Here is a 102,503-nt window from a genome sequence, read left to right as displayed (position 1 = left end):
AGCCCTTCCTACAGGAGTCATTGGCATGGTCATTGGCATGACAGCAGCTACAGAAGGAGTAGCCACCTTCCACCAGCTCTGTGGGAAGTTATCCCCATGCACAAGGAGACATGTGGCTACCACCCAGCTCAGAGCAATGTCATGGTATGGACAGACAAGGACTGAAGGATCCTGCAAAGAGGTGGACATGCCTGACCTTCTTGTGTTCTCCATACTTTCAATTCAGTTGTTTCAAACCTACCATCTATTTCAAAAAATCATTTACCTATTTGATGCTTCTAAAAGACAGCAATTCAAAACGCTGCCCTGCACCTGCCACACAGGGTCAGGAGCACTTCTAGGAGCATTCCCAGCCCGGGCCAAGCAGGAGCACAACTGCAGGGATGAGGGACTTTTCGCCCAAAGGATGGCCAGTGCACCGAGCTCCAGTTCCACACCCACAAGCTCAGTCCCATACCCGACAGCCAGGCTGGCCCCGGGGCTCACAGTTCCCCCCGCATCTCTCCTGCTGCCGGCGGCTGCGCCCCCGTGCCCCCCCCCGTGCCGGGCCCGCCTCCGCCTCCGCGGCCGCGCAAGCGCCGCGCCGAGCCGGGCAGAGCCCAGCCGGGTAAAGCCGAGCCGAGCCGAGCCGAGCCGAGCCAGGCAGAGCAGCACCGATTCGGGCAGAGCCGCGCCGCACCGAGCCGAGCCGGGCAGAGCCGGGACGCGCCGGGGCGCTATCGCCACCACCGCTCCGGAGTGTTCAGCACCGTGGGCACGGACAGCGCCCGCCGCCGCCGGCCATGGAGGCCGCGCCCACTCCGCCGCCCCGGGAGCCGCGGCCCGAGGGGACGCGCCGCGGTCGCGACCCCGCCTCGCCCAGGTAGGAGCTACGGGATCGGGACGGGGGCGCGGAGCCACTGCCCCGGCGGGTGGGAACTGCCGCCCTGTTGCCACCCCCGGTTCTGTGTGTGGAAGTGGTTGGTGTCACCGGGTTTTCCTGGGACCCGGGCCCCCCAGTCCCGCCGAGGTGTGTCCCGTCCTCCCTCCGAGGGTGCAGAGTCCCTCGCTGCCTGCTCAGCTGTCCACCCGCGACTCGGGCTCTGGCGATGTGTGCTGCCCAAACGGGGTCCTGGTTGCTCCTGCCCTGGGGCCAGAACATCATGCACAGCTAGTCGTGCCAGAGGGGATTCCTGGTTTGGCCTCGCGGGCAGGTTTCGATCCTGCAACATGGTGTGCTCTCCCTTCTGCAGCAACGGGAGAGCTATTGTTGGGAAGCTCAGCGTGTTTCAGACAGTGCCTTATTGCACTCAGCTGTGGGCAAACGTGGGTTTCAGTGCAAAGATCTCATCCATAAGCCCCCACATCCCTCTTCCCTCTGTGCCATATGCTCCGTTACCTGGTGTCTTAAGCACGGTTGGCAGCCACAATCATCAACATTTTCTGGAAACATCAACAAGCCCATAATCATAGGCAAGGAGCCATCCCATATTCACAAGTACATTGGCATTTGTTAGAACAGGGCAACAGACCTAAGCTCTTCCGATTCTGCTTAACAGAGCACACCCCGAGGTAAGGAGCATACAAATCCTTTCTGAAAGCCCTAGGGTTCCATTTCTGTCTGGTACAGGATATTCACGCTGAGGGAGCCCCACCCGCCCGGGAGCACTGACAGGGCAGTCACTGCTCGTCAGCCAGCTCTGATGTCCTCAGCCAGAGGCTGCTGTGCCTGCGGGTCTCAGCCTTCAGCAACTCTCACACAGTTCAGCACAGGTTTAGACCTTGCACATTCAGTGGGGGCTAAGTTGTCACTGGAGCCATTTTCTTTGTCTAAGTACTCCTTAGCCGTTCAGACAGGTCTTGAAATGAGCACTGCAGCCTGCAAGAGGTAAGTTACAGAGAGTTAAGCCACCTGACACGGGTGTATTTCAAACTTCACCCTTGCTGCTCACTCAGTCTCCACCCTCTGCCCTAGCCAAGGCTCTTCATCATCAATGCTCATCTCATCAGCAAAAACCCACAGATGTCAGAAAATACCACCTTCCTCCTGGCTTCTTTCAGCCGGGGACACCAAGATGGGGATTTTCTTTTCCTTTCCCTTTCCATTTCAATCTTCTTTTTTCCTTCAAAACAAGGCTTAGTACACATGATTTTCCCAGTGCAGACAGAGCTGTTCTGGCACTGAAGGCTGGGTGGGAGCCTTGAGCCCTCTGTGTCTAGATCTACCCCAGCACCTGTATTCACAGCAGCAACAGCAGCTGCCAGGTGTAAAGGTAAGGCTGTTGCACGAGTCAATGGAAAGGATTATAAAACTAAACTTTTCCTGGCAGACTACGTGGGAAGCAGAGTTTTGCAGTCTCATTAATTTTTCATGATGATTTAACATACTCAGGAGTCTCACTAACAAAAAAACTGTAGGTCTTCTCAAGGGTATGCATGATCCTGCTGCTAGACTGAAAAAGCAAAACAAAAGAACTCCTCAGGAATTGTTCAGTGCACAAGGATTTGCCGCAGCCAAAAGAGGAGATGGATTGCTCAGGAGTGCCTGTCTCTCCCTGTCAGGGACACAGCGAGCTAGATAACGAGGTGACAGTGAAAAGCAATGAACCCTTCCCTAATCCCAGGGAAAGGGCATTCTTATCTCCTTAGAAAATAAAAGAAAAAAGCTCTTTTTCTCAAGAGCTCCACTGCAGTTTTGCTGGTGGTATGTTCAAAGAGAAATTTAAATTCCATTATAAAAGCACATTCTTAAAAAGAAATTTACAGCTCTCCAGGAAAAAGCTATTAGTCTAGATGGAAGCTGACCTATAGAACATGGATTTAATCCAGAAAGAATTAATATTTCTTTTTCACTTGGGAACACTTGTACAGCTGATATGCAAACAAAATTCTGCTAGAGGAAGGAAAAAAGGGGAAAGATAAACAAACTAGCTTTTTTCTTTTTTTTGATTAATGAAATTTTGTGGCACTTAATGTCTAATTGAGCAAAGGTTCTTGATGAAAAAGGGCTCCGGCTGTAGGCAAGGTACAGACTTCTGCCATTTTCCTCCTTGTTTTTATTCCCCCTTGAGATTCCTCTGGCAACAGGAGAAGTTGTAGTTTGAGTCAGGCATCAGACAGCTCCATTCACTCGGTAGGTGTTTCCCATCTTTCATATGCAAAGTGCTTCTTTCTTGATCCTCTCTTTAGTATGCAAAGGGGGAAATGATCTATTAAAAAAACCCCAGTGCTTATAGAAATGGGTTTAGTGAGGAGGGTGGAATTAGGCAGAGAGAGAAAGGAGCCATTCCTGCAAAAGGCGGAATATTTTTGGCCCATTACCCTCTCAGAAACTCACGTGCTCTCCTGCTGCTGTGGCTTGAGCGGGGACAAGGAGAGCCAAAAACTGGAGTCACTTAGGAAAAGGAAGGTGCCTGTATGCTATTATTTCCCTGCCCACAAAGTTTCCTCCATCCCAGCTTGGCTCTGCGTGCTGCAGAATGAAACCATCCTGAGGGGAATGTGCTGGGAGCAAGAAGCCAACAGTGGCATGTTTCCAGTAAACCACCCTGCTAGGGCTGAGTGAGCAGCTAAAGCCTAAAGCCAGGTCCTGCAGCCATTCTCTGTGGGGCAGAAGGATGCTGGTCTCTGGAAGAGGGAGATAATCCCTGCCAGGGGGGTGGACTGACAGCATACAGCCCTCGGCTCCTGCCACAGACCCTTTATCCCACCACTGCTCCACATCCTTGCAGACCTACAATGGCAGAAAACTGTCTCCTTTAAAATCCTCTTTCCTGTTTCCTTGTGGGAAGAAGCTCCACTCCTTTTGCTGGGTCCCCTATACAATATGGGGTGTTTGTGCCCTGGTAGTCATCTCAGACAAGCACTTCTCCACTCAGAGTGGGTTGGGCGGGTCCACAAATTGGATTATTATTCTGTCTAGACATCTCAGGGCAAGAGATGAGGAAGCAAACAGTGAGAGCAACACAGCTCACTGGTGGGGGTAACAGGAGCAGTTAACCCTAGTCCATCCCTTCCCTTACACCCCTTCTTTTCTCCTTTCCCAGCATCTCTCTGATTGCATCCAGCTGAGCCTGGAAAAGAAAATGGAGGCTGTCAGCTGCCTCTGTAGGCTTTTCTGCAGCCGAGAGACCATTTCTGCCCATTTAATCCCAAAGATATCAAATATCTGACACAGCCCAGAGTGGGAATGAATATGAAAAATAAAAGTCTTTGTCAGTGTTAGCGTGGCAAGCAGAGTCCACTGTGGTGCTCTGCCCTCTTTTCCTCATGCCTGACAGCAAACAGACATCAGAAATTCCCAGAAACATTTTTTCTAATATAGTTCAGGGTCCTGAGGGCCCAGCAAAGTAATAGCAACAAGGTTTCAGGCAAAGAAGGAGCAGCCTATGTGTCTGGTGCAGACCTCAGTAGACCAAAGGTTAAGCTCACCAGCACTACAGCTAATTGGGAGAGCAGCAAGTGGAGACTCGAACTCTGCTGAGCTGCCATCAGTGATTGTCCAAATAAATCATTATTTGCAAGCTCCAGGTTTCCCTAGAGATTGTGGATAGTCAAGGTCATATTGTCATGGAGTTGGAGAGGGATGAGCATAAGGGAATTCATATCCAGAGGGTGATTGACAGAGCTGTAATTGTTTAGTCTGAGAAAGAGATAATGGAGAGAAGTAATGAGTGAATGATATAAACTTGCCAAAGTTATTCCAGAATCTGAAGTCACTGAGCAGGTCAGGAATTGAGTTAGGAAACAACATGCGGGGGAAGAGCAGAACTTGACAGTATTTCACAGCAAAGATGGTAAACAAGGAGAGTGTGATTTCATGTGAAATATTAGACTCAACGTTACTAACGTATGTGCAGAAAACCCGGAGGCAATCTGCAATATCCAAGAGTTTGGCATCTGCTTTCCCCACCAGGAGGTTTTGTAGCTGAGGGGTTTGTGGAGGAAGAATTTGTCATTGCATGGTCTCCTGCCTCTCCCTGACCATGTTCAAAGTGTATTTTGTAAAAGCCCTTTTGTTCTGCCCAGTGTCACATACTCAGCCTTAGATGAGGCAGACAGGCTAATTAAGTAATGAAAAGCCTCTGGTCCCAGATTACTGTGCAGATACAGTAGTTTAAAGGGCCAAGAATTTTGCTTTTCCTTTGGAAAAAAAAAATCAGAAATATAGTACAGGTGTAGGAACACCAAAACACAGGATGTCAGTGCAGCAGTGTCTTTATGAATTATGCACTGTAGGAGAGCATCACCTATTTAAAATGTGCAAAAACTAGGGAAAACAACAGGATTAAGGTCGAGAACAAAGAGTAACTTAGAGGCAACAAAAAGGGAGTCAGAAAAGGTCTAGACCTTGTCAAATCATAACACTACCATGACCTCAGCCCTCTGATAAAAATTCCCCACAGTACAAAACTACAAACCACAAAGAAATCACTGGACACATGGGAAGAGTGGGATGATTTACAGTTAAAGCTTGAGAGTGTGGCTTGAGGGACCCTCCAGGTCAGCTGTCCCAAACAACTTTTGCCCCTGCAGCTCACTAGCATTGTAGAGGACATGGTGGTTTAGCATCCTCCCATCAGGTAGCCTCTATAATTAGCAGAGAAGTGCAACGACTAATTAAAGGTGTAATTTTATGTGTGGACTGCCACAGACCCTAATCTTTCCCTGGTCTGTCTGCAGCACTCCTGCCCCGTGCTGCACCTGAATCCCTCCCCATTTAGAGACGGCTCTGATGAGGCTGTAAGAACCCCAAACAAGATTTCAGATTGCATCTCCTGAGCAGCTTTGCTGGTACTGCATTTGTAATCTCATATATGACAAGTATGGAATCTCCTGTTGTGAACTACCTTTACACAGAGCTCTAACACAAATCACACACTTGAAAGGCCAAGTAATCCTGTCACTAATCCACCTGAGACAGGACAGCAAGGACTTCAAGCCTATTGTTGACGTTACTTGACAAGTTCTGTGGGTGACTGGGATATCACTGTCACAGTTCAGAAGCTTCTGCTTTGCCAGCTGCTCTCTGTCTTGGATTGAACCAGCTCAAGTCTTACCAGTACCTTGATTGCACCTTAAAGGCAAATGAGCACTGGAACTGCTGGGGACAACCTTATCTCAGCCTTATCTCACTGAGGTGAGATAAGGTGTGTGCACACACCTGTCTGCTGGTTTTCTGGCACCTGTTTCAGCACAGACACTGACTTCTTTCCAGCTACTTTGCATTTGGACATCAATTACGGCTTCTGAAGTCAGGACCCAGGAATGTGCTATCTGTGTCTGTAACTGCTGCAGCTTTCTTTAGGCTTAGAAACTACATGTAGCATTGGATGGTGCTTAATCAGGCAAGATTTCTCTGTTACTGGTCTCTGGACTAGTACAGTGTGCAAGTGAAGCTATGTGTGATGCCTGTGCCATGAATGTCCACTGGTGTAACTATTAACACAAATATGACACTGCTGTAATGATTTTAATGAAATAAGCCCATTTTGTACAATCATGAAATACAGTTTATCTGTGTTGATAAACTCAGCTGATGTTGGAAAATACACACAGACTGCCAAGGCCAATATGTCCTGCTTTCTGGAAAAAATAGCAATTTTCAAGCAATTCTGAGCTAATAGTATTCTCCAGATTCTTTTGTCTTTGATAATCTCGTGCCAGTTAACTTTGGGTGCAATTCCAGAGACATGTAATCACTAAAATTCTGCCCTTTTCCAAAGCTGTGAGAAGAATATATGAGAGAGTCTCTAAAAAATATAAAAAACATGCTTTCCCCAACTTTTTACCTAGATTTTTTCCCCCACATTGCACCAGGGTGCCTCAGGCTAAAGTTCATCTCACTGCAGTCTTGCTCCAACACTCATAAATTCTTTGATGACTTGAGACATTTTGTGATTCTGGCTGGCCTGGACTATTAGTCCTTTTTATCCTGGATGCCAGGCACTGCAGCAAGACATAAAATTCAGCTGTAAGAGACCATGGCACATGCTCTGAACAAGGACCAGAAACTGCTGGTGTTTGCATATCTTGGGACAGTAATTCCTAAAGCATTTCTGGGGTCAGAAGGACCTCAGTCTACTGTGTGTGAAGGGGTTTTTGGTGTTACACAGACTAAGCAATCCCTCAAAGTATTATTCAAACTTTCTCCAAGCTAGCAAAACCTCTCAGGCTCCATAAATCAAGAACTATAGGAATGAAATAATGTTTTAAATTCCTTGGAGAGAAGAAAGAGTGTACTGTAGACACCTCATTACTTGGGAACTGGAGTTTTGTCTAAGTAAATTCAGCAGCCAGAGGACAGTCAAGTTTCAGAGGATCTATAGAGATCCCAGTCCATCTATAGAGATCCCAGTCCATCCCCTTCCTATAAGGTAGGACCAGTAAAATTTGTTGCTGCCGTCCTTGGGATATGTGTGTCTAAAAAGTTCCTGAAGAGGCCAGTGGAGCATGCAGGACATGGGAGCCATAAAGAAATGTGCCAGGCTGGAGGCTGAAGGTCCTGTTAGATGTCACAGCCCTCAGGTTCACTGCTCAGCTGTGTCAGTGCCAGGGATGACTCACTCTCCTGCTGACCCAACATGGAGCAACGCCAGTCCTCCTGCAGAGCAATCACACTAATTAATCCTTTCAAGGAGTGCTTGGGAGAGGCTTCTTCACATGCAGATTCCTTTGGTTTGTTTGTCCAGACCTCTGTAATCTCTCTGGGTCCTGTGTTAGGACCCCCCTGCCACAGTGAAATATCCTGGAGAATTTTTGGGTGGGATATTACCCAATTTTTCAAACTTTTGAAGCAACACACACAAAGGATGGATTACAGGATTCTCCATCACTTGTGATCCCTGAATGAGTCATGGATGTCTTTATAAAAAGCATAATCCAGTTCAGCCCTTAGGCTGACTCCTGGTACAGGATACCATGGGTGAGGTTTGACATTTGTGTTATGTGGGAGGTCTGTGAGCATCTCCAGTTCTTGGGATGCAACTCCCCAGCACAGCCTTTCAACCTCTCCTGTTTTACCTTCATTTCTCTCATAGGAAAAAACAAAATGCAGGACCTTGCCAGACCTGCCTTGCCATGCCAGAGATTGGGAATGCTGAGCTCAGCTACAGTGGCACTTCCTGGGAAAAAATCTGCCCAGTCCATCACTGCCCCATTCCTGCATCCCCTAGGCTGGGGGAAGACAACTTGCCCTCCTCCAGCCACACACTTGGGCCAGCCTCCACCCAGTCCAATGGCCAGGTGCCATCAAGCTCACAGGACTCACAGCAGCACCACCCATATTACCCCTGCAACCAGGAGGAGTCCCAAGGCAACTATGGCCTGCCCTCACTCCCTGGGCATGGTGAGAGGCCTGTGCTGTGTTCCCACCTTTCCAGTGGTGATCTTGTGCCAGCTTCCCACCACGAGGCCTCGGAAACACCCTGGAAGCAGTGGTCCCCTGGGCAGCGGCGGCCAGTGCAACATCATGTTGTCACAGTCAGGTAAGAGGCACATGGAGGGCAGCTCAAAAGAGCATCTTCCAGATTTGGTGGGGGGAAGTGGGAAGGATGAGCAGGGTCTGAGCTGTGATGGATGAAACATGGGTTTGCTCTTCAGCTCAGGGCAGCAGCTGCTCCAAAACACATGGAAGGAACCAGTTTGCTCTCTGCCTCTGTGTGGGCATACAGAGAGCTGCCATTCCCATGCCAGGGAGAGGTGGGATTTCCTTCTCCAGGGAGTGGCTGGCTAAAGCCAAGGTCACTCAGTCACTCCTAGGTCATGCAGGTGTGACTATGCCCATCTTCCTTTACCTTTGTATTTTCTCCCTTTGCACTCCAGGGCACCCAGTTGCCAGTCCTTTATCTTATGGCAAAGTTCTCAGTGATGGGAACAGAGTTCATTCTTTTCCTGCCCCCACAGAAGCTGCTGCCAGTGCTGGAAGGGAGTGGCAGCAGAGGATAATAAGCACTGGCTACAGCTGAGCAGTGAGAGATACAAAATGGAGGAAGATTATTTGGCTTTCCAGGTTGGGCAGCATGTTGTCCATGACAGAATCCAATTGTGTACAGTGCCTAGGTAACAACAGCCTGAGCCACAACTTCTGCTCCTTCCAGCCAGCACCATCCTTCCTCTTGAGTATGCCTTTTAGGGTCCACCCTTGGCACAAGAGATCATGATCCCTTCACTGCTGTAGCCGTAGCCACTGAATCCTTATAAAAGAAGGCACAGGATTCCTTTCTTGCCTGTGTACAGCATTGCAGTGTTAGGCACAAAAGCCCTTTAGAGTCTCATTTTTCAGCCATTTACACAGGATTTAATTTGCTTGTGTTTGTGTAGATGAACTGCAGTCAAAGAAGCCCGGGTCCTTTTCCTGAATCGTTTTCCTGGATCCTTTTTCACTCATATGCTATCAACAAAATTGCCAACTACATCCACTGTAACAGGTTATTTAAGTAGGAAGCACAGCTGGATTGTAAATCCCTGGCAGAGTGTGCAGCACCAGCAGTCAGAAAAGTGATAACATAATAATGCCAGAATGTGTTTTTAATCCAAGCAAATCTGCTTGAAGAGCTATTGTGAGGGAATTAGCACAGGATGGGCAGTGTACTGCTGGAGAGAGACCTTGCTTTGATAATCTGGGGAGGCATTTGCTCTGTTCCTCTCTGTCCCAAATCTACAGAGCATTAGTGTGATGAGCAAAACACAGAAACATTTATTACATGAGCCACCCAGAGTGACTCTGCCATGGGGAGCTCTCCTCCACTGCTTTTCCATTTCTCCCACTCATAACAAGGCTAGGAAAGATGAGCAGCCTGAAGGTCTCCAGTTGGCTGCTGCAAGGAGGGGGGACCATGTGCCCAACACAGATATTGGAGTGCAGCAGAACCTTCTCCCTGTTTAAGCAGGAGTGTAGGAGGGTGAGAGGAGGAGGGAGCACTGGCTGAGCAGAGCTTGGCACAGCTGCAGAAGGAGGTGGGAGCAGTGACCAAGCCAAGGCCATGCCAGACTGGGGCATGTTTCAAGGGGACATTTCAGTGCAGAAAGAGAGCAGAACAAAACGTCCTGGAGATATCTGACCCAACAAGATGCAGCTTTTCTGGCAGGATGTTGGTGGAAGGCTTGTCCTCAGGGATTAATTAACAAAACTTTGGATCCCCCGGGGAGGCTTTATTTCCCCTCTTAGAGCCCTTCAAGTAAGAGTGACAAATGCTCCTCTGTGAAGAAAATCCAAATAAAGTATAATAAAGTATTTTTAGCAGCTCCACTGGCTTTCTGCTCTTATAGCCTGAAAAGAGTCTTTGGAGGGATCCAGGAAACAAAAGAAAGTCACCTTTTTGGTGAGCTGAGCTGAACAGAAAAGATATCTATAGTTGTTGCTAGCCCAGCTTATGAGTTTTGGGAAAGAGGTTTGCTTTTGTCAAGAAACACTTTAGGAAGTGCAGGAAAAGCACTTAAACCAGAGAGATTTTAATGGGTGAGATCGGCAATGGGATTTCTATAGGACTGCATTGCTAATGTCCAGTACTCTCTGGAAGGTTTTCTGAGAGGGACAAAATGAGGAGTGACTACATGGCTTTCCATCCTGTTTGGTTAAAATGGGAAAGGAAAAGGCTCTATTATTCATTAAACTAATTCACACAGTGACAGAACTGTGTCAGCACTGGCTCACCTTGGTGCTTACAGCTGTGTAAGGGTTAACCTGCTCAGGGATCAGTGCAGCACTGGGCTTCCCAGGAAAATAATAAATGAACACATCTTTTTTCCTTTCTGTCTGCAGACATGACAAAGCTTTCAGGATGCCAAAAAGGTATGTTTAACAGCAAAAGCTTCCTGTCCTTGTACCTTGTGATCAGTGCTCTCCTGCCCTGCTATTAGGAGAAGGAGAGTGTTACTGCTGGTGACATCCCAGCAGGCCCGGCTCCAGAGGCGAGGTCAGCGCTCCTGGGGTTTTCCACTCCTTGGAAAAATCTCCATTTGCTTGTGAGATCAATTTAACCTGCATTAATGAATAGTAACACTCTCTCAGTAGCTGTTCTTGGGCAGGTGCCTGGCTCTAGCCCATACAGTTGGTATATACATATATATATATATATATATATATATATATATATATATATATATGTATATGTATATGTATATATGTGTATATATATATGTATGTATGTATGTATGTATATATAATAATTCTATGTGTCTCTGTGTGTATGTATGTATATGTGTGTGTATGTATATATATACGCATATGTGTGTAAGATTAATCCTGCTTGTCCTATCAGAGGAGCAATAAGGAAAAGAGCTCATCCATGAAATGAACTCATCTTTTCAAAAGACAGAAATTTTTAAATACACTTATCAAAATTAAAATAATTTGATTACTTTCTACTTCTGATTAAATTCTGACTTTTGTAAACTATTGTTTCTGGACGGTTTGGATAAGCAACTTCTGTCATGAGCAACTGCAGCTGATTTTTTGGTTTGTTTGGTTTTTTGTTGTTGTTCTTTTTTTTCTGGTAATTGGGCATGGAAATATCCAAAACAGCCTCCAGAAATTAGGTACTCTAATGAGTAAAGAGCAGTTTTGTTATTTTCATAGTAAAGACCTTGTATATGAAAACAAACTTGATAAGGCAATTGTAAATTGAAAAAAAAAACAAAGGCAAAAAAAATCAAAAGTCATGTGAAAAGCTGTTTGAAGTGCTTGTGATGACTTCTAATTATGAAATAGCTGTGGTGGAGTCTCAGGCAAAAGGGACAAAAGAGCAGGAAAGGAGAAAAATTCCATCTCAAATAAAGTTTATAACTATTTCACTTCCCTTCACAAATATTTGTCAGCTATTTTTGAACAAAGAATTTCTTATATTTCAGAAGTACATCAGAACACAAAAGAACTAGCCTGCCAAACCAGAGCAGGAGCCCATTCTGCTATCTTACATCTTAACTGGTATTTCTGAGGAAGACAAAAATCTTGACACAGTAAAACCTGCACTGGTAAAAAATGTGGGAGAGTAACTTTCATAGATCATCCTATATGGGAGACAGTTTGTCCCAAAGGAAAAACAGAACTTGGATAGAAAATTTTACATGACGTCCTTAAGAACAAAAGCGATTGGCAAATAATACTTGGGCCAGAGTAAGCTGCTTCCCTGGAAGAGTTTTGATGTCATCAAAATGTTGTGATACATCATTAAAATTGAATGTATTCTAGTGAATATGTATGAAAACACTAAGTTAGACCAATGACAGTGGGCTTGCTTGGGTCACTTACCTTCAGGGACTCTTCAGATTTCTCAGCATCCAGTTTGGAAATCTGTAGCCTAAACTGTTGCAGCCACCAGCTGACATTGCACAATGCAGGGGAAATTAAGAGGCTATTTGTAATTGCAATCTTTGAACTTAAATGTTTAAAGCTTCATTCTGCTCGAGGACACAAGAGTCTGGTTTTTATTATTTCTGATTGAAAAAGCTGGAAAACACAGAAAAGCAAAATGTAATTACCCGAGTTAATTAGAGCTGCCTGCAAATATCCAGTTAGAGGTGTAATATGTTCATTAATAGCTGCACTAGAGCCTCCAAGCTTCACAGTAAATAACTGTGCAAACCAGAGACCCTGATTCTTTCCTTCCTGTTACTCACACCTCATTGGCTCAACAGCAGGTTTTGTGCTCAGAGCTGAAGCATCTCAGCAGCTGCATTTGTTCTTCTCCTGTTGCCTGCAGTTACTCGCAGCTGATCGCCGAGTGGCCGCTGGCTGTGCTGGTGCTGTGCTCCGTGGCGGCAGCGATCTGCACCATGGCTGGGCTGCTGGTTGGGAATCTGCCTGACTTTTCAGAACCCCTAATGGTAAGTTCCTACAGCTGAGGGATCAATAGGAATGTAAGGAAAATCCACGCCCAACCAGTGATATCATCCCTCCAAGATGAGCAGAATGTGCTAGTCCTGCACAGCTGTCCCTGACACACAACCCATGCTCATCCCTCAGCCATGGTGTGCACTCCCACCAGTGCCCTCACTCCAGTGTGGAGACACTGCCAACACAAACTGGGATTGCTCCCTTTGCTCTCTTTCCAAGGCTGGAAGGCTGGGATTGCCCACAGTGAATAGCTAGTCTTGGCAGGGACTGGATAGAGGAGCTGGCTTTGGCTCCTAAGTCTGTGCATGAGAGTTTTGGAGAACATACCCTGTTCTGAGCACTATGCACATGGAATGTTTTCCATGAGGAATGCCACATTCCCTAAAATCATTCCTGCCTCTGGTTCATGAAGGAATCTTGAGAAAATAAGAATACACTAGAGTTTGTCCACAAACAAAAGGAAAATTAGTGCCATTTCTGTAAGGGACTACTACAGTTAAAAAGGAAGAGAAATTCTTAGGTGATCAGGGAGAGATAATTGTAGCCATCGTTGAGGGCAAGGGAAAGAGAAGACGGGAAAGGGAAAGGGAAAGGGAAAGGGAAAGGGAAAGGGAAAGGGAAAGGGAAAGGGAAAGGGAAAGGGAAAGGGAAAGGGAAAGGGAAAGGGAAAGGGAAAGGGTATCTCTGGGATGCATTATTTCCAGGGAAAGTTCAATTCATGTATCTCTCCAAGATGCAGTAATAGTCTCATATAGTTTCCATGTGTTGGAGGAGACCTAAGGACAGCTGAGCTGAAGTGGAGTGGTGACAAAGCCCTTTTCCTTGGTGCAGGGTTTCGAGCCACGGGACACTGACATTGGCAGGAAGCTCACTGTGTGGAGGAATATCGAGAGCCATACAGGCTACAAGAAGACCCTTTCTCTTTCTCCCTATGCCAAGAAGAAAAGGTATTTGAGCTTGGTTTGGGGGATTTGAGGAACATGTTGGTTGTAAAGTCACATATTCAATATTCCAAAATATCTATGTGAATTCCATACATCCTATGCTTAAAATAACAGAGGCATTGGAGGGTTTGAAGTCTGTGTGCCTGCAATAGATTTAGGCTCCCTATTGCTGTGTCTGGCACCAGAGCCTTGTCAGTGAATGTAACTCCCAGCCAGACACTCTCTTGTTAATAATCACAGTTATTAACGATAATCTGCCCTCTTGCTAGCTATGATGACCTTGGCATTGGCAGAGGACAGAAGGCTGCTCAGGGAGAACAAGCAGCGAGGACACGGAGAATGGTGGAAACCATCTATGGAGCAGATGGATTCTTCTGTGGTCCCCCAGGTGACTGAAATCTTGATGAGGCAGTAAATACACTGCACACCCAGAACTAAATTGACAGAACTGTCAGAGCTCAGGACACAGGGAAGACTCTGATTTTGCTCTAAGCAAGCAGTGTGTGCAATTCCACCTGTGAGAGTTCTGACAGTGCCCTCCCAGCACTTCATACCTCAGTGGTCAGAAAAGGCTGGTTCAGAAATTCTGAAGAGTAGTTTCTCCTTCTTAACTCTTTGCCATATTTCTTGTTTTCCCCTTAGAAATATACCTTGAAAGCACACATTAAATGACCAATGTTTTAACCATTTACCCATATCAAAAGTGAATAAAAAACAGTGCATGCCCTGCTTGCTGTCTGCTCCCTCTCTCTTGTCTGCTCCCTCTCCCTCTCTACTCCTTCCTTCTTTTCTTCTTGAAAAATGTACATGTCAGTAAAATTTGAGAGAAAAACAGAAAACTCCAACACCTCCCCAAATTTGTACCAAAATGGGCACTAGTAAATAGAAAGAAGAACAGCATGAAGATATTTTTATTCTCTTCCCTGCCTTCTATCCACCTCTGAAACAAGTCACACACCAAACCTTCAGGTCCTTGGGGGTTTTTGGCTGAGCTCAAGCTCCTCCCTTGTTCCAGGGATGCAGAACCAGATGCCAGCAGTCACTAAAGGCAAGGTGACATTTGATTTTGAAAATGTCCTGATGCTGCTGACCAGTTTCAAGGGGCAGGGGTGAGGTCACACAAGACACATGCTCACTACTGTCTTGTGACCTGCTTCCCTCCAGGGAGCCCTCCAGAGCAGTCCTATGGACAGAGATATATATTCCTTTTTTCTGTGAAGACAGAGTCTACTCCAAACAGCCTGGCTGACTCATCTTCATTACCTAATCCTTTGATGATTTTTTTATTCTTCTTTATTTCAGAAAAGAGCTATTCCCAGCTGGTATTTATGTCCACAACTGCTGGGAGCTTATGGAACTTGCAAGCAATTCAGTCTATGTGTCAAATGGAACAAGACAAGGTCAGTGATGGCAGGAAGAACACATGTACAGGCTGTCTCTTTTCTGTCTGCTGCAGTCTTTGATGTCTTGCTGAGAGGATGCCAGACAAAAAACAATGTCAGCTATGCAACAGGTTTTACCTGGAGGATTCCAAAACATTTCACCTACTTGGCAATATAAGGATGATCCCACCTGCCAGTTGCAAATTAAACAAGAATAAATGGAGACTGAACAGGAGCTGGTCCAGAAGCCAAAGCTGTCCATCAGAAGCTCCTGAGGATTTTGGGCAGCAGAACGTAATTAAAGAAATTGACCTACCAGCTTGGAGACTGGTGGCAAGTTTTACAAGTGGGAAATTTAATTGGATGTGATTTGCTATAGAAGCCAAATTTTCAAATCTGCAGTTATAAAATATAAATAATGGACAGGGTTTAATTTTTGCAAAAGGCTACCACCTTTCCAAAACTTTGGTGTTTGGGATTTGTCCCTGGGAGGATGGTTGGGGATGGGTCATACACCTTCGATAAAGGGAAAAGGGGAAAAAGGGGGAAAAGGTGAGATGACGTGAGGTGAGGCGGGAGGGGAGGGGAGGGGAGGGGAGGGGAGGGGAGGGGAGGGGAGGGGAGGGGAGGGGAGGGATTACTGAAGCGAGTGAGGGACACTGAGGCTGCAAGAGAGGGTCTGACCTGATGCCCCTTCATGTTTTTCAGATACGCTCACACGTGCATTTTAGAGACCTCTGCCAGCGCACTGAAGCCAACGAATGCTGCCCGAGCTGGTCCCTGGGGAACTACATTGCTGTCCTGTACAACAGATCTTCGTGTCTGGAGATAACCCAAGGAGACATCTCCCATACCCTGGCCCTGCTCCGTGCCTGTGCTCCAGACTACCACCGAGGTGTCCTCACTCCGTCCTGCATAGGCCCCGAGGCTGTCAGACAGAAACACTCTCAGTGTGCCCAAGTCCCAGAAAAATGTACCCGCTTCAATGCCATCTACCAGCTGCTTCACTTCTTGGTTGATAGGGACTTTCTCAGTCCCCAGACAATGGAGTACCAAGTGCCCTCTCTCAAATACAGCCTGCTTTTCCTGCCTACAAGAAAAGGTGCATCTATGATGGGGATCTACTTAGACAACCTTGAAACCTGGGATCTGTTTGATAACTACACGTCTATCACTGGAATGGACCTGGGCCTTAAACAGAAACTATTCCAGCACTACCTTTTACTGGATACTAAGTATCCAGTGCTGGCAATATTAGCTATTTTTCTAAGCATTTCTTTTTATTTACGCTCAGTGTTTATTACCTTGATGGTCCTGCTCACTGTTGTCAGTTCTTTGATGATCTCTTACTTCTTGTACAAGGTGGCCTTCAGATTCACCTATTTCCCTTTTGTAAACCTGACAGCAGTCATCATTCTCAGCAGCATTTGTGCCAACCACACTTTTGTCTTCTTTGACCTGTGGAACCTCAGCAAGAGCCAGAACCCTTCCGCCGGGCTTGCTCAGTGGGTGAGTCAAACCATGCACCATTTTGTCTATCTCATGATGGCCTCATGCTTCACAACTGGCGCTGCCTTCTACGCCAGCTACATCAGCAACATCACAGCCATCCGCTGCTTTGCTGTCTACATGGGCACCTCGGTGCTGGTGAACCTGGTTTTCATGATGACCTGGCTGCCCTCTTCAGCCGTGCTCTATGAGCGCTACATCTCAACGACCTGCATTTACAAGCCAGAAGCCTACTGGAACAACAGCAGCCACAAGAGAGTCGCTCTCTCTGTCCATTACATCCTCCGGGCTCTCCAGAACACAGTGTCTGAAACCTCCAAGCTGCTCTTTGAAAAGCTTCTGCCTTGTGGGGTCATCAAGTTTCGGTACATCTGGATCTGCTGGTTTGCTGCCTTAGCCATAGGAGGTGCCTACATTTCCTGTTCCAACCCCAAACTCAAACTCCCGACTCTGGAGACATCATCTGTCCAAGTGTTCAGGCTGAGCCATCCCTTTGAGAGGTACGATTCAGAGTACTGCCACCAGTTCATGTTTGAGAGGTTGGAGCATGGAGAAGGGCAGCGTATGCCTGTCACCATAGTCTGGGGCATTCTGCCCATAGATAATGGGGACCATTTCAATCCAAAAAGCAACGGCACCCTAGTGACAGACACCTCCTTCACTATTCAAAACCCTGATGCCCAGAAGTGGCTCCTTGAATTCTGCCAAAAAGTGAAGAACAAAACTTTCTATTACCCTGATGCAGAACAGAAATCTACTGTGTGCTTCATGGAGGAGTTCCTCAAGTGGATGGACAGTCGCCAGTGCTCCCAGCGAGACCACAGCTTCAACCTTTGCTGTAACCAGTTCTCCTTCCCTTACAGAAGCGAAGTCTTCCTGCACTGCATCAAAATGATGCTCCTGGAAGAGGGCAGGGAAGGGGCAGAAACGTATGATCTGGGACTGAGGTTTGATGGGGAGGGAAATGTTGCTGCCTTAGTGCTGCAGTTTCAAACTATCTATCACTACACCTTCAACTACAGCAGAGCCAAACAATTCTATGAGGAAATCAGCCTCTGGATAACAGAGGAAATGAAAACTGCCCCCGTGGGGCTTCAGAATGGGTGGTTTACCAGTAAACTAGAGCTGTACAACCTCCAGCACAGTCTCAGCACAGAAACCATGGTGGTCATGGGGCTCTCCATAGCTATTTCCTTCGTGGTGCTGCTGCTCACAACCTGGAACGTTCTCCTTAGCATTTTCTCTGTTACTGCCATTGCAGGCACCGTCCTGGTAACCACTGGCCTCTTGGTCCTCTTGGAGTGGCAGCTCAATGCAGTGGAATCTCTCTTCATTTCAGCTGCAGTAGGTCTCTCTGTTGACTTCACTGTCAACTACTGCATCTCCTATCACCTGTGCCCCCATTCCGACCGCCTGAGCCGAGTGGCCTTTTCCCTGAAGCAGATGAGCTGTGCCACAGCCATGGCAGCTTCTGCTCTCTTCTCTGCAGGGGTCATTATGTTGCCTGCCACAGTCCTGGCATACAGGAAGCTGGGGATATTCATCATGATGATCAATTGCATCAGCTGTGGGTTTGCCAGCCTCTTCTTCCAGTCACTCTGCTGCTTCTTCGGCCCAGAGAAGAATTGTGGGCAGATCCTTTGGCCTTGTGCCCACACCATGAAAGATTACTCTGATGACTCCGGGCCAAATGGAAACTTTGCCTGTGGGGGCAGCGAGAAGCAAAACCGGTTGCGGAAGGTCCAGGAGTCCAACACTGCAAATGAACAATATGAGCTCCAACCCTTGTCCAGGAAACTCAGCGACAGTTTTGACAACAGCACTTCCACAAGCAAGCTGTCCAACCGGCCCTCTGTGCTCTCTGAAGACATACAAGTTGAAGACAACAGATGCCCTCGAGTGGCAACGCACCCCTCCCTGGAAAGAGAGAGACGCAGTCTGCAGGACACGATCGGAGACCAGCAAGTCAGCCTGTGCCAGTGTCCTGCTTTGCAAACTTCCTCTCCTTACAAGCACAGCACCTCAGAAACAGAAATTCACAGGGAGAGACTCTGCCGAGACTGTCGATGTCAAAAGTATGGTCTGAAAGCATGGGATGGGTCTGGGCTGGACCACATCCAGCCAGCTGGCATGAAAGAAGAAGGGCAGCTCAATAAATCCCAGTGCTCCAGTGACACTGCCCAGCAGCAGTCTGATTATACCTCAGACCACAGCCCTCTTCCTGCTGCTGACATCTACAAAATTCACAGATGCCTTTGTTCTCTTGGCAGCTCTTTTGATATGCTCAACATCTCCAGTGAGACATCAATCAGTGATTTTGAGCAAGGCCTGAAGCTGGCTGAGTCAGCCAGTTCCTGTCCTGATGCCTTAGAGCTGTCTGACTCCTATGGTAACGCGGAGCGGGGCTACCTGAACGGGAAGAGAGATACCCTGCGGCTGGACCTGAGGGAGACTGTCTTTGATGTGTCTCCAGCTGCATCACAGCAGAACAGCTCTTCGTGGAAAAATCGGTTTGGATTGGGGAACGAAGGGCCGGTCGTGCTGCCCAACAGCCAGCCAGACATGCCTGATGTTTGGATCAAACGATCCAGTGCACAAAGTTCTGGTTACAACAGCTGAGACCTCACAGAAAGCAAAGCTGCTGCTAGGGAAAGAGGAAGCCTGAATGTCCTTAGAGCTGTAAATATCAATTTTTTCCTCCCACCTCTCCTAGAGCTGAGACTGAGACTATTTCTTAGTATTTCAGCTGTGCAAAACGTGTGTTTTCACAGGAATCAGCAGATCTGATGCCAGTGAGAGGATGTGAGAGCCATTGTGATGGACTACAAGCCCTCTGACTTCCAGTGTCTGGTGCCATGTTCACAGCTGTTCACAGGACTTACTGAGTAAACCCGGTTTGTCATTTCCTACAAGGTGATTAGGTTTTGTTTGCTTGAGATAAATAATGAGGCAAAGCTCCCCAGGTATTTAATGACAGAGAAGGAGAGCTCATGTTTAAAAAAAAATTAAATAAAAAATTTCCAAAACTGAACTACTGAAAATCTAAGTATCAAGTGAAGTGTATTGTGAATAATAAAAATTAAAGTACTTCATTTTCTATTTTATGCAAAGTCCAGATCTACAGACACCATCAAAATAGCTCAGATATTATAAAAAGTCCTGTCAAGACTTCTGAGTTGACACAGCCTCTTCCTGACCATGGAAGAGGCTGCAGAATCCAGCCTAAACCTATTTCCAGTAACAACTTCTGTATGTTTTATCTGAAGGCATTCTAATGCTGCCAAAGATTTTTAGTGTGAATTTCCCCCTTGAGGGATTAAGTCCTTGTCCCCCCAGACTCAGGTGCCTTGTTGTGTCCTCTTTACAGAGTGTTTCCACTCAAGGCATTCCCCTTGTAACCTTTTAAAATTCACGTATCTGATGAAATATTGAATTTTAGGGTTTCCCCCCCATCTATCAGAAACAAACAGGAAAACAAACATTTATTTGCCCTTTTTTGATGAAAAATAAAACATTCTCTCTACAAGTTGACATACAATAAATGCTTATAACAACCTTTCCTAAAATCTGTGTGATGCTTCATTGTCACCAAGAGCACTGTGGTTATTAATCTTTTAACTGCCCAATATATTTTCCAAAGGGAAGTATACATCTTTAAAATACTTATTATCCTGACATCCAAGAGTTGTTCCTGTGCTGTGGGAGACAGAGCAAATCCCTAATATCCATGAGTGACATGGACTTTTAAAGCAAATACCAGAATTTGAAATATGTCAAACACGTCAGTTGCATGGTTCTGTATTTTTCATGTTTCAGTTTTAGGGTTTTATCCTGAAATTGTCATAGTGAATGTTCAGGTGGGTATTTAGGCAGCCAAAGCCGCCGTCAGGATGGAACTGCAGCATCCTCCTCAAAGAGCTGCTCCCCTTTGCTATCGGGAGAGACTGCCCACCCATTAGGAAAAGCACGTTAGCAAACACTGCAAAAATGTCTTTAAGTGGGGAAACATTTTATACAGATGCCTCATTTCACCTTGCGGCATTAGAGAACAATTTTAGTACCTCACACACCAGCAGCAGCGGCACCCTCACAGCTTTTGACTCTTACACGTCCGCACAGACGGCCACGAAGTGTTTCATCTTCGGGCCTCGAGTGCCTGAACCATAGGGTGAGGCAGCGTGAAGGACGGAGGGAGGGAGGGAGGGAGAAGGGACCGCGCTCCGCCTGTCCCTGAGGGCAGGAGCCTCGCGCGCGGCCGCCCCCCAGTGATGGCCACCAACGCCTCCCCTGAGGGAGGGGGCGCGAGGCAGAAAACGGCGCGAAGGAGACGGAGCGCGAGCGCGGAAGCGCCGCGCGCGCCCCCGCCCCTCAGTCCCCACTCGCGCGCGCCGCCCCGCCCCGCCCCGCCCCGCCCCGCCCCGCCCCGCCGCGAGCGCTCGCTGCCCGCGCCGCGCCCCCGCGCATGCGCAGACCCGCCCAACCGTCCCGGCGCGGTCCGGTTTGAACTCCTGAGGGGAGCGCGGCCGCCATGGACGCACGGCTCTCCCGCATCCCCGTGCACTCCCGGCTCCACCGCCCCGAGCCCTCCGCAGGTGAGTGCGGGGCACGGACGGACACCCGGGGGCCACGGCTGACGGGGGTCGGCCGAGGGGTGCAGCGGAGCGCCGGCATTAGGGAGCTCCATCGCTGCCTGGCTAGGTGGTGGCTGTTCCAAAACCTAATTAGAAGCTTTATTCCACTGTTTTGTCCCTGTTTAGGACTTAGGTAACGCTCAGCCTGCTGTGTGTACCCTCCACCGGCTGAAAGCAGCGGCCCATTTATGCGAAAGATGCTTCATTCACAGTCTCTTTTCTAAATATTTTAATGCTGCTTACAGCGCTTTATAGTATTTTATAAACGGGACGCACGCAGGATTAGCGTTAAAAACGTGGGAGCTGGGCTGTATCGGTGGAAACTCCGCGTTGCTCTAATGTAAATGTGCTCATGGGTGTGTCATTTGAAAAATACTTAACTTGAGGGAGAAAAAGCAACTTCCTAAACCCAGTGAGTGAACAAAGCTTTATATACTTAAACAGTTGTGATTTAAGAGAAATAAACTCTACATAAAAAGGTGGTTTTCTGTGGTATTTTGGTAGCTATTCACGCGTAGCAAAATATGGAGGTCTTTTAACAGATCTTCGTGTGGGCTGTGTTTGTTTTGCTTCCAGTATTGAACAACAACATTGTGGCACGGTGTCTTCTTTATTGTGTATTATCATTTCAAACTCTCATTAGCGCTAGCCTGGTAATTGTGTTTTAACACTGTCTACATCTGACCTATTTGTGGGCCCTTGTTCCTTGGTAAAACTTGGCGACTGCTTTTAGTTACTTCGACATTAAAGTCTCCATTCTAACTAGATATAACTGCTTTACTTCAAATTAAAGGCTTAAGAGACCTTAAAGGATGTTACTTCTAGTCTGTGGTGTTTTCACAGTTGTCTTTTTCTTGCAGAATCGCAAATGAATTTTCCTTCAAAGAGAAAATGTGTCAACAAAACATCAGAGCCAGAGCTCAGCGTGGTTCCCGGTCTTAACTTTGCCTCAAACATTCCAGCAGACAACGTCCTCAAGCCTGCAAACCAAGGGTAAAGCAAAGCAAAATAATGATGGATTTATTTGGCAGATGTCCTAAAGATGGCTCATTTTGAACATTTTTTCAAACTAACAGGCTTGGTGATCTGCAAGGACATAGTAGGCTTCTGGAAATTGCATTTTTATTTCTCTTTTAAGGTTGCCTAACACTGACAAGAGAGTGAAACCGGTTTCAAAGAAGACAGTGGCCAAATGGTATGTGCCTCCCATCTCTGTTAGTTGTCCTTGTGCTGTGGTGTTCTCCTGTGATGAGCTCTCACCCATGTGCAGCTTTCCTGCCAAGTTTGCTAATCAAATCTGTTGGTCAGAAACAAAACCAAACGCTTAAAAATGGACAAAGGGAAATTAGGAGGTGAACAACACTGGTATTTTTGTCCCTGAGTCTTTGCTTTTTAACTCCACAGCTCTCTCAACAGATACCAACTAGAAGCAGAGCTGAAAAACAAGAATCAGTTGGTGAAAACACTCAAACAACAACTAGCAAAAACAGAGGTAAGGATAGGAGAGAAAAATATATAAATCATTGAGTGATTTCTATATTCTAATCCATACAGGATCATATTAAGGATTGTCTTTCTTGTTTTATTGTCTTCATCAGAATGTCTTTGTATTCTTCTGCAAGTTGTTTTCCCATCTGCTCAGCTCTGGGGAGGCCAAATTAGGAATATTTTGTCTGGTTCTCAGTTCCTGGTACAAAAGAGATATGGGTGTACTGGACAGAGTCCAAGAAAAGGCCACAGAGATGGTTAAAGGACCAGAGGAAAGGCTGAGAGAGAGCTGGGACTGTTGAGGGACTTCTGTTTGAAACAGACCTGATTTTTGTGGAACCAGTTTAGAGCCAGAATTGCACTTCATTATTCTCTGGCTCTCAGAGATGTCTCTAGGACCTGCTTGGTACCACTTCTGTCATGTCATGTGCGGGAAGCCCAGCTGGTAACTTACAGCTGTAAAATCTCACTTTATTTTCCAGTTCTCAATCTGTGGGATGATCATTGCTCTCATCTCACAGCTTGATTTTCTTAAGAGCCTCTGAGACTTCCTATGAAAATTTCTCAAAGCTTCTGACACTATCAGCCAGATCACCCTAATCCACATGCTTATTGATCCTCTTGAAGAATTGCATTCAACTTGGGAGGTTGATCAGCTAATCCAATTGCCTCGTAATATCTGGATTGTGTAGGGAATAATGCTGTGGCTTAAAGACATAAGACTCCCTTTTCTTCGCAATGTTTATATGCTTCTCAGTGCATACATTATTTATATAAATGAGAGGGAGCACAAGAAAATATAGAGTTGGCTAAAAGGAATTCGTCCATGATCACATTTTTCTAGTAATTGCTCTGGTGTGTGGATGTAATAAATGTATTAATCCTGTCAAGAAGCAGGAGCAAGGACCTGCAACAGCCCAATTTGCTGTGGTGATAGAGACAGGAGGCAATGTGTGATTCTTGGTGCCAAGTGCAGCACTTGTTGAAGTTGTTATTGTCAGTACTACTAAGGAGAAGAAAATCTCCTTGGGAACTTGCCTCACTTACAACCTGTGTTAATGGCAGGGCACTATTAAGTTAAGGGAGTTAAAGAAGGAGAATGAGAGGCTGATCCATGAAGTTGAGGAGCTCAAGAAAATTCAGGAGACTTGCATGACGATTTTAGAAAGCAGAAACATCAATCCTGGTAAGGAGTTTGCACTTTGCTTACATCCTGGTACTCCTTCTCCAGAATGTTTTGGTTTTTTTTTTTTTCTTCTTCTATTGTGACTATTCATAAGAAATTTGGACTGTGCTTCCTTTGTTAGGGAGTACTGATGGAATTCCAGAGTTTGGGGGTTTTTGAGGGTTTTTTTGTGGCTTAAGAACAAGAACTGCTCCCCATAGTAGGCCCTGGCCTGGATAAACTAACTTAGTATTTCTTGCTTCTTTGAAAAGCTGTTTGTTCTCAGAGTTATGTGCATATTAGAGGTTCACTAATGCACCTCCTGAATTACTTACAGGTAGCAACATAGAGGAAGAAGAAGAGACACGTGCTTGCCGGGAAAAGACAACAGTAAGAAAAGCTTTGAGGGGTCTGTGTGCCCCTACCCTTCTCTCCTGATGATGACACAGCTGAGACTCACATTTATTTGCATCATATTAAGAGCCATTTTCCTTTTGACTCTCCAGATGCTAACTAAGAAGGTCACAGAAGAATTGATGCTATTTTGTCACAGAGTTGCAGAAGAGAAGGAGATGGTTGAGGTAAGACTGACTCTATCATGCAGTGAGCACCAGGCCCTGAGGGAGGCTATTTTGCTCCTCCCAATCCTGCTTGCTTCCACATAAGCCAGATGAAAACCTGCAGTACTCCTCTTTTAATATAAACACACCTGTTAAGGAAAATGTGACTCCCCTTTTAAATAGAAGGATCCACCAGCCTGGCTGTTATTCTGGAAGTCAGAGTTTTTGATTTAACTTGGAAACTGTTGCAGAGCAGTGACCCTGGGTAATCTCTGTGGGAACTGAGAAGTGTGCAAACACAAGAGACCTCAATAATTGCTGATACACAGACAATGGTAATTAAATTACAGTTCTACAATTCTTGGTAAGAAGCCCAAGAGCTAAAATATAATTGTTATAGGAGACTTCCTAAATTTTGGCCATAGATAGATTTACATTTTCCACAAGCAACCAAGGTAAAAGAAATCCCAGACTTAGTTTAGGAGGAAGAGCTCAGGTGCTTTAGAACTTGGCTTTTCTGTTCCTTACTCTGGTGTTAGTAAAACCATCGTGTTGCACTGGCTTCTCCACAGGCAGCCATGGCCAAATGGGAATCAGCACAAGAGGAGAACCAGCATGCCCTGGAGAAGCAGTCCTACTTCCAAGCTCAAATTAAGGAATTGAAAGCCATACTTGAAGCACAGGAGAAGCTCCTGGCAATGTGAGGCACGAGGATGGACTGGGATATTTGCCGCTTTCACCCCTAGTTCAGTGGTCCCTGTTTGTCAAGCCTGGCTCCTGCGTTTGGTGATCCAAACGCCGAGCTGGTCGCTGCTTCCCGGTGGGGTAGGGACAGACGGGGGGCTGAGGCAGCAGCGATGGCCGGTCAGCCTTGTGTCGGGCGTTCGCCGCTCTGCTCCGATCTCCGGTGTTCATGGCTTTAGTTCATTAAAGGTGTTCCAAGGACGCGCGCTCAGTCGCGGCCGCGCCGGGAGGCGGGCGGCGGGGCGGGGCGGGGCGCTCCGGGGCCGGGCCGCGCCTGCGCGCGGGGCTGCGGCGGGGAGCGGCCATGGCGGCGGCGGTGCTGGGGCGCGCGGCGGGCGGGGCGCGGCGGTGGCGGGCGCTGGCGGTGGCGCGGCGCGGCGGCGCGGGGCTGGCGGTGGACGACACGGTGAACGGGCTGAGCGCCGAGCAGCGCCAGGTACGGCCGGGCGGGGCGGGCCGCGCGCGGGGGTGTGGCGGCGCGGGCGGGCGCCCATTGGCCGCGGCCGGGCCGGGCCGCCCAATCCCCGCGCGCGGGGCGGGGGCGCGGCGGCCCCGGACACGCGGCCCGCGGGAGTGACCGGCCCGGCCCGGCCCGCGGCTCCGCCACGGAACGCCGCGCTGCGTAAGGGAACGGCCCCGGCCTCCGCGCTGGGCCTGGCGGATAGGCGATAATCGTCAGAAACGTGCTCGTCAAAGGAGCACCGCAGTGGGGCCGCGTCACATTCTCCCAAAATAAGTGTTGCAGCTCTCCCAGCTTGTTCTCCTGCCTAATGGGGCGCTTAAAGATTTTGGGGAATTCTTAGAACTCATTGCAGGTTACGGCTTCACTGCATGGGGACACGCAGGGGCAGGACATCTCTCTTCTGATGACTAGTGACAGCAACCCAGGGAAGGGCAGGAGCTGGGTCAGGGGAGGTTTAGGCTAGGTATTGGGAAAAGGCTTTTTCCTTCACAGAGTGGTCAGGCACTGAAACAGCATCCCAGGGAATCATCACAGCCCCAAGGCTTCCAGAGCTCAAGAAGCGTTTGGACAATGCTCTCAGGCACAGGGTGAGATTGTTGGAGTTTCTGTACAGAGCTGGGAGTTGGACTTTTTACCAAAAACCTCTGAAAACGCTGGGAAGAATAAGACTCTTAACACTGTCTTTAGTGTTAGTGAGTAAGACATTACTTTATTCTTGCCCAAGAAATGTTTGTGTGGCTGACAAAGTTCTGACCTTCACACCAACTTCACACCAAGACAAAACTTTTTCACTTGTATGTTTTTGGCAAACTAATTAATGTTTATTGGTTCTAAGTTGCATCATTCTCTTTATTAATTAGTATTCTGTCCTCTATTGGTTATTGATTTCTTGCTCTTCATGTTTATCTGGCCCACTTTCTTTAGTCCTTTTAAAGGACTAAAAAAGCCTCCAAATGAGAGTTTTCACCTTTTTATGCTTCAATCTTGTATGTGTCTTCTGGTTACTCCAACACATATTTGAAGGGCCATAAATTTAAGATCCCAGGTGTCAAATCTTCAACTCCCTCAGGCTTTGTTTATTGGAGCTTCTCAGGATTAGTTGTAGCAAACTTAAGGTTTCAGTGATTTAATGATCACAGTATCAATACGTGTCTCTGAAAAAGAAACTAATGCTGACTAAAAGTGGACATGCTTAAAATTAATTAAAACAGCTAATGAAACTGTAGTTAGGAAAGTTAACGTCGTTTCCAACAGACTGCTGATCCTTGTGTGTTCCCTTCCAACTCGGAATGTTCTATGATCCTTAGCTTTGCTGTGTTCTTCTGTGTGCAACAAAGCCAAGTGCTGACCATTCCAGATGTATTTCCTTCTGCCCCAGGGCTTGGAGTGAAGGGCAGTGTCCTCACAGGGCTGTTCCACGCAGGTTCCTTCCAGTAAAACACTGGAGCTACAGCCTCACTTTCCAGACAATTGTGATGGTACAAGCATATGGATGTGCAAAATAAACTTACTTGTTCTTTGTTGTTACAGAATTATTTCTTGCAATGTTTGTGTTCATGCTTATGAACACAGCTCAAACTGATCTTACTTTCTACTTCTATATTCAGCGGATGTAAAAGAAGGTGTAAAATATTCCTCTTTTTCCTATCTGTCTGGTGGAAAAGCTAAAAAACTCCATCAGAAATAATCTTCAGTAATATTAGTGAAACTATGAATTAAAAGCAAAATAACTGTTATAAACTGGCTTAGGGTATCAGGGCTGCCTGACTCCATCCTCAATCTCTAATTGATTAAGATTTTTTTTATTATGGTTTTAAGCTTGTCTTAATTTTTTTAAGCTCTTTGCTAAGTGTAATGCAGTCAGTTTTGTCACAGTGGAAAGATATCTAATGTCGTTTGGGGTTCTTTTTAAGTTTATAAATCTAGCAATGGGGAGAAAGCTTGTTTGCTAGTACTGGAATCCAGGCTGTGTATGACTGTGGAAATTTAACATATCTTCTCAATTGTAAAAAAGGGGATGCTTAGGGTTTGGGGGCCAGAGAAAGACAGAGGAGTGTGGGCATATTTTGGTTTGTTGTTCCTGCCCCTTATACAGGTTCTTTTTTAACAGCTCAGGGTTTCACTCTCTAAAACTGTTGCTTCATCAGAATTAATGTGTGGGAATAAAGAACCAAAAAGAAAAAAAAAAAAAAAGTATTATTAAACTCTACCATAAGATCAAGACCAAGTTTTTAAATATTCCTGTTAAAAACATTTAGGAACTGCATATATTTTATTAATATGTGTAGAGAGTTCTGTAGCATACACATATGTAAGTGTTCAGAGTTTAAAATTTAGAAAAAAATTTTGGGGTTTTTAACACTTGGATCAATGAACATTCCTGGCTTTATCAAATTTCCCCACTGTAAAAGGTAGTAAGGTAGATAATGTAGTTTTAGTTTGATACACAAAAACATTTTGATTAGTATCTCTGCTTGTTGCAGGCATCTGCACACAATTAAATGGTGCTGTAAGCAGCTACAGGATGGGGTTAGCACATTATAAACTTGGTTCATCAGCTTCCAAAGTTCCCTGCCCAAAAATATGCCTGAACCTCAGTGCAGGCAGCAATTCAGGAACATTCTCTTCATGTCAGGGTACAATTAAGGTTAAATGCTGAGAGGGACTAAAGTACATGATGTCCTTTTTAAAAGACTGAAGAAATTGCCCTCTTATGTGGCATTTCAGCCAGTAACCTGGACCATGGGTTTCCTCATGGTCTTGTGCTTCTGGGTTTGGGATGCTGAAGTGGCCTGGTGAGGGAATGATGGCAGGATCCAGGGGAAGAATATGACAATATATTGCTGAGATGTAATGGATGTGTTTTTCCTCCCCTCTTTTCCCAGCTTAGACAGACCATGACAAAGTTCTGCCAAGAGCATTTGGCTCCAAAGGCCCAGCAGATTGACCAGGAAAACGAATTCAAAGGCATGCGGGCAAGTATTTCATGTGTGGTTCTGAAAGCCTCTTTGGGCTTTGATCTCTGCATTAGTCCAGACAATCCCAAGCCACACCACAGGAACATGTGCATTAACTTTGCAAACTTAAAAGCCACAGAGAAAACCTTTTTTTGGTTTCCCGTTTTAGCATTTGTTACCTTTCAGCAGAACCCAGCGATAATATTCATAATAAAGATTGATAATGGTCTTGTTTGGATTCTTATCATGGGATTCCTGCCTGTCTGTTCTGGCTCCTTCCCCAACATGTGCTTTGTATACTCTTGGCTCAGTCCCTTTCTTGGACATGAATTTCCTCTTCAGATTTGCTGTGCAAATACTGTGTACAAATGCTGAAACTTGCCTTCGTAATAAACCCAACAAATCCTGTGCCACAGGGTGCTTTGATTGATGGAAATTACAAATCTGACTACTGGTTTTTATAAGCTCCACAAGACTCAAAAAGCTCTAAACATCTGCCAGTATTTCCTAGAGCTCTGCTGTTGACATTTCCAGGGATGTATACGCAGCTTTGAAGTGAAGTGTATAAATTTAGCCTGGCATTCCAGATGTCCTCCAGAGCTATTATATGATACTTTTTTGAAGTCTCTGATGATTATTGCTGGACACCAAGGCCACATGAACATCACTCACCTATGTGTCCACCACAAAACAGAGGAAAGGAACAGCAGGGAGATGGCCTCACCAGTACACATATGGGCCTCCCTGGTGACAACATCCTTGCTACTGCATTTTGTCACAGCTGTAACATTCCCATTTTTCAAATTTCCCCCAAGGAGTCTTTCTTGGCTTTAGTTGCCAGCTCCTGTTTTACTGGAAGAATTTTAAAGTGCCATCTCATAGCTTCATATCTCCAGGGTTTTGGTAATGTATAGTTTATACTCTTATACAAAAAATTTCATTGGAGTGGGCAAAGAATTAAATCTTAGGAGGTATCCTTCCAGAATTAAATTTAGGTATGTGAATTTTCACTGAATTCCACAAACCTCTTCTGTGTGTAGCATAACTGGTGTTCTTAAATCTGTGTGGTTTCTCAGTTCTGAGGATGGAGCTGCACTGCGGCAGGAACAGGTATTAGGTTTATATTTGCTTCATTCTTGTGATACCTCACAGATAAATGGATTGTGTCCAGTGAACTACCTGGGGAAACTTGTTGTGCTGATGCCCAGACTGCCAGTTTGGGCTGATTGCTTGTTCTGTATTTGTAGGACTTTTGGAAGAAACTTGGAGAACTGGGAGTTCTGGGAGTCACAGCCCCTGGTAAGTCTCTTCCAATCTTTCACCTTCTGATGGGTGATTCTTCAAACGAGAGACTACTTAAACTCTCTAGTTCACAACTGCCTTGTCCGTGATGTGGCATCAATTTTGTCCTATCTTTGTAGTTTAAAAAACTCCTTTCCAACTGTTTTTCTTCTTCTCTAACTTAGAATCCTTTTTCATTGTTAGACAAAATGCCTTTCACAGTTTAAAAGCACTGCTCAGAAATGGTTTCTCCAGATGTAACATATGTAGCTCAAATGTATTTGTGCCTTTCTAATATGAAGCAAGTTTTGAAGGAGAGTGAGAGATAAAAGTATCCCAGAACAAACATCCATATCTAATGGGAGAAGTTAAAGGGTACAAAATAATGCCCTGAAAAGCTGTGATAACTAATGGGGAGTGACCACGGCCAACCAGTCGGAAAAAAATCAGGGGAAATCTTATTCAGTCTTGTGCAGGTTAGTGAAAAGTGTTGTGATGAGTGTTACAGATGAGTGTGATCGCGCTGAATGCACCAAGGCAGGGTAATGAGGAGAAGCCCTTAGTGGAGAAAAGCGGCTGATGGGGCCTTTCTTTCCCCATGGAAAAGTCTGTTTTCTAGATGTGGCTGTGCAAAGGCTCTGCAGAATCCAGCTGAATAGCAATGTGTCAGAATAATGCCTCTGCCTCGCTTTCAGTGCTGAAAGACTGCATTTCTGCTTTCTCTCTCTCCTCTTCCCCATTTACTGCTGCTCCTGTTTTTCCTCACTCTTACCTTCTTTCTTCTTTGATGTTGTGCCTGAGGCTTACAGCAGTTTCCCACACTATAAATAAGCCATCCCCTCATGAGTCCTGTCCTTCTTAATTTCCTCAAAGGTTTACCTCTCAAACTCTCCTACACCCAGGATTTTTCACTTTATTTTGGATCGTGGAGCTGCGTTTTTCTTTATTGATGTGGGTTTTGTTGGAGGAGAGTGGGATTTAGGATGTGAAGATTGTGTGGAATCTTAGGAGGGTATACACAATTAAATGGCATGTTTGGGTACCAGTGCATCAAGTCTATTAAGGGAACATTTTGAATAACAGTAGTGTTTCTTTTCTTCCTAAAACTAAGATAACCATGGTGTTTGTAATTTTCCATTTGTTTTATAAAGTGCAAAGTGAAGAAATGTAAATATGTCGTTTCCGTTGAATGATAATACAGGCATGTCATATACAAAGAGTAGCTTTGAAAACACAGCATCATTTGAAATTACACCATGGTTTGTGTTGTATGATGAGGTGTCTGGCAGGATCATTTTCCTGTTCCTCTTGCAGTGCAAAGCAATCCTGGATTTGTACTGCTCACAGTTACCTCACCTTTCTTGAGGTAAAAGCACAAAACGCAGCCATTATATAGGAATTGATAAAAAACTCTCTTGTTTTGGCATACATGAGAAATTGTTAAGACCATCTTCTAGGATACTGATAGCAAACCCCTAAACTTGGGTTTGTAGCAGAGAGCGGAGATTTTAGAGGATAAAGGGCCCTGCAGATAAAGACAGGAATCAAAATGAGGGACATGAGAGGAAAGGCTGTGTATGGTGTTAATTTGAGGAATCTGGGGCAGCAGCCCCTTGGAGCTGTGCCCTTTGGTCACTCTGAGCACAGGCAGATTTCCTCTTACCTTGTTGCTCTTGCTTGAAGCCTCCACACTGATGACAAGTAAGTCCCAGCTTATCTCCCCAGCTGCTTCTTGACGTTCATGTAATGTTATAGTGCTTCTCTTAGCAGTACAACCACTTGCTTCCTACCTGGAGAACAAAGATTTTAGGTTGGGAGGTGTCTGTGTGTTATAAATGTATTTAGAGGTACATGTGTGTATATTTATGTAGGCTGTTGGCTCCTCAAGGCTGTTACACATTTCTCAGCCTTCTCTTTTTACCTGTCTTCTCTCTCCCTCTTCTACTGTGTGATTTCAATCTTTACTATTCATTTTAGGTTCAACTCCATGTGCCTAGCTGGGCTCCCAGTGCTGCTCTGTCTCACTTTATCCTCTCTTGAAATCTATATGCTTGTCATTGACAAATTACATTTATGGATCGTTGTCCTTCTCAGTTGTCACTCATCAAAATTCTGGTGTCCTGCACATTTGTAGGCTTAGAAAAGTCTTTAGTGCCACATTTTTGAGCAGTTTGCAAATTTCTCACTTGTTTAGGGGCAAATATACATTGATTTTACAAACCTTGCCTGTGTTCCTTTGTTCTCACTTTAAGTTGGTTGCAATTTGGTGATTTAATCTTTGTGATAATACTAAGGGTAATAAGAAGGACTCATTATTACTCAATGTCAGTAGCATGTTCAAGATATGTCCTTGTGCATGTTCTGCATATAAACTATGTTATACAAGTCAATTATGGATTATGCTAAAGACAAAATATCCCTGTGACTTTAAGATCAGAAAAATGAAATTCAGAGAGGATGGGGAAAGCCAGAAGTGCCCGCCTCAGGGATGGCAAGAGTCAAATCCAGAAGCATTCTCAGTGTCTTGGATTTCATTGGAGACTGAGCCCAGCTTTGGGATCCTGTGCACATGGTGGGTAACATGAGCTTTCTCCTCTCTTCCCAGCGGAATACGGTGGATCTGCCCTGGGGTACCTGGACCATGTGCTGGTGATGGAGGAGATCTCCCGTGCATCAGCGTCTGTGGGGCTCAGTTACGGGGCCCACTCCAACCTGTGCATCAACCAGCTCGTGCGCAACGGCAACGAGGCCCAGAAGCACAAGTACCTGCCCAAGGTATGTGGCTGGAGGAGGGGCAACACTGAAAGCATTTGAGTTCTGGCTGCAAGGATGGCATCTTAAACACCAGCAAATTTCAGTGACCAAACCTTAGGAAATACTGAACATACCAAACTTGCACTTCTCTGACTTTTCAGTTTTTGTTTTATTAATCCATATTGACCTCATCCCATGCCCATGTCTTTGTAGGCAACACAGCGCAGCTCTCTCGAGCTGTGTTACTAAGGGAGGCTTTGAGGTGACACTGGAGAATATTCTTTCCAATTCCCAAATCACTCTGAGATCTCTAAATGAAAGTCACTGTTTTCCTATTTTATATTCTCCATTTCTCACTGCCCAAATGCTTGGTTTGGCTGTTAATTAACTACATGTGAAACTTCATCATCACTTGGGGCATTGATGTTGCAACTCAGAAGTGCATTAATTAGATTTCCGTTTTTAAATGCATATAAAAACAGTGAGCACATTGAATCCCAGCTGCTGAGATTATCAGTGAAATTATCAGCACAAGAAACTTGATTTAAACACTGTGGAGCCTGCAAATGTATAACCCCAAATTGTCCTCCTTCCTCAGGTGTATTTTCATGCTTCATTCTCTGCCTTTCAATGAGATGTGAAGTCACTTCAGCTCTGACTTGTTTTGGCTCCTGACAGAGTACTTAAACATGCTTAACTAGATTTGAGCACTTCATTGAGACTTCTGTAGCAATGCACTGATGGATTGAATTGGTTGAACATATCTTAAGCATAGAGTCTTCTTTTAAAAAAAAAAGTAGAGATCAAAAGGAGGAGAAGATGGATGAAAGTACACAGGGAGGGAAAAAAAAGGCAAGGAGAAAAGGGCAGGATGAAATAACAGTGAAGCAGAATCAACAGCTCTGCCAGAGCCTGGTGTGAGCAGGCACAGGAGGAGGGTCCATCTGCTGTTTTGGGGTGAGGGTGGGGGGACTGGGCTAGGAGAACATTGCAGAGAACTTTCCCATCCCTTTTCACCCCCTCGTTGGCCTTTTGTGTTCACCAGCTCCTGTTTGTGTAAAAGGGCAGCAGAAAGCCCAGGCAGGAGCTGGGGACAAGCATATGGCTGCCTGCATGGTTCCTTGGCACTTTCCTCGTGTGTTGTGCAAGCAGGGCTGTGTCAGACAGAGCTGAGTCACCCTTCTCATCCCTCCAGGATTTGGTTCTGTTCATTTGCACAGTGCAAGAGAGCTCCTGGCTCAGGCTGTACCGGGAGCAGCAGCTCTCATTTGAGTTCTTGCAGAGAGCAGCCACTGTGGAGGTTCAGTGCAGGAAAACGGGCAGGGGGGCTAAAGAAGGAGTGCAAACAATGCTGCTGGTCTTCATCTTTTGCTAATATTTCTCCTTTCTTCCAGCTAATCAGCGGGGAGCACATTGGAGCCTTAGCCATGAGCGAGCCAAATGCTGGCTCTGATGTTGTGTCCATGAAGCTGAAAGCAGACAGGAAAGGTAAAGCCTGTCCTGTGCTGCCCAGGGAGGTGCTGAAGGCCACATCCCTGGAGATGTTCAAAGAATGTTTGGCAGTGGCACTCAGTGCTCTGGGCTGGTTCACAAGGTGGGGATGGGCCAAAGGTTGGAGGTTTTTTCCAACCTAAGTGGTTCTGGGAAGCCTATTAGGGAATAAATGGAGTGCAGGGAATAGCAGTGTTGCTGTTGTGAGCTAACAGATTTAATCTCTTGGCTTCCAGGAGACTTTTTTGTATTGAATGGGAACAAATTCTGGATCACCAACGGGCCGGATGCGGATGTTCTCATCGTCTACGCTAAAACTGACATGAACGCTGTCCCGGCCTCCCAAGGCATAACCGCCTTCATCGTGGAGAGGGTGGGTTTTGTTATTCCCACAGGGTTTTAAAGCAGAATCCTTCATCTTAAGTGCCTCAGTTGGAAGTCAGCTGGTTTTCCTTCCATAACTACCAGCCTCTTCCTCAAAGACAAACTACTTTCTGCCTTTCAGGCAGGAAAGAAACCTTTAATAAACCAGAATCAGTAAACCTTCTGATTGACGTAACTTCATGATTAGAACAGTTAAGTTCCTCAAAGAGCTTCCAACCATTACTGTAGGAAAGCCTGTGTTGGCAGCTGTCCAAATTATTTATTTATTTGCTGTTTTATGTGCATTAGAAAATGGGTGCACGGAGTCATATGTGTGTGTTTCTCTGTCCATTTGCTTTCTCTGCACTTGCACTCAGATCTGGTCGTGTTCTTAGGTCACTTTATCTCCCTTCTGGCACCCTACACATGTTCCTGTGGTCAGGGGAATTTCACAGATCTCTCATAATTTTTTTTGGTCTGTTGGAACTGAGATGTGAAATGTATTGTTACTTCCTTGACTTTGCAGGGAATGCCAGGTTTCAGGACAGCCCAGAAGCTGGATAAGCTGGGAATGAGAGGGTCTAATACCTGTGAATTGATCTTTGAAGACTGCAAGGTCCCCGGTGAGTTGGGTTCAAATCATGGTGCCTTCCTGCGTTCTTGATCAGATAAATTGGATCACTAATTACACACATGTTCAGCCCGTGACTTGGAGGGCTTTGCAGATGCTTATCTCCTCTCTGGCAGCCTCTGAGGGAGCTGATGGAACTGGAAAAGTGCAATCTGCTGGATTTCAGGGAGGGAGCATATAGTTTGTCAGGTCACTGCTCTTTTACCCTCATGGACCTAGTTCTTAACCACTTCCTTCTACAAAGCCTTGCTGAAGTTTCCCAAGCAACTTGTTTCCATTAGAGCTCCTGTCTTGTATGGAAGTGAGCTACTTTGCCCTAAAGGTTTTTTCACTGGAGACTTTCCAACAGGCTTTTGTAACATTTCTGAGTTCTTTTAGGGGCAGGAAAATGGACATCCTTTCCCCTGGTAGTTAGTACAACAGAGGCTTCTGTAATAACAGTATTTGTTATTCCAGTGGCAATTTTTGTTGATAGAAAAATTCCAGCCTTTCTACAGCAAATGGAGAAGATGTCTTACCATAAAAATCCTGACTGCACATTTGCAGAGCAAGGAGCTCTCCTGCTCCCCATATACACCTTCAAAAGCTAAAGTGGAAGAGTTTCAGCTGAAACCTAACATTTCTAACTGTGTTGGATCCCTCCACCCTGAAATCATAAAGGTCAGTGCCCTGGTGCTCTGATCATGTCCCAGGAGTCATCCACAGGGAACAGCATGTACTCCTGGAAAGAGGATGTTGACATGGAGAAGCACATCGCTGCAGTGTTGGAAGTTAATGCACTTGGCACTCTGGCCATTAATGCTCCTTCTGATCCTTGGCTTTGGAAGCTGAAACAGTTTTTTCCAGGAAATTTTTCAGGCTATTCAGTCGTTTTTCATAGAATCCCAGGATGGTTTGGGCTGGAAGGAACCTTAAGCTCGTCCAGTCCCATCCCCTGCTGTGGGCAGGGACACCTTCCACTGCCCCTCCCCCCGCCCCAGTGAACACAGGCCCTCAGTGAGCAGCTTATCTGAGTTTTGCACATAAATAAATCACTTTTTCTTTGCTCTTTGCAGCTGAAAATGTCTTGGGGACACTGAGCAAAGGAGTCTATGTTCTGATGAGTGGATTGGACCTGGAGAGGCTTGTGCTGTCCGGGGGCCCCCTGGGGTAAGGGTTTGTCATCTTTTGTAGGTTGTAAAGCCAGAAGGGTCCTTGGTGATCACCAAGCCTGGTGGGGATCCCCTGGGGCCTGCAGCTCTTGGCAGGATGGATCCTGGATGGAGAACTGGGTTACTGGGGCAGCAGAAGAGAAGAGGCTGGGTCAGATGTGGGAAGAAAGCAAGGTGTGATGAGACCTCAAGGCTGCTGGATGTCTCAATCAAAACCAGCATAGAACTCCAGCACAGCTGCTTGACTGGGCTCTCCTGAAGGTGCTCAGGGCCCTCTCAGCAGCCGCTGCTCACTCAAATGTGCTCAGCCCCATCCTTGAGCTCTCAGCTCCTCATGCAGTGGTTTTCCAATTTGAAAGCATCTCTGTGAAGTCCCCTGTGACAGGGAAGGAATGAGAGAAGCAATGCCAGAAAGAATGTTTGCAAGTCTGCCTGCCAGTGTCCACTGATCCTCCAGAGCAGGCTTTGGAAATTATCTGTCTTGATAAAAAAATTTCAAGAGATATAAATCTGCTTCAGTCCCCAGTTGCTGGCTTGTGTATCCCCCTGTGTTATTACTCAGGGAATAACCAGTTCATTTGTGTTATCAATTCCTTAGAATCTAATACACTATCTAGAGACTCACAAACTAGTTTGTTCTTCATTTATTCAATCCTTAAGCTCCCCAGTAATTACTGGCACCCCACAGTCCTTTTGTCCTCCCGAGTGGTCTCTCTGGGCTAATCCTCTTGTGGCAAGAGCCACTTCCACAAAGCAGGAGAAGGATTTTTTCCCTTCCTTGTTCTTACCTATGCTGTTTTATATGGTATTGCCTGGTACTCCTTGATTGGAGGAGCTCTGGAGGTAAGAGGAGCACAAACTGTCCTGGCTGTGGTTGTGAGAAAGCTCTTCAAGTCTCAGTCCCCTGAATTAAAAGGTTTGGCCTTCCCCCACAGGATGTCCCAAATGAGCACTGAGGAGAAATATGGGACCTTTGGATTTTATTCTTGGCCTGGTTTGAGTGGAACTGTAGAAAGACAGCAGGATATCACTTCAGCTATGAGAACCTTTTTGCCTTGGGTTATGTTTCTAAAGTTAAATCATTATTAATTAATAGTTCTTCTGTTTCCCTTTTCCCTCTTCTCAGACTCATGCAAGCTGTTCTTGACCACGCAATTCCGTACCTGCATGTCAGAGAAGCATTTGGACAGAAAATTGGTCACTTCCAGGTGAGGCAGAAAAGGAATTGAGACTTTTTGTCCTCTTTTCTCTTTAAAACTGAGAAGACTGAGAGCTTTGCTGTGGCGGGGGGCTTTGCATGGAGTAGGTCACCTGCTGTTTATGCTGGGGCTGCATGATGTGATAATGAGTGGCCTGGGGTAGTGGAAGCTTCTTGCTCAGGGCATGGAGATGGAACTGGATGAACTTTAAGATCCTTCCAACTTAAGGAATCCTGGGATTCTGTGATGTGGTGAGAAGGTGGAAAGACCTCTGAGCCTGCTCCCCTGAGATCACTGTTGGTGGGTGAGGGACTGTGACTGATATCTAGGGGTCTGTGACTTAACAGAACCTCCAGCTCTGTCATGTCTGCTGGGTCCATATCTCCTTCCATGTCTAGTTTCTCTGAGCTATTTTGGGGAATGGTGATCCCCCTTGCTGGTGTTAATTAATGTCCCTTGCCTTTGGGCTGTGCAGCTCATGCAGGGCAAGATGGCAGATATGTACACACGGCTCATGGCCTGCCGGCAGTACGTCTACAATGTGGCCAAAGCCTGTGACCAGGGACACTTCAACGCCAAGGTGAGCTCAAGTCCTACCTGGGCTATGTGTCCTGGGGCAATTCCTGCAGTCCCAGAGCCTCAGCTGGGGGGAGCCTCTGTACACTGAGTACCCACAGACCAAAGGATCTTTTTTTCACACGCGAAGTACTTTACCTTTTTTCACTCACAAATTAAAAGCAAACCTCCTTTAACAAGGCAAGGGATTTAGCAGCATCAGTAGGTGTTTATTGCGAGCCCAGACAGATGGCCTGGTTGTTGTAAGGGCTGCAGCAGTTGTTAGAGGTGTTGTCATCTCCACCTGTCACCACACCTCTATTGGATGAGGATGTTGAGTGTTTAACAGTGGGAGCAGAGATGTCTGCATCCCAAAGCAAATCATGTTGGCCTCCTGGGGGATTGATGGGTTTTTGTGAGAGAGCCATCTTCTTTGGTGCGCTTTTTATTTTTTTCCTTCTTCTGTGCGACCTTTACAGATCTTCCGTGAGTGTTCTATAGTAACAGGGACGCTGCTGGAGCTCCTGTCCCTGTGCTTTGTGATCAAGTAGTTCAGGGTTCTTAGCAGGTGTCTGTAGAGTGATGGCAGCATGAGGGCAGCATAGGGACTGGAGATGGCCTTTCCTGACTGTCCCTTTGTGACTGTCCCATAGGACTGCGCCGGAGTGATCCTGTACTCAGCAGAGTGTGCAACGCAGGTGGCCCTGGATGGGATCCAGTGCCTGGGTGAGTGGACAGAGCCAAGCACAATGCAAGAGCATTTCCCTCTGCTGTCCCACCCTCAGTCCTGAAATCAGGGACGAGGAATGACTTGAGGCTTTTTTTGTGTGGCAGGTGGGAACGGTTACATCAATGACTACCCCATGGGGCGCTTCCTGCGCGATGCCAAGCTCTACGAGATTGGGGCGGGCACCAGCGAGGTGCGCAGGCTCGTCATCGGCAGGGCCTTCAACGCCACCTTCAAGTAACGCCGCCAGTGCAGAGGCAGCACCGTGACCACCACGAGGCCTTGACTGTGAGGCTGGAGCGCACAACTCAGCTTCTTCCTGCCTGCCATTCCAGCATCGTCACTTGTGGAGTCCCCTCTGCCTGCTCTGGGAACAGATGCTGCTGGACTGGGCTTGGACACGATCAGTCAGAGGGCATATGGAAGAAGAAGTGTTTTTTCTCTTTTGTGATCATCCTGATTCATGGTGTTCATGAGCTGTTGACTCTCAGCTTTGCAAGGCAGACGTTTATCCCCCCCACTAGGCAGGGTGGCAAGGGGTGTGCAGCCACTCCTGCACACAGAAAGTCAACCCAAACCCACCAAAATGGACAATGAGGGAACAACTTTGTTCTTACCAAAAAGCCCTGAGTGCCATTAAACAGTTAGAATTTAGCATATTGCCATTGGAAGGTGAAACTTCCTGCTGTGACCTTCCAATGGGATTAATACCTTCCATTTTGGGAACTTGACACCAACCACATTGAGCGGTTGCTATCATGAATGCTTAAAGGGGTTAAAGTCATCTGTGCACGAGCAGCATTTAGGTGCTGATTCCTAAAACCTCCTTAAATCTCATGTGTGTTGCATTGCAGAATTCCTTTCCTATTTGCAGCTTTACTATTCTGGCTGCTTCTGGAGTTATTTGGGTGCAGGCCTGAGGCCTTGCTGTGCTGACTGACTGCTCCCATCAGGTCATTTTCTCAGAGTTGTCACCATCCATCACCCTGGGGACAAGTTAACAAATCAGAGCTTGTTGTGACATCTGTGAATGAAGCAGGCAGAAAAAGCTGACTTCTTTGGGGTTTAGTTCCCTCTGAAGGCTGTTATTTTGGCCAAGCCTGTCCTCGCACTCCGACTCTGGGCAGCTGAGCGATGTGTTTGTGAGTGATCTCAGTGCATCTTGTATCCAGCAAATCGGGGCTTATCCAGCTTTTTAAAGGAAATTGCACAGCATCCTGCCAGTGAATCACAAGTGGAATCACAAATGGAAATGGGCTGTTGGAAACGTGATTGAACAGTTAATTAAACTGTTGCCATGTAGGCAGCTCCCAGCAGTTTTAACAAAATTCACCTTCAACTGTGTGTATTTTTTTGCTATAGTTGACTCCTGTCTGTATCAGGTGACAGTAGACTAACACAGAATTTTAAAATGCCACAGATTGAAGACAGTTCAGTTTCTGAATTGCCAGGTAGGTCACCAAGAGTTTATAGAAGTCACTAAGAGCCATAAAGAGCTTCTGAAATCCTGGTGAGAGCACCTTCCTCCAAAGCTTCGTATTTATTCAGCCTCAGTGGGTGGCTGTCACTCAGGAAGTGTCCCAGGGTTTAATTTTCAGCCTAAATCTCTGGATATAAGGTGGACAGAGGTGCTTTGTCAGGAATATTTTGTTGAGCTGCATCTGAAAATGCTGTGGAAGTGAACCCTGACATGCACTTCATACAGGAAATACTCAGTGCATTGCTGTCCATGGATGTAAGAATTTAGTTATGTGACCAGACATTTATGTTTTGTCACAAAATGATTCTTGGATCACTGTTAAGATCCATTCCTGACAGAGAAACTTTTCTAGGGAGTGTCAGAGCCTTGACAGGATCGTGTGAGATTCAGATTGTTAAAAATAGGCATTCTAAGGTGGAAGGAACCTAGAGATTTTTAAACCTGTCCTTCAGCACTGGAGAGGTCTGGTCTTAATACACATAATAAATAATATCTTCACTTTCCAGGCTGATCGGCACCTTGGAATTGAAGGTAAAATGAATCAATATCTAACAAATCTTGGGACAGGGGCAGATTCATAAATCCTCAGCAGGGTTGTGTTATTCAAATCTCACTTCCTTCTACAGCAAATGCCTTGGGAAAGGGATGGGAGAGCTTTTTTGAGGAATAGAGGGTTAATCTTTATACCAAACTAATAAAATAAGCTTTTGCTGTGGCCTGTGCTCTTGGGGGGCCCCAGCAGAGGGGAGCTGCAAGCTCTGCTACCCACTAAAGCACATCTAGGCTAGCAGCAGCAACAGCTATGGTATTGCTTTCCCTGCCTATCCCTCTGTCTTCCCAACCACAGCTTTTCCCCATAATTCTCATTTAAAAGAAATACATTTACAGAGATCATGCAGGCTGTGCTTTAGCTCCTCTGGAGAGCAGCAGAGCTAACAGGGAAAACACAGGGGGCTGTGCTGCTGGATATCATCTGAACAGTTTCTGCTGTAGATATGTGATGGAAATTGTCCTGGCCTGACAGCCTTTGGCTGGTGGCAGGGCTGGATGTGCTGCGTCTTTGCTGTTTTTCAACATCCTTGCCCTATTTGCAGCTGCCTGACCACTGAGCAGAGAAGGCATGGAGAGCAGTGGGGGGAATTATTCATGAAGATACGCGGTGGGTTGATCCTGGCTGGGTGCCAGGCACCCACCAAAGCTTATCACTGCCCTCCACAGCTGGACAGAGAAATATAACAAAGGTTCATGGGTTGAGATAAGGCTTGGAAGAGATCCCTCACCCAAAACTGTCAGACAAAACTGACTCAAGTTAGAGATGTTAATTGAATTTATTACTTACAAAATCAGAACATGATAATGAGGTAAAAAAAACCTCAAAAATATCTTCCCCCCACCCTTCCCTCCTTCCCTGCTCTAACTTCTCCCCCCGCAGCAGCGCAGGGAGACAGACGGAAATGGTGGTTACAGCCAGTTCATCACAAGTTTCTGCTACTGCTCAAGGAGAGGAATCCTTCCCGTGCTCCAGCATGAGATCCTTCCCATGGGAGACAGCTCTCCATGAACTTCTCCAATGTGAGTCCATGCCATGGGCAGCAGTTCTCCATTAACTACTGCATTGTGGGTCATTCTTCCACAAGGTCAATCCTTCAGACTCAGCCTCCTCCAAGGTGGATCCCCCAAGGGTTCACAAGTCCTGCCAGGAAACCTGCTCCAATCTCCTCCATGGGTCTGCAGGTCCCTGGACAGGCATGGGCTTCCTACAGGTTCACAGCCTCCTTTCAGGCATCCCCCTGCTCCAGTGTGGGGTCCTCTGCAGGCTGCAGGTGCATCTCTACACACCCATGGCCCTCCATGGGCTGCAGGGGGACAACCTGCTGCATCAGCTCTGTACCACAGGCTGCAGGGGAATCTCAGCTTGCACCTGGAGCAGATCCTGCCCCTCCTGCTCCACTCCTTGTTGTCTGCAGGGCTGTTCCTCTCACATATTCTTACCCTACTGTTCTTTGGACCTAGTTCTATCTGCCTAATAAGATTTTTTCTTCTTAAATATTATCCCAGAGGTGTCACCACCATTCTGGATTTGCTCAGCCTTGACCAGCAGCACGTCCATCTTGGAGCTGCCTGGAATGGGCTCTGCTGGATGCGGGGGAACTTCCTGGCAGCTTCTCATAGAAGTCACGCCTGTAGCCCTCTGGCTACCAAAACCTGGCCATGCAAACCCAGTACAAGGTAACAGAGAGTTTATTTCAGCAGTGTGGGATTTGGAATGTGGTTCAGTTGGTGATAGCAAGAGAGGGCATAGCCTCAAGCTGCACTGGGAAGTTCAGGTGGGATATAAAAAGTATTTCTTTTTACAGAAGGAGTGGTCAAGCAGTGAAAGGGGCTGTCCAGGTAGGTGTTGGAGTCCCTATCCCTGAAGGTGTTCAAGGAATGACTGGACATGACACTCAGTGCTCTGGGCTTGGTGACAAGGTGGCGGTTGGGCACAGGTTGGACTCAGTGATCAGCTTGTAGTAGGAAAGCTGGACTCACACTGAGCTGGGGTACTGCCAGTGTTTGATCCAGAAACTCAAGGGAAAAGTGGAAGATGGGCTTGGACATCTCCAGTGTTCTGCCTCATGCTTCTCAGGGCAGAAGGGACCACATCTCCTTCCAGTTTTGGACAGAGCTTAAGTTTAAACAGAAGCTGTGTTTGGGGGGGCTGCCCACAGTGTGAGGGACCTGTTTGCTTTATGAACACACAAGGGACGTGGTGTTAAAATCTGTTTGTGAGGTAAAACTGCTGCAGAGGGTCTGTGGGGCCAGCTGGGCTTACAGCCCATTTGTCCTGGGAGCCATGGCCCCATCATGGGGCTGGGCTGTGGTTAAAGCAAATCTTGCCTTGTCAAGCAAGGTCAAACCACACCAAGAGGTACAGGATGTGGGAGAGGAACTCGTGTTTGCACAGCACCTCAGGCGAGGCAGCGGCTCTCCCCGATCCTCCACAGGGAGCGGGGTGCAGTGGTTTACCTTGCAAAAAAGATGTCCTGAGTCACGCTGAGGTTTCCAGATGGGATTCCCAGCATACTGCATTGCTGTGGGACCACTGTCTCCCTCTCAGCAGCTCCCTGGATAGCCCCTCTGTTCCCCTGCTCTGTCCCACTGTCTGTCCCTCCTGCTTTCGGGGCAGTGGGGAGTGTGTGCTTGTGCATATGTGTGACAGAGGATGTGGTTTCTTGTCTGTGGAGCTGGTCCATGAGCGGAAGGGAGGCTTTGGTAACCTGTGGGAAGGATAATGTTTCCCTCCCGTGCTGGGCTTTGAGCAATTTCAGTACAGGGTGACACATAACAAAAGTGTCATCGCGTCCTGATTTCACTGTGCAGAGATGTGCTGAAGCCAAACCCTACAGTGATGCTCCGTTCCTGTTCACGAGCCTCCCTCCTGCAGCCCAGCACGATGTGCTTTTCAAAATCCCTGTGTGTTTAGATTCCCGCTCGCCTCAGCCTCCTCGGGGCTCCGGGCAGCACTCGCTGCGGTTCAACGCCGCTGCCGGAGCAGGGACCTGCTGCTGCGTCGCCTCCGTGTTGCTCATGTGGGTAATGAGTCGATTTCTTTCCCAGGCTGGAGTGAGAACCCACGGAGCCGCATGTATCTGCTGTCACGGATGCATGTCCCTGCGTCCTGCCCGGCAGCTGCCCGCTCCTCCCGCACAGCTGTGCCGGCCACGCTCCCTTCGCAGCAACGCACCCGCTCTTCCCAGCCACGGCACCGCAGGAAGATTAGAAAGAGATTTCTTTTCAATCTATACAAGAATTCACAACTGTGAGGGGGAGACAAAAACATTCTTGAGCCGAGGGCACAATATTGTGCGAGGGAGGCCCGGGGGGGCTGCGGGATTACTGTAGCGCAGCCCAGGGTCGCCCCGCTTGCACCTGCTGTTTGCTGAAAGGCTGATGCTGAGCAACAAGCAGCTGATGCTGAGGCCCAGTTGTCAGCCTGAATGGGGGGAAAAAAGGCTGGAGCAGCGTGCTCGCTAAAGGGAAATGGCAGGCAGCCCAGTGCCAGCGGGAGGAGGGAGCCGGCAGTGGGGACAGGCAGCCGGCTCCCCCTTGGCACGTGGAGCTCCGGGCAGACCCGGAGGTGTGGGTCTGCCTGAGGATCTGTCATTCCAAAGGAATCCAGGAGAAAGGGGATGATCCTGAACCTCTGAAGAGGATGAGGAGGTTGAGAGCTCAAGTTCTCCCCGAACCACCCTGATGGCTTCAGCGCTCAGCTGCCACAATGGGCAGGAGATGATGTCCCCACCAAACCTGAAACTGAAGTAGCACTGCTGAAGAGCACCCTGCCCTTGGCCACTGCTGTTCCCCAAGCAGGAGGAAAGGTACTTTTCAAGAAGAATTTCTTCATGGAAAGGGTTGTCCAGCACTGTAATTGCCCATGGAAGTGGTGGAGTCACCATCCCTGTAGGTGTTCAAGGAACAATTGGACCTGGCACTCAGTGCTCTCGTCTGGTTGACAAGGTGGAGACTGGTCACTGGTTGAACTAGATGATCTTGGATATCTTTTCCAATCTAAAAAATTCTGGGATTCTCTGATCCTGCTGTTTCTGCTCACAGGCCTCGCTCTGGTAGGGACAGTGACAGTCAGATAGATATGCCCTGCAGCATGAGGATCAGACTGGCACTTAAAACACTCAGTATTGTCACCCAGAGGTGCTGAAGCACCTTGATCTCTCTGAGCTCTACAGTGAGCACTGAATCACCCTGCTCAGCTCATATGTGGAACATCATGTATGATGTTCCATGTAACATCAGCTGCTGTCCCCTGCACTGTCCAAATAGGCAGGGCAGAGAGAGAACAGGTAGTCTCTGAAGGTTGTCTCAGTGGGCTGAGGGGCTCAGCACAAGCACAGCCCCCTCCTGTATAGGGCTGTTTGGTGGCAGAGCTGGGACTGGCCAGAGGAGGATTTTCCAGCCCTCTGCTGCAGCTGCATCCCAGAAGAGAGGGCAGGAGTGAGCGTATTTTCCTGCAGCTGTTGGTGAGATGAAAATAATCCACGTGCCCTGGGTGTCTGCAGGGTGAAGGGGGCTATATTGGATCAATGTTCCTCCTGTGAGCCAACCTTTGCCAGGGGCATTAGGAAACAGCCTGTGTCCTCTCTATGCCTTGTCCCTCTATCTCCGAAGGGGCAGCAAGCCCAGTGTTGTTCTGAAGGAACAGAAAGAGTGGTAGCTGCCTGGTCAGTGCAGTGCAGAGGAGAAAAGCAAATGGTTATTTTTGCAGCCCAGCAGAGTCTCTACTTTGATTTAGCACCTGGGTACTCCTGCTGGCATGAGGAGAGGGAGCTGCAGAGAGGGGATGGCCTGGCCCTATCCCTGCAGAGCAGACACACTCAGGAAATCCCCCAGGATGATTTTTTTTTGCTTGGGCATAGCTGAAGCTTTCAGCATGGGGAGCCTCCATGCAGCTCCCCTAGGCCCCACTTCCCAAAGGAGCTGGCGTCGCGTCAGCATCGAACACGCTCACCCGGGGCTGGTGTTCCCAAGAGCCAACGTTTCCAACAGGCTCTGCAGAGCTCCCTCGTGGGACCGTGATGGTGTGTGGAACTGGAGGCTGGTAAAGTCCTTCCTGGATCTTTATGGGGACCATCTCCTGCTCAGGGGGCAGCCCTGGCTCTCACATCCCTTCTGAGATGGAACATCAATCCCTTTGCAGGGATCACTGTGTCCATGGTAGTAGCCACTGTCTGCCGGGAACTTGGCACTGGTTTCTGTGTCACAGCATGCAGGAGCACCTGCCCTCCTGTGTACCTACTCAGCATGTCTTGGAAAACTGGAAGTCTTCCTGCAGCTTCCACAAGCTGCTTTTGTTCTTGGAAAACCTCCATCTTTCTTTTCTCCATGACAGCATCTCCCAGGAGTCATAGGCAGGATTGAGCCCTTTTTGCTGGTATCCTTTCCACACGGGTCAGAACCTCAGCACCCATGAGTGCCCCAAAACTGCTGCTGGCAGCATACTGGATCTCCCTTCCTCTGCTTCTCCAGTCCCAGGTCTGGCTCGAGGTGAACATCCTCAGAGGCAGGAATCCTTTGCTTGCTGCGTTTTGCTGGATTTGCCTTTGCTCCCAAGCCAGGGTTCACCTGGAGAGAGGCTGTGCTCCGGCATGGAGCTCATGCCAGGAAGCCACCAGAAGCCACAGACAGGCAGATAACTGAAAAGCCAACACATTCCAGCAGGGCTGGTCTGAGTTGGAAAAAATCTGGTTTTGGTGAAATGCAAAAAATGCTGCAAGTTCAGGCAGGTTATGCCCATGGACAGTGGTTTGTGAAGGCATGGGTGACACTGAGCCCCCAAAACTCAGGTACTTGGAAGGACACAGAGCAGAACCAGCTGCAGCATCCCTTGGGAAGAGAGGGCTTATGGATTAGCCAGATCTTGGGATTCTAGGGAATCCTTACTTCCATGGCAGCTATGGGTTTGCCAGGGGAATTTATTTACCCCTGCCAGGTGAGCACCTTCCCCACCAGAAGGACTGGGCTGTGCTAAGGGGTTAAGTAACTTGCCCAAGGTTGCCAGAGTTGTCTGTGGCAGAGAAAAGCAAAAATCCTGTGGGCTCCTGAGTCACCATTACTTTTGATCCATCTTGTGATTAAAAAATGCAGTTTGGTCTGGGTCTGGATTTGGGGTCTGACCATCAATTATTATTACACCTTTCTCTGTGGAATTAAAATGCATTTCAAAGTCTGAACATAATCCCTTCCCTCCCACAGCCCCAGGATAACCCAAACAGGCTCATTTGAACTGCAGGTGGACCAAGACCAAAATCAGCCTCATCTTCCTCTCCCTGCCTGATACTAACATGGGATAAAGATGTAGAAAAGCCAGAGAACAGCCAAAAAGGAAAGGCTGAGCACAGACTGCACAGGGGCAAGTCACTGCTGCTCAGACCAGTGTCTTTAATTGCTGCATCTCTTCTGCCTGTGCCCAAGGAGCTGATCCCAGGTGACTCCAACAGACAATGTCATTTAAATCAATTATCTCCCTATTTGGAGCCATCCACCCTCTCCCTCCTTCACCATACAGCCACAACCCCCATAATTTATTCATCCTCGGCTGCACTTAAACATCTGCTCCACTGCCATTTGAGTTTGGCAGAGCATTAGCTTTAAAATTTCATGAAACATAGTGCAGGTGGCAAAATCAGAAATTAAGGATTATAATCACGGCAAAGCCGGGTTCATGAGCCAGCTCCAGCTCAGAACAAGAGACACCAGGAGAACTCCTGGGGATTTAATGCCCCTCTGGTGTTCAAATCACATTTTGATTTCCTTTTCCCAAAGATTGGGGGTATTTTTACATCAGCACTGCTCTGAGGTGGATGTTAAAGTGAGGGAAGCATCTTCCCTCCACGGGTTTTGTTGTTCCACTGCTGCTGCCAGAAAATTTTTCTGGCCAGGGGGTTGTTTTTGAAGGCTGGTGTGTTCCCTGGAAGGTGTCTTTGCTCACCAAATTGGGATTATTGGGATTTAATTACATCCTCCACTCCAGCGGTGCTTGTGGGAAGAAAGAACCATGCTGGAACTGTGCCACAGTTCCCCCTCCAGCCCTAGAGACAGGCCACAAAGTAGGGATGAGGTGCTGGAGCAATGCTGGTTTTAAGAAAAAATCAGAAATCCATGTGTCCCCAGTCTCTGCATTCACCACAGAGCCACAACCCTCTAAAACACGCTGGTTATCCGCAGCGGTTCCCTGTGTTTATAGCTAATGAAGAGAGCTTTGGAAAGAAAATATTTGCTTTAGCAATTCCTCTTTCATCTATTAACCCAGTTTTCATCATTGCACAGAGCTGGGTCAGAGGGATAAGGGACCAGGAGGGAGGGCAGGGGGCTGGCTGGGGAGGTTAGAGGGAATTGAGAGACCTGTGTGCCTCTGGATCTGGCGCTGATGATGCTGAGGAGCTTCAGGATCCAGCAATTACTGAGCTATCAGACATCCTGTCCCACAGCGGAGATCAACTCCTACTCCTCTTCCCAAGTGTTAAGAGGAAGACCAAGGGGATTATTTAGTGCTCAGCTGTACTTTGATGCCTGGGAAGCTTCTGGAGTACAGGAGGTTTTAGATCTATTGAAGCACCTGGCAGATAACCAGGTGATAAAAGAGCCAGCATGCATTTGTCACACAGAGATCACATCAAACCCTTGAGTTCCTCTCTTTGCTGAGGAAACTGGATGTGTGGATGAAGAAGCTGAAATGAGACATATCCTGACTTTAGGAAGGCTTTAAACCTCATGTGACATTTTGGGAAGGAAACAAGGCTGTTTGGGCTGGACACAGACCCACTGTGCTTCACAGCTTGCTGGAAAATTCTCTCCCAAAGGCACAGCCAAGCTCCAGCCTTGGCAGGGCTCTGAGGGGCTTCCCTCTGCACCAGCCTCCTGTTTGAACCCCTGTGTTCAATCTCCCTGGATCAAGGATGTTGTTTTTTTAAAGGGAGGAAGCAGTCAGCTCTCCAAATCCAGTCCCTGTGCAGCCGGAAGGACTTGCCTGGACACCACCAACTCTCAGTGCTGGGTGAGGAGGCACCAGTCTGGGCAGTCCAGGGCTGCACAGGTTCCAGTGTGACAGAGAACAGCACAAGGACATTTGGTACAGAGATGATCCACTCAGACCCAAATTTAGGGCAAGGCATAAGAGTAAACAAGCACTGATGGAATTTTCAGGTTATGCTTTGAAGTTTCAAGGATAGGAGGAAGGGAGGAGCCATCTCCAAGGGTTTGGGGCTTCAGTTTTATTTGGTTTATGGAAGAAAAACAAGTAGGGGGAAAGAGGGTGACTTTTAACCAGTTTTATCTTCACAGGTTTGGACAAGGCTCCCATCAGGACCTGCTTTGTTCCCCATTTTAGCTTTGAAACTTCCTGCAGCTCTGGATTCTCACGAACTGAACTTTATACTAAGTAACACTTTTTAGCAACTTTTCCTTCCATAAACTCAGAAAGCTGCTTTTATGGAGTGGGGCCTGGCTGGAACCTGTACCAGGGTTCTGAGCAGACAAGTGCCCCAATTCCCCCTGGTTTTGGGGATAAGCCAGGGCTGGGGCAATCTCTGACAACAGTGATGGAATTAGGAGGATTTATCAGGGTTGCTGCTCTCAAGTGAAGTTTGGGAGTCATTACCACACCAGCCCCTCACACCCAGATGCATCTTCAGCACCCCCTGGGCATTTTTGTACTTCAAAAGCCTCCACTAGATCCTGCCTAAGCCCAGGCACAGACTCGAGACTGTGAGGAGCCCCGGGCATGGGTTCCTGGGCGGGAGCCTGTTTGGGGTGTCGCTGTGGGTAAGGAGCTGGGCACAGCGAGACAGGTCCTGGATGTGGATGAGCAATACTGGGGAAGGCTCTAAATAGGACAAACACAGTGGGACTGTTAGTACCTGAGGACCCCAACATACAGATCCAGCACTTCCATGTACCCCCAGTGAGCCAGGCTTGCCCAGGGGTTCATTTCCAATTCAGAAACCAGGTCCCTGTGAGTGTGGAGCTGTCACTTGGATGGAGTGATCCATAACTTCCCTGGCTAATTGTCAAAGCACAGCACTCAATCCAGGGCACTCTTCCCTCGGGAAAGTGGCTTCTTCTACCTGAACTGCAGGAGAGCAGCCCCAGGAATTGGGAACGTAGCATCATTCCCATGGCAACAGCCTGGGAGGCTGCGAATGGAGAATTATGACTTTGTTCCCTGTTCTGGCATGAGGAGAAGCTGGGCTTTACAGGATTAAGCAGATCCCAGCTCAAACATCCAGGGTACCACTGGAGGGAATAATGAATAGTAATAGCAGAATAAATGGGTTTTGATCCAAGGCTCTGTCCAAATAGTAATGACAACCCACTTTGTTTAAGTTTGGTCGGTTTCCAGGTTGAGTGTGAACCTGCTGGGGGTTTCTGAGCTGGGACACGAGTAAGGCTGTGCCACCATTCACTTCATGGACACTTCTGAGGAGTAAACTGGTCATTAAATGTGAGGCCAGGAGTGATCACGATCATTCAGGGTCTCCTGAATGACAGTTCCCTTTTCTCCAGGCTCCTTTGTATGCAAAAGAGCAGAAATCTTCACACTGCAGGAATACTTTGGTGGACTACAAGTCCTCACGTTAGGATCTAAGGAGGATATTTGGGTTAATGACTATTTTTGCAAGGGCTGCAGCAGTAAGGACATTGGGATAAGCCTGTGGCTGAGCCCAGGGCTGTGGCCACCCGCAGCCATGGGGCCCACATCCTCCTCTGCAGCAGCTTCCCCATTGTCCAGCGCCCTTGTCATGCCTCACTCCATCCCATGGGAAGATCCTGTCGTTGGACACATGGACAGGACCTCAACATCAATGGCTGTGGTAGCTCTGCCTGTTTTCCAGCTTTTTGAGCATGGCTGTTCCTCCCCTGCTATGGTGTCTCTGCACTAGGGTTTTTCTCTGCTCTCCCCACAGCGCCAGCACTTGCTCAACGACTGACAGCCCTGTGCAGCCCCGTCCCTCAGAACCCATCCTGTGTTTCAAAGTCTGGAGGAAATGGTGTACTGACTCTTCCATTTTCCTTTCCTTTTTCTCTCTCACTGCTGTCGAACAACAGTGAGGAAAGATGTAGGAAAGAAAATTAAGGAGATGCTGCCCACCTAGGGCACAGCATTTTCCCCAGCCAATTGCACATCCTCTAGATCCCTCCCCAATCCAGATGACTCTCCACAGCAGCTCCAAATCCCTGAGTGCTGCCTGATTTACTTCCCATAGGAGATGCCATCACCGGGAAAACCCTCCTTTGCTCCCATCTCTCCCTTTCTGAGTATTTGTTATTTTAAGCCAACTCCTCAGGGATTCAATTTCTGTGCAGAATGTGGGGATTTAGCCACACAACCCATGTTAATGCTAATAGGATTATCATAGAATCATGGAATCGTTTAGGTTGGAAAAGACCTTTAAGACCATAGAGTCCAACCATTCCCCCGGCACTTGCAAGGCCACCACTAAACCATGTCCCTAAGAAGGAGATTTGTACAGGGGAACTCCAAACCTTCCCACCGGGTGCCTGAAGTATCCTAACAAGGGACGGAGAGGCAGCAGCTTCAGACTGTAAGTGTTGAGCCCAAATTCAACCCTGACCCCTGGGATGAGGCAGAGGATTAACAGGTACGTGTGTGTGTGTGTGTGTGTGTGTGTGTGTGTGTGTATTTTCCCCCAACACTGAGATGTTGTTATTGTCTTAATGAAGATTTTGGAGCTTTTCCTGATGTCCCACAAGAAGCCCAGGGAGATACCAGATCCTCCTTGTGCTGATCTTGCCTCCAGCTGCTGAAAGTAAGGAATGAAAAACAATGCTAAGGGCTGAAAAACGCCTCTGAATGGAACTCTGGGTGGGCCTCAGGGTGCTGGACATCTTTGAGAGCTTGGGGTCAAGGAAACAGTAAAGCATCCAGGAGTGATGTTTCCTTTTCACATAGGAAGTTAGGAATGTCCCTGTGTCCCTGTGCTGGCAGCAGTGTGAAGGAGCAGACACATCTCCCCCACTGAGGAATGTCCCTGTCTGCATGTCTGTGTGCTGGCACGAGCTCCCACCCACCTGAGGGATATGAAATAGAGATGAAGATTTCCTGCTGATCCAGCTGTTTCTCTGGAAATTCAGATTGGCTGAGTGGTGCCTTTGGAATTTCTTATTAGGATTTTCCTGTATTTATTCTGTGCAAGGAGTTGTACAAGCAGCCATGGGTTTGTTCCCACTGATTTTTCCAAGCAGACCACAGCTGAAGTGTTTGCCCCAGCCCAACAACCCGCAGAGGGGTGAAGGACTGGTGCTGGTTGTGCCTCATCCCATCCCACAGCACAGATGGTCCCATAATTGCTACTTGCTTTCCCATCCTGAATTTCTGGGACATGTGTTTTGCATTGCGATCCTCTTAGCCTCCCTGGTTTTGTGAATCACACTTCATAAAAGAATGGCTACCTTGGGAACGCAAGGCAGGACATTTATCCTTCCTGTGCATGTGTGTTTGTCACTCCCTGCCACGGCCCAGCTTATAAGGCGGAGTCCTTGTTTTTAATCCTGATTTTGCAATATACTGAAGTACATACATTCACCTCTATCCACCATAACACTCAGGGATGTTCTTAACTCAGTCCTGTGATTTTCTGCTTTAATTCAATCCAGTCTTATTTCCTGACAGTACTGGTCCCCATTGAGCTATTCTGGTTGTCCCTCTGTTTTTGCCCTCCATCAATAAATTATTTATATTATATTCCTTACTGAAGCACTTTAAAGTGTTAAGATCAGAGGTGAAATAAGAAGTAGAACACAGCAATCCCCTTTCATTTGCTGAACTTCCTTGGAACTGCTGCTTCATAGACAATATTAGATATAAACAGCATAAACTTTTCTAAAACGAAAATAAATTAAAATAAATGAGAAATTAAACCTTTGTAGCAGCAACGGTACCAAAAAGCTGCAGATGATTCCCTGAGACACCAATACAGTAATTTGGATTTTTCTAGGTAGGTAATGAGATCCTTTGTGACAGCTCTGTGCTGGCAGAGCCCTCTCCTTCAGCCTGAAGGTTTCTTCCGGTGGAAAAAGGGGAATATTTCACCCAGCTGAAAATGAACAAATGCTGATGTTTAAACAGAAATCTCAGAGGAAGCTGCCTCTGTAACCACAGCTGGTTTGCTGCAGACCTGAACACTCACAGCCAATTTGCTTTTTTGGTGTAATAGAATTCCAAGTCAGTCCATGGAGCTCCACCAGGGATTCATTTGGCCTTTTGCAGTTACTGGGTTAACCCTGGAAGGGGGAAGGAAAGGAGGGGACCACCAAAACCCATCTCTTTGCCAGCAAGCCAGTGCAGCACCAGCACCTTTTCTGTGGAAACACCAGGAGGGATGGGATCACACAGCTGGGTTTGGGGATGTTTCTTGGTGGGGGACATGCCTGGAAAGAGAAGGATCCCTATGGGATGCAGCTGAGATAGGCTGAATTAAAGACTTTTTAACCCATCCCTGTCACTGCAGCCAAACAGGGGCCACATAAAGACCCAAGGATGGCTTTATCCCCATCTGCAGCCATGCGGCTGTTTGGGAAGGTGGGGCTGGCCACCCTCCCCCTCACAGATGTGCCGGCTCTTCCCTGCAGCCAAGTCCTTCCCTGAGGCCTGGCCAAGGAACCAGTTGGTGCAGGATCCTCCACACTGCTGCTCTTAGTGTGTGAGTTTACTCGGATTAAGGTTGTTGCTTAAGCTTCCATGCCTATTTGCAAGCTGCCAGTGGAATGCAAGCTCTCCATCAGTTTGTGGCTGTGCAGGAAGCTCAGGTGTTCCCAGGGATTCCACTTGGATTAAAAAGAGGAGGCTGCCAGCCTCCTGCCATCACAGACACCAGAGCTCCAGGTACTCTTTCTCTGTCCTTGCAGCCCTGCTGGGAGATTTTTCTTCTTGGATTTCCTGTGACTTTTTAAAATTTACCATAGTTGTTCCTGAAAGTCAGAGAGCTCTGAGTGTGCAGTGCAAACACCCTTCTCCCAGCCTGACCCACAGTGAGGTGCTGGGACTCTCTTCCATTCTCCTGTGGGACAACTAAAGATTTTACTGAAATTCAAAGTCAGAAAATGCAAAGATCCTTTTCCCTGTTTTCCCTGTGTTAACAATAAAATCCTCTTTTCCCTTCTTTCCCTGTAGCGCTGGCTCAGCTCTGTGTACCTGTGCCACCCCAGTATCTGGAGGTAAGTCATGCAGTGAGGGACAATCTCTTAATCCCTGCTGGTTCCTGGCCCAGCTCCTCCACAGCCATGGGGCTTTAGAACCCCTTTTACCAACAGGTACTACCTCAGCAAGGTGCTGCCACAGCCCATATTGTGAGCTGGGGACAAAGATTCTTGTTGTGCTGCTGTTCAGGCAGTCTATAGCCCTGGATGTTATCCCTTGTCCAAAAAACAGGCCAGAATATGGGGTAGGAAGATTTTGTGTTGGGGTTTTGGTGGTTTATTCTTCCCAGTTAATAAGGGGAGAAAAAGCCCAAATGCTGCCTCTTGGCTGTGTCGCCGCCTGACAGAGGCTGGAGGCCAGCAGACACACAGACATATTGTTCTGGAATCAGCAATTAGCTTCCCATTTTCCCCCCCTCATCCCTCTGAGAAAGGGACGAGGAAAGGCCCCACTTGAGAATAAATTAGTATCTCAAAAGAGAGGCAGCTCTGCAGATGGCTCCGTTGTGCTTCACACTCCTGCACAGCTCTGGAGCAGTTCCCCATCCTCAACCTGTCCGTTGTCCAGATGTTCTCCTATTCCAGACACCTGGAAGAGGGAAGGTGGCCTCACCTCCACTTTCCCCAGAAAGCAGCTGTTAAATGATATTTGTCATCAAATTTCATAATGAATTTTGCCCAAGTGCTTCCCTCTGGAACACTGTGACACTGTGGGTTTATTGCTTGAGTTCCAGGGGGATTTCAGAACTTTGAAATTCTCAGATTCTTCACTTTTCTGCTCAAATATCGTTCTGTTTAGCTATGGGAGTCTGAGGTGGTAGATGCTGGAAGTCAATGGAACACATCTAGCAACAGGAGTAAGTGTGCTCTGTGTAACACGAAAATTGAACTCTGATCTCAGAGTGCTGTGATTTCCTGTTCCTGTGGCTCGCAGCAGAGGGAAAGGCTCCAATAAAATATCATTTTTAGGGAATAATTTGGCAGCACCATGAGCTGCCCTCGGTTTTCAGGTGGGGAGCAGCTCTGGTCTGAGGAGACAGAACCTTTGTGCTTATGGAGTGGCTCTTGGTGTTGTCCAGCTGCATTAAATAGAGCCTGGAAAAGTCTCCTCCAAAGGTTGCATTTCCAAAGGGCAGCCATCAAATGGGGTAATCACAGAGTATCCTGAGGTGGAAAGGATGCACAAGGATCATCCAAATCCAGCTCATAACAGTATCAGAGAGTTTTTAAGGAGGGTTGCCCTACTGCACCTTGAAGGCTTCCAGGGGTATAGCTGTTAAAGTTACTTATTTTTCCCTGCTCCATCACCAATGGCTGGTATTTGTTTCAGGAATTAGTGTCTCCAAATAGCTGAATTTCCTCTCAAGCTTCCCCTGTGTAACATCTGGATCCTGCAATAATCATACCAGTGCTTGATCCTGCTGTTGTTTGCAAGATCCCTGTGGACCACCGGAACAAGGCAGGAAGTATTTCAGGCTCTTAGTCTCCTGCAGTTTAGTTGAATTTCAAACAGATAATCAGGGTCTCACCCTCATTGTGTGTGTATTTATCTCCTGAAGCCCCGTGAGTTGCTTGTTCCATGTGCGAGTTCTTTCCCAGCTGTTTCCCAAATTTAAAAGAAATAGGACAAATTTGGTACTGGAACAGGCTCCTCAGGGAAGCGGTCACATCTCCAAGCCTGAAAGAGCTCAAGAAGTGTTTGGACAATGCTCTCAGGCACATGGTCGGTTTTTGGGGCTGTCCTGTGCAGGACTAAGAGTGGGGCTCAATTCCTGTGGATCCAACTCAGAAGACTTCATGATTCTATGGAAAAACCCCATTCTGGTGCTGATGGAGAGGCTTCAGGGATGGGGACTGTGGTACTGCTAAAGATCAAGTAACTTCCGTGGCTTGCTGGTTCTCTTTTAGGGCTTTAAACTCATCTTTTCAGGAAAATATGGAGTTTTTCAGATGTTCTCATTGCCATGTCTCACCTGTTGGTAAGACCATAGAAGCCACGGACACCTGAGTGTCGCACCTGAGGACAGATTCTGTGGAGAAGCTCTGAGACACCTGAGAACTCTCTGTTGGCCTTTTCCCCCCTAAAATGCAACGGGATATTCCCCTGCTGCTGACTCACGAGGCTGCTCAGGGATAGCTGCCACACAGGGGCTGTCCGTGGCCTTTCCAGTGCCCATCTCGGGATGGGAATGATGGGCGCTCAAACCCGCTCTGCCTTTTGCCTCTCCTCCCTAGCAGCTCTCAGCGGAGCTCCCGCCGGACCCCTGGGACATACAACTTTCCCAGAGTTTGGATGCAGGGCTCGGTTTAAGTGTGACTGCCCCCGGGATGCGCAGGGCACAGCCGCGAGGTGTGAGGGCGCCTTGGGCGCCTCTGAGGGACCCACGGGGGGGCCCCTGACTGGCGCGCGAGGCCGCCTCATGCCCCCGTCCTGTGAGGGAATCGCGGCCATCGGGGGCTACCCCAGTGCTCCGGCGGGGCGGTTATCCCGGTTTTCCCGGTTATCCCGGTTATCCCGCGCCACGGGCGAGGGGCGGCAGAGTGGGGGGCTCCGTGAGGGGAGCGGGGGGGCGCCGAGGGGGGCTCGGGGCGGGGGCGGGCGCGGCGGCGATTGGCCGGCGGCGGCGGGGAGGGGCGGCCGTGATTGGCCGGCGCGGCGGGGCGAGCGGCGGGCGGCGGGCGACGATTGGCTGCGGACGAGGAAGCAGGAAGGAGGCCGGAGGCGCTCGCGGCTTGCGGGGACTTCGCGGCGGCGGCGGCGGCGGCGCCCCCGGTCCCTCCTCCGCCCCCTCCTCCGCCCCTCCCGGCCCCTCCGCCGCCCGCTCCGGCCTCCGCCCGCCCGCTCCGCGACGCCCCGCGGCCAGGGGCGGGCGGCGGCGGTGGCGCCTCGTCCCCATCCCGCAGCGGAGGAGGCGGCGGCGCTGACGCAGCAGCAGCGCGGAGCTCGGGACTCGCGGCGCTCCCGCCGCTGGATTTCTCCCCCCCGGGGCCTGCGGCAGCCTCCCGGTGAGTCCACACGCGGTCCCCGCGGCGCCGGCTCGTCCCTCCGCCCCCGGGAACTCCGCCTGGCCGGGAGCAGGTGCCGCCGCCCCGGGGTTTGGGGGGCGGGGGGTACTCGGGGCCAGCGGGAACTTCCCGCGGCGGCGGGGAAGCGCCGGGAGGGCACGGCGGGCTGGGTGGCGGGTGGGCCGGGCCGGCCCGAGCCGCCGTTACCCCGCGCGGTCCCACCGGTGCGAGGCCGGATCGGCCCCGCCGAACCGCCCGGGGCTCCTCCGCCCCTGCCGCTCGGGCAGCACAAAGGCGGCGGCGCCGGGCCGGGGGGGCCCGCGGGAGTTGCGGGGCTCCTCGCCCCATGGGCTGCTCGCCCCATGGGCTGCTCGGCTCGGCATCGCCGGGTCGGAGGCGATTCCCGGGGAGAGCCGTCGCTGTCCTCGGCGACTCCGGATCTCGGAGCTGAAGCGGCGCTGCCCGGCCGGGAGTTGGCACAGGACGGGCTGGCTGGGGCTTGGTGTCTTGGGGCTCCCCACGGCCGAACGGGGCGATGAGCCCCTCCCCGGAGGGTCGAGCGGTTGAGTCCGTCGAGTTCCCGGTGGTTTGCAGGATGTGATGCCGGGCGGGCTGTGAGCCCCGTGTCCCTGTCAAGCAGGTACCATCGAGCCTCTTTGGGGGATAGCAGAGCAGTTTTCATTTCCATCGTGATTTTTCCCACTCGCCGTGCGCTCCCCGTGGCTCTGGACATCTCTCTTTTCCTGCCGGCTGCTCCGGTGGCCGACGGCTTGTTTTCTCTTCTCCTTTTGTGTAGCGGTGGCTCCTAATGGAGGCAGCTCCGCTGGCTCCCTCTTTTCCAGCTGCTTCTATAAGGCGCAGGAGCCAGCACATGTGACTGGGCAGATCTCGGGAAGACTAGCAAGTGCTCCCCGGGCTCCTGCTCGACAGCCAACACGGGGATACCCACACCCCGATGTCCTTTTCCCTGCCCCGGCACAGGGAGACACAGGAACCCCTTCTCTTTCACAAGAGCAGCCACGAAAACTTAAAAAATACGAGCATTTGGGATTTATTCTGTTTGCCTCTCCCCCTCCCCTTTCTCTTTCCACAAAATGCTTATCTGAAAGAGGTTCTGGTTGTGTTTTGTTTTAAAGAATCCAGCTGCCCCTCGTGCTCGCTCTCCATCTGAAGTCATCATTGTCAGGAGCAGGCGAACCTCAAAGCGAGAGGCTTTGCCGGGCTTTTGCTTGCCTGGTTAATTGATCTGTCCATCAGTTTGCCACAATTAGCGAGTGCTTGTGCCACGCTGAGGGGCTCTGTGGTGTTCTGGGGGGCTCGGGGTTTTATTTTAAGGCTTCTGGTCCTTGTGGTTGTGAGAAAGAGTGACACGAGCTGCGTGATAGACTGGTGCTTTTGAAATCGTAATGTGATTTAAATACCAGCACGCTGCTGATCGCTTTAACAGAAATATCCTGCTCACATATTCATCCCGGGCCATCCTTCACGTTTGTCATGTCCTGGCTACCTGAATCGTTCCCGAGCTTCGGCTGGAACTGTCTAAATGTTTGCAGGTGATAGGAAATAGTGCATTAGTGTGATTTACCAGGACGTTTTGGATTTAAACATCGATTTCTGTTTGTTTTCCTCATTAACACAGTGCAGCATTTCTAACTGCTTTCCAGCTGGAGCAGAGCAGAGAAGTGTAGTACTACTGATAGGTGTAAAACACCAAGCCTGCAAGGAAAAACAATTCCTTGAACTTTGTGCGACTGGATCCTTTCTGGATGCTTTGTTTGCTGGGGCTTCATGGTGACAGTTGCACAGAACAATAAGATGCAACTTAGAAATGTGGGCTTTGGGGGAAAAACAGTCACACCCTTGTGTCTTGAGGCAGAAATGTTATTTTGGAGGCCACTGGTGTGTTCTCATCCAACTGAATCATTCAGTTAAGCGTCGGTACTCTGTCCTTCTTGCCAGTTTGTCTGCATCACCTTTCTGTTTCCTCTCTGGAAGCCTTAGTGTTTATTTGGCTTTTTAACCAGTATCACGGGACAGGGTTGGAAGGGCCTCTGGAGACCACCCCCACCTAGAGCAGGTGACACAGCAATGTGTCCAGGTGGGTTTGGAATGTCTCCAGAGACAGCCTGTTCTGTGCTCTGCCACACTCCATGGAAAGTTCTTCCTCCTGCTGAGGTGGAACTTGTTGTGTTTTAGGTGATGCAGGTTAATTTTGTTTGCTGTGGTGGTGTTAATCGCTGTTGTGTGACTTGGAGGCTCTCTGGAACACGTGTGCTGGTCCAGTCTGTGGAGATCCGATTTAGGGATCACCTGGCTGGGATGTGGGGGGAAATCCACCCTTCAGCAAAAACTTTTCTAGTGCTGCTGCAGCATTGAAAATAAGCCCTTAGCAGCAAATCTGTCCAAAGTAAACAATTGAAAAATAATTAGGAGTGGTAGCAAAGGCATGCTCTCTGCTTGGCATCGTGTTCAGATCACAAGCAAATGAACGAGTGATGAGATCTAGCTCTGCAAAAACAAGAAGGTGTGCTCAGATGTGCAAATATCACATCCAAAAGGAGCTGTGTTAGGGTTTTTTTGCCCCATCTCCAGTTAGTTGTCCCCATTTGGACATCGGGAGAGATTTCTTTGTATAAAAGGCTGTCAGGCACTGGAAGGGGCTGACACCAGGGAGGTGGTGGAATGTCCATCCCTGCAGGTGTTCAAGAAAGGACTGGATGTGGTGCTCGGTGCTCTGGGCTGGGTGACAAGGTGATGATTGGTCACAGGTTGGACTTGGTGACCTTGGAGTTCTTTTCCAAGCTCATTGGTTCTGGGATCTCAGTTAACCACGGGGATACAACTCATGGAAGCAGCAGCAGAACAGCCTTGGTATCACACCCAACCAGCTGAACGACATCATAACTCTCATGTTGATAAGAATAAATGAAGCAGTGTTCAGATGACTGGGAAATACAGGAGAAGGAAAAAAAAAAAAACCAACCAAAAATAAGCAGCCCAAAGAAGTCATAAATCTGAAAATAGCTTCAAACACAAGCTGTGAGCTGGCAGGGGCTGGGGTGGCCGGGCTGTGGCAGAGAGGGATGTGCTTCGATCCCGGGGGATTTCCCCATATGAGGGTTCTGACTGTCTGGTTTGCTCTCCTGCTTGAACTCATGATGTGAGTGATGATTTATGTGCCTGTTTCCAGCAGCTCATAGGTGAGCTGGTTATATTCCAAGCTGCAGATTTGGGCTGTCTTAAGCTATTCTCCAATTGTGAAGGCTGGAAGACATCACAGTTTTGGATGCAGACAGTATTTAAAGGGAAGAACAGGGGCTTTTGTGTGGAGGATGCTAAGAAGGAATTGTTCCTTGTGCTTCAGCATGAGGACTGGAGTTTTTGGGTCCTTCAGCCATGATCACAGCTGTCCAGCATGGCAGCTCCTCTTTTACTGAGACCAAAGACAAGTATTTAATGGCAGAAAAATGTTGAAATTCGTGGCCAGATTGTTGTTCTCAGTGAGTTACCTGTAAGAAGACCATCATGATTTAACTATACTTTCACACTTGTACTGGCACCTGACATCCTTGAAATGGGGAAAAAACACTTAAATTTGATACTACTGGTTTTATTTCTTAAAAGACAGAAAGAAACAAGATTGTATGTGACAATGCCATAACTTTGTCCAGTTATTGCCCAGATTTGCTATTTTAGCATGGAGTTTTATTATAAATCAAGTAGAATAGAGTCACAGTAATATTTTGTGTGAATTTAAAAATCCCCCTTCCATTAGAAGAACTAGACACTGGAAAACTTTATCATGTAATAAAGTGAAATGAGGATCTGAAGTTATTAAAAAATAAGCCAAGGGTATAATTAAGAAAAATAAATATAAATCTGGTTTAAAATCAACTCATTTGGGCCCTGTCAATATTTGTGCCATTGGAGTTAATTGATCTGTTCCATGTTATTTTTTCTCTGGCCATGTGGGTGAAACCCTTATAAAATCAGAGTATGGAGAGCTGGCAGGATATAAGAGGTATGGTCAGCTGAGGGAACTGAACCTGAACCTTTGTGAAATCTCTGGTCTCTCAAAATCACAGATGTATAATTTCCAAAGAATAATTTGATTTAAATCATAGTGGAAGTCCCTCAGTGGGGATGGCAGTGCTGCTCTGCTTCTGGAAAAAATCAGCTGAAAATGAGGATGGCTGCCCTGGAGGAGCAGTTGTTTTCCCTTCAATCTGCTACTTATTGATATACATTAAATTTCAGGACATCTTCCATAGAGGGTGGATGGTTATTAACTCCACATGGGTCAAAAATAATTCAAGGGACGCTGTTGATTTTGGCCTGATTGGTGAGTGATGCTCACATTTGGCAGTGCTGGGTTCTTGCAGGTTGATGACGGGGAAACACGCATGGATGTGTCTTTCCTTAAATTAAAACAGGTGGGAATGAGCGATGTAACACCCTGCGAGCCTGGTGGCACCGGGCAGTCCCCCCTGGGGTCTGAGCCGTGCCGCTAGCACAGAGCTAAATAAACACTATTAAATGGGGAGGGAATGTGTGTCACTCCCCGGGAGCACGCCGTGCTCAGCTCCCACGTGGCACGGCCGGGAATGCCGCTTTTATCACCTCTTCCAGCAGCTCTGGCTTAGATAAGAGGTGCATTTTCGGTAGAGATGTTCGGCCGGACCTTGTCTGAGGGCTGCTTGGAATCCCTCCGTTTGTCATTCTCCTTCCTTCACCGTTTAAAATTCCCAGAGCTTTTGGAGACTCGGCAGCACAAGGTTTTGAGGGGTGTTTGCTGTCACACGTGCAGCCAGGCACCGTGACAGGAGTCTGGTGGCATTGGCAGGGTGTCAGCTCATCCCATGGGATGGCACAGCCGGCACGGTGATGATGCTGGGAGCAGGGAGGCTTTGGGATCCATGTGTTTTGTGGCTCCCTCCTTCCCCTGCCAGAGAAGGGGATGCAGCCCAGGTGGGATTTTTCTCCTGCTGTATTCCCTGGGCACTGCTCTGTTGTGGGCAGAAACGCTCTGGGAAAAGGCACGTGGAGAGCCGGTGGGATTTGTGTTGAACGTGCAGTGCTCAGGAATAAGATGATGCTTAGGCTCCAAGCTGCCTGGTGCTGCATTCCTCGTGTCCCAGTTCTCCTAAACAAAGGTATGACTGAAGAAAATTACGATTTTTTTAGGTTTTCCGTCTTTGTAAGGCACATCACAGGAGTGCTTATTGGCACCCATTGTTCTTCCAGCAGTTTTTGAAGGGCTTTCTCACGCTCAGCTTTGACACTCTACAGCTCAGCAGCCTTGATTTTTATTTTTTTAAAATCAAAGATCTTGGCTTTTAGAGGCTGCCTGTATCTCAATATTTCAAATTATTTACGAGGCTGTTAGAAATAAAGAGCAGGCATTTTCCTCGCATTGATTGGAATAAAACTGCTTTGCTGGCAGCTGATTTTTTTGGTGTCTGAATTATCATCCTTGAAACAAAATCTCAGTGCTAGGGAAGCATCGAGATCCCAGGCATTGCTTCCTACTTACACCGTGCTTGGCCTTCTATTGTTCCTGCCTGTGGCCTGTGGGAAGCACGGAAAATCGGGAGCTTCAGCCAGCCTTCCCGCAGCACAGCATTATCCGGTGCTCGTCTTCATTGTGTCTCCGGGTGCCTGCGGAATACCTGGAATGGGCTGAAATCGGGGAGGAGAGGAATGGGGAGTTGCGGGCTGCGAGGGAAGGATGGCTGAGCTGAGTTCGGGAGGCAGGGGGGGAGCGTGGCGGAGGCTGCTGGAGCTGGGAGCAGCCTCGCATTCCCGGCTCCGCATCCTCGCCGGGCGAGTTCGGGAAACTGCCGGGCATCCTGGCTGGAAAGGGATCGGGGAAACTGCCGGGCATCCTGGCTGGAAAGGGATCGGGGAAACTGCCGGGCATCCTGGCTGGAAAAAGGGATCGGGGGTTACATCCCTGAAATCCCTTCGGGAGCGCTCGCTCTCCTAGGGCACTTGGCAGGTTGAGCGTGTTCTCGCTGGCTCAGGGTTGAGAATTCTGTAAAAAAGAGCAGGGTTTGTGGCGGGGTGGAGAGGAGCATCGAGGTTTCTGCTGAGGGAGGGTGGAGAGGCACCGGGGGGGAGTGTAGGCAATGAGGATTAAGCTGCAATAATCACATATTGATAAATATGAATGATTTGGAAGGAGAGAAAGCAGGAAAGTGCAGGCTTGTGGAGGGAACTAGTGGGCTGCAGGAGGTTTATTTTTAATGAATAAAAAACTCGTAAGAAACAGATGCACGAGGCATGTTTGGGTTTGTTGTTCCTTTGTTCAGCTCAGCCAAAGTCAGTGGAAGGATTCAAGGTTGGAGATGGCTCAGAGTAAGGAGACAGAGCAGCTCTCTCCAAGGTGAGCAGGATAGTAAAGGAAAAGGATCTGGCAGCTCACGTGTAGACAGAGAAAAAAGAGATTTTATTAAAATCCTGGCTAAATGCCAGGTATCGGAACAGGTACAGAAATGCTGAGTCGGACAGGTAAATCCCAGCCTGGGAATTCCTTAAGTTTCAGCAAATGGCACAAGCAACAGAAGCAAACCAGGCATTTTGGGGATTTATTCCTTAAAAATTCCTTGGTAAGACTGACTATGTGGCATGTATCTAATTCCTGGAACTGGTGATTACCTGGAGATGGCCCCTGCAATAACCAAGCATGTGATGGGCAGAGCTCCTGGTGAGGGGGAATATGCAATGCCTACTGGCTGCCCTCCTGTTCCTGCCCAAGAACTCTGTCATCTTGTCCTTCCTAGATGCTGGATTTCATCAGGGATCTCTAGGGATGTAGTTATGTGGGATTTCTACTGTGCCCCTTGTGTTTTGGTTGGAAAGAGGTGAATCCTTTCCAATCCTGTTAGGATAGACAGTATGGGTGGGAAGCAATGTTTAACCTTCAAAAGAAAAAAAGCTATTTTCATTTCTTCACGGTTGTGTTTCTTCTCATATAGTGGAAGAGGACCCAGGGAATAATTCCCCCTTGAGAATAAATTGCCAGCTTTGCTCAAAGTGCAGTCCTGCCACCTCTAAGGCTGTAAAGGAGTGATACAAACCCTGTCCCTCTCAGTGTCTGTGGGTCAGGATCAGTTACCAGGAATAACTTCAGCCTAGGGATGAAGTTTTGGATGCAAGTGGCTTAATTGCAGTGCAAATGGAGCATCGCTGTCTGTGCTCAGCCTACATGTGATCTGCAGCAGCTCTCCTGCCTGAAACCACTAATGAGCTTAAGAACTCCCCTGTTTTCCCAGCGCTTAACAAAAATTAAATCCTTCCCTCCCAACAAAACTGGTCGCGTGCTCAGCCCGCTGCTTTCATCAGGAACAATGGGTGAGCGCTGACCTTCCTGAGATGCCACCTCAGAGCTCGTTACTGAATAATTAGGTGATCCTTCCCCTTCCCACAAAGCTTGGGGGCTGTTTTTTGTATTGATAACGTGACATATCCCAAGGCTCGGCCTTGAATTTCAGGCACTGGGCTGTTCCAAACTCCATCTGTCCACTAAGTGAATGTCAATCCAATTTAAGCTTGCATATGTTTCCAAGGAAACCATGGGAGGCAGTGGGGAGAAATGGATCATGGAGGGGCAGGGAGCTAGCGCAGCAGCAGCGCTTTGACTTTTCACTATTTAAATATAATTGAACCCCAGTTCACTGTAATAACCCTATATAGAGCTGTGTCTGGAGGCCTTGAGGGTCAGATGGTTGATCTTGGAGTACTCTGTACTCTCTGTACTTGGAGTACTCTGTATTATGTATGTAAAACAAACACAGTGAATTTAAAAATAAGAAAGGAAGGTGGCTTCAGGGGCTTCTGTGAGGCCTCAGTCCAGCTCATAGAGCTCTGCACTTTCTTATGTAGATCCCAGAATCATTTAGGTTGGAAAAGACCTCTAAGATCATTGAGTTCTATCTGTGGCTGATCACCAGCTTGTCAACCAGACCAGAGCACTGAGTGCTGTGTCCAGTCATTCCTTAGACACCTCTAGGAATGGTGACTCCACCACCGTCCTGAGCAGCCCCTTCCAATGTTTGCAATCATAGGTTTGGGTACTGAGGTCCTAATTTTCTTTCTCTCAGGCTGGAGAGCTCATGCAGCCATATAAAAACCTCTCCAGTCCTCAGCTGAACAAGCTGTGAATGGACCTGAAGGAGTCATCATATGTGTATTTAGACCCCCACACAAATATAAGTGGAAAGTGTTTAGATAAATTTAAGACCAGTGTCCCTATCAAGTTGAAAGGGCCATGTTGGATGAGTCTTGGAGCAGCCTAGGCTAGTGGAAGCTGTCTCTGCCTGTGGGGGTTGGAATGGGATGATCATTGGGGTCCTTGCCCACACAAATCATTCCAGGGTAAAACACCTTAATGCTGTACACTGATGTACTTGTGTTTGGAGGGCAGTAACTGTGACAGGCCTTGCCAGGGGAGCAGGAAAATCAGTGAATATTTGGATATTTGCTCCTGATCCTTCAGATCAGCTGCAGGTGCTGTGGCTCCCCAAGGGCTCATCCTTCACCAGAGGTGTGAGAACTTCCAGGCGCACCCCAGCTCGAGCAGAGGCACTGAAGGAAAGCTGTGAAGTGACACTGAGCAGGAGGCCCCAGAGGTAATTTGGGGTCTGTTCCTTTTGTAGACCCTGTGTCAAGCACAGCAGAGACCTGACAGAAGTTGTGACATCCTCTAGGAAGTGTCACTCAGCTCTGCTGGTGCTCCCACATGTGTGGCAAAGCTGTAAGCAGGGTGGGAAGCAGCAGAGCTGGAGACTCAAACGTAGACTTTGTGCTTGGTTTCTGTTCAGAAGAAAGGAGAGTTCCCCTGCCCCATTTCCAGGAATTCATCTTGAACTGAGAGTTTAAATGCTTCAGAAAGCCAGGGCTGTAAGTCTGCCTGACTTTCTGAAGCAAAACGTGTTTCTGCCTGTTAATACAGCTGTTAAATAAAATGTTTATCTTAGTTATTGAAATGAAGAACCAGCTTTGGAGCTCTAAAATAGGATATTATCTGTCATTTTACTTTGAAGAATGCTGCTGCCTTAAAATGTTTTACTGTGACAAATAGCTGGAGCTGAAATTCTGGTGTCTGGGGATATCCTGCGTGGATACATCTCTCCTTGTGCACTGTAACTGCAATCTGAGGCAGAAACTCAGCTCTGAGCTCTATGCAGCTGTTGTCCAGCATCAGATCCTCTTTGGTTCAAATCTCCCTGAGATTTGGACTGCCAGCAGCAAAACTGACCGAAGGGAGGTGTGTGCTGGGCACAGGCACTGGGAATTGTCCTTGGGCTGAGCTGTGGGATAACAGGGGGGTTCTGGCTGCTTGGGGGGACTTTGCAGCACATTCCTCCTTATCAGCTGTTTACCCTTCCACTCAGGGCACAGCCTGGGAAAACAGAGCTTGCTGCAGCTTGCTTGGATCTTCCAGCAGCTCCTGGAAAGTTCCTACCAGCTCTCCCGACATTCGACCGGTAGCTGCGAGCGTCTCCCGCTGCCACTTTGGCTCTGCTTCAGCTGGCAGCTCGTGCAGCTCAGCAATCCCTCTGGGATCGCCACTCCAGTCACATTTCCCGTGCTCTAGCTTCACACGTTGTCTCCTTGTACCCCACTCCTTGGAGCCTGGTGCTCTGAGTCATGTGCACCTTTTACCCTTCTGCTCCTGTGCCAGTGGCTGGGATGGATGAAGGCAGTTTTCTCTTCCCCATCCTCTGACCCACACATTGAACACCTCAATGTGCAGTCAATGTTCTTAAATCCTATAGCTGATAATGAAGGGGATAGATCTGCTTTTTTTTTTTGTTTCTTCACCTGTCAGTGCTAGGGTTCCTCAAAAGTTTTGCTGTTTCCTTCCCTATAATGAATATTCTCCTCGAGGCTGGAGGAAGCACGTGGGGTGTGGTATTGCAGTATCAGAGCATCATTGGGCAGAACAGTACTTGTAGGACTCTTCTCCTTCCGTTACTCAGCACACCTGGATGTTTTGAAGCCTCAGCCTGACTTCAAGGGATCTTCCTGAAAATTAGTCGGAGACACCTGTGGCATTTCCATAAAACTAGGCTGCACTGTTTAAAAGCTTTGTGGTTCCCCAGAGGAAGTTGTAATTAGGCTCCTTTGCCAGAGAGCTGATGGTCTATCCCACTGGCTCCATGGTGACCTGCACTGAGGAGAACAGAAGTGTTCAGCATCCCCCCAGAATTCAACCAAGAGCTCTTGGGACCAAGGCTCTAACTTAGTCATTGCTCTTAACCACTCCTGATACTCTTAAGTCTATTTTCCTCCTGGCTGTGCAAGGTGCAGTGAAATCCAAGTAATATTTCAGTGTGATGGAGTCTGTAAGACCCACCTTATTGAAAGAGCCTGATCCTAGCCCTGGCTTGGAGAGCTGAGTGTGTTTAATTGCTGCCTTTCCAAACGGCTGAGCGGCATCACGCCTGTGTGGGTCGATAAATGCTCCTTAATGAGTGCATATAAACCAGATCACTCCCAGCACGGGCTGCAAACCCTGTCCAGTCTGTTTAAAGGTGGTGTTTGTTGCCTTGACTGATCAAACCTGGGGCACAAGCAAAGGTGTGTGTTTAAATATGCCTCTAATGATGTGGGTAAGGGATGAAAGAGCCGGGGCAGCTCCTAATGGGAGTTAAACGGGCTCTCATGGAAGCAGCGTTCCAGAGAGCTGGGCTTCTCCTTGTCTAAAGTGGCTGAATTGCCTGTGTTTGGCTTGTGGTTCCTGGGATTTTAACATGTTACAACTTCCAGCTTCTGCTTGAGTTTTCTCTCACCAGATTTCTGATCTGTGCCGGCTTGCTGGTTCCTAGAAATGTTCCTCTGGCTGAGCTCGGGACCTTTGGCAACACTGAGTCCCCTGCTTCCTGGGCTTAAATGATCCAATTTGACCCAAATTTAAATGATTCCTCTGCTAACACTCTAGGTATTAAAGAACATATTCTCCTTGGAGGCATCAGCTGTTGCAGCACCATTCAGCAGGGCTACATTTCTTCAGACTGAGCTAATACCTGAAACCAGTTGAGTTGTGAAATTTTAAGTGGAACTTCTTCACTTTGTGGGTTACTGATTTGTAAGTACTGTCTCTGGTGTTAATGAGAGGGAGGAAAGGGTTTAAAGCAGGTTTAGGTAGGCTTGACAGTTCTGCCTTGGCTAAAACCATGTCACCAGAAGATGAATGAATATGCACCTGTATTTGTGGTGGTGATTGTTCCTGTATTTTGTGAAGGAAAAAAAAATGTGTATATTTTCAAACAACATCTAGACTTTTATTCCAGAGGTTCCCAAACATTTCTATGATTCATGGAATGCCAGAATGTTTTGGGTAGAAAGGGACCTTAAAGCTCATCCATTTCCACCCCCTGCCATGGACAGGGACATCTTCCATCAACCTGTGCCAGCGCTTCACCACTCTCAACAGGGAAGAATTAGGTTCTCTGATTCTAGTTCAAATCCAGCAAAGTTGGCTCTGGATTTAAGCTCTGCTTAGCTTTTAGTGCAATACTGTGGTTTACAAGACATTAGGGAAGGGAGAGGGCTTGGTTCCAGTAATTGCAGTGGGAATGCAAGAGTTCTATAAAGTCTTTCTTTGACTTGAGTTTTGAATTGGTACTAAAACTCTCAAATGGAAAAATGCTCAGCATAACTTATCCTCTGTCACCTTTGTCCTCAGCTGGGAACGTGTGGGGTTAAAGCTGGTGTTTCAAGTGATGATCAGAAAGTGAGAATAAAGAAGTAGAAAGTCTGTTTTCTTTGAAATGTCTGTTAAACTTTGAATAGAAAGAGGAATCAAAACCTTTGATGAAGGAAATCCCAGAGAGATGTTTTGCTGTATGGACAACTTGCAACCCTGCTGAGGGTGAAATGGTATGCTACTACTTTTAAAACCATATAGAAACAAAAGGTATTTCCAAATGGAAGATGATACTGTCTGAAGTACGTATTCTAGAACTGAAAATAATCAAGTCTGAAGAGGTAGTTCTGGTCAGCGTATTTCAACTGGAGATGAGTCAGAACACAAGAATCCTTGAAAATACTACATGAACTTGTTTTTTAACAGAACTTAGTTTTGCCTGCTTGGATTTAAAGCTTCTGTGAATTTAAGTCGAGGTTATAAACATGCATGTCTGTTAAATTTTCAAATTCAGGCTGTCTTTGGCACTCCTCAGAGATGATAATTCCTGGACTCCATACCTGGAACCATAGTGTGAAGGACTGGGTGCTGAGGTGGGACACAGGCAGTTTTAAGGGACACTGAGGTGAGGAAAAAAAGATGAAGATTATTTGAAGGAAAAAAAATACTTAAATCAAACATTTAGTTAAATGTTACATTGAAGGAATGTCTTGCATTTCTTTTATCTCCTCTAAAGCCAGTTTTGAACTTGTGGAGTGGGAGTGTATTGTCTTTGGATCCTGAGGGTGCTGTGCTGACAGTTCCCAGTCAGGAGAGAGTGAATGGAGACCTTTGTGGGAGAGATGTACCGGAGGGAGGAGAAGGGAAATCCGCATCCAGAGATAGGATGGCACTGACAGCTCCGTGACATGGAGAGGAGCTGGCAGGGATGCACCTGCCCTTGAAATTCCCACAGGCAGCACAGTTTGCAGCCGCACGTGTAGAACACAGAATCACGGCGCAGCTTGAATTATTTAAGCTCAGCAGCTTGAAGGAAGCTCCTAAAGCAGTCGTGGAAGGGTGTGATTATAATATATAGAAGAGCTTTAATATTTACTATAGAGAAACCTTACACCTTGTTCTTCAAAATAAAGCCTTGGGAATAATTTGTTATTCCATTTTGCCCGTGGAACAGGAAGGGTGCCAGAGCTATCTGAGCAAAGTGACATATGATTGATATTTTACCAGACTCAGCCTTCTGCTGTGAAGGAATCGAGTTTGCATTTTGCATATATGAAAAATCAGATGAGCAGGGCTTGTGTGGGTTATTTTTTTAAAAACCTTGATTGGCAAAGCTTGTGCTCTTTCTATAAACACGACTGCAAAAGCTGTCCCAGAATATTTTTGACTCGGTTTTTCAAACTACTTATAGGCATGTTTTAGGGTGTTGTTGGCATAGCTGTCACATGGCAGCTTTGTACGAAACCTATTTAAAGTTGTAACAGGCATTTCTGTGTAAATGGGTGGTATTTAATAGATCTGGTATTTTATAGAGTCAGAGAATCCTAGAATTATTTGGGTTGGAAGGTTCTGTAAGGATCATCTCATTCCACACCCTGCTACAGGCAGGGACACCTTCCACTATCCTAGGTTGCTTCAGGCTCTGTCCAACCTGGCCTTGGACACTTCCAGGGATGGAGTAGCCACAGCTTCTCTGGGTGATCTGTGCCAGAGCCTCCTCACCATCACAGGGAAGAATTTCCCCCCAGTATCCTGTCTAACCCTGCACTCTGGCAGGGGGAAGCCATTCCCCCTTATCCTGGCACTACCTGCTCTGTTTAAAAGTCCCTTTCCTTCTTGCTGCTGCAGTTCCCTGGGATATTTCAGGATTTCAATATCTGTGTAAGATTCAGCCTTCTCATTTTTCCAAGTGATCTGGTGTGCACCTCCCATCCTTTCCCGTGTTTCTCTTGCCTAATCTCTGGACTCTGAATGCTTTCATTAAAAGGAAACCTTAGTAACTAGTTCACTGGGGAATAATGCAGCAAAAGCCAAGTGTCAAAGCATCTCTTTCCATCAAATTGTCAGCCTGGAGACAAGCTCAGCCTCATTTCCACCCCCACATCCTTGTACTTACCTGCAAATGCCAGGGAATTCCTTTGCCCTACCCAGGCTTCTCTTTGCAACAGCATGCTTAAGTCTGCTTATCCATGGTTCTCCATGGGTTGCTGCTGCTGCTACAGCTGGGAGGCTCCTGTGGGAAGCACAAGTGATGGATGCTGTTTGGGAATTGCCATATGCTCTATCACACTCTAGAATCCATTAATTCCAAATTTCCTTCTCCTTCTGGTGCATCCCTCCCTAACTTGTTGAAAGGCAAAGAAAATAGATCCCCTCTTGAGAGTAGAAAGGTAGTCATGTCATCTATCTCTGGGCAAACTACGGACACAGAAACAAATCCTGGTCTCTGCTTCCGGTTTTTCCTGACTTTGGAGTGGATTTGGAGTTTTTGGGAGGCAAGGATGCCTTTGTCTGTGAGTAAGCACAGCTTTTGAATCTCTTCTGCACGGAGTGAGTATGAAACTGTGGCTGTGTCATTGTCTCGAGCTCTGACCCCACTCAAGCCAATTTTGGTGGGATTTGGAAGGCTATGAAGAGCAAAAGAGGCACCCGAGCTTCCACAGACACGCAGAACAACGCTGCTTTATGTTGGGGTCACAAGCAAAAGGCTTGTGACAGCTCTCGGGGTGGAAATCTGCAGGTCTTCAAGGCCATAGGAAGTGGTTTTGCCAGTGTTGATCACGGGTGTTCAGTGAAGGCTTTGCTTTCAGAAACCTGGGCTTTGCTTTAATGCAAATATATGCCAGAACCCAAAGCTTTGGGGCTCCAAACTTGGTCAGGGTTTGGTGCCTGATGTTGGAGTTGCTGAGGTCACTTATCAGTCCTCACATTAATGTTTTACTTCATCATTTCCTGCTTATTTTGCTCGGTGGCAGCCTGTCACTGGCAACATGACACGGCTTCTTAACAGCTTCTTACCATGGGTAAAGGGGAAAGTGGTGCCTTTGAGAAGGAACGTGCTTTTCCTGGGGTCGCATTAATTACCCAAACACCCTGCCCTGTTGTTAATTTTGAGGAAATATCCTGTGACTATCCCCCATGCTTGTACATTGTTCAGTTCCACTGGTGTGTTCCTGCTTGTCCCCTTATTTCCTTCCCTCTTTTCCCACCCTATTTCCCCCCACTTTTTCCATTTCCCCCCCCCCCACTTTTTCACCCCTCATTTCTTTTCCCCTTCTTTTTATCCCCATCTTCTTTCCCCCTCTATTCTTTTCCCCCTTTCCTCTTCCCTGAGTATGCTGCTTGCTAAGGCTACGGAGAGTGTGAGAACAGCCAGAGAAATGCAATTTTGGCTTCCCCAGACAGAGCACTGCCACTAGGCAAGATCTGAGACCAGATAACCAAGGCTGAGCCAGACCTTCCTAAGGAATCAGCCGGGGAGCTCCTCGGGGGTGTTCCCAGCTCTGGCTCCGGGTAGCGCGGGTCAGGCCCGCGCCCAGCCGCATTCGCTCCCTGCGCCGCTGCTTTCGGACGCGTTCGGCACTCGGGGGGTGAAGCCCCTGGCTCTCATTGCAGTTGTCTGTGATTTATCACGGCCACACACGGGCTGCAGAACTCCCAGCCGGCTGGCTGGAGCACACACAGCCTTTCGCAACAGGGGGATAATTATGGGCATTGGAGCAGGGAGTGAAGCAGAGCCCAGTCTAGGACAGCTCCCAGAGATCCTCTTGGCTGTGCCAGAGTTGACCCACAGCCCTTTTTAAAAGCCTTTTGGAAGCTGTGGAGGCTGTGTGTCTACATGGCTTTTCAGAAGCTGCTGGCAGTGAATTGTGGAATCCTGGAATGGTGTGAATTGGAAGGGATCTTAAAGATCCAGCCCTGTGCCATGGCTAGGGACACCTTCCACTATTCCAGGTTGCTCCAGGCCTCATCCAGCCTGGCCTTGGACACTTCGAGGGATCCAAGGGCAGCCACAGCTTCTCCGGTCAACCTGTGCCAGTGCCTGAGCACCCTCACAGGGAAGAATTTCTTCCCAGTATCCCATTTAACCCTGCTCTGGTACAGTGGTCAGAGCTATGCTGATGAGAGAAGCCAGCCCTTGTTGCAGCCTAATGAGCTCTGTATAAACAGTTTCCTCCAGAGCATGTGCATGATGGAGCTTTCAATGGATCTCGGGAGAAAAATCAGGACTGGACCCTGGGAAGACAAATTGTAGCTTCCAACAGCTACAGATTTTCTGAATGTTTGAGACAGAGGCAATGTTTCCACTCACAGGATGTGCATGGCATTCAAGGAACTCAGCCTGGGATACCTGATGCTGCTGCGATTTATCCAGATTTCCCAAAGCTCCTGCAAGGCTTCTTCTGTGCAGCACGTTCCTTAGAGAACTGGGAATTACTTTCCTGCAAAAGCAGCAGGGAGAAAGGAGCCAATCCTCCAGATACTCACAGTTGTAGGGCTGTTGTGACAGCAGAAGCTGTTCCAATGGAAATGGATAGACAGGATTCAAGTAGATGGGGCTGAGAGTCATCGGTGCGGTGCCATGCATGGAGAGGAGGATTGGTGTTGTCGTAACTCTTTGTGTGTTATTGAAGTGCCAAATGGATTAGGAGCTTTAAAAGCTTTAATTTCTGTGCTTTTGGCATCGTCTCTTGAAACGCACGCATCTCCGTAGTGAAGCTCTGGAGAGGAAATGGGGCTTGAAGGGGTAGTCCCAGACTAGTTTCTTCTAATTTCACTTGCAATCAAGTGCTGGAGAGAGAGAGACAGATGCTGCAGCTGCATGATTACAGAACATGCAGCTGTTATCCCACTTGCTTCTTTTCCTGCTAATGAGGCATCAACTCTCTCCTGAGTTTGCTGTTTGGGTAATGGTTTTATTCTAGCACGAAACTAGAAGTGGTTTTAATTTTTCTTTATCCTGATCTGGTTTGGTTTCAGCAGCTGGAAGATGGTTTTTCAGAACTAGTCTGGTTTGAGGAAGGAGTTGCCAGAGGAACATTGCCCAGAGAAGCTGTGGCTGCCCAATCCCTGGAAGTGTTCAAGGCCAGGTTGGATGGGGTTTGGAGCAACTTGGGCCAGTGGAAGGTGTCCTGCCCACAGCAGGGAGTTAGAATGGGATGAACTGTAAGGTCCCTTCCAATCCAAACCATTCTCTGATCGTATGATAAGGAGGCAGCACTTCCAAATAGCTTTACAGTGCTTGGTGGACTTTGGATGCAGCTGGATAGACTGAGCTGCTTGAAACTTTCATTTCCAACACCTCAATGTCATCTCACCATTAATCCAGTTCCTCAGCCACGAGCAATAAATGGGTGGTTCTGATTTAAGTATCGTCACTTTCAGTTCTTCACATTGTCTCACGCTTTCTTGGAGACTTCTGGGCGCAGGCAGCTTTTCTGTGCTTTGTGAAGCAATACAAAGGTGGAGAGAGGATGAAGAGCTCTGCCACTCTCCCTTCCCAGCTGGCAGGAGCGCAATACCTGCTGGAAGGAAGCTCGGCAGGACTCTGATTTTGAGGAATGATGCAATTGCCTGTCAGAGGACTGAGTTTGGAGCTGTGTTCAAAAGCTCTGTCTCTGTGTTGTGCTGAGGGAAGAGGAGGGATTGCTGGATCCCAGGTGAGCTGGGAGCAGGAGCATCCTCCTCACAAAGCAATCCATGCAGTGCAGGTGATTGAGGAGGTGTGGAAAAACCTCCGAGTAGTCTATACTGAGGATAGGTTTTGTTCCATAGGTGCTGGCAACGAATCATGGAATCCTGGAATGATTTGGGTTGGAAGGGATCTTAAAGCTCAAACAGTTCCACCCCCTGCCATAAGCAGGGACACCTTCCACTATCCAAGGTTGCTCCAAGCCCCACCCAGCCTGGCCTTGGACCCTGCCAGGGATGAGGCAGCCACAGCTTTGGGCAACCTATGCCAGGGTCTCACCACCCTCACAGGGAGTTTATTCTTAATATGCCATCTAACCCAGCCCTCTGGCAGGGTGAAGCCATTCCCCCTTGTCCTGTCACTCCAAGCCCTTGTTCAAAGTCCCTCTCCAACTTTGCTGTAGGTCCCTTCAGTTACTGGAACAGACAATTAAGTCACCTCAAAGCTTCTCCAGGCTGAACAATCCCAGTTCTCTTACACCCCCTTCCCTCAGTCTCTCCCAGCCTTTTCCTAACTTTAGAGCACCTGTGGCATGAACAGTCACAGCTACAGCACCCAGTTTTTAGCAGTTATTCCAACTCAATGTGAGCACAAATCCCCCTGGATGTGTGGTGCTAGACCAGGTCAGGCTCCTGCCTCTGGAAACCCAAGAAGAACAAGGTGCCTGATGCTGGGTTTAAGGCAAACCATGACTTTTTATTTGGGGATTTTCACCTCTGCCAGAGGCTCAGTCTCTCAGTAAGGACAGTAAAAAATAGGATGAAAGTTGCAAGGAAATCACTGGTCCACATAGCCTGGGAAGAGTTGTCCTTCTCAGGGCACGTTCTGCAGGATACCTGTTCTGCCTCTGCTAAATCCTGCTCTGCCTGATCCATTTTTTTTTAATTTTAGTCCTCTTCCAAACTCCATAGATTCTATATGGTCAGTTTAGCCTTTTGTGCAAGAAGAATTCAATTCTGGAGGGAATTCTGTCTGACTTGATCCTCCTAATTCCCAGAGCCTGATTTTCTAATAAGAAAAATGTGGACATATATGTTTGTTCCTCACCAAGCTCTCCTCCTGGGGTACCAGCCATGGGATATACCCTGTTTAACAGGGTGGAGGAACTCAGTCACCCCAAAAACACATTGCCAGGAGGATGACATCTAGAAAAGCACCATGCAAACCCCAGCGGGTTTCAATTCCTGAATTTCCCTTAGTAAATGCATATATAAGTAAGGCAATTAAAACACATTGGGCTTATTTCAAATAGATAATCTAATTATCAGCTTGATTAAACCATATCAAATGAACAGTTCTTGTAATTCGGGAGCTTTGTTCTAATCACTGCCAAAGCAGTAGGAGCTTTAATTAAAAGCCTCAAAAGTGGCAGACCAGTGTCAATTGAGGGGAGTTACAGGCCAAATCCTGATTGCAGGGAAGAGCAAACCCCTCCTAGGTGGATGCTGATAAAAAGATCAGCACTTTACTGCCAATAAATGGAATTTGACTATTTTGTAAATACCATTGAATGGAAGTAATTGTCCTTTGCTGCTGTTTCTGGTGCTCAGAGACAGACTTCATTAAATCTATTCCACTATCACTCATTTACACTGACATTTTTAATGTCTGTAGGTTGGTATCACCCAGCCATATCCTGTCTCAGCCTTGGACATACAAGCTGTAGACTGCAGAATTTCTTAATTAAAAATTGGGTGCTGGATAACTTGGGAACACCAGGCTTCTGTTTCCTGCCATGAAACAGGAAACAGGCCCTATCAGTGGGACCTCTGCCAATTGTGATTTGGTGTTCAATGCCCACAACTTTTATAAAACACAGCTACAGAAAATGACAAGAGCAGTGGGCAGCCAGGTTCCAACCTGCACACGGATTTGCATGTATTTAATTTATTAATGTTGGCAGGTCTCTGCTTAATAGCCCAAGTTTTCTTTTCACCTGAGTAGGTGGACTTTTTGTTTTTCTTTTGCCTAATTGTCTCAGAAAATGAAACTGGAACAGCCTGCCTGTATCAACATGCAGGTAGTTACAGGCTGGGGGTTATTTCTGCTCTGTGCCCTGGACCAGCCCTCAGATTTTGGAGATTTGATGGGAATTTGTAAGGTGTTAGGAGCAGCATCAGTGGAAGAAGGAGCTGGGTGGACAGCTCTCTGTCCGAACCCAGCTTTCCCCAGCTGCTGTGGCATTTGCTATCACCACCTTGCTTTTAATTACTATCGTGTTCCATGGCTTAATATTAAACCACATCTAATTGCATCCTGTCTCTTAATTGGCTTAATTGGCCATCACCCAAATAGACTCTGCTGTATAGAAACAAGCTTCCCCAAATATTTCCTAATTGGCAGTTGGTGCTTTGTGAGGAGATGGGACCCTCTCAGCGATATTAATAGATATTTTCTCCCGTTCGTTCCCAGGATTGGACATTGATCCTATGACGCATGCCCGGAAAAAACAACTTTTCCTTCTGAAACATCCAGCTGGTTCTGCTGGCCAGGCCTCGTCGCCAACAGGCAGCAGGAGGATGGACAGGGCCAATGCAGAGCAGCGGGACGGAGATGCCTCGGAGGCTCCAAAGTGTCCCAGTGGGTTTGTAGGGAATAACAAAAGCAAGAGTTTGCGTGAAGTGCGGAAGACGTACCCGCTGCGGAGGCGGCTGCTCCCCTCGGTGAGCAAAAAGACCTGCAAGGTCCTCCTCACCAGGCTGGAGGATGTAGCTGGCTCTCTGTCCAAACAGACCCCGAGCTGTAAAAAAAAGCACCTTCCCAGCTGGGTTGAAGGTTTGGGATCTGCTTTGTTCTCAGAACAAGTTCAGCCTGTGGGAGCGAGCAAGAGTGAGTCATCCGGGGAGAAGTGCACAGTGACTTATCCCGGGCCGGAGCAGGACTTTGATCCTGCTCCCTCGGAGCCCAGGAAGCGCCGGCTGGCCTCGCTGAACGCTGAGGCGGTGAACAACCTGCTGTTCGAACGGGATGATGGCTTGTTATCCGGCAGGCGCTTCCGCAGGGACTCTGGGAAGGCTGCTGGGGACTGCACCCTCAAGGGCTTGCAGTGCAAAGCTGGTGACAACTGGCCTGCCCTGGAAAAACCGGCTGTGAAAACAGGGAAAGGAAAGAACCGGCATGAGCCCAGTCAGAAATGCAATAGCTGTGAGCATTCGCTGGATGAGGTCTTTGATGATGGGGCAAAGAGGGAGGATGGTTCCATCTCCTACCATCCCACCCCAAAGAGACTGGCCAGCCTGAATGCCGTGGCCTTCTTGAAGCTGACCCATGAGAAAGACCAACCCCTGAAACAGAGGAGTAAATCGGACGGAGAGGCCAAGTCCGAGAACCACTGTTCGAAATCTACACCCAAATGGGCCAAAGCCGGACGCAAGAACTGTGTCAAATCCAAGAAGGAAGTGGCTAGCTTAAAAATGGATGGGCAGCGTGGCTGGCAAGGCCAGACCCTGGGCACCTTTGGGAAAGGGGAGCAGCGGGACTCTTCCAGGCTCTACAGGACAGCAGAGCCCGTCCCCTACGAGTCGCTGCCTGGCTCCTACGCCAACACGGAGGGCTTCTACCACAGACTGCCTTTGCTCATGGGAGGACAAGCTTCCATGAAGCCGGAGTATGGAAGACCTGGAGAGAAATCCCCAACCCCCAAACAGGAATTTCATCAGCCTTCCTTTCCCGTGCAGCAGTTCCCTCCCTTGCCCGTGCCCGGGAATCACGCGGATTGTGGATGTCTCTATGAATCCTCAGATCTGACTCCGTTGAACGGGTTTTATGTTTATTATGGCCAAAGTGGATACAGTGGCTATTCCCCCTGCTCCGTTTATCCCAAGGACGAGCTGTCGCAGGCTGCGACCTGCGAGGGGCTCCTTGTATCTTCCGGTTCCTTGCCATCAGGTGCTCATTTCCAGCCCCTGCACTGGTGCAGCTCTCCGTACTGCTGCGGGGAGGGAGCAGCCGTGAGCAGCTACAGCGTCTGCGGCGTGGTGCATGTGCCGGAGGGCAGGATCGGCAGCGTGCATGCGGGACGGAGCAGCTACCCCTACAAAATGCCTTTTGCAGCAGGTAAGGTGCAAAGTGCACGCAAATCCCGGCCGGAGTTCCTGGGAGAAGAGGGTGGCTCGGCGCGGTGCCTGCTTGCCTGGAGGCTGGTTCCCTCTGCGAGCAGTTCTCAGCTCCACAGCGGAGCTGCGGCTTGGAAGGGATCCGCCTTCCACCTCCCCTTCCCCCGTTTTTTTGCCCGGAGGGTTTTTCCCACTGAAAGGTCTTGTTGGTGTGGAAAGCAGAGAATCGGTGAAAGGATTTTGGCAGCGAGAAGTTGACTCACGGTTTGTCACGCTGGAGCTAAGGCTGAGCTTTGATCTCTGTAAAACGAGCCGGGTTCAGTTCCCGCACGCCATCCCGCTGTGCCACTCTGAGCGGAGGGTCGGGAGCACACCAGGATGAGTTACTCCTCCCATCCCAAAACCTCGCTCTGGCGGCTCAGGAGTCCTCAGAGAGCTTGTGGAGAAGCAGGCATTGCCTCTGCTGTAAAACTCTAGTGGTGCCAGCTGGGGGATGCAGACTTTTGGGATTCCACGGATCGATCAGAGCTGGCAGGACTGCGTAGGGAGTTTCACTGTGGTGGTCTGAGTGCCAGGCACGCTGTTAGTTTGAGAATTCTTGAGCCCGTCTTTGCTCTCAGTGTCTGACAATGAAGCACTGGAATGAGGAGGGATGAGGGGGTATAGAAACATTGTTATGTGCCTGGCTCTTCTCTGTCCCCGCCTGCTTTGCAGACTTCCTGCTTTATCTTGGAGCTTTGCCTCTGCCATTGAAAAATACCTTTTTAAATATTTAAAAGTGGAGTGCTGTGTGGGGGTTATCAGACACCAGTACTGCGCGTAACACCAGGCTGGACAGTGCTGCAAACAGTCGGTCTGTAGAGGAGGCTGCTCTCCAGCTGCTGGGAGCGCCAGCGTGGGATCTTTCCACTAACCACATGTTCCAGCCAGGAGCTGGCATGACTTACCCACTGAGAACAGATTTTCAGGTAGGTGGATGGAGTTTTGGTTGGAGCGAGGCTTTGTCATCTTCCGTTGTAGGAAGCTGCTGAAGCTCAGGAGCATTTGGTTGAAGTGTAATTTCTGTTTTCCCGAAATATCCCCGCTGTCATGGTGCCGCTTCCTACAGCAGCAGCCAGACAGGGTTGCTGGTGGCTTCAGAGCTCTTGAAAGGGGAATGCTCACAAGACAACCAGCTCAGCAGTGTGTTCTTGCCTGACAGTTTCTGTGTAGTGCCCCGAGGTCATACCAGTCTACTTTGTTCCTCAGCTTTTGCATGCTAGTGCCTCTGATTTTGTGCGGCCAGAAGCATGCAGGCAGTGCAGACAGAGTATTTTCCAGAGCTCAGCCCTTCCTGTGGATTCAGTAATTTCTCCTGGTGCCGGCAAGGGCAGCAGCAGTTCCAGGAGTGAGTATTTGCTAGTGTGTCACCCCACTACTGAGATCTCCCTTGCTGTGATTTCCATGATGGGAGCAACTTGGATTTAAAAACCTATAACACTGGAATCATTGAGATTTTGGTTTGTGGATTGAAGAGTATAAGGAGGTCTCGGAGAATATTGATGGGGCCTTAGGTTTAAGGATTGATTTTTATATAATTATGCACCTCTAAAATATTTTCCTTCCCTAGAGTGGGGCATTTTAGTGAACTGAAGGAGCACTTTGGCTGCAAGCAGCAGGCTCCCATCAGAGAGGGATCTAGCTTGACATGCTGAATGCTGTGTGTTACATCTGTCTGCTTTCGTGTCTTCCAGGTGTTTGTAGGGAAATATCTGTATCTGTGTGGTACAAATCCAGGGACTGGGTTGTGAGCTTGGGTGATGATTGAGCAGAGTGGTGTAAAGGAGCTGGGACAGGCTGTGAGGGCTGCTTTAGTGCCAGTGCCTTTGGAGAGGCTGGAAGCATGCGTGACCAAGGAAGGAGTCCCGGGGGTGCCAGCAAGAGCAGATCTGCACCAGGGCTCTGACGTTTAGTAGAGATTTTTGTGAAGTTTTATGCTGCTCTAGCTAAAGCTTAAAGGCTGCTTTTCTAAGCAAAATACCTGAGAGGTGATTCCTTGCTCCATGTGTCTTGTGCCTGCCAGTGCCTGCATCCTGATTCTGGGCAGTCTTGGGGATTCCTGTGGCATTTGGTACTTGGGGTTGATTCGATTGACTGATTGATTGATGAGGATGATCTGTGGCATCCCTTGGACTCGCAGCTCCACAGTGTCTTGGCTTCAGCCCTTAGGGAGAGTAAGGTGGGAAGGCAGGAGTCCCAGCAGTTCTTTGGCTGGAGCTGTGTGGTTTTGGGTGGATTTTTCCCTTCAGATTTGTAAGCTCTGGTGTGAGACATCTCCTGGAGCCTGTGTGCCTTGGTCACCCCAAAAACAAGTCTCCCGTTTAGGGAACAGGGGTGCATCATATATTGGTCCAGGAGCTCTTTTCCCGCTGATAGGGTGTAATTACAACTGGTTCTTCCATTGGCCTGAGTTGAGACTTGTTTGTGACTCCTGAGCGGAACAATGTATTTCTGGGATGCTCTGAGAGGCAGTGTCAGCCAAATTCCAACCTGCTGAGGTTCCCATGTCTGCTGCAGGGACACAGTTTTGCTGAGGATGCAGCATCTTGTGGTTGTGTTCCACCTTGTTTAATCTCTCTGGACTTAATTTGGAGAATCATCTCAATTTTCCCTGATTAGTAGAATTTGGCTTTTTGAAAGAAGCTGGCTGCTTTTGGCAGCGTGATTTAATCCTTCTCATTGTTTCGATAAGCCTTTTATTTCTTTTATACATATTGACAGGCTGGAACTGCTTTGGACACTGGCCAGCCTTGTGTGTATTCCTGGCTGGCATTACTTGGGATTCAGATGGGTTTGTTGTGGTGCAGTGTCATCTGCGGAGCACTGGAACACGCAAGCTCAGAAATGGCTTTGCTTTTACAATCCAGTGACAGTGCAAAATGAAATTACAGCCTGAAGAGTCTTTACAGCTATAATGCAATAAAGGGGATTTTGGGCAAAAGCGGCCGTGGTGTGGGACAGTCCCAGCTGTGTAGTTGCTTTCTGTTCCCGATGAGATCCGTGACTCATTTCTTCCCTTCCCTTAGAAGGCTGCAAGTCTCTGGACCAGCTGAACCTCACAATCCCAGTGGCAGGACACCCCGCGTCGCCTGCCCACCCGCTCTCAGGATGTCCTGTGCCCAGCGTGCCGCCAGCTGCAGAGCCCGTCCCTCACCTGCAGACCCCCAACTCTGACCCTCAGACCATGGCCCGGGAATGTCCTCAGAGCTCCAAGCCTCCCAGCGGCTCCAAGTCCGGGCTGCGGAATACTCCAGGCTGCCTGCACGCCTCCAACAGCAAAGCGGCCGGGGGCCATTCCCACCCCAAGCAGCAGCGGATCAGCCGGCGCAGAGCCACCAACGGCTGGATCCCCGTGGGCACGGCCTGCGAGAAGGCCGTCTATGTCGTGGTAGGTGTCTGAGTGCTGGGGCTGGGCAGGGAAAGCTGCCTCTGAACCTCCAGGCGTGAAGGCTTGGGAGTGCTGGGGCTCACTTCCAGCTGGGGATGGTCACTGGGTGCTGCCTAGAACCTCACGGTGAAACTCTGATGGGAACAGAGGCACTGCTGGCTCTGTTCCCTGTGTGTCCTGGTGTTACCTTGCACGGTGTGGTTTGGGAGGGGAAGAGAACTTGCTGCTTCTGTGCTGGCCTCAGCTCAAAGGTGACAGATCCTCCCAGCTCTGGCACGTACATGGGTGGCACCTGAGGCACGTGGGAGTCCATCCTACTGGGATCATCCTCCAGCTGCTTTCTCCTGGGTTGGGCAAACCTGTCTGAGAAGCTGAGGGTTGTTGTAGCCTCAATTACAAGGGGCATGTCTAGAGGCAGCTCTCATAAGGTGGCTCTCGCTTATGGTGTCTGTAGCCCCACAAAGATTTCCCAGTGCACAGAGGACTGAGACAGTATACGGGTTCCCAGGTGGAATTTTTCTAGCACCCAAAATCCCCTTTCTTGTAACTTGCATGGTGGCATGGCTAGTTGCTTCTCCAGGGATTTCCTGTCTGTACTTTCCCATTTGTTGCATTCGGGGCAGAGAGTGGTTCCTGTAAAGATGGGAGATTTCCTGCCAGAGAATTCAATTAGGTCCAGTCAAGTCCACTTCAATTGCGAGAGAAGGCAATATCCTTCATCTTATTAAAGCATAAGAGCTCAAAATGGGCCCCACGTGGTGTCTGGGAAGGTGGGACAAGGCACTGATGTGCAGTAGTTGTCAGGAGGAGGGAGGGCCATGGTCCAGGCAGGATCTGTGCTGCTGCTTGGTGTGATGGCACAACCTCAGGCTGCTGAGAGCAGCAGACAGGACAGGTTTTGGAGCTTTAGCCTTTGGGACTGTGTCCAGGTGTCAAGGACTGTGCCAAAATGAAGCCTGTCAAGGCTAGAGACTGGCCTTGTGCATCCATCCCTCAGGCTGTCACACCCCAAAGGAGCAGCGAGGCGTTAATCTCCTTAAGATGCTTCCAATCCTGCCTGGGAGATCTGGCAGGAGGTTAAACCATCCTGCTCAGGCGTTCTGAAATGAAACTCCGAGCAAAAGCAAACTAAAAAACCCACTTCATAGTCCCAAAAGTGATTATTTCCTACTGTCAGAGGGTACAAAGGAATCATTGGCAGTCCTGCTAAGGAAGGCTTTGTGCCACGGCCTCCCTGCCACTCCCTGCCCTGCTTTTGTCAAATATTTCATGTTTTATTGTTTTTTTACCATGTTTGTATCAGAGAAACAGCATTCAAAACACACCTAGTTTTTGGTGCCTTTGAATGGTAAGGAAAATCGGGCCTCCAGGTAGGCAGGTAGAAAGGTGATTTTCCTGAAGATTTTGCGTGCAGAAAATGGAAGGAGCAAGTGTGTTTTAATTTGAAATAAGAGTATTAATTTCAGCAATTAGTGCTTTTGTGAGATGTGCTGTCCCCGTGGTGAGCTGCTCCTCAGTGCCTGCACTGTGGAGGAGAACCATGAAGTCGCCCTTTGCCTGTTGACCGGGGTTGTTTTGGTTGCTGTGTGTGCAGAACGAGCCGGAGCCGGCCGTGCGCAAGAGCTACCAGGCCGTGGAGAGGGACGGGGAGATCATCCGGGTGCGGGACACCGTGCTCCTCAAATCGGGGCCCCGCAAGAAATCCATGCCCTACGTCGCCAAGATCTCTGCACTCTGGGAGGACCCCAAAACAGGTACAGTGCCAGGAGAGTGTGTGTGTGTGTGTGTGTGCTCGACAGAGCGAGCTGGAAGAAGAGAAGGAATGGATCTAGGGAGAGCTGCAGGCTGGTTAGGGTACCAGTGTGATGGAGAGGAGATGAGCGCCATGGCTTCCATTTGGATTGTTCCAGGAATTGAAATGCTCCTTAATCACTCGTCTGGGGCTGATAAATGGAAATCTTCCTGGATATGAAAGCACAGAATATTTGCCAAGTGCCCGTCTTAGCAGCCCTCTCCCGTATTATTTCATTGCTCAAACATCGGGGGAGCTGCTGTTTGCTCCAATCCAACATCTGGTGTGGGAGCTGTTGGAAGCAGGGCTCTTCTGCAGCAGCTCTGATGGACCCCAGTAGAGCTGGGGGTGGGAATTGTGGGGACTTGTGGTGAGATCTGGTGTCTGAGTGGCGATCTCTGAGCCAAGGATGCTGAACCAAATGCTGTAGAGGTTGTGCTTAAAAGGGGGCAAAAGAAATCCAAAAAATTCTCTGTAAAAGGCATAAATCGAGATGTGGTGGGGCCCATTGTGGTTGTGTCAGTGCAGCAGCAATTCTGCCCTGAACTGGGAATCAATGCTGCAAGTTCCCAACTTTGGATGAGCAGCTTTTCCAGCTTGTGTGCCGAAGGGATTTTTTTTTTTTTTGCAGGTGAAAACATTTGATTTTTGAAATTCTGGGGAGTTTTTTGTGCCTGTCTTCTTTGGTTGTAACCTGAGTAGAAGGAGGCAGAGGTGTAGTGGAAAAGCAACATGACTGACTCCATGCAGCTTCTTGCTGTAACAAAGGGACACCTAGTTCAGCATGAAATATTTATCAGCCACAGCTGCCTCTCCGTGAGTGCTGTGGGAATGAAGGGGATGGAGCAGCAGGAGAAAGCCGGGAATGAGTAGGAAAACACTCGGAGAAAGCTGAGGCTTGACTTGTTTTAATCCTGCTGTTGCAGGGGAGCTGATGATGAGCCTCCTGTGGTATTACAGACCAGAGCACACTCAGGGAGGCCGCAACCCCAGCATGCACCAGGTGAGTCCGGATCGGGGCAGGGCATCCCGGGCTCTCTGTGCTCCTGCAGGAGGAGGAGGAGACTGCCCCAACATCTCCCTGCATTCCTGGGTGGCCTCAAGCTGAGTACAGCAGAGCACTCTTGGCTGTGATGCAGCTGTTGCCAGATGTGTTGAGTGGTGGTGTCCTATAGTTGGGCTTTTCCCCCAGATTTATTGTCCTGTGGAGAAAATCTGGGCTCTCGAAAAAGCTGCTGAGCTCCTTACATGGAGGCTCTAACAGAAACTGCTGAGTGTTGATGTTTCTCCCTTTAATCTGAGGAAATTCCACATATTAAGTAAAAAGTAATTTAGACTGTTACCTTAGGAATAAGAAAGAGTAAGTTTATACCGAATCAAGATCAGACATCTTTCCAAAAGCACATAGTCTAATTCCTACAGGGCTGCAGAGCCTGATGCAAAAGCTCCTGCTGCCATTTTGCAGGAAACTGAAGTGCCTGTGTCATGTGCTGCCTTTTAATAAATCCCTTAATCTGTTTCTTAAACTCCAAAAACATGTTAGTTTTGTACAGAAACGTGGATGCATCATCCTTGCCCTGCATAGATTTATGATGCGAACTAAAGTCTGGCTTGAGGATGCTGTGTCAGGATAATGGAGTTGCTTTTTAAAGAAAAAAATGTGTGAATCACTGTGACTTCACGCCTTGCTGTGCTTTGCATGGGCTTGTGTTGGGTGACAGAACAAGCTGGTTTTAACTGGGAATGAAGAATTCACTGTTGTGTTCAACCCGATTCTAAAAGCTTGGTGTTTTCTTAATTTCTATTACTTTTTTTAATAAAAAGGGAGGGAGGGTTTGAGAGCAGAACTTGGGAGCAGCCAGGGAATTGTAACTGCCTCACTTGCAGGGCACAGGTGAGTTTCTAAACAAAAATGTGGCACTTTATAAATGAAAGCTGTGTGTATCCAGTCACATTTCAGTCCAGGGAGAATGCCAAGAGGAATTAAGCCAGGTTTTTGCAAACCCATTTAAATTACACAATTCTTCAAACAAGAGAGAGCTTGGGCTGAGGGCTGGGTCAGGCTTGCCAGGGTGACTCAGGTAGTTTTGACTCAAGGAGTAAACCAGAACCCCAAGGTGCAGAAGGCAGGTGTGGCATTCCAAGTGTCCCTGATCAGCCCTGTCCCCAGATGTTCACCCTTTTTTGAGTTTTCCCTTCCAGCAAAACAGAAATGGAGCCTTCAGGGAATGCTTCCAGACTTCTGCAGGGCATCCATGTTCCCAGAGATCATCTCTGCTCATCTAACCATACCTGTAATTCTTCTCAGTGGCTCTGTCTGGGTTACCCTGGGTATAACCAATCCTGCCTGCTGCAGAGCCAAATTCCCTAAATTACTCTGGGAAAAAATGAAGAGAAGTTTGCCAGTAGAGGTTGTGGCTGCTCCTCCTTGGATGTGTTCATGGCCAGGTTGGATGGGGCTGAAGCAACCTGGTCTAGTGGAAGGTGTCCCTGCCCATGGCAGGCGGTGGAACGAGATAATCCTTAAGGTCCCTACCAACCCAAACAATTCCAGGATGCAATTCCATGATTCTGAAAAATGCTGTTGCTACTTCTCTCACTAAACCAGCCTTTTTAATTGAATTGGGAGGAGGAAATGATTGGACAAGAAGGGTTTCTCTAAGTTTTGATATAAAGATGGATTAGAGAATCCGGGCAGAAGGGGGAGATGAAGGGGTACAGCCAGCCATGGCCATGCTGCTGAAGAGCTTTGTGACATTGGAAATTCATGGGATATTGGAGCACCTGGTCTCACAAAATGTGCTGGGCAGGGTGAGATGTGGGAGAGTCAGTCCTTTGGTCACTGTTGCTGGATAAAAATGTGGTGCACTGAGCACACGGCAGGTGCCTGGGTTGTGTGGGGCACTGGCTCTGAAGAGTATTCATTCTGGGCATGCTTTGGTGACTCCACATTCAGGTGATGGGCGAAGGTGCAGAGCTGGCCCTTCCCTCTCTGGGTGGGTGAGGGTGGAGCTGGCCGTGCCCCCCGGGGCTCCGGGCCAGCTGGGTGACCTGTCCCCTCCCCTCCTCACGCAGAATGAGATCTTTGCGTCGCGGCACCAGGATGAGAACAGCGTCGCCTGCATCGAGGAGAAGTGCTACGTGCTGACCTTCGCAGAGTACTGCAGGTAGGTGGAGCTCTGAACCTGCTGCACTTCCCAAACCTCCCCCTGCCTCCAGCCTCTCTCACCCTGCCCATTTCCAGCCAGCCCAGCTGTCCCAGCCTGCGGGCTGTGGTGTGGCTGGAGCTGGGGTAGTGACACTTGCTCTGAGGCAGGCAAAGGGCTTCTCCTGCTCCAGACCCATTGCATGTCTGGATTGTGTAGGATCATGGAATCTTTTGGATTGGAAAAGACCCTTAAGATCAAGTCCTGCTGTTCCCCTGGAGCTGCCAAGGGGAGCTGGCAAGGTGCAGGTGTCACACCACAGTGTAGGGTTAGAGCTGGTCCTGTCCCAGGTGTCCTGACTGAGCCCACAGGATCCTATGCTCCATTCCACACTGACCTGTGTCCCCAAGTGCCACATCCACACAGCTTTTAAATCCCTCCAGGGATGGTGACTCCACCATAGCCTGTTCCAAGGCCTGGCCACCCTTTCCCTGAAGGAATTTTCCCAATATCCAACCTAAACCTCCCCTGGTGCAACTTGGGGCTGCTTCCTCTCGACCTGTCCCTTGTTCCCTAGGAGCAGAGCCTGACAGCCTCTGGCTGCACCCTCCTGTCAGGGAGTTATGGAGAGCCAGAAGGTCCCCCCAAGCCTCCTCTTCTCCAGGCTGAGCCCCTCCAGCTTCCTCAGCTACTCTTGGTGCTCCAAACCTTTTCCCAGACTCCTGGGAACCCTCAAGGGACTCCCAAATACTGATGTGTGTATGATCACTGCACGTGGTTTCAAGGAAGACAGGAACAGTTGTACAGGAAAACATGGAACTTGGAGCTAAAAACTAAGTGAGCTAGGAAGAGATCCTATATATCCATCCCTTGTGGGACACAGGTGCCAGACTACCCAAAAACCTGCTGATACAAGTGCCAGTGTTCATGCTGGACATCACGTCCTGGGATTTTGGCAGCAGCACCCCTTGGAGCAGTGACTCAGGCTGTTATAGTTGAGCTCTTGCTGATTGAATTGCAGCTTTGTCAGTAAGAACTTCCCATATTCCAGCCTGCCATCCTGTGATGGATACATAGGGCTGAAGGAAAATAGGGATTGAATGGGCACAAACCCATAATGCAAACCAGTGCTGTAAATCTCTTCAGTTCTGCTGGGTGCATCTTGTGGTCTTTGCAGCCCTGCCATGGAGGGGATGCCTGAGGCCTCCTCCTCCTCAGCCTGCTCCTTCCCTAGGGCTCTGCTCTTGGAATTTCTAAAAACAAACTGGTGTACAAACTCTTTAGAAGCTGAATTTTGATATTTCTTTTGAGAACATTGAAAATCCCCAAACAAATAAAACCCAACCTTACCCCGAGAACAACAAACCAAAGCCAACCAAACAAAATCCCCCATCCCCAAGCTTTGGATCAACGCAGTTCCTTTCCATTCTAACACCCCAGTTTTCTGGAACAGCTGCTGGCAGGAATTCTTTCATACTCTTGTGGGTCAGGTCACCTTTGAGAGATGTTCCCTGAAGGCATCCTGAATTATTTGTTTTCCTAAACATTGGTTCATAAGCATTTATTAGGGGCTAATTAACAAAAATTAGGCCAAAGCAGTAAAAATAAGGTTTAAAAACTATTTAAAACAAGGTTTAAAAACTAAAAAAAATAGCTATCATCTTTGGTGCTGTATGATATCCACCAGTATGGAAATACAAACTTGTGTTGCTTCCTGCAGGAGTTCTCTTTGAACAAAGCTTTGTCCACATTCCTTCCCTTCCCCTTATCCTCCAGCAGCTGCAGTTGTGGCTCCCAGCAGGAGCCACAGGCAGCAGGAGAGGGAATGAGTTCATGGTCCCCAGCACAGGAAGGACACGGACCTGTTGGAGCGAGTCCAGAGGAGGCCATCAGTTTGATCAGAGGGATGGGGCACCTCTCCTATGAGGAAAGGCTGAGAGAATAGGGATTGTTCTTCCTGAAAAAGTGAAGGCTTTGGAGTGACCTAATTTCCTCTTCCAGTACCTCAAGGGAGCCTACAGGAAAAATGGAGAAAGACTGTTTACAAAGGCCTGGAGTGCCAGGACAAGGGGGAATGGCTTCACACTGCCAAAGGGCAGGGAGAGATGGGATATTAGGAATAAATTCTTCCCTATGAGGGTGGTGAGGCCCTGGCTCAGAGGAGCTCTGGCTGGCCCATCCCTGGCAGGGTCCAAAGCCAAGTTGGATGGGGCTTAGAGCAACCTGGGCTAGTAGAAGGTGGAACCTAGTGAAAGGTTCCTGCCCATGGCAAGTGGTGGGACTGGATGAGCCTTAACGTCCCTTCCAGCCCAAAGCATTCCAAGATCCGCTGGTAACTCTTCCAATGTGATTGCCCCGCAGATTTTGTGCCTTGGCAAAGCGTCGAGTCGAAGGGATCCCGGGCAGGAAAACCATCATGGTTCCTCCCTCAGAGGAGTATTCCACCCCTCTGCACCGCAAGGTGCCCGAGGACACGGACCCCGATCTGGTTTTCCTCTGTCGTCACGTCTACGACTTCAGGCACGGGCGCATCCTGAAGAACCCGCAGTAGCACAGCCCGTGGGCCGGAGCGCGGCGGGAGCGGGCGGCACCGCAGCGCCCGTGGCCCGGGACACCCGTGCACTCTCCCCCACCTCATGCTGCTGCAGCTGGGAGCACCCAGTGCTCCATCCTGGGACTCGGGAGCGTGCGAGGAGTGGAGCCCGTGGAGGGGGAGGCAGCAGTTGAAAGCACAGCACTTCATTAAAAGCATAAATGAAAATATATACGTAAAAAATAAATATATGTATATAGATATAGGGATTTGCAGAAGTAAATCTATATCTATATATGTATGTAGAGCTGCATCTATCGGGAAGGTTTGCAGGGGATAAAAGCCAGGAAGCAGTGCAGAGCCGTGGGTGGGGGAACGGTGGGAAGGTGCAGGAGGGATGTGTCAGTGCAGTGTTTGTTGAGTCTGGCTGGGACAGTGGGGGTTTTCAGGCCCTGAACTGAGCCCAGTTCTTAGCAGAGCACAGGAGAGTCTCCTTGGTTCCACAGGACAGGCTCAGAGGATTCCCATGGTGAGAGCTTCAAAATACAGCTTTGGGAGCTGCCTAGGTGCAGAGTGGCCTTGTGTCATGCTTGGATAGGAGTTGCTCCACCAAGGAAAGAGGTGACTCCTGTTCTCCTTCGTCTTTTCCCTCCCCTCACCTCGCTGCTCTGTGATTCACCACCTAGATTCACCACCTAGACTGGGGCTTGGAAACTGCTGCATGGTGGAGCAGAGGGAGCTGGCAAGGTGGCAGGTGTCACAGCACAGTGTAGGGTTAAAGCTGGTCCTGTCCCAGGTGTCCTGACAGAGCCCACAGGATTCTACGCCCCATTCCCGAGGCCCGGCACTCATCACTTGGAGCTCACAAAGTGGGCTCTACTGGGGTCGACCATGTTTCCTTTTCTCTTCTGAGTGTTGCTTTTCCCTGATGGCTCAGGGGGCTTTGGATTTTCTCTTTCTTCCCAATTTGTTTCCTGTAATGTCGTTTACAGACCCTGCTTATCCCCATGTGTCTGCAGTGGGAAGAAGCCAGAGGGAGAAGTGGCAAACCATTTTCTTGCGTGTTTTTGGCTTTTTAAAATTCTTTCCCCGTGTGACTGTCCTGCTCCTGGGGAGTGCTGTTGAAGCCATCAGCAACCTCCCCCACTCCAAACTTATCCCGGTGTCTGAACAAGCTCACCAAAGTGGCTTTGTGGCTCCTGAAAGGACCTGAGCATCGGGAAAGGTTCGCATGGACCGTGCAAGCCCCGCAGGTCCTGCCTCTTGCCTTACCTGTACAGATCCCAGACAGACCTTAGATCCCAGACAGACCTTAGCTTATCTTAATGGTAACTTGGAGTTAATCCCAAAGCAAACCAAAGGACAGTGTCACATCCTGAGCAGTCACTGCGCCAGGCTGGGAGCCCAGCCCGAGATTGCACTAACTACAGCAGAACTGACCCCGTGCCACCCATGTTCCTGCTGGAGCTGCTCACTGAAATGAGGGATCTGCCTTTTCCCAGTCTTTTGGGGCTTCTGAACTTGTGTTCCATGGTGGAAGTGTCCATTCTGCTTTAATGTCCTATCAGTGCAAGCAGCATTCCCTGTACCCCCTGGGGACGCAGGGCTTGTCACCTTGCTCCAGCGGCCACACACCTGGCCTGGAGAGAAAGCCCATGGCATCCAGTTCCTTACATGGAATAGTTCAGGCATGCAGGAGTTCTCCAGAGATTTGCTCTACATACCAAAGAGGGGAACATGTCCGGAGGCGATGGCTTGAAGGGATGACAAGGTCTGGCACCTGCCGCAGCGGGCAGGCATCTCCCTGCAGCTGGTGGAGGATTCCTGCTGGAAAAATTCCTGTTTATTCCCACCTGCATAGCCCAGGGAGAACACCCAGCTCCAAGAAGGTGTGCAAGCAAGAATTGTCAGGTGAAGCATCTTCTCTCACTTATACCTCAAGATACTGTTGGTGTCAAAGGGATTGCCCAGATCTCTCCTGAACAATTCGCTTGGCACTGGGGGTCTCTTGGAATGACATGGTGGGGCTGTGTTAGGTTGGGAAGTGGTGGCACTCTGGGGACACTCGGATGAAGGGGTGCAAGGAGGCATTGGAGATGGTGGTCTCTGATGCTTTTGGGGGAAGGATATGAAGTGGTTTTCCCCTGTAGCAGGGAGGGAGGACACTGGAGGAGTGGAGCTGCTCCTGCCCGTGACAAGGAGGGAATGGCAGCTACCCAGTCATGGGGAGAGTGCAGCAGCTGCACCCCACAGTGAGTGGAAGGTGATGGGAAGCCCTAAATCCACACATTTGGCTTCATGGGGACTTTGTCCCTGAACCTGAAGCAGGAGAACTGCTGTGGCCATTTCTCCCTGGCAGTGCTTTGGACACAGAATGCTGCAAGAGCCACCAGCCAGGTGAGCCTGAGCACTGCTGCAGCTGGTCCCAGGTGTGAGACCCAGCCTTGGAACCACAGTAACTCACCAAAATTCCTCCTTCTGCCCCATCTCCCCCTGCTCCCACCTTGTCCTGGCTCCTCTCCAGGTAGCAGGGAAGTTATCCTTGCTCTGGGTCTATAACAGACTCCGGTCCAGCTCTGGAGAGGACAAACCTGACTCTTCCCATGTTGAATCTGCTTCAGGCCATGAACATTGAGGTTCACGTGGTTGCTGATGCTGTTGTGCAAACAGCATGTAAATGAACTGAAATGTCTTATCCCTAATGAAAAGATTTCCTGCTTTTTTAATCTATTAGATATGGAAATATTTTTTGAAACTGAAAAATGCAGTCAGTAGAATTTAAATTGAAGCGTAATACATGTAAAATATATTTTAGTTGATAATTTTGTAAAATGCACTTTTTTGTGTCTCTTCCCTGGTTTCCCAGATCTGTATTTCATTGTTTACAGATGGAATGAGAACATTCCCTATTCCCTCCTTCTGTGAGAAAGATATATTAGAAGTAATTCTTAAAAAATAAATTTGAAAAATCGTATTGATTTAGAAAACAAACCAGTGCTGGACTGTTCTTCCCATTCCTGCATGAACTTCCTGCCTGGACCTGGTGGTTGCAGGAGTTAGGAGTGCTTGGGAGCAGATGTGAGTGCTCAGGGTTGTGAGATGAGTGATCTGTTGGGTTTTACATGGAAATAGCACAGCTGGCAACAGGAGAGGCAGGGATTGACTGACTTTTCTCCAGTCTGCTCTTGACAGCTGCTGTCAGTGGAATATTTGAGTCTTTGCTGTCCAGGCAGGGCAGGTGATGGTGACAGATCTTGTTTCAGCTAGGCTTTAGGAACCCTGAAGGAAACATTTGGGAATGTTGCTTTGGAAAAGTGTCTTGCTTGGAATGCTGTCTTCACCAGCTTCTGCCATCTGAGTGGCCGGCCCCGTGGCACCAAGTGCCACATGCACCCTGAGGACAAGTCCAATAGCCAAGTCATATACACAAGACATCCAAATGGCCAGAAGGATTCCAAGTGGGAGAAGAGCAGACAAAGAGGAGCAGTGGAGGAGCAGGATAATGGGATCAAGAGTACCTGGTGGGAGTGTCTGCAGCCACATGCAGGTGAGAGCTGTTCAGGGGTGCTCCCAGCCAGTGACAGGGCTTGGGGGTGCAAGGCCAAAGCATGGGCATATGTAGGGGCATTGCAGGGCTCCTGCACACTCATCCTCAGGGGGAGCAGCCCCCATGGCCCTGGGTGGTGACACAGCCATTCCCACACAGTCCTGAGCCATGGCTCCTCTGGAGCTGTCCCACAGGCTCCTCCTCCTCTTTCATGATTTCCATTCCATGTTGAGATGTTCTGCTGCTTCCTGGGGCCATGGCTCTCGCACGCCTGGGGAGGGAGGGGATGAGTTCTGGGAACAAAACAGGCAGAAGGAAAGAGCAATGTCTGATATGGAATTAGCTCCTAATTACACAGAAGGAAGCAAGGGGCACGTGTTTTTTGTGGCCTCAATGCAGATCAGCTGGGCATGGCAGAACTGCATCCATAGCCCTTGGATAATCCATTAGACTCTGGCTACATATTTCTGAAAATTTGCTGCATCTTTCACTCCCAGGTGACCTTGAGTAGGAAATTCTGAGATGATTCCATCAGATGAGCTGGGGTTCCTCAGTCCCTGTCCCCTTGCAGCCCTGCTGGCATCACACCTGTTCTTAAACTCCTGATTAAATTCCTTCCTAGGATTAGGGATTTTGCTAGAGGATCCTTGCTTTTTGCTTCCTTCTCCCAGCCCTGTCAGCACAGCTTCTCACAGGGAGCTGCCAGAAGCACAGACCTGGAGAAGCATATCAAACCAAGAGAATTCCTGAAAAAGCAAAACACAGTGATGAAGTGAACTCATCTGGGAATTTTCCTCCCAAGGGGTGGAAGGTGCTCATCCAGGGACACATACATTTGTGAGCTGCTGTGGGATCACTGAGCATGATATTCCCAGCCCCCTGGCCTGGGATTTCTGCTGAAGAACCAATTTGAGAATTTCCAGTTGGATTTAATGTGACCTGGTTACTGGGAGCCATCAGTGACGTGGGTGCCAGAAATGCAACAGAAACCTGCCCCCTGTGCGTGACCCACGGCCGGCTCTGGCGCTTATCTGGGTGTCGATGCTCCCTCTGAGGGGTCCTTTGGAAAGACAACCAAGAAAAAGCTTTTCCATCCCTGCTCTTCCTGCATGGTGAGCCATCACCAAAAGGATAATCTGTGGCGGGCTGAAAAGTTGAGATTAATGTCAAACAAAATTGGATTTGCTGCTGAAATCTGCTACCCGAGGGAGGCGCGCAGAGTCGTATCCAGCTCTCCTAGATCTGACGTTCAGCAAACTGCTCTTGTATCACGACTGATGCTGCCAGGAATGTTCTGCTGCCACTGTGGCAGAGTCCTTTTGGCCACAGGTTGTCCTTGGAGTCCCCCATGCATCAGGAAGGCATGGGCTCAGTGAATGGAAAGCGTGAGGTGTGTGGCCATTGGAATCCCGCCCAGCTTTGGCCAGCTGGGCATCCCCTGGCAGGTTTTGATGACCAGCAGTGGTTCAAGTACCTGGCAGAGCCAACCTCTGTGTCCCATTTCCTCCGTTTCTATGTGTGGTGTCTGAAGGTGACAGAGCTTTATGGCAATTGCAGGGAGAAGGAGGCACTTGGGGTGCTGAGAAGGAGCTGATGGGGCTGTGGGCACTTCCAGAGGCTTTGGCTAAGATTTGGGCACCAGGATGAGCATGCTGAGAGGGTGGGAGATGTTGAAAAGTGCATCCTGACCTTTGGGAATTTATCCTTTGAGAGGCACAGCAGTGTCCTGCAGATTCAGGGATGCTGGTGTGGCTCTTTGTTCTGCTTTGGAACAGCTCTTTTTTCCAGGGAAAGTGCCAGCTGGTCTCCTGATGCTGCTGTGGGAGCCTTCTTGGGGTTCCCTCAGCTCACTCCCCACATGTCCCAGCCAAGCAGATCCAGAGCAGCATCCAGGACTGGCTGAAGTGGCTTCTCACCTGGAGTGAAAACCACAAGCTCCTGCTTGCATTTAACTGGGGCTTTCATGCTGCTAATTATAATTGGCTGTAATTGTGCCAAAATCCCTGCAAGCCAAGAGACAGGAGCAGTTTGGACTGTCACATGAATGTGACAGAGTGCTCCAGCACCTGCCCAGCTCCATCCCTGCTGATGGAGGAACCGTGCAGGGGCTGAGAGTGGGATTTGTCTCATCACTGGTGGCAGGACCAGCCCTGGTAGGGTTGGTGCCACCCACAAGGAAAAGGGGTACACATCCCTTTAACCTCCAGGGACCTGAGCGTGGGCAATTCCCTGTTTTACTGTGCCCTTGTCATCCCATCCATGTGGGATAAACACTTGGCTCACCAAGCTGGGGGCTTGAGGGGAGATAATGGATAACTGCTCACAAATCCCTGCATGCCAGCATTGGCTCTTGCTGCTCCATGTTGCTCCAAATGCTGCAGTGGCAGCACAGGGAGCTCCCAGCTCCATTGGCACAGGCTCCATCCATGGGAAAGCAGCCGCAGTCTTGCAGAGCCAGTCTTGGAATGGCTCCTGCACTGCCTGTGTCACTCAAAGCTAAATAAAAATGAGGTTGAGCTTTTCGTGTTCTTCTCCAGCTGCTGCTTCTGCCGTGGCTGTGTCCCTGTGCCCAAAACCTCAGGGTCCTGGAGCAGCAGTTCATTTGTCTGGAAACATCAAGCTGGGCATTCCTGGTGGCTCTTCCCTGTGATAAAGCCCTTGGCAGAAAGGTAATTCCTAAATGGCCCTTGGGAAGGGAGCGGTGCTGAGGGGTCACATGGGGACTGGCCAGGACTGTAGTGCTTCAGCCTCCTGCACAACCCCAAAATCCAGCTAAATCACCCCTTTATATATGAATTTGCCTTAAATTCCAAATGCCAGCCTAGAACACATGTTGAGAGCTCTGCAGGGCCACTGGGAGTGGCACTGGGAATTGTGAGAGACTGAGGCCAAAAGTAAGAAGAAAAGGAAAACAACGAGCCCAAAAATCGGGGGAACAGAGGAGGAATCAGGTGAATACTGCCAGGTGTGCTGGGAAAGGCATCCGACCTCTATCCATGCATTCCATATGGAGGCAGTGGGAAATTCCAGCACACTGCTCAATGCTGGCCTCGGGGTTGTAATTAATAGTGGAAGATGATGATTAATAATTGGGGGTGGTATAAAGAGGATTCCTGGACTGGGATGAAGCCGAGGGGCTGGCACGGAGCGAGGGGTCTGGGAGCGCGGCGTTGCCATAGGGATCCAACAGCTTCTCCGTCAGAGCCTCCGGCGAGAGCAGTTAATCCATTTTTAAGAGGAAAGGATATTTAATAAAGGGAGCCATTTAAACTGGATTTACAAGGCACGCTGAATGGAGGCCCCATTTATTCCGTGACTTCATATTTAATTTTAATATCTCTATAAACCTCTCCAGAGTGTTCTGCACAAACAAGCCGGAGCCAGAGCGGTTCGACCGCCCAGTGATTCTTAAAAGCAAATCAATTTAACAGGGCTGGAAAAAACCTGCCTCTCCAGGAATATTCTTCCGCTCTCGGAAGGAACACTGGAATAGCTCTATTAGAAGACAACAAACAAGCTCTTCTGATGGAGAGGGATTTTTGAAAGGATATGGTGCAAAGCAGGGTTGGGAGCCTCCACAGCGAGCCAGGTTGTTGGGAATCTGCTTTGTTGCTCTGTTTTTTCTCTGCACTCATAAATAATGTAATTAATAATCATATAACTTCATCAATAATCCAGCTTTTTCTGTAGCCGTGCTCACTGCTATTCCCATGCTGCTGCCTGAGCAGGGATGCAGTGACTGTAAAAGTCCATACAAAAGCTGGGATAGGAACGATGGTACCTGCCGGTATTTAGCACTCTATAAAAGAGAAAAGGACAGGAAGGCAGCCAGATTTCCCACGAGGAGGCAGTTTGTGGCTGTTCCCAGAGTGTTTCTGCTTCCCACACTGGGAATGTCGTGGTTTTGGAAGAATCAAATTCTCTGGGAAGAGCTGGTGAGAAAATTCCCTTCTCCCTCTGCAACAGGTAAACTCTCCTGCTCCTCAGTGCCTGGCTCGGGGCACAGGACAAATTCTCTGGGTTTCCTTTGTCCCTGGAACATCTCGTTTTTATTTCTTTTTAATATGTAGAGACTGTGCTGCACAAAGCTGGTTCTGATTTCTCCTCCATCTTTTGGGTGCTCCCTGAACCCGGATTTAAGGAGCAGAGCAGGTGCCCTTGGCCACCACATCCCAGTCAGCCTGTGCAGTGGTTTGTGCTCTCAGATCACAGAAAGTTCCCTCACGTCCACTTAATTCCTTTTCCCCCCTCTTTTTTCTTCCACACAAATGACCCCCCTAGCAGGAAACAGCATCCTCTGCTGCACTGGGTCATGGAGATGGATTTCTCAAGGAGTGGACTCTGGACTGCTCAGAGTGAGGGTGATTTAGCAATCAGATGTTTCTCCCTGTCCCGGGCTGGAGGATGTTTCTCCCTATCACAGCCAAAGGTCCTCGAGTGGGATTGGATTCGCAGCACATCAGATAATTAGTCTGTAAAAAGGGAATTACATGGCGTGTTAACGAGCACGGTTGAGTTTTGTTCTCACCTCCCTGCGAGATGAAGTCTGTGACTCCCCGTGGGAATTGATTTCCTCATGGGACCTCCCTGTCTCAGGAACCTGATGTCCCAGAAGCAGCCCCACGGGTACATGTGGGTCTGGAAACCAGGATCCAGGCAGGCAGCAACCTCCCATTTCCAGGAACAGACCCCCTTGCTCCTAACCCAATTTTTCCTAATATTTGAGCAAATTTTCTTGCAATTTAACTTTCCCAATTAGTTTTCTTCTAAAATCTGGAAATAATGCAACTATTTTTTTTTAATTGTTAGGGGGGGGGGGAAAGCATTTTCATCACTTTTTAACAGAAAGCCTCAGTCTTCTATGGTCTGGAGCAAGAGAAGGCACAACTGAACTGATTTATTTAATTTTTCCTGATGTTTATTTTAAATTAATCCTGTTGGGACAGATGTCAGGCCAGAATTCTTGCTGGAGTCACTTATATTCTTTGATCTAATTAACAATGGCTCATGTTTTATAATAACTCATTTTTCTAATAATTAATTTTTCATGAGTGATGGGATTCACTTACTCTTTGCCTTCCCCTAGATCCTGCGTTTCCTCCCTCATTTTTCTTCCTTTCATTTTCCAAACCACCTTGATGCTGATGCATTTCAGGCTTGAAAACACTGGAAATAACTTTCCAAATATGCTGCATTTAGAGAAAATTTCAGATTAATTCTACATGTTTATTCATTAAAAGCATCAGTAGGATCCTGCTGTGCACACACAGGAAATTTAACATGGAAAAACCAATGGAGTGTGTACATAAGTGTGTGTCAGTAATAATAAAATAGGAGTGATGCTGCTGTGATTCACTGACCCAGGATTTCCAATTGGAATTTACAGTGGGCTTGATGATAAACCCTCAGACTTTTCTTGGGAAGTGCCCCTGGAATACTCAGGAAAATGCTTTTAGGGATTACACAGTAATTGAAACAACATGCTGCCTAGGGTGGCCTGAAGGCACAAAACTTCCCGTTCCTATAAAATCCAGCTTACAAATGGAAAATCCTATCAAGAAGAATAAGAAAAAGACAAGAATATTGAGAAGTTTCTCCCACTATCACAACTGCAGATTGCACCTGATGATCTTGGAGGTTTTTTCCAAATGCTGGGATTCTGCAAATCAGCCAGCCTGGACTCCACACAGATGGCACCATTCCTCCGATGTCTGACTGTCCCCTCCAGGATAAAGTTGTCCATGTTTCCAGCCAGATCCACCTCCACCCCCCCACCCCCCCCCCATCTCGTTCAGCTTATCCCCAAAACTTGCTGGCACCCATCCACCATCAGTCTCCAATATCCCAGTTAAATACTTTCCCTGGGGCCAAGCACGTCCTTCACAGGTTATTATCACTCCTAGCAGACGGAAGGATGTTACAAACCTAAACAGGGTTCAGTCAGATGGGTCCTTATCGGTCCCTTTCCGTTTTGTTGTTTTGTTTGTTTTTTTTTTTTTTTTGGTTTTTAACTTGGGACAATGCTGGTGTCAGGGATGAGAGGCTGCAGGTTTTGGAGATGTTAGAGCAGATTCAGTCCTCGTCCTGCTGCCTGTGAAACCACAAAAACATTAATTGCCTACAAATTCCAGCAGGAACTTCACACACACAGAGTCACGACTTCATTACAGCCCCGCAGGAGCCGCCTGGGAGCCTCGGGAAGCTCCGTGTAAAGAGCAGCGGATAGATCTGGAATGAGTTAAGAGACTTGGAGACTCTCCTGCGACACAGGTTTGGGAGCTGTGTTGGATTTAATGCGTGTTTGTACTGAGTGCTGGTTGCGACTCCGAGGGTGTCCGTGTGTGCATCCTGGGCTCGGAGGGATCAGAGACGGGTCAGCGGGAGGATATACGGGATGGAACAAGGGAGCTGTGCTGTTATAAAACTGGATACGCTCAGCCTGCCAGTGGGCTGTGCATGTCAACCTGATTTTTGTGGGGGAAGATGTGGGAGCAGGAGGGTCAGCGGGCCCGTTCCGCTGGCGCCTGCGGTATTCCTGCCCTCGCCGCGACCTCCGGCCCGGCGGCGGCGTGCGGGGCGGTGACAGCCCTGCCAGCCCGGGGGGATGCGATCCCTGCGGGGGATCACGGCCAGCCCTGCCAGCCCCCGCTGCCGTCCCGTTGTCCGTGCCGTCCCCGGGCACCGGGATGCGCTCCGGCTCGCTCCCTGCCTCCTCGCCCCAATCCGAAGGGGAAGAGCTGCCGCGGCCTCTGCCGAGCGAGCGGTGCCCGCCGGTTCTCCCGGAACCTCCCGGGATGGCTCCGCTCGGAAGCGATTCCGCAGCCGTGCCCAGCGGAGCAGAGAGAGCGGAACGGAGCTCAGCGTGAGGATCTGAGCTCGGAGTTAAGGCACTCAGCTCAGAGCGAGGTCTTTGCAAGTCCAGCCAACTGCATATCAATGAATTTCTAACCAGATCCGTCAGCACAAAGCTTTCCTTGAAAACGGTGATTTTTGTGTTTGACCGTCTCCTTGGAATTACAGTGTATTCATCCAGAGTGTTTGACTTTGTTTAAAAAGGTTTTTCCCCAGAGATAAGGAACTCTGCCTCGGTAGTGAGCTGATTGTGGAGCGGCTTCTGTGCTTATCCCCTTGGATAAGAGGCTTTATTATACCAAATTATGGGATAATCTCTGGACACGCAGCCCCAGCATCGGATCTGTCCTCCATTGCTTGTTTTACTTTTTGATCCAGAGCTGCTCAAACCAATCCAGGGGTCTCCTCTGATAGGAATCACCGTCCTGTTTCTTGTCTGGGAGGCTGGCATTGGCCCAAACTGATGTTTTTTCAAGAAACCTCCTTTTTCTTGCTCAGCTATTCCAGACGCCTCACTCGTTTGTCCTTTTTGCAGTTCTTCAGACCAAAATAAATATCTGATCTCACCCCAAAGGCCAGCAGAGCCTTGGCAGGCCATTTGTGATGACACTGGTGTCCAGCCTCGCTCAGAGCTGGAAGGACAGAGGTGTCCCTCAGTCTTTCCTTCCAGCCCCTCTGGGAACTGACCTTTTCCTTGTCACACGGATACATATTCCTGATTTCTGACAGCCACGGTGAGTTCTACAGCCTTCCTTAAACCTGTGTGGAAATGCTACTGGGAGACTGGCTCAGTGTAAGGTGGTTGATATTATAATGTAATATTATAACAATCATGTATTTTAATGTTGTTTTTCTGCTCGTGTGAGTAAACAGTGAAGAAAAGGCTCAGAGATTTACTGCTCCAGTTACCCACCATGGAGGCTGTGGTGCTCTTAAGGTGAATATTGGAGTTTGGAAGCATTTTGAAGAAGGCTGGGAAGTACAAGAAATCTTTTTATACCTGTAAGTGGGAATTTTAGGGATGAGGCTGCTGCTCCAGGCTCTGGTAGTAGATGACTCTGAGGCCTGGCAGATCATTTCCCTGGGAATGGCTGTGTGGGTTTCCCTTCTCCTGCAGAAGAAGGAACTAAACCCTTCCATCATTGCGGTGTGTTGTATAAACTTGTAGGCAAACCACAGCAGCCTGAAGTTGGGTTTCCTCAGTGACATTTTACTTGCTAAACGTGCTTTTTCTGAAGGAATGGATCTGTCTGGGAAATGTATTCCTATAGTTTTGCACATTCTGAACATGAGGCAGCTTTTAACTGCTTTGGAAATCAAATTCCTGCTCACTCTGGGTGTTAATTAGGCACACTGAGTGTAACCACAATTAATTTTCCCTGGTGACACAGGGTTTAGCCCTGCAAACCAGCCCCTGAACCCTGTATTTGCTTGGCTGTGCTGTTCCTGTAGAGACTCTGCATCCCACCCCATACCTTTGCTCTTCAGACCAGTCCTTAAATCCAAGTTCGCTTTGGAAAATAGCCCCGCTGACCTCGTGGGCACTTTCCTGTTTCTCTGCATTTCCAGAACCAGTGGGCTATTCTGTATAACTGCTCCTGACCTAGAGATATTAGTGGGGAATAGGAACAAAAAGGGATGAGCAGTGCCAGACTAACACGCCTTGGAAGAAATAAAAATTCCCCTTGGCTGCTTTGGAGTTTGCTGCAATCAGGCTTTTTCCTCAGGAGGAGGGATTGATTTTTGTCTCAGTGACACGGATTTTATATGTTGGCACGGCTTCAGTTTGGGCTGGTGTTGAGATCAGATCAGGACCTGCCCTCTGAAATGAGAGCAGGAATCTGATAGCACCCCGTGTGCAGCTTTGCTGGTGGCAGGGTCGGATATCGGTCTCTTCCTAGAGCTAATGCTGTATTTACATCCAAATAAAACTGGGAAATGTGCAATAATCTAGCTGCAGGCTCTCATGCTGCGCTCCAAGTGCTTTGTCTGCCTTGGCTGACAAAATGCTCTTGGCTCCTGATCAAAGGAAAGTGAGTGGAAGCTGGTTTTCTCTTGATGTTAAGAAAGCTCCTGACAGAGAGTCCCTGCAAGGCTGGTTAAGAGCCCAGGCCCCGTGGTAGGCTAGGAAAACTCATTGAAGACAATGCGGAGAACAATGGCAGCGCGGAATGACTTCGGAAAGGGCTGTGTGAGGAAATGGCATCCTGATGGCGGGGTTAGTGCCGCAGGCGTCCAGGGGATGGCCTGAAGCAGCAGGTGAGCGGCTGGGGTCATTCACAGAGGTGCTCTAGGGGAAATGCCTGCCAAGGGTTGGCAAATCCCTCCCTCTGGCTCTCCGTGGTGGCACAGCCTCGTCGGCTCAGCAAGTAGACAGTGTCTTCCCCTCCTCCAGGTGCTAAACCTGTGCAGGAATTCTAGAATTCCTTAAAGTGGGGCACAATGCCAAATTATGGATAGTTTGGCCTGGTATTGCAAAAACCACCCGTTGTCACTGCTCAAGGCCCCGGAAGCACTGGGATATGAACTGTGCTGCCGGCAGCGCCCGGGAACCTCGGGGCAAAGCTGGTGGGCTGTTTGAAGTGGCACTTCAGTGTGGTTTGGGATGAGAGCAGTGTGAAGTGCTGCTCAGGCCTTTGCCTGACTGGCATCCCGACACGCCGAGGTGCTGCTGGATGGATGGCTCTGGACTCGCTCCAGAGGGGTGATCAGTAAGAGTAAGTGCTATGAGGAGCAGCCGAGGGAGCTGGGGAGCTCAGCCTGGAGAAGAGGAGGTTGAGGGGGGCGTTCTCGCTCTC

The 102,503-nt window shown here is 48.5% G+C and overlaps 4 protein-coding genes across 5 annotated transcripts; all 4 read left to right on the top strand.

Moving 5' to 3' along the window:
• The first annotated feature begins 558 nt into the window (after positions 1-558).
• Positions 559-20,215, top strand: DISP2 (dispatched RND transporter family member 2). Its single transcript, XM_021556036.2, has 8 exons — positions 559-862; positions 8,019-8,465; positions 10,742-10,771; positions 12,681-12,804; positions 13,646-13,761; positions 14,028-14,146; positions 15,061-15,158; positions 15,849-20,215. The coding sequence occupies exons 1-8, from the start codon at positions 783-785 to the stop codon at positions 19,266-19,268; spliced, it is 4,434 nt and encodes a 1,477-aa protein (XP_021411711.2). The 5' UTR covers positions 559-782; the 3' UTR covers positions 19,269-20,215.
• A 962-nt stretch (positions 20,216-21,177) lies between these two features.
• Positions 21,178-25,197, top strand: KNSTRN (kinetochore localized astrin (SPAG5) binding protein). Its single transcript, XM_021556114.3, has 8 exons — positions 21,178-21,241; positions 22,141-22,273; positions 22,419-22,475; positions 22,685-22,772; positions 23,834-23,954; positions 24,265-24,323; positions 24,440-24,514; positions 25,066-25,197. The coding sequence occupies exons 1-8, from the start codon at positions 21,178-21,180 to the stop codon at positions 25,195-25,197; spliced, it is 729 nt and encodes a 242-aa protein (XP_021411789.1).
• Positions 25,198-25,541: 344 nt separating this feature from the next.
• On the top strand, positions 25,542-40,792 carry IVD (isovaleryl-CoA dehydrogenase). The gene is made up of 12 exons (XM_021556037.2): positions 25,542-25,673; positions 28,586-28,675; positions 29,905-29,956; positions 32,544-32,713; positions 34,087-34,180; positions 34,420-34,556; positions 35,073-35,169; positions 36,233-36,326; positions 37,455-37,536; positions 38,003-38,107; positions 38,736-38,808; positions 38,917-40,792. The coding sequence occupies exons 1-12, from the start codon at positions 25,542-25,544 to the stop codon at positions 39,048-39,050; spliced, it is 1,260 nt and encodes a 419-aa protein (XP_021411712.2). The 3' UTR covers positions 39,051-40,792.
• Positions 40,793-56,915: 16,123 nt separating this feature from the next.
• On the top strand, positions 56,916-92,297 carry BAHD1 (bromo adjacent homology domain containing 1). Of its 2 annotated transcripts, none has more exons than XM_021556039.2 (7): positions 56,916-57,008; positions 76,766-78,409; positions 81,477-81,835; positions 83,430-83,589; positions 84,554-84,630; positions 86,703-86,794; positions 89,135-92,297. In XM_021556039.2, exons 2-7 carry the CDS (start codon positions 76,783-76,785, stop codon positions 89,322-89,324), a joined length of 2,505 nt encoding a protein of 834 aa, XP_021411714.1. In that variant the 5' UTR covers positions 56,916-57,008; positions 76,766-76,782; the 3' UTR covers positions 89,325-92,297. The 2 variants fall into 2 exon arrangements, with proteins under 2 accessions (XP_021411714.1, XP_021411713.1); XM_021556038.2 differs by having other exon boundaries at positions 81,474-81,835.
• Positions 92,298-102,503: the final 10,206 nt, after the last annotated feature.

Source organism: Lonchura striata, chromosome 6 (genome assembly GCF_046129695.1).
Source record: "Lonchura striata isolate bLonStr1 chromosome 6, bLonStr1.mat, whole genome shotgun sequence".
NCBI lineage: Eukaryota > Metazoa > Chordata > Aves > Passeriformes > Estrildidae > Lonchura > Lonchura striata.
Note: the sequence above shows the minus strand (reverse complement) of the source record. Positions and strands in the feature narration are given on the sequence as shown.

Coding starts and splice junctions, on each gene's coding strand:
- DISP2 (XM_021556036.2), top strand. CDS start 783: ATGGAGGCCGCGCCCACTCCGCCGCCCCGGGAGCCGCGGCCCGAGGGG. Junction 12,805..13,645: donor ACTTTTCAGAACCCCTAATG/GTAAGTTCCTAC, acceptor TCCTTGGTGCAG/GGTTTCGAGCCACGGGACAC. Junction 13,762..14,027: donor CCCTATGCCAAGAAGAAAAG/GTATTTGAGCTT, acceptor CCCTCTTGCTAG/CTATGATGACCTTGGCATTG.
- KNSTRN (XM_021556114.3), top strand. CDS start 21,178: ATGGACGCACGGCTCTCCCGCATCCCCGTGCACTCCCGGCTCCACCGC. Junction 22,274..22,418: donor CTCAAGCCTGCAAACCAAGG/GTAAAGCAAAGC, acceptor TTCTCTTTTAAG/GTTGCCTAACACTGACAAGA. Junction 22,773..23,833: donor AACAACTAGCAAAAACAGAG/GTAAGGATAGGA, acceptor TGTTAATGGCAG/GGCACTATTAAGTTAAGGGA.
- IVD (XM_021556037.2), top strand. CDS start 25,542: ATGGCGGCGGCGGTGCTGGGGCGCGCGGCGGGCGGGGCGCGGCGGTGG. Junction 28,676..29,904: donor ACGAATTCAAAGGCATGCGG/GCAAGTATTTCA, acceptor CTGTATTTGTAG/GACTTTTGGAAGAAACTTGG. Junction 32,714..34,086: donor AGCACAAGTACCTGCCCAAG/GTATGTGGCTGG, acceptor CCTTTCTTCCAG/CTAATCAGCGGGGAGCACAT.
- BAHD1 (XM_021556038.2), top strand. CDS start 76,783: ATGACGCATGCCCGGAAAAAACAACTTTTCCTTCTGAAACATCCAGCT. Junction 78,410..81,473: donor CAAAATGCCTTTTGCAGCAG/GTAAGGTGCAAA, acceptor CCCTTCCCTTAG/AAGGCTGCAAGTCTCTGGAC. Junction 86,795..89,134: donor ACCTTCGCAGAGTACTGCAG/GTAGGTGGAGCT, acceptor ATTGCCCCGCAG/ATTTTGTGCCTTGGCAAAGC.